Raw genomic sequence first — 144,179 nt, forward strand, 5'->3', positions numbered from 1 at the left:
AAATATCATGTTTACACACGACCATTACATAATGGTTTACAATACAAATACGTTACATCGAAATCAGTTTCTTGAATGCAGTTTTTACACAATATCATACAAACATGGACTCCAAATCTTGTCCTTATTTTAGTATGCAACAGCGGAAGCTCTTAGTATTTACCTGAGAATAAACATGCTTTAAACGTCAACAAAAATGTTGGTGAGTTATAGGTTTAACCTATATATATCAAATCGTAACAATAGACCACAAGATTTCATATTTCAATACACATCCCATATATAGAGATAAAAATCATTCATATGGTGAACACCTGGTAACCGACATTAACAAGATGCATATATAAGAATATCCCCATCATTCCGGGACTCCCTTCGGATATGATATAAATTTCGAAGTACTAAAGCATCCGGTACTTTGGATGGGGTTTGTTAGGCCCAATAGATCTATCTTTAGGATTCGCGTCAATTAGGGTGTCTGTTCCCTAATTCTTAGATTACCAGACTTAATAAAAAGTGGCATATTCGATTTCGATAATTCAACCATAGAATGTAGTTTCACGTACTTGTGTCTATTTTGTAAATCATTTATAAAACCTGCATGTATTCTCATCCCAAAAATATTAGATTTTAAAAGTGGGACTATAACTCACTTTCGCAGATTTTTACTTCGTCGGGAAGTAAGACTTGGCCACTGGTTGATTCACGAACCTATAACAATATATACATATATATCAAAGTATGTTCAAAATATATTTACAATACTTTTAATATATTTTGATGTTTTAAGTTTATTAAGTTAGCTGTCCTCGTTAGTAACCTACAACTAGTTGTCCACAGTTAGATGTACAGAAATAAATCGATAAATATTATCTTGAATCAATCCACGACCCAGTGTATACGTATCTCAGTATTGATCACAACTCAAACTATATATATTTTGGAATCAACGTCAACCCTGTATAACTAACTCCAACATTCACATATAGAGTGTCTATGGTTGTTCCGAAATATATATAGATGTGTCGACATGATAGGTCGAAACATTGTATACGTGTCTATGGTATCTCAAGATTACATAATATGCAATACAAGTTGATTAAGTTATGGTTGGAATAGATTTGTTACCAATTTTCACGTAGCTAAAATGAGAAAAATTATCCAATCTTGTTTTACCCATAACTTCTTCATTTTAAATCCGTTTTGAGTGAATCAAATTGCTATGGTTTCATATTGAACTCTATTTTATGAATATAAACAGAAAAAGTATAGGTTTATAGTCAGAAAAATAAGTTACAAGTCGTTTTTGTAAAGGTAGTCATTTCAGTCGAAAGAACGACGTCTAGATGACCATTTTAGAAAACATACTTCCACTTTGAATTTAACCATAATTTTTGGATATAGTTTCATGTTCATAATAAAAATCATTTTCCCAGAATAACAACTTTTAAATCAAATTTTATCATAGTTTTTAATTAACTAACCCAAAACAGCCCGCGGTGTTACTACGACGGCGTAAATCCGGTTTTACGGTGTTTTTCGTGTTTTCAGGTTTTAAATCATTAAGTTAGCATATCATATAGATATAGAACATGTGTTTAGTTGATTTTAAAAGTCAAGTTAGAAGGATTAACTTTTCTTTGCGAACAAGTTTAGAATTAACTAAACTATGTTCTAGTGATTACAAGTTTAAACCTTCGAATAAGATAGCTTTATATGTATGAATAGATTGATGTTATGAACATCATTACTACCTCAAGTTCCTTGGATAAACCTACTGGAAATGAGAAAAATAGATCTAGCTTCAAAGGATCGTTGGATGGCTTGAAAGTTCTTGAAGCAGAATCATGACACGAAAACAATTTCAAGTAAGATTTCCACTCGAAATAAGATTGTTATAGTTATAGAAATTGAATTAAAGTTTGAATATGATTATTTCCTTGTATTAGAAAGATAACCTACTGTAAGTAACAAAGGTTTCTTGATCTTGAATGATTACTTGGAATGGATTTAGAAAACTTGGAAGTAAACTTGCAATCTTGGAAGTATTCTTGATTTTATGAAACTAGAACTTTTGGAATTTATGAAGAACACTTAGAACTTGAAGATAAACTTGAGAGAGATCAATTAGATGAAGAAAATTGAAGAATGAAAGTGTTTGTAGGTGTTTTTGGTCGTTGGTGTATGGATTAGATATAAAGGATATGTAATTTTGTTTTCATGTAAATAATTCATGAATGATTACTCATATTTTTGTAATTTTATGAGATATTTCATGCTAGTTGCCAAATGATGGTTCCCACATGTGTTAGGTGACTCACATGGGCTGCTAAGATCTGATCATTGGAGTGTATATACCAATAGTACATACATCTAAAAGCTGTGTATTGTACGAGTATGAATACGGGTGCATACGAGTAGAATTGTTGATGAAACTGAACGAGGATGTAATTGTAAGCATTTTTGTTAAGTAGAAGTATTTTGATAAGTGTCTTTAAGTCTTTAAAAAGTGTATGAATACATATTAAAACACTACATGTATATACATTTTAACTGAGTCGTTAAGTCATCGTTAGTCGTTACATGTAAATGTTGTTTTGAAACCTTTAGGTTAACGATCTTGTTGAATGTTGTTAACCCATTGTTTATTATAACAAATGAGATGTTAAATTGTTATATTATCATGATATTATGATATATAATATATCTTAGTATGATATATATACAGTTAAATGTCGTTACAACGATAATCGTTACATATATGTCTCGTTTCGAAATCATTAAGTTAGTAGTCTTATTTTTAAATATGTATTTCATTGTTAATACACTTAATAATATATTTACTTATCATTTAACATAATTAACCAAGTGTATCAATATCTTAATATGATTCATATGTACCTAGTAAGACGTTGTTATAACGATAATCGTTATATATATCGTTTTCGAGTTTCTTAAATTAATAGTCTCATTTTTATGTATATAACTCATTGTTAAAATACCTAATGAGATACATACTTATAATAAAATCATGTTACCTATATATATAACCATTTATATGTCATCGTAAAGTTTTTACAAGTTTTAACGTTCGTGAATCACCGGTCAACTTGGGTGGTCAATTGTCTATATGAAACCTATCTCAATTAATCAAGTCTTAACAAGTTTGATTGCTTAACATGTTGGAAACACTTAATCATGTAAATAACAATTTCATTTAATATATATATAAACATGGAAAAGTTCGGGTCACTACAGTACCTACCCGTTAAATAAATTTCGTCCCGAAATTTTAAGCAGTTGGAGGTGTTGACGTATCTTCTGGAAATAAATGCGGGTATTTCTTCTTCATCTGATCTTCTCGTTCCCAGGTGAACTCGGGTCCTCTACGAGCATTCCATCGAACCTTAACAATTGGTATCTTGTTTTGTTTAAGTCTTTTAACCTCATGATCCATTATTTCGACGGTTCTTCGATGAATTGAAGTTTTTCGTTGATTTGGATTTCGTCTAACGGAATAGTGAGATTTTCTTTAGCAAAACATTTCTTCAAATTCGAGACGTGAAAAGTGTTATGTACAGCCGCGAGTTGTTGAGGTAACTCAAGTCGTTAAGCTACTGGTCCAACACGATCAATAATCTTGAATGGTCCAATATACCTTGGATTTAATTTCCCTCGTTTACCAAATCGAACAACGCCTTTCCAAGGTGCAACTTTAAGCATGACCATCTCTCCAATTTCAAATTCTATATCTTTTCTTTTAATGTCAGCGTAGCTCTTTTGTCGACTTTGGGCGGTTTTCAACCGTTGTTGAATTTGGATGATCTTCTCGGTAGTTTCTTGTATTATCTCTGGACCCGTAATCTGTCTATCCCCCACTTCACTCCAATAAATCGGAGACCTGCACTTTCTACCATAAAGTGCTTCAAATGGCGCCATCTCAATACTTGAATGATAGCTGTTGTTGTAGGAAAATTCTGCTAACGGTAGATGTCGATCCCAACTATTTCCGAAATCAATAACACATGCTCGTAGCATGTCTTCAAGCGTTTGTATCGTCCTTTCTCTCTGCCCATCAGTTTGTGGATGATAGGCAGTACTCATATCTAGACGAGTTCCTAATGCTTGTTGTAATATCTGCCAGAATCTTGAAATAAATCTGCCATCCCTATCAGAGATAATAGAGATTGGTATTCTATATCTGGAGACACCTTCCTTCAAATATAGTCGTGCTAACTTCTCCATCTTGTCATCTTCTCTTATTGGCAGGAAGTGTGCTGATTTGGTGAGACGATCAACTATTACCCAAATAGTATCAAAACCACTTGCAGTCTTTGGCAATTTTGTGATGAAATCCATGGTAATGTTTTCCCATTTCCATTCCGGGATTTCAGGTTGTTATAGTAGACCTGATGGTTTATGATGTTCAGCTTTGACCTTAGAACACGTCAAACATTCTCCTACATATTTAGCAATATCGGCTTTCATACCTGGCCACCAAAAATGTTTCTTAAGATCCTTGTACATCTTCCCCGTTCCAGAATGTATTGAGTATCTGGTTTTATGAGCTTCTCTAAGTACCATTTCTCTCATATCTCCAAATTTTGGTACCCAAATTCTTTCAGCCCTATACCGGGTTCCGTCTTCCTGAATATTAAGATGCTTCTCCGATCCTTTGGGTATTTCATCCTTTAAATTTCCCTCTTTTAAAACTCCTTGTTGCGCCTCCTTTATTTGAGTAGTAAGGTTATTGTGAATCATTATATTCATAGATTTTACTCGAATGGGTTCTCTGTCCTTCCTGCTCAAGGCGTCGGCTACCACATTTGCCTTCCCCGGGTGGTAACGAATCTCAAAGTCGTAATCATTCAACAATTCAATCCACCTACGCTGCCTCATATTCAGTTGTTTCTGATTAAATATGTGTTGAAGACTTTTGTGGTCGGTATATATAATACTTTTGACCCCATATAAGTAGTGCCTCCAAGTCTTTAATGCAAAAACAATCGCGCCTAATTCCAAATCATACGTCGTATAATTTTGTTCGTGAATCTTCAATTGTCTAGACGCATAAGCAATCACCTTCGTTCGTTGCATTAATACACAACCGAGACCTTGCTTTGATGCGTCACAATAAATCACAAAATCATCATTCCCTTCAGGCAATGACAATATAGGTGCCGTAGTTAGCTTTTTCTTCAATAACTGGAACACTTCCTCTTGTTCATCCTTCCATTCAAATTTCTTCCCTTTATGCGTTAATGCAGTCAAGGATTTTGCTATTTTGGAGAAATCTTGGATGAATCTTCTGTAGTAACCTGCCAATCCTAAAAATTGACGTATATGCTTCGGAGTTTTTGGGGTTTCCCACTTTTCAACGATTTCGATCTTTGTCGAGTCCACCTGGATACCTTCTTTGTTCACTATGTGACCGAGGAATTGAACTTCTTCCAACCAAAATGCACACTTTGAAAACTTAGCGTACAGTTTTTCTTTCCTCAATACTTCTAGCACTTTTCTCAAATGTTCTTCGTGCTCTTGATCATTCTTTGAGTAAATAAGTATGTCATCGATGAAAACAATGACAAACTTGTCAAGATATGGCCCACACACTCGGTTCATAAGGTCCATGAACACAGCTGGTGCGTTAGTCAATCCAAACAGCATAACCATAAACTCGTAATGACCATAACGCGTCCTAAAAGCAGTTTTTGGAATATCATCCTCCTTTACTCGCATTTGATGATATCCAGAACGTAAATCGATCTTCGAATAAATCGACGAGCCTTGTAGTTGATCAAATAAGTCGTCAATTCTCGGCAGTGGATAACGGTTTTTGATGGTAAGTTTGTTCAACTCTCTGTGGTCAATACACAACCTAAATGTACCATCCTTCTTTTTGACAAACAAAACAGGAGCCCCCCATGGTGATGTGCTTGGTCGAATGAAACCACATTCTAATAGTTCTTGCAGTTGGCTTTGCAGTTCTTTCATCTCGCTGGGTGCGAGTCTATAAGGAGCACGAGCTATTGGTGCAGCTCCTGGTACAAGATCTATTTGAAATTCAATGGATCGATGTGGGGGTAATCCCGGTAATTCTTTCGGAAATACATCGGGAAATTCTTTTGCGACGGGAACATCATTGATGCTCTTTTCTTCAGTTTGTACTTTCTCTACGTGTGCTAGAACAGCATAGCAACCTTTTCTTATTAGTTTTTGTGCCTTCAAATTACTAATAAGATGTAGCTTCGTGTTACCCTTTTCTCCGTACACCATTAAGGGTTTTTCTTTTTCTCGTATAATGCGAATTGCATTTTTGTAACAAACGATATCTGCTTTCACTTCTTTCAACCAGTCCATACCGATTATCACATCAAAACTCCCTAACTCTACTGGTATCAAGTCAATCTTAAATGTTTCGCTAACCAGTTTAATTTCTCGATTTCGACATATATTATCTGCTGAAATTAATTTACCATTTGCTAATTCGAGTAAAAATTTACTATCCAAAGGCGTCAATGGGCAACTTAATTTAGCACAAAAATCTCTACTCATATAGCTTCTATCCGCACCAGAATCAAATAAAACGTAAGCAGATTTATTGTCAATAAGAAACGTACCCGTAACAAGCTCCGGGTCTTCCTGTGCCTCTGCCGCATTAATATTGAAAACTCTTCCACGGACTTGTCCATTCGTGTTCTCCTGGTTCGGGCAATTTCTAATAATGTGGCCCGGTTTTCCACATTTATAACAAACTACATTGGCATAACTTGCTCCGACACTACTTGCTCCGCCATTACTCGTTCCGACACCATTTGTTCCTTTCGTTCTGTTAACCCCTGGTCCGTAGACCTCACACTTCGCCGCGCTATGACCATTTCTTTTACACTTGTTGCAAAATTTGGTGCAGAACCCCGAGTGATACTTTTCACACCTTTGGCATAGCTGCTTCTGATTGTTGTTGTTGTTGCGGTTATTATTGTTGTTGGGATGATTGTTGTAGTTGCTGTTGCTGTTGTTGTTGTTGTTGTTGTTGTTGTTGTTGTTGTTGTTGTTGGGCCGTTTGTTGTAGTTGCGATTGATGTTGCGATTGTTGGGATAGTTGTTGCGATTATTATTGTAATTGCTGTTGTTGTTGTATTGGTGATTCTTATCACCGTTTTCCTCCCACTTTCTTTTGACTTGCTTCACATTGGCCTCTTCAGCCGTCTGTTCTTTAATTCTTTCCTTAATCTGGTTCACCAGTTTTTGAGCCATTCTACATGCCTGTTGTATGGTGGCGGGCTCGTGTGAACTTATATCTTCTTGGATTCTTTCCGGTAATCCTTTCACAAACGCGTCGATCTTCTCTTCCTCATCTTCAAACGCTCCCGGACACAATAGGCACAATTCTGTGAATCGTCTTTCGTACGTGGTAATATCAAATCCTTGGGTTCGTAACCCTCTAAGTTCTATCTTGAGCTTATTGACCTCGGTTCTGGGACGGTACTTCTCGTTCATCAAGTGCTTGAATGCTGAACACGGTAGTGCGTATGCATCATCTTGTCCCACTTGCTCTAGATAGGTATTCCACCATGTTAACGCAGAACCTGTGAAGGTATGCATAGCGTACTTCACTTTGTCCTCTTCAGTACACTTACTTATGGCAAACACCGATTCGACCTTCTCGGTCCACTGTTTCAATCCGATCGGTCCTTCGGTTCCATCAAATTCCAAAGGTTTGCAGGCAGTGAATTCTTTGTAGGTGCATCCTACACGATTTCCTGTACTGCTAGATCCAAGGTTATTGTTGGTATGTAGTGCAGCCTGTACTGCGGCTATGTTTGAAGCTAGAAAAGTACGGAATTCCTCTTCATTCATATTCACGGTGTGTCGAGTAGTCGGTGCCATTTCCTTCAAAATAGTCAAATGGAACAAGTTAATCATACAGAATATTAAGAGTAGTTAGTAGTATTTCGTAGCATAATATGAACTCATTTATAAAAGCTCTTTCTTCATATTAGCATTTTATACTCTTTAATTCGGGTAGTACCTACCCGTTAAGTTCATACTTAGTAGCTAACATACCATTTCAACTACTACAATTCTATATGAAAAACTAATCACAACAAAAAAAATATCATACTCAAACCTTTATACAATAACTTGCAAACTTACAATACCACTATTTTACATATAGCATGAAATATAGCACATAAAACTTTGATACAAAGTAGTTGCGAAGATAATTCTAGTTAATAAATAAGGCGTTCAGCAAAGGCAACAAAGACACGTAATTCATACGTCCAGAAACAAGTCATGCATTCTGGTTTTACTAATACCACTTCCCATCCTTGGTCTTGCGGAACGTAACCGTTGTGACCGATAGTATGACAACGTGTTGTAACATCGTAAAAAGGGCGAAGGTTACGTAATGACCAACAGTCTCGTAATAACCTAAAAACCTCATTTCTTACCCCAATTACCGACTCCGTCACTTGTGGAAACGTTTTGTTTAATAGTTGTAGCCCGATGTTCTTTTTCTCACTTTGGTGAGAAGCGAACATTACTAACCCATAAGCATAACATGCTTCTTTATGTTGCATGTTAGCCGCTTTTTCTAAATCATGAAGTCCTATATTCGGATACATTGAGTCAAAATAATTTCTTAACCCGTTGCGTAAAATAGCATTTGGGTTCCCCGCAATATATGCGTCAAAGTAAACACATCGTAACTTATGGGTTTCCCAATGTGATATCCCCCATATTTCAAACGAAAGCCTTTTATAAACCAAGGCATTTTTGGAACGTTCTTCGAATGTCTTACAAACTGATTTTGCCATAAATAGTTGTGCCGAGGAATTCTAACCGACTCTAGACAAGATTTCATCAATCATGTCTCCGGGTAAGTCTTCTAAAATATTGGGTTGCCTATCCATTTTGTGTTTTTATACTGTAAAATAGACAAGAGTTAGATTCATAAAAGATACTTATTAATACAAGCAATTTTTACATATATCGTAAAGCATAAGCACACTATATTACATATATTACACCGCACAAATACAACTATCTTATTCCGACTCACTCGTTTCTTCTTTTTCGAACTTGGTTCTTTTTGCTAAGTTTTTAGGGATATATGATGTTCCCCTAATACGAGCCGTGGTTTTCCACATTGGTCTAGAAAAACCTGGTGGTTTAGAGGTTCCCGGGTTATTGTTACAACTTAAGAAATACGGGTGTTGACGATACATATAAAGTTCATCGGGGTTAGAATCAGATTTCTCTATTTTTATGCCCTTTCCCTTATTGTTCTGTTTTGTCTTTTTAAATTCAGTTGGGGTAATTTCTATAACATCATCGGAATCCTCGTCGGGATCCGATTCATCGGAGAATTGGTAATCCTCCCAATATTTTGCTTCCTTGGCGGAAACACCGTTGACCATAATTAACTTTGGTCGGTTGGTTGAGGATTTTCTTCTACTTAACCGTTTTATTATTTCCCCCACTGGTTCTTCTTCCGGTTCCAATTCTTCTTCCGGTTCCGATTCTTCTTCCGGTTTCGACTCTTCTTCCGGTTCCTCTTCGGGAACTTGTGAATCAGTCCACGAATCATTCCAATTTACATTTGACTCTTCATTATTATTAGGTGAGTCAATGGGACTAGTTCTAGAGGTAGACATCTATTACATAATATCAAACACGTTAAGAGATTAATATATCACATAATATTCACATGTTAAAAATATATAGTTTCCAACAAAATTTGTTAAGCAATCTTTTTTTTTTCAAGTAAACACGGTCGAAGTCCAGACTCACTAATGCATCCTAACAAACTCGATAAGACACACTAATGCAAAATTCTGGTTCTCTAAAAGCAACGCTCGGATACCAACTGAAATGTCCCGTTCTTATTGATTAAAAACGTTCCATATTAATTGATTTCGTTGCGAGGTTTTGACCTCTATATGAGACGTTTTTCAAAGACTGCATTCATTTTTAAAACAAACCATAACCTTTATTTCATAAATAAAGGTTTAAAAAGCTTTACGTAGATTATCAAATAATGATAATCTAAAATATCCTGTTTACACACGACCATTACATAATGGTTTACAATACAAATATTTTACATCGAAATCAGTTTCTTGAATGCAGTTTTTACACAATATCATACAAACATGGACTCCAAATCTTGTCCTTATTTTAGTATGCAACAGCGGAAGCTCTTAGTATTCACCTGAGAATAAACATGCTTTAAACGTCAACAAAAATGTTGGTGAGTTATAGGTTTAACCTATATATATCAAATCGTAACAATAGACCACAAGATTTCATATTTCAATACACATCCCATACATAGAGATAAAAATCATTCATATGGTGAACACCTGGTAACCAACATTAACAAGATGCATATATAAGAATATCCCCATCATTCCGGGACTCCCTTCGGATATGATATAAATTTCGAAGTACTAAAGCATCCGGTACTTTGGATGGGGTTTGTTAGGCCCAATAGATCTATCTTTAGGATTCGCGTCAATTAGGGTGTCTGTTCCCTAATTCTTAGATTACCAGACTTAATAAAAAGGGGCATATTCGATTTCGATAATTCAACCATAGAATGTAGTTTCACGTACTTGTGTCTATTTTGTAAATCATTTATAAAACCTGCATGTATTCTCATCCCAAAAATATTAGATTTTAAAAGTGGGACTATAACTCACTTTCACAGATTTTTACTTCGTCGGGAAGTAAGACTTGGCCACTGGTTGATTCACGAACCTATAACAATATATACATATATATCAAAGTATGTTCAAAATATATTTACAACACTTTTAATATATTTTGATGTTTTAAGTTTATTAAGTCAGCTGTCCTCGTTAGTAACCTACAACTAGTTGTCCACAGTTAGATGTACAGAAATAAATCGATAAATATTATCTTGAATCAATCCACGACCCAGTGTATACGTATCTCAGTATTGATCACAACTCAAACTATATATATTTTGGAATCAACCTCAAACCTGTATAGCTAACTCCAACATTCACATATAGAGTGTCTATGGTTGTTGCGAAATATATATAGATGTGTCGACATGATAGGTCGAAACATTGTATACGTGTCTATGGTATCTCAAGATTACATAATATATAATACAAGTTGATTAAGTTATGGTTGGAATAGATTTGTTACCAATTTTCACGTAGCTAAAATGAGAAAAATTATCCAATCTTGTTTTACCCATAACTTCTTCATTTTAAATCCGTTTTGAGTGAATCAAATTGCTATGGTTTCATATTGAACTCTATTTTATGAATCTAAACAGAAAAAGTATAGGTTTATAGTCGGAAAAATAAGTTACAAGTCGTTTTTGTAAAGGTAGTCATTTCAGTCGAAAGAACGACGTCTAGATGACCATTTTAGAAAACATACTTCCACTTTGAATTTAACCATAATTTTTAGATATAGTTTCATGTTCATAATAAAAATCATTTTCCCAGAATAACAACTTTTAAATCAAAGTTTATCATAGTTTTTAATTAACTAACCCAAAACAGCCCGCGGTGTTACTACGACGGCATAAATCCGGTTTTACAGTATTTTTTGTGTTTTCAGGTTTTAAATCATTAAGTTAGCATATCATATAGATATAGAACATGTGTTTAGTTGATTTTAAAAGTCAAGTTAGAAGGATTAACTTTTATTTGCGAACAAGTTTAGAATTAACTAAACTATGTTCTAGTGATTACAAGTTTAAACCTTCGAATAAGATAGCTTTATATGTATGAATAGAATGATGTTATGAACATCATTACTACCTCAAGTTCCTTGGATAAACCTACTGGAAATGAGAAAAATAGATCTAGCTTCAAAGGATCCTTGGATGGCTTGAAAGTTCTTGAAGCAGAATCATGACACGAAAACAATTTCAAGTAAGATTTCCACTCGAAATAAGATTGTTATAGTTATAGAAATTGAATTAAAGTTTGAATATGATTATTACCTTGTATTAGAAAGATAACCTACTATAAGTAACAAAGGTTTCTTGATCTTGGATGATTACTTGGAATGGATTTAGAAAACTTGGAAGTAAACTTGCAATCTTGGAAGTATTCTTGATTTTATGAAACTAGAACTTTTGGAATTTATGAAGAACACTTAGAACTTGAAGATAGAACTTGAGAGAGATCAATTAGATGAATAAAATTGAAGAATGAAAGTGTTTTTAGGTGTTTTTGGTCGTTGGTGTATGGATTAGATATAAAGGATATGTAATTTTGTTTTCATGTAAATAAGTCATGAATGATTACTCATATTTTTGTAATTTTATGAGATATTTCATGCTAGTTGCCAAATGATGGTTCCCACATGTGTTAGGTGACTCAAATGGGCTGCTAAGAGCTAATCATTGGAGTGTATATACCAATAGTACATACATCTAAAAGCTGTGTATTGTACGAGTACGAATACGGGTGCATACGAGTAGAATTGTTGATGAAACTGAACGAGGATGTAATTGTAAGCATTTTTGTTAAGTAGAAGTATTTTGATAAGTGTCTTGAAGTCTTTAAAAAGTGTATGAATACATATTAAAACACTACATGTATATACATTTTAACTGAGTCGTTAAGTCATCGTTAGTCGTTACATGTAAATGTTGTTTTGAAACCTTTAGGTTAACGATCTTGTTGAATGTTGTTAACCCATTGTTTATTATAACAAATGAGATGTTAAATTGTTATATTATCATGATATTATGATATATAATATATCTTAGTATGATATATATACAGTTAAATGTCGTTACAACGATAATCGTTACATATATGTCTCGTTTCGAAATCATTAAGTTAGTAGTCTTATTTTTACATATGTATTTCATTGTTATTACACTTAATAATATATTTACTTATCATTTAACATAATTAACCAAGTGTATCAATATCTTAATATGATTCATATGTACCTAGTAAGACGTTGTTATAACGATAATCGTTATATATATCGTTTTCGAGTTTCTTAAATTAATAGTCTCATTTTTATGTATATAACTCATTGTTAAAATACCTAATGAGATACATACTTATAATAAAATCATGTTAACTATATATATAACCATATATATGTCATCGTATAGTTTTTACAAGTTTTAACGTTCATGAATCACCGGTCAACTTGGGTGGTCAATTGTCTATATGAAACCTATTTAAATTAATCAAGTCTTAACAAGTTTGATTGCTTAACATATTGGAAACACTTAATCATGTAAATAACAATTTCATTTAATATATATATAAACATGGAAAAGTTCGGGTCACTACAATGTAACTCCTGTTCATGAATTCTTGAGTGTTCTATTACATGGTGAACGGGAAATATTATGTAGGCAATAAAAAATTGTGGTTCTGGTTCATAGTATGGCACGTGTTGATCATAATGTTGCTGTTGTTCAGGTTGTGGTTCCGGTTGCGGTTCTTAATCAGGTTCTTGTTCAGGTTGTCTAGATGATGATGCACCGTCCATATCTATATTTCTCTGCAAAACACATTAAACACAAAATTTGCGCATCCAAATATGCATTAGTGTTTAACGACTCGTTTATACAGATTATAAACGATTCATAATAGTTGATTACATTGCGAGGTACTGACCTCTATATGATACGTTTTACAAACATTACATTCTTTTAAAAAGACTAACTTTCATTTCAACGAAAGTTTACAAATATGCATACCAATGATATTACCATGTTCCTAGATATAATTGACTAATCTGACATTCATCTATTAACAATCTTTTTGAACTCAAATGATTTGAATGCAACGTCTTTTGAAATATACCATGAATGACTAACAGTAATATCTCTAAAATGAGCAAATGCACAGCGGAAGATTTCTTTCATACCTGAGAATAAACATGCTTAAAAGTGTCAACCAAAAGTTTGGTGAGTTCATTTTTATCATAATCAATCATTTTCATAATAGTAATAGACCACAAGATTTCAGTTTCCATAAATATCCGTACACTCGCAAGTGTATAAAAGTATTATATAAGTTGTAGGCACCCGGTAACAAGCCTTAACGTTCATGTTTTACCCTCTGAAGTACACCGGATCAGGTGCGTTTAAATAGCCTCGAAGTACTAAAGCATCCCATAGTCAGGATGGGGTTTGTCAGACCCAATAGATCTATCTTTAGGATTCGCGCCTACCAGTCATACACCAGTAGTTATAGTTACCAAGCTAAGGGGATATTTCTGGTTTAAACCCACGTAGAATTAGTTTTAGTACTTGTGCCTATTTCGTAAAACGGTTATAAAATACGCATGTATTCTCAGTCCCAAAAATATATATAAAAAGGAAGTAATGAAACTCACGTATCAATATTGTGGTTCAATATTGTAGGAAAAGTGTGCAGACTGAAATGTCCCGTTCTTATTGATTAAAAACGTTCCATATTAATTGATTTCGTTGCGAGGTTTTGACCTCTATATGAGACGTTTTTCAAAGACTTCATTCATTTTTAAAACAAACCATAACCTTTATTTCATAAATAAAGGTTTAAAAAGCTTTACATAGATTATCAAATAATGATAATCTAAAATATCCTGTTTACACACGACCATTACATAATGGTTTACAATACAAATATGTTACATAGAAATCAGTTTCTTGAATGCAGTTTTTACACAATATCATACAAACATGGACTCCAAATCTTGTCCTTATTTTAGTATGCAACAGCGGAAGCTCTTAGTATTCACCTGAGAATAAACATGCTTTAAACGTCAACAAAAATATTGGTGAGTTATAGGTTTAACCTATATATATCAAATCGTAACAATAGACCACAAGATTTCATATTTCAATACACATCCCATACATAGAGATAAAAATCATTCATATGGTGAACACCTGGTAACCGACATTAACAAGATGCATATATAAGAATATCCCCATCATTCCGGGACACCCTTCGGATATGATATAAATTTCGAAGTACTAAAGCATCCGGTACTTTGGATGGGGTTTGTTAGGCCCAATAGATCTATCTTTAGGATTCGCGTCAATTAGGGTGTCTGTTCCCTAATTCTTAGATTACCAGACTTAATAAAAAAGGGCATATTCGATTTCGATAATTCAACCATAGAATGTAGTTTCACGTACTTGTGTCTATTTTGTAAATCATTTATAAAACCTGCATGTATTCTCATCCCAAAAATATTAGATTTTAAAAGTGGGACTATAACTCACTTTCACAGATTTTTACTTCGTCGGGAAGTAAGACTTGGCCACTGGTTGATTCACGAACCTATAACAATATATACATATATATCAAAGTATGTTCAAAATATATTTACAACACTTTTAATATATTTTGATGTTTTAAGTTTATTAAGTCAGCTGTCCTCGTTAGTAACCTACAACTAGTTGTCCACAGTTAGATGTACAGAAATAAATCGATAAATATTATCTTAAATCAATCCACGACCCAGTGTATACGTATCTCAGTATTGATCACAACTCAAACTATATATATTTTGGAATCAACCTCAACCCTGTATAGCTAACTCCAACATTCACGTATAGAGTGTCTATGGTTGTTCCAAAATATATAAAGATGTGTCGACATGATAGGTCGAAACATTGTATACGTGTCTATGGTATCTCAAGATTACATAATATACAATACAAGTTGATTAAGTTATGGTTGGAATAGATTTGTTATCAATTTTCACGTAGCTAAAATGAGAAAAATTATCCAATCTTGTTTTACCCATAACTTCTTCATTTTAAATCCATTTTGAGTGAATCAAATTGCTATGGTTTCATATTAAACTCTATTTTATGAATCTAAACATAAAAAGTATAGGTTTATAGTCGGAAAAATAAGTTACTAGTCGTTTTTGTAAAGGTAGTCATTTCAGTCGAAAGAACGACATCTAGATGACCATTTTAGAAAACATACTTTCACTTTGAGTTTAACCATAATTTTTGGCTATAGTTTCATGTTCATAATAAAAATAATTTTCCCAGAATAACAACTTTTAAATCAAAGTTTATCATAGTTTTTAATTAACTAACCCAAAACAGCCCGCGGTGTTACTACGACGGCGTAAATCCGGTTTTACGATGTTTTTCGTGTTTCCAGGTTTTAAATCATTAAGTTAGCATATCATATAGATATAGAACATGTGTTTAGTTGATTTTAAAAGTCAAGTTATAAGGATTAACTTTTATTTGCAAACAAGTTTAGAATTAACTAAACTATGTTCTAGTGATTACAAGTTTAAATCTTCGAATAAGATAGCTTTATATGTATGAATAGAATGATGTTATGAACATCATTACTACCTCAAGTTCCTTGGATAAAGCTACTGTAAATGAGAAAAATAGATCTAGCTTCAAAGGATCCTTGGATGGCTTGAAAGTTCTTGAAGCAGAATCATGACACGAAAATAATTTCAAGTAAGATTTCCACTCGAAATAAGATTGTTATAGTTATAGAAATTGAATTAAAGTTTGAATATGATTATTACATTGTATTAGAAAGATAACCTACTGTAAGTAACAAAGGTTTCTTAATCTTGGATGATTACTTGGAATGGATTTAGAAAACTTGGAAGTAAACTTGCAATCTTGGAAGTATTCTTGATTTTATGAAACTAGAACTTTTGGAATTTATGAAGAACACTTAGAACATGAAGATAGAACTTGAGAGAGATCAATTAGATGAAGAAAATAGAAGAATGAAAGTGTTTGTAGGTGTTTTTGGTCGTTGGTGTATGGATTAGATATAAAGGATATGTAATTTTGTTTTCATGTAAATAAGTCATGAATGATTACTCATATTTTTGTAATTTTATGAGATATTTCATGCTAGTTGCCAAATGATGGTTCCCACATGTGTTAGGTGACTCACATGGGCTGCTAAGAGCTGATCATTGGAGTGTATATACCAATAGTACATACATCTAAAAGCTGTGTATTGTACGAGTACGAATACGGGTGCATACGAGTAGAATTGTTGATGAAACTGAACGAGGATGTAATTGTAAGCATTTTTGTTAAGTAGAAGTATTTTGATAAGTGTCTTGAAGTCTTTAAAAAGTGTATGAATACATATTAAAACACTACATGTATATACATTTTAACTGAGTCGTTAAGTCATCGTTAGTCGTTACATGTAAATGTTGTTTTGAAACCTTTAGGTTAACGATCTTGTTGAATGTTGTTAACCCATTGTTTATTATAACAAATGAGATGTTAAATTGTTATATTATCATGATATTATGATATATAATATATCTTAGTATGATATATATACAGTTAAATGTCGTTACAACGATAATCGTTACATATATGTCTCGTTTCGAAATCATTAAGTTAGTAGTCTTATTTTTACATATGTATTTCATTGTTAATACACTTAATAATATATTTACTTATCATTTAACATAATTAACCAAGTGTATCAATATCTTAATATGATTCATATGTACCTAGTAAGACGTTGTTATAACGATAATCGTTATATATATCGTTTTCGAGTTTCTTAAATTAATAGTCTCATTTTTATGTATATAACTCATTGTTAAAATACCTAATGAGATACATACTTATAATAAAATCATGTTAACTATATATATAACCATATATATGTCATCGTGTAGTTTTTACAAGTTTTAACGTTCGTGAATCACCGGTCAACTTGGGTGGTCAATTGTCTATATGAAACCTATTTCAATTAATCAAGTCTTAACAAGCTTGATTACTTAACATATTGGAAACACTTATTCATGTAAATAACAATTTCATTTAATATATATATAAACATGGAAAAGTTCGGGTCACTACAATGTAACTCCTGTTCATGAATTCTTGAGTGTTCTATTACATGGTGAACGGGAAATATTATGTAGGCAATAAAAAATTGTGGTTCTGGTTCATAGTATGGAACGTGTTGATCATAATGTTGCTGTTGTTCAGGTTGTGGTTCCGGTTGCGGTTCTTGATCAGGTTCTTGTTCAGGTTGTCTAGATGATGATGCACCGTCCATATCTATATTTCTCTGCAAAACACATTAAACACAAAATTTGTGCATCCAAATATGCATTAGTGTTTAACGACCCGTTTATACAGATTATAAACGATTCATAATAGTTGATTACATTGCGAGGTACTGACCTCTATATGATACGTTTTACAAACATTACATTCTTTTAAAAAGACTAACTTTCATTTCAACGAAAGTTTACAAATATGCATACCAATGATATTATCATGTTCCTAGATATAATTGACTAATCTGACATTCATCTATTAACAATCTTTTTGAACTCAAATGATTTGAATGCAACGTCTTTTGAAATATACCATGAATGACTCCCAGTAATATCTCTAAAATGAGCAAATGCACAGCGGAAGATTTCTTTCATACCTGAGAATAAACATGCTTAAAAGTGTCAATCAAAAGTTTGGTGAGTTCATTTTTATCATAATCAATCATTTCCGTAATAGTAATAGACCACAAGATTTCAGTTTCCATAAATATCCGTACACTCGCAAGTGTATAAAAGTATTATATAAGTTGTAGGCACCCGGTAACAAGCCTTAACGTTCATGTTTTACCCTCTGAAGTACACCGGATCAGGTGCGTTTAAATAGCCTCGAAGTACTAAAGCATCCCATAGTCAGGATGGGGTTTGTCAGACCCAATAGATCTATCTTTAGGATTCGCGCCTACCAGTCATACACCAGTAGTTATAGTTACCAAGCTAAGGGGATATTTCTGGTTTAAACCCACGTAGAATTAGTTTTAGTACTTGTGCCTATTTCGTAAAACGGTTTTAAAATAAGCATATATTCTCAGTCCCAAAAATATATATATAAAAAGGAAGTAATGAAACTCACGTATCAATATTGTGGTTCAATATTGTAGGAAAAGTGTGCAGACTAAAATGTCCCGTTCTTATTGATTAAAAATGTTCCATATTAATTGATTTCGTTGCGAGGTTTTGACCTCTATATGAGACGTTTTTCAAAGACTGCATTCATTTTTAAAACAAACCATAACCTTTATTTCATAAATAAAGGTTTAAAAAGCTTTACGTAGATTATCAAATAATGATTTACAATACAAATATGTTACATCGAAATCAGTTTCTTGAATGCAGTTTTTACACAATATCATACAAACATGGACTCCAAATCTTGTCCTTATTTTAGTATGCAACAGCGGAAGCTCTTAGTATTCACCTGAGAATAAACATGCTTTAAACGTCAACAAAAATGTTGGTGAGTTATAGGTTTAACCTATATATATCAAATCGTAACAATAGACCACAAGATTTCATATTTCAATACACATCCCATATATAGAGATAAAAATCATTCATATGGTGAACACCTGGTAACCGACATTAACAAGATGCATATATAAGAATATCCCCATCATTCCGGGACTCCCTTCGGATATGATATAAATTTCGAAGTACTAAAGCATCCGGTACTTTGGATGGGGTTTGTTAGGCCCAATAGATCTATATTTAGGATTCGCGTCAATTAGGGTGTCTGTTCCCTAATTCTTAGATTACCAGACTTAATAAAAAGGGGCATATTCGATTTCGATAATTCAACCATAGAATGTAGTTTCACGTACTTGTGTCTATTTTGTAAATCATTTATAAAACCTGCATGTATTCTCATCCCAAAAATATTAGATTTTAAAAGTGGGACTATAACTCACTTTCACATATTTTTACTTCGTCAGGAAGTAAGACTTGGCCACTGGTTGATTCACGAACCTATAACAATATATACATATATATCAAAGTATGTTCAAAATATATTTACAACACTTTTAATATATTTTGATGTTTTAAGTTTATTAAGTTAGCTGTCCTCGTTAGTAACCCAACTAGTTGTCCACAGTTAGATGTACAGAAATAAATCGATAAATATTATCTTGAATCAATCCACGACCCAGTGTATACGTATCTCAGTATTGATCACAACTCAAACTATATATATTTTGGAATCAACCTCAACCCTGTATAGCTAACTCCAACATTCACGTATAGAGTGTCTATGGTTGTTCCGAAATATATAAAGATGTGTCGACATGATAGGTCGAAACATTGTATACGTGTCTATGGCATCTCAAGATTACATAATATACAATACAAGTTGATTAAGTTATGGTTGGAATAGATTTGTTACCAATTTTCACGTAGCTAAAATGAGAAAAATTATCCAATCTTGTTTTACCCATAACTTCTTCATTTTAAATCCATTTTGAGTGAATCAAATTGCTATGGTTTCATATTGAACTCTATTTTATGAATCTAAACAGAAAAAGTATAGATTTATAGTCAGAAAAATAAGTTACTAGTCGTTTTTGTAAAGGTAGTCATTTCAGTCGAAAGAACGACGTCTAGATGACCATTTTAGAAAACATACTTCCACTTTGAGTTTAACCATAATTTTTGGATATAGTATCATGTTCATAATAAAAATAATTTTCCCAGAATAACAACTTTTAAATCAAAGTTTATCATAGTTTTTAATTAACTAACCCAAAACAGCCCGCGGTGTTACTACGACGGCGTAAATCCGGTTTTACGATGTTTTTCGTGTTTCCAGGTTTTAAATCATTAAGTTAGCATATCATATAGATATAGAACATGTGTTTAGTTGATTTTAAAAGTCAAGTTATAAGGATTAACTTTTATTTGCGAACAAGTTTAGAATTAACTAAACTATGTTCTAGTGATTACAAGTTTAAACCTTCGAATAAGATAGCTTTATATGTATGAATAGAATGATGTTATGAACATCATTACTACCTCAAGTTCCTTGGATAAACCTACTGGAAATGAGAAAAATAGATCTAGCTTCAAAGGATCCTTGGATGGCTTGAAAGTTCTTGAAGCAGAATCATGACACGAAAACAATTTCAAGTAAGATTTCCACTCGAAATAAGATTGTTATAGTTATAGAAATTGAATTAAAGTTTGAATATGATTATTACCTTGTATTAGAAAGATAACCTACTGTAAGTAACAAAGGTTTCTTGATCTTGGATGATTACTTGGAATGGATTTAGAAAACTTGGAAGTAAACTTGCAATCTTGGAAGTATTCTTGATTTTATGAAACTAGAACTTTTGGAATTTATGAAGAACACTTAGAACTTGAAGATAGAACTTGAGAGAGATCAATTAGATGAATAAAATTGAAGAATTAAAGTGTTTGTAGGTATTTTTGGTCGTTGGTGTATGGATTAGATATAAAGGATATGTAATTTTGTTTTCATGTAAATAAGTCATGAATGATTACTCATATTTTTGTAATTTTATGAGATATTTCATGCTAGTTGCCAAATGATGGTTCCCACATGTGTTAGGTGACTCACATGGGCTGCTAAGATCTGATCATTGGAGTGTATATACCAATAGTACATACATCTAAAAGCTGTGTATTGTACGAGTACGAATACGGGTGCATACGAGTAGAATTGTTGATGAAACTGGACGAGGATGTAATTGTAAGCATTTTTGTTAAGTAGAAGTATTTTGATAAGTGTCTTGAAGTCTTTAAAAAGTGTATGAATACATATTAAAACACTACATGTATATACATTTTAACTGAGTCGTTAAGTCATCGTTAGTCGTTACATGTAAATGTTGTTTTGAAACCTTTAGGTTAACGATCTTGTTGAATGTTGTTAACCCATTGTTTATTATAACAAATGAGATGTTAAATTGTTATATTATCATGATATTATGATATATAATATATCTTAGTATGATATACATACAGTTAAATGTCGTTACAACGATAATCGTTACATATATGTCTCGTTTCGAAATCATTAAGTTAGTAGTCTTATTTTTACATATGTATTTCATTTTTAATACACTTAATAATATATTTACTTATCATTTAACATAATTAACCAAGTGTATCAATATCTTAATATGATTCATATGTACCTAGTAAGACGTTGTTATAACGATAATCGTTATATATATCATTTTCGAGTTTCTTAAATTAATAGTCTCATTTTTATGTATATAACTCATTGTTAAAATACCTAATGAGATACATACTTATAATAAAATCATGTAACTATATATATAACCATATATATGTCATCGTATAGTTTTTACAAGTTTTAACGTTCGTGAATCACCGGTCAACTTGGGTGGTCAATTGTCTATATGAAACCTATTTCAATTAATCAAGTCTTAACAAGTTTGATTGTTTAACATGTTGGAAACACTTAATAATGTAAATAACAATTTCATTTAATATATATATAAACATGGAAAAGTTCGGGTCACTACAGTACCTATGTAGTGACCCGAACTTTTCCATGTTTATATATATATTAAATGAAATTGTTATTTACATGATTAAGTGTTTCCAACATGTTAAGCAATCAAACTTGTTAAGACTTGATTAATTGAAATATGTTTCATATAGACAATTGACCACCCAAGTTGACCGGTGATTCACGAACGTTAAAACTTGTAAAAACTATATGATGACATATATATAGATATATATATATAGTTAACATGATACTATGATAAGTAAACATATCATAAAGTATATTAACAATGAACAACATATGTAAAAACAAGACTACTAACTTAATAATTTTTAAACGAGACATATATGTAACGATTATCGTTGTAAAGACATTTAATGTATATATATATCATATTAAGAGATATTCATACATGATAATATCATGATAATATAATAATTTAAAATCTCATTTGATATTATAAACATTGGGTTAACAACATTTAACAAGATCGTTAACCTAAAGGTTTCAAAACAACACTTACATGTAACGACTAACGATGACTTAACGACTCAGTTAAAATGTATATACATGTAGTGTTTTAATATGTATTTATACACTTTTGAAAGACTTCAATACACTTATCAAAATACTTCTACTTAACAAAAATACATACAATTACATCCTCGTTCAGTTTCATCAACAATTCTACTCGTATGCACCCGTATTCGTACTCGTACAATACACAGCTTTTAGATGTATGTACTATTGGTATATACACTCCAATGATCAGCTCTTAGCAGAACATGTGATTCACCTAACACATGTGGGAACCATCATTTGGCAACTAGCATGAAATATCTCATAAAATTACAAAAATATGAGTAATCATTCATGACTTATTTACATGAAAACAAAATTACATATCCTTTATATCTAATCCATACACCAACGACCAAAAACACCTACAAACACTTTCATTCTTCAATTTTCTTCATCTAATTGATCTCTCTCAAGTTCTATCTTCAAGTTCTAAGTGTTCTTCATAAATTCTACAAGTTCTAGTTACATAAAATCAAGAATACTTTCAAGTTTGCTAGCTCACTTCCAATCTTGTAAGGTGATCATCCAACCTCAAGAAATCTTTGTTTCTTACAGTAGGTTATCATTCTAATACAAGGTAATAATCATATTCAAACTTTGGTTCAATTTCTATAACTATAACAATCTTTTTTCAAGTGATGATCTTACTTGAACATGTTTTCGTGTCATGATTCTGCTTCAAGAACTTCGAGCCATCCAAGGATCCGTTGAAGCTAGATCCATTTTTCTCTTTTCCAGTAGGTTTATCCAAGGAACTTAAGGTAGTAATGATGTTCATAACATCATTCGATTCATACATATAAAGCTATCTTATTCGAAGGTTTAAACTTGTAATCACTAGAACATAGTTTAGTTAATTCTAAACTTGTTCGCAAACAAAAGTTAATCCTTCTAACTTGACTTTTAAAATCAACTAAACACATGTTCTATATCTATATGATATGCTAACTTAATGATTTAAAACCTGGAAACACGAAAAATATCGTAAAACCGGATTTACGCCGTCGTAGTAACACCGCGGGCTGTTTTGGGTTAGTTAATTAAAAACTATGATAAACGTTGATTTAAAAGTTGTTATTATGGGAAAATGTTTTTTATTATGAACATGAAACTATATCCAAAAATTATGGTTAAACTCAAAGTGGAAGTATGTTTTCTAAAATGGTCATCTAGACGTCGTTCTTTCGACTGAAATGACTACCTTTACAAAAACGACTTGTAACTTATTTTTCCGACTATAAACCTATACTTTTTCTGTTTAGATTCATAAAATAGAGTTCAATATGAAACCATAGCAATTTGATTCACTCAAAACGGATTTAAAATGAAGAAGTTATGGGTAAAACAAGATTGGATAATTTTTCTCATTTTAGCTACGTGAAAATTGGCAACAAATCTATTCCAACCATAACTTAATCAACTTGTATTGTATATTATGTAATCTTTTGATACCATAGACACGTATACAATGTTTCGACCTATCATGTCGACACATCTATATATATTTCGGAACAACCATAGACACTCTATATGTAAATGTTGGAGTTAGCTATACAGGGTTGAGGTTGATTCCAAAATATATATAGTTTGAGTTGTGATCAATACTGAGATACGTATACACTGGGTCGTGGATTGATTCAAGATAATATTTATCGATTTATTTCTGTACATCTAACTGTGGACAACTAGTTGTAGGTTACTAACGAGGACAGCTAACTTAATAAACTTAAAACATCAAAATATATTAAAAGTGTTGTAAATATATTTTGAACATACTTTGATATATATGTATATATTGTTATAGGTTCGTGAATCAACCAGTGGCCAAGTCTTACTTCCCGATGAAGTAAAAATATGTGAAAGTGAGTTATAGTCCCACTTTTAAAATCTAATATTTTTGGGATGAGAATACATGCAGGTTTTATAAATGATTTACAAAATAGACACAAGTACGTGAAACTACATTCTATGGTTGAATTATCGAAATCGAATATGCCCCTTTTTATTAAGTCTGGTAATCTAAGAATTAGGGAACATACACCCTAATTGACGCGAATCCTAAAGATAGATCTATTGGGCCTAACAAACCCCATCCAAAGTACCGGATGCTTTAGTACTTCGAAATTTATATCATATCCGAAGGGTGTCCCGGAATGATGGGGATATTCTTATATATGCATCTTGTTAATGTCGGTTACCAGGTGTTCACCATATGAATGATTTTTATCTCTATGTATGGGATGTGTATTGAAATATGAAATCTTGTGGTCTACTATTATGATTTGATATATATAGGTTAAACCTATAACTCACCAACATTTTTGTTGACGTTTTAAGCATGTTTATTCTCAGGTGATTATTAAGAGCTTCCGCTATCGCATACTTAAATAAGGACGAGATTTGGAGTCCATGCTTGTATGATATTGTGTAAAAACTGCATTCAAGAAACTTATTTTGTTGTAACATATTTGTATTGTAAACCATTATGTAATGGTCGTGTGTAAACAGGATATTTTAGATTATCATTATTTGATAATCTACGTAAAGCTTTTTAAACCTTTATTGATGAAATAAAGGTTATGGTTTGTTTTAAAATGAATGCAGTCTTTGAAAAACGTCTCATATAGAGGTCAAAACCTCGCAACGAAATCAATTAATATGGAACGTTTTTAATCAATAAGAACGGGACATTTCAGTTGGTATCCGAGCGTTGGTCTTAGAGAACCAGAAAATTTGCATTAGTGTGTCTTATCGAGTTTGTTAGGATGCATTAGTGAGTCTGGACTTCGACCGTGTTTTCTTTAAAAATGATTGCTTAACATTTTTGTTGGAAACTATATATTATTAACATGTATATATTATGTGATATATTAATCTCTTAACATGTTTGATATTGTGTGATAGATGTCTACCTCTAGCACAAATCCCATTGACTCACCTAATAATAACGAAGAGTCGAATATATATTGGACTGATTCACAAGTTCCCGAAGAAGAACCGGAAGAAGAATCAGAACCGGAAGAAGAATCAGAACTGGAAGAGGAGGAACCGGAGGAGAAAATAGAACCGCTGGGGGAAATAATAAAACGGTTAATTAAAAGAAAATCCTCAACCAACCGACCAAGGTTAATTATGGTCAATGGTGTTTCCGCCAAGGAAGCAAAATATTGGGAGGATTACCAATTCTCCGATGAATCGGATTCCGACGAGAATTTCGATGATGTTATAGAAATTACCCCAACTGAATTTAAAAAGGCAAAAGAAAATAATAAGGGAAAGGGCATAAAAATACAGAAATCTAATTCCAACCCCGATGAAATTTATATGTATCGTCAACCCCCGAAGCCCTTAAGTTGTAACAATGACCCGGGAACCTCTAAACCACCAGGTTTTTCTAAACCGTTGTGGAAAACGACAGCTCGTATTAGGGGAACATCATATATCCCTAGAAACTTGGCAAAACGAACCAAAACCAAAGAAGAAGAAACGAGCAAGTCGGAATAAGATAGTTGTATTCGTGTGGTGTAATATATGTAATATAGTGTGCTTATGCTTTATGATATATGTAAAAATTGCTTGTATTAATAAGTATATTTTTTTTATGAATCTAACTCTTGTCTATTTTACAGTATAAAAACACAAAATGGATAGACAACCCAATATTTTAAGAGACCTACCCAGAGACATGATTGATGAAATCTTGTCTAGAGTCGGTCAGAATTCTTCGGCACAACTATTTACAGCGAAATCAGTTTGTAAGACATTCGAAGAACGTTCCAAGAATGTCTTGGTTTATAAGAGACTTTCGTTTGAAAGATGGGGGATATCACATTGGGAAACCCGTAAGTTACGATGTGTTTACTTTGACGCATATATTGAGGGGAACCCAAATGCTATTTTACACAACGGGTTAAGAAATTATTTTGACTCAATGTGTCCGAATATAGGACTTCATGATTTAGAAAAAGCGGCTAACATGCAACATAAAGAAGCATGCTATGCTTACGGGTTAGTAATGTTCGCTTCTCACCAAAGTGAGAAAAAGAACATCGGGCTACAACTATTAAACAAAACGTTCCCACAAGTGACGGAGTCGGTAATTGCGGTAAGAAATGAGGTTTTTAGGTTATTACGAGACTGTTGGTCATTACGTAACCCTCGTCCCTTTGACGACGTTACAACACGCTGTCTTATTAACGGCCATAACGGTTATGTTCCACAAGACCAAGGATGGGAAGTAGTTCTAGTAAAACCAGAATGCATGACTTGTTTCTGGACGTATGAATTACGTGTCTTTATTGCCTTTGCTGAACGACTTGTGTACTAGCTAGAATTATCTTCACAACTATCTTGTATCAAAGTTATTGTGTGCTATATTTTATGCTTTATGTAAAATAAGCGGTATTGTAAGTTTGTAAAATATTGTATAAAAGTTTGAACACGAAATATTATTATAATCAGTTTTTCATATAGAATTGTAGTAGTTGAATTGTATATTAGCTACTAAGTATGAACTTAACGGGTAGGTACTACCCGAATTTAAACTTATAAAACGCTAATATGAAGAAAAAGCTTTTATAAATGAGTTCATATTATGCTACGAAATACTATTAACTACTCTTAATATTCTGTATGATTAACTTGTTCCATTTGACTATTTTGAAGGAAATGGCACCGACTACTCGACACACCGTGAATATGAATGAAGAGGAATTCCGTACTTTTCTAGCTTCAAACATAGCCGCAGTACATGCTGCGCTACATACCAACAATAACCTTGGATCTAGCAGTACAGGAAATCGTGTAGGATGCACCTACAAAGAATTTACTGCCTGCAAACCTTTGGAATTTGATGGAACCGAAGGACCGATCGGATTGAAACGGTGGACCGAGAAGGTCGAATCGGTGTTTGCCATAAGTAAGTGTACTGAAGAGGACAAAGTGAAGTACGCTACGCATACCTTCACAGGTTCTGCGTTAACATGGTGGAATACCTATCTAGAGCAAGTGGGACAAGATGATGCGTACGCACTACCATGGTCAGCATTCAAGCACTTGATGAACGAGAAGTATCGTCCCAGAACCGAGGTCAATAAGCTCAAGACAGAACTTAGAGGGTTACGAACCCAAGGATTTGATATTACCACGTACGAAAGACGATTCACAGAATTGTGCCTATTGTGTCCGGGAGCGTTCGAAGATGAGGAAGAGAAGATCGACGCGTTTGTGAAAGGATTACCGGAAAGAATCCAAGAAGATATAAGTTCACACGAGCCCGCCTCCATACAACAGGCATGTAGAATGGCTCACAAACTAGTGAACCAGATTGAGGAAAGAATTAAAGAACAGATGGCTGAAGAGGCCAATGTGAAGCAAGTCAAAAGAAAGTGGGAGGAAAACGGTGATAAGAATCACCAATAGAACAACAATAGCAATTACAATAATAATCCCAACAATTATCCCAACAATCGCAACATCAATCGTAACTACAACAAACGGCCCAACAAGAACAACAATAACAACAACAACAACAACAGCAACTACAACAATCATCCTAACAACAATAACAACTGCAACAACAACAACAATCAGAAGCAGCTATGCCAAAGGTGTGAAAAGTATCACTCGGGGTTCTGCACCAAATTTTGCAACAAGTGTAAAAGAAATGGTCATAGCGCGGCGAAGTGTGAGGTCTACGGACCAGGGGTTAACAGAACGAAAGGAACAAATGGTGTCGGAATGAGTAATGGCGGAGCAAGTAGTGTCGGAGCAAGTTATGCCAATGTAGTTTGTTATAAATGTGGAAAACCGGGCCACATTATTAGAAATTGCCCGAACCAGGAGAACACGAATGGACAAGGCCGCGGAAGAGTTTTCAATATTAATGCGGCAGAGGCACAGGAAGACCCGGAGCTTGCTACGGGTACGTTTCTTATTGACAATAAATCTTCTTACGTTTTATTTGATTCGGGTGCGGATAGAAGCTATATGAGTAGAGATTTTTGTGCTAAATTAAGTTGCCCATTGACGCCGTTGGATAGTAAATTTTTACTCGAATTAGCAAACGGTAAATTAATTTCCGCAGATAATATATGCCGGAATCGAGAAATTAAACTGGGTAGCGAAATATTTAAGATTGATTTGATACCAGTAGAGTTAGAGATTTTTGATGTAATAGTTGGCATGGACTGGCTGAAGAAGGTGAAAGCAGAGATCGTATGTTATAAAAATGCAATTCGCATTGTACGAGAAAAAGGATAACCCTTAATGGTGTACGGAGAAAAGGGCAACACGAAGCTACATCTTATTAGTAATTTGAAGGCACAAAAACTAATAAGAAAAGGTTGCTATGCTGTTCTAGCACACGTCGAGAAAGTACAAACTGAAGAAAAGAGCATCAATGATGTTCCCATTGCAAAAGAATTTCCCGATGTATTTCCGAAAGAATTACCAGGATTACCCCCACATCGATCCGTTGAATTTCAAATAGATCTTGTACCAGGAGCTGCACCAATAGCTCGTGCTCCTTACAGACTCGCACCCAACGAGATGAAAGAACTGCAAAGCCAATTACAAGAACTTTTAGAGCGTGGTTTCATTCGACCAAGCACATCACCGTGGGGAGCTCCTGTTTTGTTTGTCAAGAAGAAAGATGGTACATTCAGGTTGTGTATCGACTACCAAGAGTTGAACAAACTTACCATCAAGAACTGCTACCCACTACCGAGAATCAACGACTTATTTGATCAACTACAAGGCTCGTCTGTTTATTCAAAGATTGACTTACGTTCCGGGTATCATCAAATGCGGGTGAAAGAAGATGATATTCCAAAGACTGCTTTCAGAACACGTTACGGTCATTACGAGTTTATGGTCATGCCGTTTGGTTTAACTAATGCACTAGCTGTGTTCATGGATATTATGAATCGAGTGTGTGGACCATACCTTGACAAGTTTGTCATTGTTTTCATTGATGACATACTTATTTACTCAAAGAATGACCAAGAACACGGTGAACATTTGAGAAAGGAGTTAGAAGTATTGAGGAAGGAAGAATTGTACGCTAAGTTTTCAAAGTGTGCATTTTGGTTGGAAGAAGTTCAATTCCTCGGTCACATAGTGAACAAAGAAGGTATTAAGGTGGATCCGGCAAAGATAGAAACTGTTGAAAAGTGGGAAACCTCGAAAACTCCGAAACACATACGCCAGTTTTTAGGACTAGCTGGTTACTACAGAAGGTTCATCTAAGACTTTTCCAGAATAGCAAAACCCTCGACTGCATTAACGCATAAAGGGAAGAAATATGAATGGAATGATGAACAAGAGAAAGCGTTTCAATTATTTAAGAAAAAGCTAACTACAGCACCTATATTGTCATTGCCTGAAGGGAATGATGATTTTGTGATTTATTGTGACGCATCAAAGCAAGGTTTCGGTTGTGTATTAATGCAACGGACGAAGGTGATTGCTTATGCGTCTAGACAATTGAAGATTCAAGAGCAAAATTATACGACGCATGATTTGGAATTAGGCGTGGTTGTTTTTGCATTAAAGACTTGGAGGCACTACTTATATGGGGTCAAAAGTATTATATATACCGACCACAAAAGTCTTCAACACATATTTAATCAGAAACAACTGAATATGAGGCAGCGTAGGTGGATTGAATTATTGAATGATTACGACTTTGAGATTCGTTACCACCCGGGGAAGGCAAATGTGGTAGCCGATGCCTTGAGCAGGAAGGACAGAGAACCCATTCGAGTAAAATCTATGAATATAATGATTCATAATAACCTTACTACTCAAATAAAGGAGGCGCAACAAGGAGTTTTAAAAGAGGGAAATTTAAAGGATGAAATACCCAAAGGATCGGAGAAGCATCTTAATATTCGGGAAGACGGAACCCGGTATAGGGATGAAAGGATTTGGGTACCAAAATTTGGAGATATGAGAGAAATGGTACTTAGAGAAGCTCATAAAACCAGATACTCAATACATCCTGGAACGGGGAAGATGTACAAGGATCTCAAGAAACATTTTTGGTGGTCGGGTATGAAAGCTGATGTTGCTAAATACGTAGGAGAATGTTTGACGTGTTCTAAGGTCAAAGCTGAGCATCAGAAACCATCAGGTCTACTTCAACAACCCGAAATCCCGGAATGGAAATGGGAAAACATTACCATGGATTTCATCACTAAATTGCCAAGGACTGCAAGTGGTTTTGATACTATTTGGGTAATAGTTGATCGTCTCACCAAATCAGCACACTTCCTGCCAATAAGAGAAGATGACAAGATGGAGAAGTTAGCACGACTGTATTTGAAGGAAGTCGTCTCCAGACATGGAATACCAATCTCTATTATCTCTGATAGGGATGGCAGATTTATTTCAAGATTCTGGCAGACATTACAGCAAGCATAGAGAACTCGTCTAGACATGAGTACTGCCTATCATCCACAAACTGATGGGCAGAGCGAAAGGATGATACAAACGCTTGAAGACATGCTACGAGCTTGTGTTATTGATATCGGAAACAGTTGGGATCGACATCTACCGTTAGCAGAATTTTCCTACAACAACAGCTACCATTCAAGCATTGAGATTGCGCTGTTTGAAGCACTTTATGGTAGAAAGTGCAGGTCTCTGATTTGTTGGAGTGAAGTAGGGGATAGACAGATTACGGGACCGGAGATAATACAAGAAACTACTGAGAAAATCATCCAAATTCAACAAAGATTGAAAACCGCCCAGAGTCGACAAAAGAGCTACGCGGACAGTAAAAGAAAAGATATAGAGTTTGAAATTGGAGAAATGGTCATGCTTAAGGTTTCACCTTGGAAAGGCATTGTTCGATTTGGTAAACGGGGGAAACTAAATCCAAGGTACATTGGATCATTCAAGATTATAGATCGTGTCGGACCAGTAGCTTACCAACTGGAGCTACCTCAACAACTCGCGGCTGTACATAACACTTTCCACGTCTCAAATTTGAAGAAATGTTTTGCTAAAGAAGATCTCACTATTCCGTTGGACGAAATCCAAATCAATGAAAAGCTTCAATTCATTGAAGAACCCGTCGAAATAATGGATCGTGAGGTTAAGAGACTTAAACAAAACAAGATACCGATTGTTAAGGTTCAATGGAATGCTCGTAGAGGACCCGAGTTCACCTGGGAGCATGAAGATCAGATGAAGAAGAAATACCCGCATTTATTTCCAGAAGATACGTCAACACCTCCAACTGCTTAAAATTTCGGGACGAAATTTATTTAACGGGTAGGTACTGTAGTGACCCGAACTTTTCCATGTTTATATATATATTAAATGAAATTGTTATTTACATGATTAAGTGTTTCCAACATGTTAAGCAATCAAACTTGTTAAGACTTGATTAATTGAAATATGTTTCATATAGACAATTGACCACCCAAGTTGACCGGTGATTCACGAACGTTAAAACTTGTAAAAACTATATGATGACATATATATGGATATATATATATAGTTAACATGATACTATGATAAGTAAACATATCATAAAGTATATTAACAATGAACTACATATGTAAAAACAAGACTACTAACTTAATGATTTTTAAACGAGACATATATGTAACGATTATCGTTGTAAAGGCATTTAATGTATATATATCATATTAAGAGATATTCATACATGATAATATCATGATAATATAATAATTTAAAATCTCATTTGATATTATAAACATTGGGTTAATAACATTTAACAAGATCGTTAACCTAAAGGTTTCAAAACAACACTTACATGTAACGACTAACGATGACTTAACGACTCAGTTAAAATGTATATACATGTAGTGTTTTAATATGTATTTATACACTTTTGAAAGACTTCAATACACTTATCAAAATACTTCTAATTAACAAAAATGCTTACAATTACATCCTCGTTCAGTTTCATCAACAATTCTACTCGTATGCACCCGTATTCGTACTCGTACAATACACAGCTTTTAGATGTATGTACTATTAGTATATACACTCCAATGATCAGCTCTTAGCAGCCCATGTGAGACACCTAACACATGTGGGAACCATCATCTGGCAACTAGCATGAAATATCTCATAAAATTACAAAAATATGAGTAATCATTCATGACTTATTTACATGAAAACAAAATTACATATCCTTTATATCTAATCCATACACCAATGACCAAAAACACCTACAAACACATTCATTCTTCAATTTTCTTCATCTAATTGATCTCTCTCAAGTTCTATCTTCAAGTTCTAAGTGTTCTTCATAAATTCTACAAGTTCTAGTTACATAAAATCAAGAATACTTTCAAGTTTGCTAGCTCACTTCCAATCTTGTAAGGTGATCATCCAACCTTAAGAAATCTTTGTTTCTTACAGTAGGTTATCATTCTAATACAAGGTAATAATCATATTCAAACTTTGGTTCAATTTCTATAACTATAACAATCTTTTTTCAAGTAATGATCTTACTTGAACATGTTTTCGTGTCATGATTCTGCTTTAAGAACTTCGAGCCATCCAAGGATCCGTTGAAGGTAGATCCATTTTTCTCTTTTACAGTAGGTTTATCCAAGGAACTTAAGGTAGTAATGATGTTCATAACATCATTCGATTCATACATATAAAGCTATCTTATTCAAAGCTTTAAACTTGTAATCACTAGAACATAGTTTAGTTAATTCTAAACTTGCTCGCAAACAAAAGTTAATCCTTCTAACTTGACTTTTAAAATCAACTAAACACATGTTCTATATCTATATGATATGCTAACTTAATGATTTAAAACCTGGAAACACGAAAAACATCGTAAAACCGGATTTACGCCGTCGTAGTAACACCGCGGGCTGTTTTGGGTTAGTTAATTAAAAACTATGATAAACGTTGATTTAAAAGTTGTTATTCTGGGAAAATTATTTTTATTACGAACTTGAAACTATATCCAAAAATTATGGTTAAACTCAAAGTGGAAGTATGTTTTCTAAAATGGTCATCTAGACGTCGTTCTTTCGACTGAAATGACTACCTTTACAAAAACGACTTGTAACTTATTTTTCCGACTATAAACCTATACTTTTTCTGTTTAGATTCATAAAATATAGTTCAATATGAAACCATAGCAATTTGATTCACTCAAAACGGATTTAAAATGAAGAAGTTATGGGTAAAACAAGATTGGATAATTTTTCTCATTTTAGCTACGTGAAAATTGGTAACAAATCTATTCCAACCATAACTTAATCAACTTGTATTGTATATTATGTAATCTTTTGATACCATAGACACGTATACAATGTTTCGACCTATCATGTCGATACATCTATATATATTTCAGAACAACCATAGACACTCTATATGTAAATGTTGGAGTTAGCTATACAGGGTTTAGGTTGATTCCAAAATATATATAGTTTGAGTTGTGATCAATACTGAGATACGTATACACTGGGTCGTGGATTGATTCAAGATAATATTTATCAATTTATTTCTGTACATCTAACTGTGGACAACTAGTTGTAGGTTACTAACGAGGACAGCTAACTTAATAAACTTAAAACATCAAAATATATTAAAAGTGTTGTAAATATATTTTGAACATACTTTGATATATATGTATATATTGTTATAGGTTCGTGAATCAACCAGTGGCCAAGTCTTACTTCCCGACGAAGTAAAAATATGTGAAAGTGAGTTATAGTCCCACTTTTAAAATCTAATATTTTTGGGATGAGAATACATGCAGGTTTTATAAATGATTTACAAAATAGACACAAGTACGTGAAACTACATTCTATGGTTGAATTATCGAAATCGAATATGCCCCTTTTTATTAAGTCTGGTAATCTAAGAATTAGGGAACAGACACCCTAATTGACGCGAATCCTAAAGATAGATCTATTGGGCCTAACAAACCCCATCCAAAGTACCGGATGCTTTAGTACTTCGAAATTTATATCATATCCGAAGGGTGTCCCGGAATGATGGGGATATTCTTATATATGCATCTTGTTAATGTCGGTTACCAGGTGTTCACCATATGAATGATTTTTATCTCTATGTATGGGATGTGTATTGAAATATGAAATCTTGTGGTCTACTATTATGATTTGATATATATAGGTTAAACCTATAACTCACCAACATTTTTGTTGACGTTTTAAGCATGTTTATTCTCAGGTGATTATTAAGAGCTTCCGCTGTCGCATACTTAAATAAGGACGAGATTTGGAGTCCATGCTTGTATGATATTTTGTAAAAACTGCATTCAAGAAACTTATTTTGTTGTAACATATTTGTATTGTAAACCATTATGTAATGGTCGTGTGTAAACAGGATATTTTAGATTATCATTATTTGATAATCTACGTAAAGCTTTTTAAACCTTTATTGATGAAATAAAAGTTATGGTTTGTTTTAAAATGAATGCAGTCTTTGAAAAATGTCTCATATAGAGGTCAAAACCTCGCAACGAAATCAATTAATATGGAACGTTTTTAATCAATAAGAACGGGACATTTCAACCTACCCGTTAAATAAATTTCGTCCCGAAATTTTAAGCAGTTGGAGGTGTTGACGTATCTTCTGGAAATAAATGCGGGTATTTCTTCTTCATCTGATCTTCTCGTTCCCAGGTGAACTCGGGTCCTCTACGAGCATTCCATCGAACCTTAACAATTGGTATCTTGTTTTGCTTAAGTCTTTTAACCTCACGATCCATTATTTCGACGGGTTCTTTGATGAATTGAAGTTTTTCATTGATTTGGATTTCATCTAATGGAATAGTGAGATCTTCTTTAGCAAAACATTTCTTCAAATTTGAGACGTGGAAATTGTTATGTACAGCCGCGAGTTGTTGAGGTAGCTCCAGTTGGTAAGCTACTGGTCCGACATGATCTATAATCTTGAATGGTCCAATGTACCTTGGATTTAGTTTCCCCCGTTTACCAAATCGAACAACGCCTTTCCAAGGTGAAACCTTAAGCATGACCATTTCTCCAATTTCAAACTCTATATCTTTTCTTTTACTGTCCGCGTAGCTCTTTTGTCGACTCTGGGCGGTTTTCAATCTTTGTTGAATTTGGATGATTTTCTCGGTAGTTTCTTGTATTATCTCCGGATCCGTAATCTGTCTATCCCCCACTTCACTCCAACAAATCAGAGACCTGCACTTTCTACCATAAAGTGCTTCAAACGGCGCCATCTCAATGCTTGAATGGTAGCTGTTGTTGTAGGAAAATTCTGCTAACGGTAGATGTCGATCCCAACTATTTTCGAAATCAATAACACAAGCTCGTAGCATGTCTTCAAGCGTTTGTATCGTCCTTTCACTCTGCCCATCAGTTTGTGGATGATAGGCAGTACTCATGTCTAGACGAGTTCCCAATGCTTGCTGTAATGTCTGCCAGAATCTTGAAATAAATCTGCCATCCCTATCAGAGATAATAGAGATTGGTATTCCATGTCTGGAGACGACTTCCTTCAAATACAGTTGTGCTAACTTCTCCATCCTGTCATCTTCTCTTATTGGCAGGAAGTGTGCTGATTTGGTGAGACGATCAACTATTACCCAAATAGTATCAAAACCACTTGCCGTCCTTGGCAATTTAGTGATGAAATCCATGGTAATGTTTTCCCATTTCCATTCTGGGATTTCGGGTTGTTGAAGTAGACCTGATGGTTTCTGATGCTCAGCTTTGACCTTAGAACACGTCAAACATTCTCCTACATATTTAGCAATATCGGCTTTCATACCTGGCCACCAAAAATGTTTCTTAAGATCCTTGTACATCTTCCCCGTTCCAGGATGTATTGAGTATCTGGTTTTATGAGCTTTTCTAAGTACCATTTCTCTCATATCTCCAAATTTTGGTACCCAAATTCTTTCAGCCCTATACCGGGTTCCGTCTTCCCGAATATTAAGATGCTTTTTCGATCCTTTGGGTATTTCATCCTTTAAATTTCCCTCTTTTAAAACTCCTTGTTGCGCCTCCTTTATTTGAGTAGTAAGGTTAGTGTGAATCATTATATTCATAGATTTTACTCGAATGGGTTCTCTGTCCTTTCTGCTCAAGGCGTCGGCTACCACATTTGCCTTCCCCGGGTGGTAACGAATCTCAAAGTCGTAATTATTCAACATTTCAATCCACCTACGCTGCCTCATATTCAGTTGTTTCTGATTAAATATGTGTTGAAGACTTTTGTGGTCGGTATATATAATACTTTTGACCCCATATAAGTAGTGCCTCTAAGTCTTTAATGCAAAAACAACCGCGCCTAATTACAAATCATGCGTCGTATAATTTTGCTCGTGAATCTTCAATTGTCTAGACGCATAAGCAATCACCTTCGTCCGTTGCATTAATACACAACCGAGACCTTGCTTTGATGCGTCACAATAAATCACAAAATCATCATTCCCTTCAGGCAATGACAATATAGGTGCCGTAGTTAGCTTTTTCTTCAATAATTGAAACGCCTTCTCTTGTTCATCCTTCCATTCAAATTTCTTCCCTTTATGCGTTAATGCAGTCAAGGGTTTTGCTATTTTGGAGAAATCTTGGATGAATCTTCTATAGTAACCAGCCAATCCTAAAAATTGACGTATATGCTTCGGAGTTTTTGGGGTTTCCCACTTTTCAACGGTTTCGATCTTTGCCGGGTCCACCTGGATACCTTCTTTGTTCACTATGTGACCGAGGAATTGAATTTCTTCCAACCAAAATGCACACTTTGAAAACTTAGCGTACAGTTTTTCTTTCCTCAATACTTCTAGCACTTTTCTCAAATGTTCTTCGTGCTCTTGATCATTCTTTGAGTAAATAAGTATGTCATCGATGAAAACAATGACAAACTTGTCAAGATATGGCCCACACACTCGGTTCATAAGGTCCATGAACACAGCTGGTGCGTTAGTCAATCCAAACGGCATAACCATAAAATCGTAATGACCATAACGCGTCCTAAAAGCAGTTTTTGGAATATCATCCTCCTTTACTCGCATTTGATGATATCCAGAACGTAAATCGATCTTTGAATAAATCGACGAGCCTTGTAGTTGATCAAATAAGTCGTCAATTCTCGGCAGTGGATAACGGTTTTTGATGGTAAGTTTGTTCAACTCTCTGTAGTCAATACACAACCTAAATGTACCATCCTTCTTCTTGACAAACAAAACAGGAGCTCCCCATGGTGATGTGCTTGGTCGAATGAAACCACGTTCTAATAGTTCTTGCAGTTGGCTTTGCAGTTCTTTCATCTCGCTGGGTGCGAGTCTATAAGGAGCACGAGCTATTGGTGCAGCTCCTGGTACAAGATCTATTTGAAATTCAACGGATCGATGTGGGGGTAATCCCGGTAATTCTTTCGGAAATACATCGGGAAATTTTTTTGCGACGGGAACATCATTTGTAGTGACCCGAACTTTTCCATGTTTATATATATTAATTGAGATTGATATTTATATGATTAAATGTTTCCAACATGTTAAGCAATCAAACTTGTTAAGACTTGATTAATTGAAATATGTTTCATATAGACAATTGACCACCCAAGTTGACCGGTGATTCACGAACGTTAAAACTTGTAAAAACTATATGATGACATATATATGGATATATATATATATATAGTTAACATGATACTATGATAAGTAAACATTTTATTAAGTATATTAACAATGAACTACATATGTAAAAACAAGACTACTAACTTAATGATTTTTTAAACAAGACATATATGTAACGATTATCGTTGTAAAGACATTTAATGTATATATATCATATTAAGAGATATTCATACATGATAATATCATGATAATATAATAATTTAAAATCTCATTTGATATTATAAACATTGGGTTAACAACATTTAACAAGATCGTTAACCTAAAGGTTTCAAAACAACACTTACTTGTAACGACTAACGATAACTTAACGACTCAGTTAAAATGTATATACATGTATTGTTTTAATATGTATTTATACACTTTTTAAAGACTTCAATACACTTATCAAAATACTTCTACTTAACAAGTATTTATATATTGTTATAGGTTCGTGAATCAACCAGTGGCCAAGTCTTACTTCCCGACGAAGTAAAAATCTGTGAAAGTGAGTTATAGTCCCACTTTTAAAATCTAATATTTTTGGGATGAGAATACATGCAGGTTTTATAAATGATTTACAAAATAGACACAAGTACGTGAAACTACATTCTATGGTTGAATTATCGAAATCGAATATGCCCCTTTTTATTAAGTCTGGTAATCTAAGAATTAGAATTAGGGAACAGACACCCTAATTGACGCGAATCCTAGAGATAGATCTATTGGGCCTAACAAACCCCATCCAAAGTACTAGATGCTTTAGTACTTCGAAATTTATATCATATTCGAAGGGTGTCCCGGAATGATGGGGATATTCTTATATATGCATCTTGTTAATGTTGGTTACCAGGTGTTCACCATATGAATGATTTTTATCTCTATGTATGGGATGTGTATTGAAATATGAAATCTTGTGGTCTATTATTATGATTTGATATATATAGGTTAAACCTATAACTCACCAACATTTTTGTTGACGTTTTAAGCATGTTTATTCTCAGGTGATTATTAAGAGCTTCCGCTGTAGCATACTTAAATAAGGACGAGATTTGGAGTCCATGCTTGTATGATATTATGTAAAAACTGCATTCAAGAAACTTATTTTGTTGTAACATATTTGTATTGTAAACCATTATGTAATGGTCGTGTGTAAACAGGATATTTTAGATTATCATTATTTGATAATCTACGTAAAGCTTTTTAAACCTTTATTGATGAAATAAAGGTTATGGTTTGTTTTAAAATGAATGCAGTCTTTGAAAAACGTCTCATATAGAGGTCAAAACCTCGCAATGAAATCAATTAATATGGAACGTTTTTAATCAATAAGAACGGGACATTTCAGTTGGTATCCGAGCGTTGGTCTTAGAGAACCAGAATTTTGCATTAGTGTGTCTTATCGAGTTTGTTAAGATGCATTAGTGAGTCTGGACTTCGAGCGTGTTTACTTGAAAAATGATTGCTTAACAAATTTTGTTGGAAACTATATATTTTTAACATGTGAATATTATGTGATATATTAATCTCTTAACGCGTTTGATATTATGTGATAGATGTCTACCTCTAGAACAAGTCCCATTAACTCACCTAATAATAATGAAGAGTCAAATGTAAATTGGAATAATTCATGGACTGATTCACAAGTTCCCGAAGAGGAACCGGAAGAAGAGTTGGAACCAGAAGAAGAATCGGAACCGGAAGAAGAATCGGAACCGGATGAAGAAATAGATCCGGTGGGGGAAATAATAAAACGGTTAAGTAAAAGAAAATCCTTAACCAACCGATCAAGGTTAATTATGGTCAATGGTGTTTCCGCCAAGGAAGCAAAATATTGGGAGGATTACCAATTCTCCGATGAATCAGATTCCGACGAGAATTCCGATGATGTTATAGAAATTACCCCAACTGAATTTAAAAAGGCAAAAGAAAATAATAAGGGAAAGGGCATAAAAATAGAGAAATCTAATTCCAACCCCGATGAACTTTATATGTCTCGTCAACCCCCGAAGTCCTTAAGTTGTAACAATGACCCGGGAACCTCTAAACCACCAGGTTTTTCTAAACCAATGTGGAAAACGACGGCTCGTATTTGGGGAACATCATATATCCCTAGAAACTTGGCAAAACGAACCAAAACTGAAGAAGAAGAAACAAGCGAGTCGGAATAAGATAGTTGTATTCGTATGGTGTAATATATGTAATATAGTGTGCCTATGCTTTATGATATATGTAAAAATTGCTTGTATTAATAAGTATTTTTTTTATGAATCTAACTCTTGTCTATTTTACAGTATAAAACCACAAAATGGATAGACAACCCAATATTTTAAGAGACCTACCCGGAGACATGATTGATGAAATCTTGTCTAGAGTCGGTCAGAATTCTTCGGCACAACTATTTAAGGCGAGATCAGTTTGTAAGACATTCGAAGAACGTTCCATGAATGCCTTGATTTATAAAAGGCTTTCGTTCGAAAGATGGGGGATATCACATTGGGAAATCCATAAGTTACGATGTGTTTACTTTGACGCATATATTGCGGGGAACCCAAATGCTATTTTACGCAATGGGTTAAGAAATTATTTTGACTCAATATATCCGAATATTGGACTTCGTGATTTAGAAAAAGCGGCTAACATGCAACATAAAGAAGCATGTTATGCTTACGGATTAGTAATGTTCGCTTCTCACCAAAGTGAGAACAAGAACATCGGGCTACAACTATTAAAAAAAACGTTCCCACAAGTGACGGAGTCGGTAATTGGGGTAAGAAATGAGGTTTTTAGATTGTTACAGGACTGTTGGACATTACGTAACCCTCGTCCCTTTGACGACGTTACAACACGCTGTCTTATCAACGACCATAACGGTTATGTTCCACAAGACCAAGGATGGGAAGTAATCCTAGTAAAACCAGAATGCATGACTTGTTTTTGGACGTATGAATTACGTGTCTTTATTGCCTTTGCTGAACGACTTGTGTACTAGCTAGAATTATCTTCACAACCATCTTGTATCAAATTTATTGTGTGCTATATTTCATGCTATATGTAAAATAAGCGGTATTGTAAGTTTGTAAAATATTGTGTAAAAGTTTGAACGCGAAATATTATTATAATCAGTTTTTCATATAGAATTGTAGTAGTTGAATTGTATATTAGCTACTAAGTATGAACTTAACGGGTAGGTACTACCCAAATTTAAACTTATAAAATGCTAATATGAAGAAAAAGCTTTTATAAATGAGTTCATATGATGCTACGAAATACTATTAACTACTCTTAATATTCTGTATGATTAACTTGTTCCATTTGACTATTTTGAAGGAAATGGCACCGACTACTCGACACACTGTGAATATGAATGAAGAGGAATTCCGTACTTTTCTAGCTTCAAACATAGCCGCAGTACAGGTTGCGCTACATACCAACAATAACCTTGGATCTAGCAGTACAGGAAATCGTGTAGGATGCACCTACAAAGAATTCACTGCCTGCAAACCTTTGGAATTTGATGGAACCGAAGGACCGATCGGATTGAAACGGTGGACCGAGAAGGTCGAATCGGTGTTTGCCATAAGTAAGTGTACTGAAGAGGACAAAGTGAAGTACGCTACGCATACCTTCACAGGTTCTGCGTTAACATGGTGGAATACCTATCTAGAGCAAGTGGGACAAGACGATGCGTACGCACTACCGTGGTCAGCATTCAAGCACTTGATGAACGAGAAGTACCGTCCCAGAACCGAGGTCAATAAGCTCAAGACAGAACTTAGAGGGTTACGAACCCAAGGATTTGATATTACCACGTACGAAAGACGATTCACAGAATTATGCCTATTGTGTCCGGGAGCATTCGAAGATGAGGAAGAGAAGATCGACGCGTTTGTGAAAGGATTACCGGAAAGAATCCAAGAAGATATAAGTTCACACGAGCCCGCCTCCATACAACAGGCATGTAGAATGGCTCACAAACTAGTGAACCAGATTGAAGAAAGAATTAAAGAACAGACTGCTGAAGAGGCCAATGTGAAGCAAGTCAAAAGAAAGTGGTAGGAAAACGGTGATAAGAATCACCAATACAACAACAACAGCAATTACAATAATAATCGCAACAATTATCCCAACAATCGCAACATCAATCGCAACTACAACAAACGGCCCAACAACAACAACAACAACAACAATCATCCCAACAACAATAATAACCGCAACAACAACAACAACAACCAGAAGCAGCTACGCCAAAGGTGTGAAAAGTATCACTCGGGGTTCTGCACCAAATTTTGCAACAAGTGTAAAAGAAATGGTCATAGCTCGGCGAAGTGTGAGGTCTACGGACCAGGGGTTAATAGAACGAAAGGAACAAATGGTGTCGGAACGAGTAATGGCGGAGCAAGTAGTGTCGGAGCAAGTTATGCCAATGTAGTTTGTTATAAATGTGGAAAACCGGGACACATTATTAGAAATTGCCCGAACCAGGAGAACACGAATGGACAAGGCCGCGGAAGAGTTTTCAATATTAATGCGGCAGAGGCACAGGAAGACCCGGAGCTTGTTACGGGTACGTTTCTTATTGACAATAAATCTGCTTACGTTTTATTTGATTCGGGTGCGGATAGAAGCTATATGAGTAGAGATTTTTGTGCTAAATTAAGTTGTCCATTGACGCCTTTGGATAGTAAATTTTTACTCGAATTAGCAAATGGTAAATTAATTTCAGCAGATAATATATGTCGGAATCGAGAAATTAAACTGGTTAGCGAAACATTTAAGATTGATTTGATACCAGTAGAGTTAGGGAGTTTTGATGTGATAATCGGTATGGACTGGTTGAAAGAAGTGAAAACAGAGATCGTTTGTTACAAAAATGCAATTCGCATTATACGAGAAAAAGGAAAACCCTTAATGGTGTACGGAGAAAAGGGCAACACGAAGCTACATCTTATTAGTAATTTGAAGGCACAAAAACTAATAAGAAAAGGTTGCTATGCTGTTCTAGTACACGTCGAGAAAGTACAAACTGAAGAAAAGAGCATCAATGATGTTCCCATTGCAAAAGAATTTCCCGATGTATTTCCGAAAGAATTACCGGGATTACCCCCACATCGATCCGTTGAATTTCAAATAGATCTTGTACCAGGAGCTGCACCAATAGCTCGTGCTCCTTACAGACTCGCACCCAGCGAGATGAAAGAACTGCAAAGCCAATTATAAGAACTTTTAGAGCGTGGTTTCATTCGACCAAGCACATCACCGTGGGGAGCTCCTGTTTTGTTTGTCAAGAAGAAAGATGGTACATTCAGGTTGTGTATCGACTACCGAGAGTTGAACAAACTTACCATCAAGAACCGCTACCCACTACCGAGAATCGACGACTTATTTGATCAACTACAAGGCTCGTCTGTTTATTCAAAGATTGACTTACGTTCCGGGTATAATCATATGCGGGTGAAAGAGGATGATATTCCAAAGACTGCTTTCAGAACACGTTACGGTCATTACGAGTTTATGGTCATGCCGTTTGGTTTAACTAATGCACCAGCTGTGTTCATGGACCTTATGAACCGAGTGTGTGGACCATACCTTGACAAGTTTGTCATTGTTTTCATTGATGACATACTTATTTACTCAAAGAATGACCAAGAACACGGTGAACATTTGAGAAAGGTGTTAGAAGTATTGAGGAAGGAAGAATTGTACGCTAAGTTTTCAAAGTGTGCATTTTGGTTGGAAGAAGTTCAATTCCTCGGTCACATAGTGAACAAAGAAGGTATTAAGGTGGATCCGGCAAAGATAGAAACTGTTGAAAAGTGGGAAACCCTGAAAACTCTGAAACACATACGCCAGTTTTTAGGACTAGCTGGTTACTACAGAAGGTTCATCCAAGACTTTTCCAGAATAGAAAAACCCTTGACTGCATTAACGCATAAAGGGGAGAAATTTGAATGGAATGATGAACAAGAGAAAGCGTTTCAGTTATTGAAGAAAAAGCTAACTACGGCACCTATATTGTCATTGCCTGAAGGGAATGATGATTTTGTGATTTATTGTGACGCATCAAAGCAAGGTCTCGGTTGTGTATTAATGCAACGAACGAAGGTGATTGCTTATGCGTCTAGACAATTGAAGATTCACGAACAAAATTATACGACGCCTGATTTGGAATTAGGCACGGTTGTTTTTGCATTAAAGACTTGGAGGCACTACTTATATGGGGTCAAAAGTATTATATATACCGACCACAAAAGTCTTCAACACATATTTAATCAGAAACAACTGAATATGAGGCAGCGTAGGTGGATTGAATTGTTGAATGATTACGACTTTGAGATTCGTTACCACCCGGGGAAGGCAAATGTGGTAGCCGATGCCTTGAGCAGGAAGGACAGAGAACCCATTCGAGTAAAATCTATGAATATAATGATTCATAATAACCTTACTACTCAAATAAAGGAGGTGCAACAAGGAGTTTTAAAAGAGGGAAATTTAAAGGATGAAATACCCAAAGGATCGGAGAAGCATCTTAATATTCGGGAAGACGGAACCCGGTATAGGGCTGAAAGGATTTGGGTACCAAAATTTGGAGATATGAGAGAAATGGTACTTAGAGAAGCTCATAAAACTAGATACTCAATACATCCTGGAACGGGGAAGATGTACAATAATCTCAAGAAACATTTTTGGTGGCCGGGTATGAAAGCCGATGTTGCTAAATATGTAGGAGAATGTTTGACGTGTTCTATGGTCAAAGCTGAGCATCAGAAACCATCAGGTCTACTTCAACAACCCGAAATCCCGGAATGGAAATGGGAAAACATTACCATGGATTTCATCACTAAATTGCCAAGGACTGCAAGTGGTTTTGATACTATTTGGGTAATAGTTGATCGTCTCACCAAATCAGCACACTTCCTGCCAATAAGAGAAGATGACAAGATGGAGAAGTCAGCACGACTGTATTTGAAGGAAGTCATCTCCAGACATGGAATACCAATCTCTATTATCTCTGATAGGGATGGCAGATTTATTTCAAGATTCTGGCAGACATTACAGCAAGCATTAGAAACTCGTCTAGACATGAGTACTGCCTATCATCCACAAACTGATGGGCAGAGCGAAAGGACGATACAAACGCTTGAAGACATGCTACGAGCATGTGTTATTGATTTCGGAAACAGTTGGGATCGACATCTACCGTTAACAGAATTTTCCTACAACAACAGCTACCATTCAAGCATTGAGATGGCGCCGTTTGAAGCACTTTATGGTAGAAAGTGTAGGTCTCCGATTTGTTGGAGTGAAGTGGGGGATAGACAGATTACGGGTCCGGAGATTATACAAGAAACTACCGAGAAGATCATCCAAATTCAACAACGGTTGAAAACCGCCCAAAGTCGACAAAAGAGCTACGCTGACATTAAAAGAAAAGATATAGAATTTGAAATTGGAGAGATGGTCATGCTTAAAGTTGCACCTTGGAAAGGCGTTGTTCGATTTGGTAAACGAGGGAAATTAAATCCAAGGTATATTGGGCCATTCAAGATTATTGATCATGTCGGACCAGTAGCTTACCGACTTGAGTTACCTCAACAACTCGCGGCTGTACATAACACTTTCCACGTCTCGAATTTGAAGAAATGTTTTGCTAAAGAAGATCTCACTATTCCGTTAGATGAAATCCAAATCAACGAAAAACTTCAATTCATCGAAGAACCCGTCGAAATAATGGATCGTGAGGTTAAAAGACTTAAGCAAAACAAGATACCAATTGTTAAGGTTCGATGGAATGCTCGTAGAGGACCCGAGTTCACCTGGGAGCGTGAAGATCAGATGAAGAAGAAATACCCGCATCTATTTCCAGAAGATTCGTCAACACCTTCAACAGCTTAAAATTTCGGGACGAAATTTATTTAACGGGTAGGTACTGTAGTGACCCGAACTTTTCCATGTTTATATATATTAATTGAGATTGATATTTACATGATTAAATGTTTCCAACATGTTAAGCAATCAAACTTGTTAAGACTTGATTAATTGAAATATGTTTCATATAGACAATTGACCACCCAAGTTGACCGGTGATTCACGAACGTTAAAACTTGTAAAAACTATATGATGACATATATATGGATATATATATATATATATATATATAGTTAACATGATACTATGATAAGTAAACATATCATTAAGTATATTAATAATGAACTACATATGTAAAAACAAGACTACTAACTTAATGATTTTTTAAACAAGACATATATGTAACGATTATCGTTGTAAAGACATTTAATGTATATATATCATATTAAGAGATATTCATACATGATAATATCATGATAATATAATAATTTAAAATCTCATTTGATATTATAAACATTGGGTTAACAACATTTAACAAGATCGTTAACCTAAAGGTTTCAAAACAACACTTACATGTAACGACTAACGATAACTTAACGACTCAGTTAAAATGTATATACATGTAGTGTTTTAATATGTATTTATACACTTTTGAAAGACTTCAATACACTTATCAAAATACTTCTACTTAACAAAAATGCTTACAATTACATCCTCGTTCAGTTTCATCAACAATTCTACTCGTATGCACCCGTATTCGTACTCGTACAATACACAGCTTTTAGATGTATGTACTATTGGTATATACACTCCAATGATCAGCTCTTAGCAGCCCATGTGAGTCATCTAACACATGTGGGAACCATCATTTGGCAACTAGCATGAAATATCTCATAAAATTACAAAAATATGAGTAATCATTCATGACTTATTTACATGAAAACAAAATTACATATCCTTTATATCTAATCCATACACCAACGACCAAAAACACCTACAAACACTTTCATTCTTCAATTTTCTTCATCTAATTGATCTCTCTCAAGTTCTATCTTCAAGTTCTAAGTGTTCTTCATAAATTCTACAAATTCTAGTTACATAAAATCAAGAATACTTTCAAGTTTGCTAGCTCACTTCCAATCTTGTAAGGTGATCATCCAACCTCAAGAAATCTTTGTTTCTTACAGTAGGTTATCATTCTAATACAAGGTAATAATCATATTCAAACTTTGGTTCAATTTCTATAACTATAACAATCTTATTTCAAGTGATGATCTTACTTGAACTTGTTTTCGTGTCATGATTCTGCTTCAAGAACTTCTAGCCATCCAAGGATCCGTTGAAGCTAGATCCATTTTTCTCTTTTCTAGTAGGTTTATCCAAGGAACTTAAGGTAGTAATGATGTTCATAACATCATTTGATTCATACATATAAAGCTATCTTATTCGAAGGTTTAAACTTGTAATCACTAGAACATAGTTTAGTTAATTCTAAACTTGTTCGCAAACAAAAGTTAATCCTTCTAAATTAACTTTTAAAATCAACTAAACACATGTTCTATATCTATATGATATGCTAACTTAATGATTTAAAACCTGGAAACACGAAAAACACCGTAAAACTGGATTTACGCCGTCGTAGTAACACCGCGGGCTGTTTTGGGTTAGTTAATTAAAAACTATGATAAACTTTGATTTAAAAGTTGTTATTCTGAGAAAATGATTTTTATTATGAACATGAAACTATATCCAAAAATTATGGTTAAACTCAAAGTGGAAGTATGTTTTCTAAAATGGTCATCTAGACGTCGTTCTTTCGACTGAAATGACTACCTTTACAAAAACAACTTGTAACTTATTTTTCCGACTATAAACCTATACTTTTTCTATTTATATTCATACAATAGAGTTCAATATGAAACCATAGCAATTTGATTCACTCAAAAAGGATTTAAAATGAAGAAGTTATGGGTAAAACAAGATTGGATAATTTTTCTCATTTTAGCTACGTGAAAATTGGTAACAAATCTATTCCAACCATAACTTAATCAACTTGTATTGTATATTATGTAATCTTGAGATACCATAGACACGTATACAATGTTTCGACCTATCATGTCGACACATCTATATATATTTCGGAACAACCATAGACACTCTATATGTGAATGTTGGAGTTAGCTATACAGGGTTGAGGTTGATTCCAAAATATATATAGTTTGAGTTGTGATCAATACTGAGATACATATACACTGGGTCGTGGATTGATTCAAGATAATATTTATCGATTTATTTCTGTACATCTAACTGTGGACAACTAGTTGTAGGTTACTAACGAGGACAGCTGACTTAATAAACTTAAAACATCAAAATATATTAAAAGTGTTGTAAATATATTTTGAACATACTTTGATATATATGTATATATTGTTATAGGTTCGTGAATCAACCAGTGGCCAAGTCTTACTTCCCGACGAAGTAAAAATCTGTGAAAGTGAGTTATAGTCCCACTTTTAAAATCTAATATTTTTGGGATGAGAATACATGTAGGTTTTATAAATGATTTACAAAATAGACACAAGTACGTGAAACTACATTCTATGGTTGAATTATCGAAATCGAATATGCCCCTTTTTAATAAGTCTGGTAATCTAAGAATTAGGGAACAGACACCCTAATTGACGCGAATCCTAAAGATAGATCTATTGGGCCTAACAAACCCCATCCAAAGTACAGGATGCTTTAGTACTTCGAAATTTATATCATATCCGAAGGGTGTCCCGGAATGATGGAGATATTCTTATATATGCATCTTGTTAATGTCGGTTACCAGGTGTTCACCATATGAATGATTTTTATCTCTATGTATGGGATGTGTATTGAAATATGAAATCTTGTGGTCTATTATTATGATTTGATATATATAGGTTAAACCTATAACTCACCAACATTTTTGTTGACGTTTTAAGCATGTTTATTCTCAGGTGATTATTAAGAGCTTCCGATGTAGCATACTTAAATAAGGACGATATTTGGAGTCCATGCTTGTATGATATTGTGTAAAAACTGCATTCAAGAAACTTATTTTGTTGTAACATATTTGTATTGTAAACCATTATGTAATGGTCTTGTGTAAACAGGATATTTTAGATTATCATTATTTGATAATCTACGTAAAGCTTTTTAAACCTTTATTGATGAAATAAAGGTTATGGTTTGTTTTAAAATGAATGCAGTCTTTGAAAAACGTCTCATATAGAGGTTAAAACCTCGCAACGAAATCAATTAATATGGAACGTTTTTAATCAATAAGAACGGGACATTTCATCATTGATGCTCTTTTCTTCAGTTTGTACTTTCTCGACGTGTGCTAGAACAGCATAGCAACCTTTTCTTATTAGTTTTTGTGCCTTCAAATTACTAATAAGATGTAGCTTCGTGTTACCCTTTTCTCCGTACACCATTAAGGGTTTTCCTTTTTCTCGTATAATGCGAATTGCATTTTTGTAACAAACGATCTCTGCTTTCACTTCTTTTAACCAGTCCATACCGATTATCACATCAAAACTCCCTAACTCTACTGGTATCAAGTCAATCTTAAATGTTTCGCTAACCAGTTTAATTTCTCGATTCCGACATATATTATCTGCTGAAATTAATTTACCATTTGCTAATTCGAGTAAAAATTTACTATCCAAAGGCGTCAAAAGGCAACTTAATTTAGCACAAAAATCTCTACTCATATAGCTTCTATCCGCACCCGAATCAAATAAAACGTAAGCAGATTTATTTTCAATAGGAAACGTACCCGTAACAAGCTCCAGGTCTTCCTGTGCCTCTGTCGCATTAATATTGAAAACTCTTCCGCGGCCTTGTCCATTCGTGTTCTCCTGGTTCGGGCAATTTCTAATAATGTGGCCCGGTTTTCCACATTTATAACAAACTACATTGGCATAACTTGCTCCGACACTACTTGCTCCGCCATTACTCGTTCCGACACCATTTGTTCCTTTCGTTCTGTTAACCCCTGGTCCGTAGACCTCACACTTCGCCGCGCTATGACCATTTCTTTTACACTTGTTTCAAAATTTGGTGCAGAACCCCGAGTGATACTTTTCACACCTTTGGCATAGCTGCTTCTGATTGTTGTTGTTGTTGCAGTTGTTATTGTTGTTGGGATGATTGTTGTAGTTGTTGTTGTTGTTGTTGTTTTTGTTGTTGTTGTTGTTGGGCCGTTTGTTGTAGTTGCGATTGATGTTGCGATTGTTGGAATAATTGTTGCGATTATTATTGTAATTGCTGTTGTTGTTGTATTGGTGATTCTTATCACCGTTTTACTCCCACTTTCTTTTGACTTGCTTCACATTGGCCTCTTCAGCCGTCTGTTCTTTAATTCTTTCCTCAATCTGGTTCACTAGTTTGTGAGCCATTCTACATGCCTGTTGTATGGAGGCGGGCTCGTGTGAACTTATATCTTCTTGGATTCTTTCCGGTAATCCTTTCACAAACGCGTCGATCTTCTCTTCCTCATCTTCGAACGCTTCCGGACACAATAGGCACAATTCTGTGAATCGTCTTTCGTACGTGGTAATATCAAATCCTTGGGTTCGTAACCCTCTAAGTTCTGTCTTGAGCTTATTGACCTCGGTTCTGGGACGGTACTTCTCGTTCATCAAGTGCTTGAATGCTGACCACGGTAGTGCGTACGCATCATCTTGTCCCACTTGCTCTAGATAGGTATTCCACCATGTTAACGCAGAACCTGTGAAGGTATGCGTAGCGTACTTCACTTTGTCCTCTTCAGTACACTTACTTATGGCAAACACCGATTCGACCTTCTCGGTCCACCGTTTCAATCCGATCGGTCCTTCGGTTCCATCAAATTCCAAAGGTTTGCAGACAGTGAATTCTTTGTAGGTGCATCCTACACGATTTCCTGTACTGCTAGATCCAAGGTTATTGTTGGTATGTAGCGCAGCCTGTACTGCGGCTATGTTTGAAGCTAGAAAAGTACGGAATTCCTCTTCATTCATATTCACGGTGTGTAGAGTAGTCGGTGCCATTTCCTTCAAAATAGTCAAATGGAACAAGTTAATCATACAGAATATTAAGAGTAGTTAATAGTATTTCGTAGCATAATATGAACTCATTTATAAAAGCTTTTTCTTCATATTAGCATTTTATAAGTTTAAATTCGGGTAGTACCTACCCGTTAAGTTCATACTTAGTAGCTAATATACAATTCAACTACTACAATTCTATATGAAAAACTGATTATAATAATATTTCGTGTTCAAACTTTTATACAATATTTTACAAACTTACAATACCGCTTATTTTACATAAAGCATGAAATATAGCACACAATAACTTTGATACATGATAGTTGTGAAGATAATTCTAGCTAGTACACAAGTCGTTCAGCAAAGGCAATAAAGACACGTAATTCATACGTCCAGAAACAAGTCATGCATTCTGGTTTTACTAGGACTACTTCCCATCCTTGGTCTTGTGGAACATAACCGTTATGGCCGTTGATAAGACAGCGTGTTGTAACATCGTCAAAGGGACGAGGGTTACGTAATGACCAACAGTCTCGTAATAACCTAAAAACCTCATTTATTACCCCAATTACCGACTCCGTCACTTGTGGGAACGTTTTGTTTAATAGTTGTAGCCCGATGTTCTTTTTCTCACTTTGGTGAGAAGCGAACATTACTAACCCGTAAGCATAGCATGCTTCTTTATATTGCATGTTAGCCGCTTTTTCTAAATCATGAAGTCCTATATTCGGATACATTGAGTCAAAATAATTTCTTAACCCGTTGCGTAAAATAGCATTTGGGTTCCCCGCAATATATGCGTTAAAGTAAACACATCGTAACTTATGGGTTTCCCAATGTGATATCCCCCATCTTTCAAACGAAAGTCTCTTATAAACCAAGACATTCTTGGAACGTTCTTCGAATGTCTTACAAACTGATTTCGCCGTAAATAGTTGTGCCGAAGAATTCTGACCGACTCTAGACAAGATTTCATCAATCATGTCTCCGGGTAGGTCTCTTAAAATATTGGGTTGTCTATCCATTTTGTGTTTTTATACTGTAAAATAGACAAGAGTTAGATTCATAAAAAACAATACTTATTAATACAAGCAATTTTTACATATATCATAAAGCATAAGCATACTATATTACATATATTACACCACACGAATACAACTATCTTATTCCGACTCGCTCGTTTCTTCTTCTTCAGTTTTGGTTCATTTTGACAAGTTTCTAGGGATATATGATGTTCCTCTAATACGAGCCGTCATTTTCCACATTGGTTTAGAAAAACCTGGTGGTTTAGAGGTTCCCGGGTTATTGTCACAACTTAAGAAATACGGGTGTTGACGATACATATAAAGTTCATCGGGTTTGGAATCAAATTTCTCTATTTTTATGCCCTTTCCCTTATTATTTTCTTTTGCCTTTTTAAATTCAGTTGGGGTAATTTCTATAACATCATCGGAATTCTCGTCGGAATCCGATTCATCGGAGAATTGGTAATCCTCCCAATATTTTGCTTCCTTGGCGGAAACACCATTGACCATAATTAACCTTGGTCGGTTGGTTGAGGATTTTCTTTTACTTAACCGTTTTATTATTTCCCCCACCGGTTCTATTTCCTCCTCCGGTTCCTCCTCTTCCGGTTCTGATTCTTCTTCCGGTTCTGATTCTTCTTCTGGTTCCGACTCTTCTTCCGGTTCCTCTTCGGGAACTTGTGAATCAGTCCACGAATTATTCCAATTTACATTTGACTCTTCATTATTATTAGGTGAGTCAATGGGACTTGTTCTAGAGGTAGACATCTATCACATAATATCAAACACGTTAAGAGATTAATATATCACATAATATTCACATGTTAAAAATATATAGTTTCCAACAAAATTTGTTAAGCAATCATTTTTCAAGTAAACACGGTCGAAGTCCAGACTCACTAATGCATCCTAACAAACTCGATAAGACACACTAATGCAAAATTATGGTTCTCTGAGACCAACGCTCGGATACCAACTGAAATGTCCCGTTCTTATTGATTAAAAACGTTCCATATTAATTGATTTCGTTGCGAGGTTTTGACCTCTATATGAGACTTTTTCAAAGACTGCATTCATTTTTAAAACAAACCATAACCTTTATTTCATAAATAAAGGTTTAAAAAGTTTTACATAGATTATCAAATAATGATAATCTAAAATATCATGTTTACACACGATCATTACATAATGGTTTACAATACAAATATGTTACATCGAAATCAGTTTCTTGAATGCAGTTTTTACACAATATCATACAAATATGGACTCCAAATCTTGGCCTTATTTTAGTATGCAACAGCGGAAGCTCTTAGTATTCACCTGAGAATAAACATGCTTTAAACGTCAACAAAAATGTTGGTGAGTTATAGGTTTAGCCTATATATATCAAATCGTAACAATAGACCACAAGATTTCATATTTCAATACACATCCCATACATAGAGATAAAAATCATTCATATGGTGAACACCTGGTAACCGACATTAACAAGATGCATATATAAGAATATCCCCATCATTCCGGGACACCCTTCGGATATGATATAAATTTCGAAGTACTAAAGCATCCGGTACTTTGGATGGGGTTTGTTAGGCCCAATAGATCTATCTTTAGGATTCGCGTCAATTAGGGTGTCTGTTCCCTAATTCTTAGATTACCAGACTTAATAAAAAGGGGCATATTCGATTTCGATAATTCAACCATAGAATGTAGTTTCACGTACTTGTGTCTATTTTGTAAATCATTTATAAAACCTGCATGTATTCTCATCCCAAAAATATTAGATTTTAAAAGTGGGACTATAACTCACTTTCACAGATTTTTACTTCGTCGGGAAGTAAGAGTTGGCCACTGGTTAATTCACGAACTTATAACAATATATACATATATATCAAAGTATGTTCAAAATATATTTACAACACTTTTAATATATTTTGATGTTTTAAGTTTATTAAGTCAGCTGTCCTCGTTAGTAACCTACAACTAGTTGTCTACAGTTAGATGTACAGAAATAAATCGATAAATATTATCTTGAATCAATCCACGACCCAGTGTATACGTATCTCAGTATTGATCACAACTCAGACTATATATATTTTGGAATCAACCTCAACCCTGTATAGCTAACTCCAACATTCACATATAGAGTGTCTATGGTTGTTCCGAAATATATATAGATGTGTCGACATGATAGGTCGAAACATTGTATACGTGTCTATGGTATCTCAAGATTACATAATATACAATACAAGTTGATTAAATTATGGTTGGAATAGATTTGTTACCAATTTTCACGTAGCTAAAATGAGAAAAATTATCCAATCATGTTTTACCCATAACTTCTTCATTTTAAATCCGTTTTGAGTGAATCAAATTGCTATGGTTTCATATTGAACTCTATTCTATGAATCTAAACAGAAAAAGTATAGGTTTATAGTTGGAAAAATAAGTTACAAGTCGTTTTTGTAAAGGCAGTCATTTCAGTCGAAAGAACGACGTCTAGATGACCATTTTAAAAAACATACTTCCACTTTGAGTTTAACCATAATTTTTGGATATAGTTTCATGTTCATAATAAAAATCATTTTCCCAGAATAACAAATTTTAAATCAAAGTTTATCATAGTTTTTAATTAACTAACCCAAAACAGCCCGCGGTGTTACTACGACGGCGTAAATCCAGTTTTACGGTGTTTTTCGTGTTTCCAGGTTTTAAATCATTAAGTTAGCATATCAAATAGATATAGAACATGTGTTTAGTTGATTTTAAAAGTCAATTTAGAAGGATTAACTTTTATTTGCGAACAAGTTTAGAATTAACTAAACTATGTTCTAGTGATTACAAGTTTAAACCTTCGAATAAGATAGCTTTATATGTATGAATAGAATGATGTTATGAACATCATTACTACCTCAAGTTCCTTGGATAAACCTACTGGAAATGAGAAAAATAGATCTAGCTTCAAAGGATCCTTGGATGGCTTGAAAGTTCTTGAAGCAGAATCATGACACGAAAACAATTTCAAGTAAGATTTCCACTCGAAATAAGATTGTTATAGTTATAGAAATTGAATTAAAGTTTGAATATGATTATTACCTTGTATTAGAAAGATAACCTACTGTAAGTAACAAAGGTTTCTTGACCTTGGATGATTATTTGGAATGGATTTAGAAAACTTGGAAGTAAACTTGCAATCTTGGAAGTATTCTTGATTTTATGAAACTAGAACTTTTGGAATTTATGAAGAACACTTGGAACTTGAAGATAGAACTTGAGAGAGATCAATTAGATGAAGAAAATTGAAGAATGAAAGTATTTGTAGGTGTTTTTGGTCGTTAGTGTATGGATTAGATATAAAGGATATGTAATTTTGTTTTCATGTAAATATGTCATGAATGATTACTCATATTTTTTTAATTTTATGAGATATTTCATGCTAGTTGCCAAATGATGGCTCCCACATATGTTAGGTGACTCACATGGGCTGCTAAGAGCTAATAATTGGAGTGTATATACCAATAGTACATACATCTAAAAGCTGTTTATTGTACGAGTACGAATACGGGTGCATACGAGTAGAATTGTTGATGAAACTGAACGAGGATGTAATTGTAAGCATTTTTGTTAAGTAGAAGTATTTTGATAAGTGTCTTGAAGTCTTTCAAAAGTGTATGAATACATATTAAAAAACTACATGTATATACATTTTAACTGAGTCGTTAAGTCATCGTTAGTCGTTACATGTAAACGTTGTTTTGAAACCTTTAGGTTAACGATCTTGTTGAATGTTGTTAACCCATTGTTTATTATAACAAATGAGATGTTAAATTGTTATATTATCATGATATTATGATATATAATATATCTTAGTATGATATATATACAGTTAAATATCGTTACAACGATAATCGTTACATATATGTCTCGTTTCGAAATCATTAAGTTAGTAGTCTTATTTTTACATATGTATTTCATTGTTAATACACTTAATAATATATTTACTTATCATTTAACATAATTAACCAAGTGTATCAATATCTTAATATGATTCATATGTACCTAGTAAGACGTTGTTATAACGATAATCGTTATATATATCGTTTTCGAGTTTCTTAAATTAATAGTCTCATTTTTATGTATATAACTCATTGTTAAAATACCTAATGAGATACATACTTATAATAAAATCATGTTAACTATATATATAACCATATATATGTCATCGTATAGTTTTTACAAGTTTTAACGTTCGTGAATCACCGGTCAACTTGGGTGGTCAATTGTCTATATGAAACCTATTTCAATTAATCAAGTCTTAACAAGTTTGATTGCTTAACATGTTGGAAACACTTAATCATGTAAATAACAATTTCATTTAATATATATATATAAACATAGAAAAGTTCGGGTCACTACACAGACGTAACGGAAATGATAAATGCAAGGTTGACCTTTGATTCACGAACAAAACCCCCGAACAATACCCATAACCTCCTTAGATATAACCCGTAAATTCCTTAGCTTTAACCCATTTGAAAACTCTTTTTGAAATCACCCGAACATAACCCCGTCGTAGTATTTTATGTATACATAACTAATATAAATAATTATATAAGATTAATAATACTAATAATCTTAATAATAATAATAGTAATAATAATAATAATAATAATAATAATAATAATAATAATAATAATAATAATAATAATAATAATAATAATAATAATAATAATAATAATAATAATAATGAATATGATACGGAGTAATATGTGAAGTTTTTTTTATGAATGTCTTCACAGATGATCGAACATATATATAGATAATAAATATAATATTATAATAATATAATAATATAATAAAGTAATAATATAATAATATAATAATAATATAATAATAAAAGGAATCAAACGTGTGTAATCTTAGCCGCCCCATTTTTGTTAGTTTATGCCGACAGTTTTCATGGACTGGTATTTCGTACTCTGTTGCTAATAATTGACGGGTAAAAATATGGATAAAAATTCCACTTTTTATATTTGAATATACATTTATATATCTGTTTTGATCTTAAGCTTTATAAAATTAGTTGTAAAAAGGTTTGTTTATAAAGTTTGTAAGCGTAATATGTGTTTTTCTAGTTTTTGACTGAACAAAGATATATAATATAATATTAATTTAAATATAATAATGTAATAAATATGATAATATAATAATATTGAAATAAAATATAATAATATAATAATAAATTTAGAATCAAATTGAATCGTAAATTGTTAAAAAAAGTCGTATTTATTAAATACTTCAGGGGTATTTTATGTAACTTATAATTAATAATTTCTATCATATCGCTTTTATGTACATAGTAAATTAATTAATTTCGTTTCATTTACTATTCAATGAATAGTAAATAAATTAATTTAAATTCAACTATTTAAGCTACACGTTGTTGTACGTTGTGCTTTACAAATTGTACATTTTTAATTTAACTTCGTTTCTTAAAAAAATTTACAAAAATTATATCATAAAAATAAAACGACTTAATACATAAAATTTTTAATTTGAAATAGCATCGTTTAATAGTAAATTTTTTTTATCATTTCATATATAAATATTATAAAATTTAGTTTTCTAGAACTAATTATATTCAAAATCATTTTATTAAGAGGTTATAATAATAGAAATTATTATATCATAAAACGTCTTCGTTTAAGAAAGTAAAATCATATATAAATCATGACGGGTTCGAGTTTTAAATTATAGGTTGTTCGTGAATCGTAGGGTAAAGTCCAATGGTTAATTAAATGTATTGAAAAAATATTTTAATGCAACACATCAATTTGCTTATCTTTCGGAGTTATCAGAGTTTAAATTTGGTCAGATATTTCGGGGTTGTTACAGTACCTACCCGTTAAAGAAATTTCGTCCCAAAATTTGATTGGAATGGTCATGGCTGACAATAAGTATGTCTTTGTGACACATATGGGCTAGAAATTAAAGTTTTACCATCATTGAGTAATATAGATAAAACAATTCGATTTTTGTGAAGAGTACGAGTGAAGTTATCACAGAAGAGTGAAATGAATAAATGTAGATTCGTCATATCTTTTGACGTAGATAGGATTGATTTCCGGAGTTTAAGGAATTTAGAGAAAATCTTTGTAATAAGATTTGATTCATCGGTAATCAAGGAAATTAGGATCCGCTTTAAATGCGATCATCTGTTTTGATTGCTCTGTCAGATATTTTACTATAAATCCACCCCTTCGTTTCCTTACAATTCACACCTTCTATTCTTTCTACTTTAATTCATACTTTGAATCATTCGTCAATATGCTTCATCCAGTTCTGCTTCTTGATATATTCCTAACTTTTATATCTGTCATTCTTCTTTTTCATCTACCGCCGAAAGAATCTATTTACTTCTACAATACTCTTGGTTTTATAGTGTTTTTAGTTCTCCCGTGTCTTTATATTGCTATATGCATTGATATATATGGTTTGTAATTTCTAGGTTGTTGTTGTGTTTTATATCTCCCATTATATTTCAAAGTCCCTGCTTCTGTCTTCAATAATCATTGTCATTCACAGTTAATGCTCTCTCCTATTTGCTGCGATTTATACTCCAATTTCTATTTCAGAGCATTATTCATTTGTTTTATCTTCTTACCATTAAGCACCGCATGTAATGGTCCAGAATTTGTAGATATAAATTTCGGAATGAACATAATTAATGTTCTAAGAAGGAAATTGTAATGGCACGATCTTGATTTGTCAAATTAGCAGAATACCTCAGAAAAAACCGAATCATCAAGAAAAATATTTTCTTGATATGTTTAGAGGTTAAGTAGAATACAAGAGTCGTGTAACATGGCACATGATGACGTTATGATCTGTGAATCATCATGTTCCATTTAGAAACTCAGCATGACTTACTGTAATATAATCACATTGATCAAGTGTAATTATATTATACTAACCCATGCTTCAGTTCCCAACACTACTTCAAAAACATTCATATTTTAAACTCAAAGGTTTCAGAACTTAGAAACTAAAAATAGTTTCTTTTATGATGTAACACAGATATCGCAAAGAGATAATTGATTTCAGCTAAGAAAAGTTATGAAAATATCTTCAGAAATATCTAAGATATTTATAATGAAAGATATGATGATATCTTAGAATATCCAAGATCAGAGGATGATGAAGAAAATTGTCCGCAAGGGTTTAGAGTCAGGAGCAAGGTATTCATTAATGACTTCAGTAGATACTGAATCATTTGGATTCTTTGAAGGTAGATTTCGGCTTTGTGATTTGTCCACAGCCTCCTTCATGGTTTGTTCAATCCGTTTTCCAGTTCCAAACCTTCTCTTTTTCTGAGGTTTGCCAACACACTATTCTTTATCATCAAACTTTTTATTGTTAAGGTCGTTTACAGTTTTTGCTGCTTCATCAGCATTCTTCAAAATTTCGAGAACCAGTTCGCAGTTTAGGGTGTTTTTCAGAAACTTCACATTCGAAGTCTCTAAGTCTTTGAGGTAACGTTGTATGTATATATATATAACTGTTGGCATAAAATTGCTGCGAAAATTTGAGAATAATGATTCAAGCTTTTGGTATGGCAACTACCATTACAAGATACAAATGAGTACATGATAGGGTTTCAATAAATAAGTATAGTGAGTTTTCAGAGAGACTTAAAGATCAATGAAGTTGTTGATAAGTTTACTGCTAATGTGGCGAGATATGAAAGGTTCCCCGGTAACAATGATGAAGGGGTAATCGTTATAATAAGGCTTATTCATATGAACAATTGAAGTTGGTTCGCTGGAGCTGTGACAAAACTGTCTATTTTTAGAAGGGATTGAAAAGTTATTTTAGCTAATAAATGCTAACGGGTCTGACACAGATACGCTTTAAATTATGAATTTGGTTTCAAGAGTTTTTCAGGTACATAACTGTGGGTAACATGTGGTGGGATCATCATCTCGATTGTTCATTATTTGAAGTGTCTTCAGAAATTTGGGAGGGTTTGAACACAGATCGTAATCGCTAATATACATATGATGTTCTAGCACAGTTTTGAAGTCAAAGTATAGCTTTGAAAGATGTAGGAATCTAAGAGTGATGATACCGGTTATATCTCGAATTGAATTCTGCGATTTCAAAATCAGAATATGTAATTGAATTTGAATGAGTATAGTTGTTTTGATTTCTATGAAAGAATGTATATTGTTGTGAAAGTAGTGAGTATAGTTGATGATTGTGGGATCAAATTCGAAGAATGTACCATATTAATTGTGAATTTATATATCTCTCGGGTATTACCTACCCGTTAATTTTTTTTTCACAATTAATACTTTGTACAAAAGAATTTTATTACAGTCTTTATGAAAATATATATGTGTATATTTTCTTCAGATGTAACATAGATTTAATGAGTTATTATTAAATTAAGCTTATTTGATTTACAGTTGAAACTAGAATTGAATAATCCCTAAAAACTTTAGAAATTACATAACTTTTACGGAGTATTTCTTCAATGAAATTGAAATTATGAATCAATACTTCATTATTTGTTGATGCATGATGTTGGTGTTCGTGGAATCTTGTGAACTTCACAAGGTACGAATGATGTTATCTGAAAAGTTTCGAATACATCGATGATGAAAGTGTAAAATCAAATATATATTTGAATAATACACTTGATTTATTATGAAATGAAATTCATTGAATTGAAACAGAGATTGTAGTTAACGATGATTAAGTCACTGACGAAGGATGTACATCATAGCATATTAGTAATATGAATTAACCGAGTAGTTAAGATTCACACATAATAGCTTAGTACAGATAGATTTATTATCGTTTAAAGATTTATATATATATATATATATATATATATATATATATATATATATATATATATATATATATATATATATATATATATATATATATATATATATATATATATATATATATATATATATAAGATATACATATAAATCCTTCAGTGGAAATGAGTTAATACCTCATAACTCGTTATTTTTGATATACTTATTGGTGACTGTATTGTCGATACTGTTGGTGGTTATGTAATTGATGGAGCTTGTAGTGTTACAGGTGTTGCTGGTGTTGGTAATACTGACGGTGATGTTGGCGGTACTGTTGATGCTGCTGGTAAACAAGTCTAGCTTGTAATTCGTGCATCATCCTTGTCAGGGTTTCTATTCTTCCCTGTATCATTTCTATCTATCCATTCATCTTGGTTTACAGCTATGATTTGAATAAATAATCTCTAAAACTTTAGAGATTACATAATCACCGTAGAATATTTCTCCGATGAAGTTATGAATCAATACTTCATCTTTTGTTGTTGTTGGTACTCCTTGGTATCTATGGTGTGTGTGACGTTGATGCTCGAGGTAAAGATTGTGATGTTAAAGTGTGGGGTGCGGATGTTGCTGTTGGTGGTGGTGATGGTACTGTTGCTTCCGGTGTTGCTGCTGGTGCTTGTAACCTTTGCACCATATTCTCCAAAGCCACTACCCGAGCGCGAAGCTCGTTGACTTCTTCTATTACACCGGGATGATTGTCGGTTCGGACGAGTGGATGAATAAGATCTAGAATTTGAGATAGTATATAGTCATGACGACATACTCTGGAAATGAGAGAGAAAATGGTGTTTCGGACAGATTCGCCGGTAAGTGCTTCAGGTTCTTTGCCAAGAGGGCAATGTGGCGGATGGAAGGGATCACCTTCTTCTTGTCTCCAATGATTAAGTAGACTACGAACCCACCCAAATTCATCCAGAATAGATGATGGCTAATCGGTTGATCCATTCCGATCACACTGCTTTCGGAGCTTGAGTGGAATTCCATATCGGAATTCGAGGGATTTGAACTAGTGGAGATTTCCATTTCGTACGATTGAATAAAGGATTTTTCGATATAAAATGATTTTCGACTATCGGATGGTATTCTAATTATATAGAATATATATATATATATATATATATATATATATATATATATATATATATATATATATATATATATATATATATATATATATATATATATATATAGAACAAAAGATTTCGTAGATTACGGAGGAATTTACGAAATATGTCAGGCAAAGTTTACAGTAACAGATACACTAAGATATGAATTTTGTCCATACACTATTCATGCAATCAATGCAGTAAGATGTGTCTAGACTAAGAATGATAAGCATGTAATTTCCGACAGGATATGATAAGCAAAACTTTTTGACATGCAGCTAAGGTCGAAGTCCAGACTCACTAATGCATCCTAACAACTATCAGTTAGACACACTAATGCAAGACCTAGTTCGCTAAGACCACCGCTCTGATACCAACTTTAACGACCCGTTCATACAGATTATAAACGATTCATAATAGTTGATTACATTGCGAGGTACTGACCTCTATATGATACGTTTTACAAACATTGCATTCTTTTAAAAAGACTAACTTTCATTTCAACGAAAGTTTACAAATATGCATACCAATGATATTATCATGTTCCTAAATATAATTGACTAATCTGACATTCATCTATTAACAATCTTTTTGAACTCAAATGATTTGAATGCAACGTCTTTTGAAATATGCCATGAATGACTCCCAGTAATATCTCTAAAATGAGCAAATTCACAGCGGAAGATTTCTTTCATACCTGAGAATAAACATGCTTAAAAGTGTCAACCAAAAGGTTGATGAGTTCATTAGTTTATCATAATCAATCATTTCCGTAATAGTAATAGACCACAAGATTTCAGTTTCCATAAATATCCGTACACTTGCAAGTGTATAAAAGTATTCTATAAGTTGTAGGCACCCGGTAACAAGCTTTAACGTTCATGTTTTACCCTCTGAAGTACACCGGATCAGGTGCGTTTAAATAACCTCGAAGTACTAAAGCATCCCATAGTCAGGATGGAGTTTGTCAGACCCAATAGATCTATCTTTAGGATTCGCGCCTACCAGTCATACACCAGTAGTTATAGTTACCAAGCTAAGGGGATATTTCTGGTTTAAACCCACGTAGAATTAGTTTTAGTACTTGTGCCTATTTCGTAAAACAGTTATAAAATACGCATGTATTCCCAGTCCCAAAAATATATATAAAAAGGGAGTAATGAAACTCACGTATCAATATTGTGGTTCAATATTGTAGGAAAAGTGTGCAGACGCAACAGAAATGATAAATGCAAGGTTGACCTTTGATTCACGAACAAAACCCCCGAACAATACCCATAACCTCCTTAGATATAACCCATAAATTCCTTAGCTTTAACCCATTTGAAAACTCATTTTGAAATCACCCGAACATAACCCCGTCGTAGTATTTTATGTATACATAACTAATATAAATAATTATATAAGATTAATAAAACTAATAATCTTAATAATAATAATAGTAATAATAATAATAATAATAATAATAATAATAATAATAATAATGAATATGATACGGAGTAATATGTGAAGTTTTTTTATGAATGTCTTCACAGATGATCGAACATATATATAGATAATAAATATAATATTATAATAATATAATAATATAATAATATAATAATAAAATAATATAATAATAAAATAATATAATAATAAAATAATAATATAATAATAAAAGGAATCAAACGTGTGTAATCTTAGCCACCCGATTTTTGTTAGTTTATGCCGACAGTTTTCACGGACTGGTATTTCGTACTCTGTTGCTAATAATTGACGGGTAAAAATATGGATAAAAATTCCACTTTTTATATTTGAATATACATATATATCTATTTTGGTCATAAGCTTTATAAAATTAGTTGTAAAAAGGTTTGTTTATAAAGTTTGTACGCGTAATATGTGTTTTCCTAGTTTTTGACTGAACAAAGATATATAATATAATATTAATTTAAATATAATAATGTAATAAATATAATAATATAATAATATTAAAATAAAATATAATAATATAATAATAAATTTAGAATCAAATTGAATCATAAATTGTTAAAAAAAGTCGTATTTATTAAATACTTCAGGGTATTTTATGTAACTTATAATTAATAATTTCTATCATATTGCTTTTATGTGAATAGTAAATTATTTAATTTCGTTTCATTTACTATTCAATGAATAGTAAATGAATTAATTTAAATTTAATTATTTAAGCTACACGTTGTGGTACATTGTGCTTTACAAATTGTACATTTTTAATTTAACTTCGTTTCATAAAAATAAAATGACTTAATACGTAAAATTTTTAATTTGAAATAGCATCGTTTAATAGTAAATTTTTTTTATCATTTCATATATAAATATTATAAAATTTAGTTTTCTAGAACTAATTATATTCAAAATCATTTTATTAAGAGGTTATAATAATAGAAATTATTATATCATAAAATGTCTTCGTTTAAGAAAGTAAAATCATATATAAATCATGATGGGTTCGAGTTTTAAATTATAGGTTGTTCGTGAATCGTAGGGTAAAGTCCAATGGTTAATTAAATGTATTGAAAACATATTTTAATGCAACACATCAATTTACTTATCTTGTCGGAGTTATCAGAGTTTAAATTTGGTCAGAAATTTCTGGGTTGTCACATAGTGTTATCAAAATAACAAATTAAAACAATTACAATAACATGGTTAATCCATATTAAACTTATACTCATTTTCATATTTTCTACATTTTTTCAAATAAGCATATATGAAAAGGTATACAAAGTTCATAAGCATTCAATTCAAATAACATGTTAAAATAACCATTACTAGCAATTAAACAAGTTTCAAATGGAATTTATATCAAAATAATCAAGTTCATGAATTTTAGACTTAAAAAGTCCATTTAGCAACCTAAACATGTTACACTACTTAATTTAGCAATAGTTCATAACAAAAATCGGTCATAACCTGTTTATATCAAAAAGCCTCAAATTTCTCAAGAACACAAACCCTAGATTTCTAAAATTTTTGAAGTTTAAGGATTCGAATCATGTTAAATAGCATCAATCTAGGTTATACATGCATAATATATGAATAATTTAACTCTAATTACACTAGAAATTATCAAAATCAAATTAGGTAAAAGTTTACTCATAATTACTATAAATTCGAATTTAAAGAGTTTTAGAGGTGAAATCGTTACCTTATTTGAAAAACTTCTGAACAAACGCATGATTATGGCGGATTATAGCAAGAAATTTGGTGAATTTTGGTGAAAAAATGATGATTTTAGAGAGGATTTGGGAGTGGGTTTCGTGTATATGTGTATGTATTTGTGTGAGAGACAGAACCAGTCGCTGGAAATTTTAATCCTGTCCAGTTTTCATGCTCCATGCGATCACATGGATATTAAGGGTAAACCCCATGCGATCGCATGAGGTCCCTGATTTTTTTTTATTTATAAAACCTTTAATTATTAAAACAAAAATTGATTAATTTTTAAAATTTTGTTTCTTTTAAGATTGAGGGCATTTCGGTACGTTCACCTAGTTCGTCCCTCTACAAAATTTTGCCATTTCAAAGCGATTGTTTTAAAAGTAAAGATTTTTGGGTTTTTTCTAATGTTTTGGCATACTTTTAATCAATAAGATTAAAAATAATGATAATAAAATTTCTCGTCCCGCCCTCGGGTAAAGCAATTTCGGTTCAACGACCTAGTCTTCAACTCACGACGAATTTTAGAAATCATTTTTTTAACTTAATGAAATAAAGTACATTTTTGTTTTTAAATTCACACCATACTTAAATTTAAAATGCATATTAAAATTTCATATAAATATTAATAATATTTATATACATTATTTTTTCAAACTTACATTTAAAATAATATAGTTATATATTAATTTTAAAAACAAGGTAAAAATAAAAATAAAAATCTTTTTAGTCTTTTATCCCACTTTAATCAATCAAATATTTACAAAAATATACGTCCCTCTTTTGGGTAAAGTAATTTCGGCTATATTACCTAGTTTTACTCCTGACGAATTTCTGAAATATTTTGAATTGATTGATTAAAGATATTTATACCTTATGAATAAATGGTAAATTTCGCAGTGATGCATTAAATTTTTGTATGATATCAATAATTTCGGTTTCGCATACCTAATTTTATTGAATATCAATTTAATACTTTATAGCGAAGGATTCAGCGTTTATTATCAAAAGGTTAAAAGCAATAAAATAAAAAAAAATAAAAATAAAAACTGTACATACTTACCTGTGAGATAGAATTCTCAGAGACCTTCTTTAGCCGACTCATAGGAGAGTCTTTCGATTTGGTTTTCCATTGCTACATAAGCGTAACCTCGATTTTTCAATAATTTTTCTTCTAAACATATGAACGGTCCTTCTCTGCATAAAGTAACGAACTCGGTATTGGAATGTGTTTGATTGTTCGAATATTTCCCTTCGTGTGACCATTTTCCGCATTTATGACATCTTTCAAGGTGTCGTGCTCTTCTTTTTGTTGCGGATTTTGATTTTCCTTTATCAAAATGTATCTTATGATGATTGTTCCTGAGTTCTTTCCTCACTTCGTCCATTTTTCCTCTTATGAATGATATCAGTTCACTCGAGAAAGTGTTATTATTACGTTTAGTAATCATAGCATGTAGTAGTAGACCATGGGTCAGATCAAAGGAATTCTTCATCTCGTAAAATCTAAAAGAAATAAAAATTCAGAATGGAGGGACAAGACTAGTTCTTTAAGGTCAGCTAGGAAAAGACCATTCGGATTCCATTTTCGAGAACTACACGAAAATAGAAAATCTAACTCTAGACAGCATTATATTATCCTTTAAAACATTTGAATCTCCCCACACTTAGTTAGCTGTGGTGTCGAACTTGTGATTAACTTCATTATTAATTTCAATTGGAACATCAATAACTTGCATATCTTTGACTTTTGCTTCAAGCCATTTGTTGATTTCTTCTGTAACATTCACAAATTCAATTAACATCGCCTTTTCTTTAGGCGACAAATTGGATACTAATCGGTTACATAACTTAAAGTTCCCCTTAATCCTAGCATCTTGAATCCGTTTATAAAGTTTCTTCGTTGAACTGTTAAAAACGGGTCCATCTAATTTTGTATCAACAACGGGGTTCTTTGTTATCAGGTCATCATTGGGTGTTGCTTCATCTTCCCCACACTTAGGCATTTTTATTAGTTCAACAGTTTTGATTGGTGAAGATTGAAACTTTCGTTTCACAAAGGTGACCGATTTATCACCATCCCTAAGTGTCATTCTACCTTCTCTTACATCAAAGAATGCCCCGGTGGTTGCTAAAAATGGGCGACCAAAAATTAGAGGAATATCAAGGTCTTCCTCCATATTAATAACTATGAAATTTGCAACAAAGGTCAAACTTCCAACTTTAACAAGTAAATTATTGGCTTTTCCAACTGGGTGTTTAATGGTTTGATCAAATAATTGAACACCTATTCTGGTTGGTCTTAATTTACCCACACCTAATCTTTTGTATAAGGAAAGAGGCATAACATTTGCACTCGCTCCTAAATCTGCGAGCCCATTATACATAGCACCATCATTAAGCAAGCAAGAAATGATAAATTCACCTGGGTCTCCTACTTTAGTAAGTAGAGTTGGTTTGTTAACCTTTTCTGGATGATCTTTTCTTGGATCTTTCACTTCTACTTGAACTTCTTATTCACATTTTTCTTCGTTTCTTGGAATGGGAGGTTTATATAGAAATTCTTCTTCATCGCTCCAATTTGAAGCCTCCCCGTCTTCCAATTTTGGCTTTTCATATGTCGTTGACAACATATTTATGTTTTCATTTTGAGGGTTTTCTTGGGTGGTGAAATTATGATTAACTTCATTGTCAATTTCCATCGGATCATGTATGTAATGTTTAACTCTGTGACCATTAACTTTAAATTCAATCCCATTTGAATTTATTAACTCTATTGTTCCGTATGGAAAAACTCTTTTGACTATGAATGGTCCAGACCATCTTGATTTCAATTTTCCAGAAAATAGCTTGAATCATGAATTGAAAAGAAGAACTCGGTCTCCTTCCTTAAATTATTTTGAACTTTTGATTCTTTTATCATGCCATTTCTTCGTTTTTTCCTTATAGATTAACGAATTTTCATATGCATCATGTCTTAATTCTTCTAATTCGTTTAGTTGACTTAACCGTTGACGTTCGGCTTCATAGAAATCAAGATTACATGTCTTCAAAGCCTAAAATGCTTTATGCTCAATTTATACTGGAAGGTGACATGCTTTTCCGTAAACAAGTTTAAAAGGTGTGGTGCCAATTGGAGTTTTGTAGGCTGTTCTAAAAGCCCAAAGTGCATCCTCCAATTTCATGGACCATTCCTTCGGGTTTGATCCTACAGTTTTCTCTAGAATACATTTTAATACTCGGTTGGTATTTTCAACTTGTCCACTTGCTTGTGGATGATAAGCGGTTGAGATTTTATGAGTTACTCCATATCTTTTGAGAACTTTCTCAAGTTGATTATTACAGAAATGAGTACCCCGATCACTTATTAAAGCTTTCGGTGTTCCGAACCTTGCAAAAAGATGTTTTAAAAAGTCAACTACAACTCGTGCATCGTTAGTTGGGAGAGCTTGTGCTTCCGCCCATTTAGATACATAATCAATGGCAACGAGAATGTAGAGATTATTATGAGATTTTGGAAATGGACCCATAAAGTCAATACCCAAAACGTCAAATACTTCACATACTTAAATGACATTTTGTGGCATTTCATCACGTTAACTTATTTTTCCGGTCCTTTGAGATGCATCACAGGATTTACAAAGAATGTGTGCGTCTTTGAAAATTGTAGGCCAATAAAATCCAGCGTCATAGACTTTTCTTGCTGTGAGTTGAGGCCCATAATGCCCTCCTGTTGGTCCTGTGTGACAATGGTTTAAGATTTGACTAGCTTCATCTCCGAATACGCATTGGCGTATTATTCCACCGGGACAACTTTTGAATAAATGTGGATCTTCCCAGAAATAGTGTTTTATATCACTAAAGAATTTCTTTCGTTTTTGGTACGACAACCCTTTTTCAAGGAATCCACATACTAAGTAGTTTGCATAGTCTGCAAACCATGGAATTTTATTATAATCGATCTTCAATAGATATTCATCAGGAAAGTTGTCTTGTATAGCCGATTCATTTAGAACTTCTAATTCAGGATTTTCAAGACGAGAAAGATAATCAGCGGCGAGATTTTCTGCTCCCTTTTTATCTCGGATCTCAATATCGAACTCTTGTAAGAGTAAGATCCAATGGCTTAATCGTGGTTTGGCATCTTATTTCAAAAATAGGTATCTAAGAGCAGAATGGTCGGTATAGACCACCGTTTTAGTTAGAACGAGATATGAACGAAATTTGTCAAAAGAAAAGACAATAGCAAGGAGTTCTTTTTCAGCAGTTGTGTAATTCGTTTATGCTCCTTGTAATGTCTTACTAGCGTAATAGATAGGTTGAAATCGTTTTTCAATCCTTTGTCCTAAAATGGCTCCTATTGCAAAATCACTTGCATCGCACATGAGTTCAAATGGTAGATTCCAATTTAGAGTTATCATGATCGGTGCATTAGTGAGTTTTTCTTTATGAATATTAAAAGATTTGATGCATTCATCCGAAAAGATGAATGGAGCATCCTTTTCTAGGAGTTTATTCATAGGAGTGGCAATTTTAGAAAAGTCTTTTATGAAACGTCGGTAAAAACCGGCATGCCCTAGAAAACTCCTAACTCCTCTAACATTGGTGGGATGTGGAAGTTTAGCAATTACATCTACTTTAGCTCTATCCACTTCAATTCCTTCCTTTGAAATTTTATGACCAAGAACGATGCCTTCTCTAACCATGAAATGGCATTTCTCCCAATTAAGTACTAGATTTGATTGCTCGCATCTAATAAGCATTCGTTCAAGATTAACTAGACATGTTTCAAAAGTATCACCGAAGACTGAAAAGTCATCCATGAAAACTTCCATGCATTCTTCTATCATGTCGTGAAAAATTGCCATCATGCACCTTTGAAAGGTTGCAGGGGCGTTGCAAAGTCCAAATGGCATGCGTTTGTAAGCAAAAGTACCATAAGGGCACGTGAATGTGGTTTTCTCTTGGTCCTCGGGTGCGATTGGAATTTGAAAGTATCCGGAGAAACCGTCAAGAAAACAATAGTAACTATTCCCAGCTAACCTTTCCAACATTTGATCAATGAAAGGTAATGGAAAGTGATCTTTTCTGGTGGCGTCATTTAATTTTCTATAATCAATACAAACACGCCATCCTGTTACAGTCCTAGGAGGAATAAGCTCATCTTTTTCATTTGTGATGACAGTCATGCCACCCTTCTTAGGCACGCATTGAACTGGGCTTACTCATGGACTATCAGAGATTGGATAAATTAAACCTGCATCTAGCAGTTTAATTATTTCTTTCTTAACAACATCTTGCATATTTGGATTTAGTCTTCGTTGGCGTTGCACATATGTTTTATGACCTTCTTCCATAAGAATTTTATGTGTGCAATACGAAGGACTTATGCCTTTAATGTCATGAATCTTCCATGCAATAGCTGGTTTATGAGCTTTTAGCATAGAAATGAGTCGAGATTTTTCATTTTTAGTAAGAGAAGACGATATTATTACAGGTAATTCAGATTCACCATGTAAATAAGCGTATTCCAAATGGTTTGGAAGTGGCTTTAACTCTAATATCGGTGGTTCTTCTATCGATGATTTGTATCGATATCTGTCTTCCTCTTTCAACTGTTGAAGTTCTTCTGTTGTTGGTTCATATTCATTAGCCATGAGTGCGGCTAAACATTTCAGCTTCATCAATTGGTTCAGTTCCTTCTCCTAAAGAACATTCTCCTGTCCCTTGTAATTCTAAAAATTCTTGTAGCAATTCTGCATGTGAATCTATAGTTTGAATATAATAACATGTATCATCTGCAGATTGTGGTTTTGCATGGCTCTATCAACAGAAAAGGTAACACTCTCGTCCTCTATACTTAGGGTCAGTTTCTTACCGAACACGTCTATTATTGCTTTAGCCGTGTTTAAGAATGGTCTTCCTAATATGAGAGAAACTCGAGAATCTTCTTCCATGTCCAGAATAACAAAGTCTACTGGAAATACTAAAGTACCAACTTTAACTAGCATGTTTTCCATTATCCCTCTAGGATATTTTACTGATCGATCGACTAGTTGTATGCTTATTCGTGTTGGTTTCAATTCTCCAAGGTCTAGTTTAGCGTATAATGAATATGGCATTAAATTTATACTAGCACCTAAGTCTGCCAATGCTTCTATTGAATTAAGACTACCCAGAAAACATGGAATTGTGAAACTTTCTGGATCTGAGAGTTTTTCTGGTAGTTTATTCAACAGCACTGCAGAACAATTAGCATTCATTGTAACAGCCGAGAGTTCTTCCATTTTCTTTCTATTTGTGATTAGATCTTTCAAGAATTTAGCATATCTTGGCATTCCTGAAATCACATCAATGAAAGGAAGATTGACATTTATTTGTTTAAACATATCCAAAAATTTGGATTGCTCGGCTTCAAGTCTTTCTTTTCTCATTTTACTTGGGTAAGGAAGTGGTGGTTGGTATGGTTTAACATAAGGCTTTGCCTTAACTGTGTTATCTTCATTAAACTTTTCAACTACCGGTTCTGTTTCCTTCTCTTGCTCAGGCTGTGGTGCCTGTGTAGTAGGAATAGAGTCATCAGAAATTACAGGCATTTCAGGTGGTTTAAGTGTAATACCACTTCTCGTGGTAATGGCTTTAGCTGTTTCATTTCGGGGGTTAGCATTTGTATCGCTAGGTAGACTCCCCGGTTTTCTTTCACCTATTAACCTTGCTAGGTTACTTACTTCTTGTTCCAGATTTTGAATAGAAGCTTGTTGATTTCTAAATGCTTGAGCATTTTGTTCATTGGTTTGTTTCTGAGATGTGAAAAACTGCGTTTGAGATTCAACTAGCTTCGACATCATGTCTTCTAAATTTGGCTTTTTATCATTGGTTTGTGATGGTTTATTTGGAAAAATAGGTCTTTGCTGGTTGTAAGTATTATTGGATACTTGTTGATTGCTAGGACCTTGTTGGTTATTGTATGGAACATTTCGGTTATAATTCTAATTTTGATTGTAGTTTGGTCTTGGCGGTTGATAATTATTTTGATAATTATTTCCAGGCCTTTGGTTCATGTATGAAACATTCTCTCTTTGTTCCATTGTTTGTTCAATACTGAGACAATCTTTTGTCAAATGTGGTCCTCCACACTGCTCACAACTAATTCGTATTGCGTGAATATCTTTAGTCATCTTTTCCATTCGTCTTTCGAAAGCATCTAACTTTGCGGAAATGGAATCAAATTCATGGCTAGAATCGGCTCTAGTCGCTTTAGATGATCTAACGATGTCTTTTTCTTGATGCCACTCATGTGAGTGGGAGGCTGTGTTATCAATAATTTTATAAGCTTCAGTTGCGGTTTTCTTCATAATGGAACCACCAGCTGCTATGTCAATGTCTTTTCGTGTAGTAATGTCGCATCCTTGGTAGAATATTTGTACTATTTGATAAGTGTCTAAACCATGTTGAGGACATCCTCTCAACAACTTTTCAAATCTTGTCCACGCCTCATATAGAGTTTCATTTGGCTTCTGCGTGAACGTAACAATTTCTCCTTGAAGTCTCAAGGCTTTAGATGCCGGAAAGAATCTTTTAAGAAATTTCTCAACTAAAACATCCCATGCATCAATCACCCCTCCGGGTAACGATTCTAACCAATCTTTGGCTTCTCCCTTTAAATTCCAGGAAAATAACATGAGATAGATCTGTTCATCGTCAACTTCTCTGATTTTAAATAGAGTACAGATCATATTAAAGGTTCGAAGATGTTCGTTTGGATCTTCTTTTGGCGTACCACTAAATTGGCATTGGTTAGTTACCATGTGTAAGATCTTCTTTTGGCGTACCACTAAATTGGCATGATGTTGGGCTAAAAATATTAAAATTGAGTAATTGGGCTTTGTACCATAATTGGGGTTTGGACAAAAGAACGACACTTGTGGAAATTAGACTATGGGCTATTAATGAGCTTTATATTTGTTTAACTAAATGATAGTTTGTTAATTTTAATATAAAGATTTACAATTGGATGTACCTATAAATAACCATATACACTCGATCGGACACGATGGGCGGGATATTTATATGTACGAATAATCGTTCATTTAACCGGACACGGGAATGGATTAATAGTCACTAGAATTATTAAAACAGGGGTGAAATTATGTACAAGGACACTTGGCATAATTGATAACAAAGTATTAAAACCTTGGGTTACACGCAGTCGATAACCTGGTGTAAATATTAAACAAAGTATTAAAACCTTGTTACAGTTTAAGTCCCCAATTAGTTGGAATATTTGACTTCGGGTATAAGGATAATTTGACGAGGATACTCGCACTTTATATTTATGACTGATGGACTGTTATGGACAAAAACCAGACGGACATATTAAATAATCCAGGACAAAGGACAATTAACCCATGTGCATAAAACTAAAATCAACACGTCAAACATCATGATTACGGAAGTTTAAATAAGCATAATTCTTTTATTTCATATTTAATTTCCTTTATTTTATATTTAATTGCACTTCTAATTATCGTACTTTTATTTATTGTCATTGTATTTAATTGCACTTTTAATTATCGTACTTTTTAATTATCGCAATTTTATTTTATCGCATTTTTATTTATCGCAATTTCATTATCATTATTTACTTTACACTTTAAATTAAGTTATATTTATTTTTAATATTTTACATTAGGTTTTAACTGCGACTAAGTTTTAAAATCGACAAACCGGTCATTAAACGGTAAAAACCCCCTTTTTATAATAATAATATTACTTATATATATTTGTATTTTTATAAATTAAAACTAATATAGCGTTAAGCTTTATTTAAAGATTTTCCCTGTGGAACGAACCGGACTTACTAAAAACTACACTACTGTACGATTAGGTACACTACCTATAAGTGTTGTAGCAAGGTTTAGATATATCCATTCTATAAATAAATAAATATCTTGTGTAAAATTGTATCGTATTTAATAGTTTTTCCTAGTAAAATATAAGCTATTTCGTACCCCACCTCGCACACATCAAGTATTTTTGGCGCCGCTGCCGGAGATCGCCGAAGCGAAACGCTATATAAAAAAAAAGATTTTTATTTTTAGTTTACTTTTAAAAAAAATACGCTTTTGTAAAAATACGTTTTAAAAATTCAAAAATATAAAAAGAAAAACAAAAATTTATATATTTTTAAGAGTTTGTTAAAAATTTTATAAAGTTTCTTTATTTTTATTTTAGTGTTAAAAAAAATATAAGTTTTATTTAAATATTTCGTATTTATTTAAAACATAATAAAAAAAACCTGTCGAACGAAACCAGCCTGTCATTTGAATTTGCATTCTCCGCGACTCGCGGAGTTTGTTGCCAGCTAGGTACCGCACTCGCGGAGTTTAACCTGACGCGCCTGACATAACCCTAATCGCATTAATTACGGAGTATTATTAATTATTATTATTAATAAACCCTAAATTAGTTTAATTATTATTATTATTTAGTTTAAGTTTTTTAAATTAATTAATAATATTAAATTATAATTAGTTTTATTTGTATATAAAAAATTAATACTTTTATAAAATAAATAATATAAAAATAATATTTTTATAAAAATTGTACTCTTTATCAATTTTAAGCCTATTTTTATTTTTGTAACTTTTTAATCGTTTATTCGTAATATTTATATTTTTCGCTCGTATCTAATTTTAAGTTCTAGTTTTTGCCGTAGCTTATTATTATTTCTAGATTTTTAGGCTTTGCTGTAAAATCCCTTAAGTGCTTATTCCTTAGAATAAGATTTAGGTGCTTTAGAATTTTGCGACGCCGTTTCAACGCGCTACTTTCTTTTTTTTATTTTTCGACGCCTTTTACCTATGTATCAATTATCACTCCAATTATTAATCTCAATTTGCAATTTTAATTTTAAGTTAGTGATAATAATAAGGTTGGGTTAGTCGAGTGTTTTAAAGTTTTATAAGTCGTTCTTTTTCTTTCTTATTTCTCCAAATTTAATACCGACGCGCTCTTTTTCTTTCTTATTTCTCGCCATTCTAGTTTTTAGGACTTAGTATTTTCTCTATTTCTTATCTAAAACTTCTTAAAATTACGAAAATTTATTTTAAGTGGTTAAATTGATAGACATCAAAATTTTCTGGTTCGTAGTAATAGTTGGATTTGTACGTGGACCGGGTTATTGGAGCCAAACAGTACTCAATTATATTGAGACCAAACGAATCCTGCCCCTCTGCTGCATCTTTTGGTTATTCGAAACGTGGGCAAAATCAGAAAAGTCTATTAATTGGATAACTTATATAATTTTTCTTTCCTTTTAAAAACTAATAGGATATTGAGTGAATGCACCGAGCAAGACGTTCACCACCTTTTGTACGTTCACCACCTGTAACCAGATCAAGACATCTAGCAAATATTGTCGCCGTTGATTTTTCTTTAGAATCGTCATCCAGTCGACCAAGTACTCCAATTCAAATTTCCGATAATCCATTTTTTTAACCCAACCTCACAATTGAGAATCCGGAGAATATTCAGGGACAATTCATAGATCCTGAACCATTAATTTTTCCTCCGGAACCACCAATCATTCAAACAGAGATTGTTGAGGAACGAACCATTAAATCAGAATCCTCTAGTGATTCAGATTCAACAAATTCAATAATGGAGAATCTGGAACCTCTAAATATGGAAGACCGAATGAGAGCTAAACGCACTGGCCAAGGTCACGCAATTACTCATCCAGACATTAATGCGCCAGATTATGAAATCAAAGGACAAATTCTACACATGGTGACTAATTAATGCCAATTTAGTGGTGCGCTGAAGGAAGATCCAAATGAACATCTTCGTACCTTTAATAGGATCTGTACACTATTTAAAATTCGAGAAGTTGAGGATGAACAGATATATCTCTGAATTTTTATTTTTTTTTAGGTTTTTACGAAATGAAGACTTCCTGTGAACTAAACCATGGTCTAATGCTACACGCTTTGATCACTAAACGTAATAATGACACACTTCCAAGTGAAATAGTATCATTAATCAGAGGTAAATTGGACGGAGTAAGAAAAGAATCCAGATGCGAAGATAATAAGTTACAATTTGGTAAAGGAAAATCAAAATCCGCAGCGAAAAGAAGAGCACGACACCTTGAAAGATGTCACAAATGCGGAAAATGGTCACACGAAGGTAAATGTTCAAATAATCAAACCTATTCAAACACCGAATTTGTTACTTTATGCAGAGATGGACCGTTCATATGTTTAGAAGAAAAAACATTGAATGCTCGAGGTTACGCCTATGTAGCCATGGAAAATCAATTAGTCCGACTATCTTATGAGTGGGCTAGAGCATATCACTAAGAATACTATCTCACAGGTAGGTCTGTACAGTTTTTTTTTTATTTTTATTTTTTAACCTTTTGATAATAAACGCTAATTTGTTCGCTATAAAGTATTAAATTGGTATTCGATGAAATTAGGTCTTGCGACCGAAATTATTGATATCATACAAAAAATTTATTACATCACTGCGAAATTTAACGTTTATTCTTAAGGTATAAATATCTTTAATCAATCAACCCAAAATATTTCAAAAATTCGTCATGAGTTAAATTAGGTCAATGAACCGAAATTACTTTACCGAAAAAAGGAGCGCATATTTTTGATAATATTTGATTGATTAAAGTGGGATAAAAGACCAAAAAGATTTTTAATTTTATTTTTACCATGTTTTTTTAAAAAATTAATATATAAATATTAATTTAATATTGTAAACTTATTTAAAATTGTAAATATTTGAAAAAATTAGTATAAGTTTGTATGTATAAAAACAAAAATATAATTTAAGTTTGGTGTGAATTTTTAAAATATGAATTTTTAATTTTATGCATTTTAAATTTAAGTTTGGTGTGAATTTAAAAAACAAAAATTTACTTTATTTTGCTAAGTTAAAAATATGATTTTTAAAAATTCGTCGTAAGTTGAAGACTAGGTCGTTGAATCGAAATTGCTTTACCCGAGGGAGGAACGAGAACTTTTATTATCATTATTTTTAATCTTATTGAATTAAAGTATGCCAAAAACATTAAAAAAAAAACCCATAAATCTTTGCTTTTAAAACCGCGCTTTAAATTGACAAATTTTAAAATTTTGTCGAGGGACGGACTAGGACATCGTTCCGAAACGACCTCGTCCTAAATAACAAGGGAAACAAAATTTTAAAATTAATTAATTAATTGTTTTATAAGTTAAGGTTTTTATAAATAAATAAAAAAAAAGACACCGCGACTCGCGGAGTTTGAAGGTATTATACACCGCGACTCGCGGAGGATGCAAATTCCAGAAAAAAAAAATAAAACGCAAGATCAGACAGTCCCCAAAACACACTCTTCATTTTTCTACGAAAAAACCCGAAAAAAGCCTCCCAAATTCGCAATTTTTGGCCATTTTTCATCAAATCTTTCACAAAATCATGTTGAGAAGGATGCTATCAAGGAATTACTCAAGGAAAACGGTAATTTCTTCATCAAAACACCCATTTAATCCGAAAATTAGTGTTCTTGAACAAATTTATACCCAATTCGATTTTGATGCTTTTTAGTGTAATTATGCTTAAATTGCTTATGTATTATGCTTGTATAACCTAGATTGATGCTATTTAACATGATTAGAAGCCTTAAACTTCAAATTTTGAGTAATCTAGGGTTTGTGTTCTTGAGCAATTTGGGGCTTTTTGATATAAACAGGTTATGGCCGATTTTTGTCATGAATTATTGCTAAATTAAGTAGTGTAACATGTTTAGGTAGTTAAATGATCCAAACTTTGAGCCTAAACATGATTTTTGAGAATTAAAGTGGACTTTTTCAAGTCTAAAATTCATGAACTTGATTTTTGAGAAATAATGCCATTTGAAACTTGTTTAATTGCTAATAATGATTATTTTGACATGTTATTTGAGTTGAATGCTTATAAACTTGGCGAACATTTTCGTATATGCTTATTTGAAAAAGTGTAGATTTGATAAAAATATAAAAATGAGCATAAGTTTGATATAAATTGAACATGTCATTGTAATTATTTTGATTGATGATTTTGCTGACACTAATGCATATTTGGATGCACAAAAATTGTGTTTGATGTGTTTTGCAGACTGAAAGGGGTGAATCTTCATCCCAAGCTCGCATTGCTCCTCCTGAGAATGCGGAACAACAGGATGTTGATAACTATTACAAACAAGATATACCTCATCCAGTTATGACATTCTCAGATATGCACGTGGAAGATTTGCACCCGAACTTGAGATTAGACAGACGTTGGATAGATTATCCAAAATACCAAAGGGGCTTGCACACTCTTCATTCTAAAGCTGTTGAAGTACCTAAGGTAATAGAATGGGAACCGTTAGAAGCTGTAGGATTGGGTGAACGGATTAGAGAATTACTTACACAGAGGTATGGTAATTCTACTTTTAACGATTGGGTACGATTATTCAACATGCGTAGACCTGTATAAAAAGTATGGTGTGAAGAATTATTGTGTAGTATAGAAATAAATGATCGGGTAGCTACATTAACCGATCGAACTTTTATTAGATTTTTGTTAGGAGGTTCGATGCACCACATGTCTCTACTAGACATGGCTCAGGCCTTACGTATATATACGCCTGAGGAGCTAGCATCTGCCGATTGTCAAGGGTTGATATTAAATGGTAGGAAGATTGATGAAAATTTTGATACGCATGGTGTATGGAGTCAAATGACTAGCCATCACTGATTTAAAGGGGGAAATTACTCTTATTTGGATATAGATAGAGCTGAGTTAAGAGTAATTCACAGGTTTCTAGCGAACTCGATTACACAGCGAGGTAAAAATAAGGAAAAGGTAAATGAGCAAGATTTATTTTACCACATGTGTATTCGAGACCCACAAAGCGCTGTAAGTATACCTTATTGTGTGGGTTATTATTTATCGGCTATGGTTAGGGGGATGAGACCGCACAGTATAATAGGAGGTGGTATATTTATTACATTAATTGCTGAGTATCTCGATGTGGATATAAGTCGGGGGGGATTATTAATCGAAGAACCAGAACCCCACGATACAATTGGTTTAAATGTATATCATGGTGCTAAGGTTTTGAAGAGGCGAAATAACGCCGCAGTACCATATAATGGAAGACATTCACAGGTTGAGAGAAATCAACAGCCAGGTAATGTGGGAGGGGGAAATGAAATGACAGAAATGCAAAGGTTTATAGCTTCACAAGAATATGAAAATGCTAGACATCGAGCATTTGAAGATTGGCAAGTTCATCAAAACCACATCATAGCTCATTGCCAACATGTAGGTAGAAACTATATTCCTACTCCAAAGCCCGTATTTCCTCCCTGGTCTATAGAGATCCAACCACCGTATCCTACTTATAACCCAGCTGAAGCATTTTATAACACATACGATTATGCATGGAACCCCTACTGGTATCAGTATCAACCCTAGTTTATTTAGTTTTATTTATTTTATTTTTGTAATGTTACTACATTTAACACTTATGTTGATATTGTAATAGTTTTTATAATTTTCTAACTTTTATTATTAGATTTTAATAATTTTTGAATGTGGGGTAATATACCAAACTTCAAAAATATGTATATATGTTTGCAGTTTATCTTATGTACACAACAGGGTAAAACAACGCATTTTCAAATACTGGCATTAAGTTCAGTAAAAGCAACCAATTTTGACGACAAGATGCAAAATATATGTGAAATAACAACAAGACGGAATGAACAAATGATGTGCACCATTTATCATTCAACAAAACAACAATATGTTGGAAACTTTGGTAAAATTTAATCATTTTTCTACGCTAATCACCCTCAATAATTTAAATTGTTACTGATTTCTTGCAAATGAGGGCATTGCAAGATCTTAAGTGTGGGAAGGGGTTAAATTCTTTCGGATTTTAAAATTTTTTTGACTTAAACACTTGGTTACCATTAAAAATACTAGTAACGCAGTAGTTGTATTAGAATCTAGTGCTCTCTGATAATAAAGAACAACCCTAGTCTTATATACTGACTACCCAATTCTAGTAAAATTTTTCAAAATTTTCAATTAAATGAACTCAAAATCATGTTTATACATATATATGAACGATAAAACTAGGTGTTAACACCGAAATTATTGTTACCTTGGAAAGGACATAAATTGAGAAACAAACCAAAATGTTAAAATTCATTTAAAATGGAATAGAGGACAATAAAAAGGAAAATAAAAGCCAAGTGTGGGAAAATTTTTACCAAGTTATTCAAAACATATATCACATATTTTTGTACAAATAACTGAAAATACTTTTGCTTTGGACTAAACTAAAAAGTTTTACCCGATTTACTGTAAGAAAGATGGATCTACACGATGAATCAATTCCATCATTAAAAGGAAGTAAAGTCTTCCGAAAAAGACACGCGCTTCTTGATTTAGGTCAGGAAGTTGTCGTCCAGACCAGTTGTAGGTTGACGAAAAATCGAGAAAAGTCATCACTAAAATCAGTAGGAAATCCACGGACCTCAGCATCAAACAGGGTCGCCAAGTGGTCAGATTTATCCTAACCATGAGAAGGATTTATCTCGTACAATGGGGGGCACCGTGCAAATTAGCTTGATAAGACTAATGAATCAGATCCCTAGAAAGGATAATCTCCTTAAAAGATCAAAAATCAGCTTTTAAGACTGATATTACTCAATCCTTGAGATTGACCTTAAAGATTGAGAATTCAAACTCATGGAATTCAATGATATCTAAACTCGAGCTTGAAAGAGAAAATATTTTGATCAAAATTACAAACCGATTTGTTTTCTGAAAACTCATTTTCAATGCGTTCATTACCTTTGAACGTAAAATCCTAGGAATTCACCTGGAATTCATTAGGTCACCTGAACCAATTCGGGTGTCAACCGTAAGAACGGTGGTTGCATAGCATGGTCAAAAACAGGACCTTGTGCCAGACCGAAAAATTATAAGGGTGAGCTTTACTATTGCTCCTACCAAGGATAGTAATTGCATCCGACACGTTATAGACCATAATTAAAAGCATGTCAGGGGACATTGCATTAACAGTTACTTGTTCAACGCTTTCCTTTACAACCGGACGGTAGTTTATCGAAAGGTAATATACGGAGCAAGTATACTGGACGTGTTGCTTTTCCAATACAAGGTTAGCAAGTGGGTGACACAAAACCGCAAGTTTTGAGCTAAAAATTTCAAATATGAAACCCACCAAACCCACAAAAATAATTTGCAAACACCGGTGAAGGGTTATTCCGGAAAACTTATCTAGGGTAAAAGCTAGATTTAATTTTCAAAAGATCCAATATTTTCATAAAGATCCAATTTCCTTAATGGATTTAAATTTTTATAGTCATGTGAGACTGTAAACCATAACGTTACTACCATTGTTTATACCACCGTATAGAAATCACTGATGTACAAAGTGTGGAGAATAAAGAAGTGATTCTAGTATTTCAAGACTATATTGCTTGAGGACAAGCAACGCTCAAGTGTGGGAATATTTAATAATGCTAAAAACGAACATATATTTCATAGCATTATCCCTCAAGAAAGACAAGCTTTTAGTTGAAGTTGTCCTATTTACAAGTAATATTCGTTTAAATAATAAAAGGTGAAGACAAAAGACAGATTCGACTAATTGAAGACGCAAACGACCAAAAAGCTCAAAAGTACAAAATACAATCAAAGTGGTTCCAATTATTGATAAGAAACGTCTCGAAATTACAAGAGTACAAGATTTAAAACGCAAAGTACAAGATATTAAATTGTACGCAAGGACGTTCGGAAATTCGGAACCGGGACATGAGTCAATTCTCAACGCTCGACGCAACGGACCGAAAGTTACAAATTAATTATGTATATAAATATAATATAATATATAATTAATTAATTATATAAATTATATATTTATATTATTAAAATCCGTCGGCAAAGCTAAGATCCAAATTGGAGTGAGCTGGAAATTCAAACTTCGCGACTCGCGGAGTTTGAAGGGTAAATTCACCGCGACTCGCGGAGCACTCAAAACCAAATCTGCCTATAAAAGGAAACGCATTTTGATCGTTTTAAATAATATATATCAATCTCTCTATCTATATGTAAACGTATATATATATATATATATATATATATATATATATATATATATATATATATATATATATATATTTATATTTATATTTTAATTTTAAATACTAATAATAAGGGTATGTTAGCGAATGTTGTAAGGGTGTAAGTCGAAATTCTGTCCGTGTAACGCTACGCTATTTTTAATCATTGTAAGTTATGTTCAACCTTTTTACATTAATGTCTCGTAGCTAAATTATTATTATGCTTATTTAAGACGAAGTAATCATGATGTTGGGCTAAAAATATTAAAATTGGGTAATTGGGCTTTGTACCATAATTGGGGTTTGGACAAAAGAACGACACTTGTGGAAATTAGACTATGGGCTATTAATGAGCTTTATATTTGTTTAACTAAATGATAGTTTGTTAATTTTAATATAAAGATTTACAATTGGATGTACCTATAAATAACCATATACACTCGATCGGACACGATGGGCGGGATATTTATATGTACGAATAATCGTTCATTTAACCGGATACGGGAATGGATTAATAGTCACTAGAATTATTAAAACAGGGGTGAAATTATGTACAAGGACACTTGGCATAATTGATAACAAAGTATTAAAACCTTGGGTTACACGCAGTCGATAACCTAGTGTAAATATTAAACAAAGTATTAAAACCTTGTTACAGTTTAAGTCCCCAATTAGTTGGAATATTTGACTTCGGGTATAAGGATAATTTGACGAGGATACTCGCACTTTATATTTATGACTGATGGACTGTTATGGACAAAAACCAGACGGACATATTAAATAATCCAGGACAAAGGATAATTAATCCATGGGCATAAAACTAAAATCAACACGTCAAACATCATGATTACGGAAGTTTAAATAAGCATAATTCTTTTATTTCATATTTAATTTCCTTTATTTTATATTTAATTGCACTTCTAATTATCGTACTTTTATTTATTGTCATTGTATTTAATTGCACTTTTAATTATCGTACTTTTTAATTATCGCAATTTTATTTTATCGCACTATTATTTATCGCAATTTCATTATCGTTATTTACTTTACGCTTTAAATTAAGTTATATTTATTTTTAATATTTTACATTAGGTTTTAACTGCGACTAAGTTTTAAAATCGACAAACCGGTCATTAAACGGTAAAAACCCCCTTTTTATAATAATAATATTACTTATATATATTTTTATTTTTATAAATTAAAACTAATATAGCGTTAAGCTTTATTTAAAGATTTTCCCTGTGGAACGAACCGGACTTACTAAAAACTACACTACTGTACGATTATGTACACTGCCTATAAGTGTTGTAGTAAGGTTTAGGTATATCCATTCTATAAATAAATAAATAAATATCTTGTGTAAAATTGTATCGTATTTAATAGTTTTTCCTAGTAAAATATAAGCTATTTCGTACCCCACCTCGCACACATCACGTTCTTTGGAGTCCCCGGCAGCGGCGCCAAAAATACTTGATGTGTGTAAGGTGTAGTACGAAATAGATTATAGTTTACTACAAAATACTATTAAATACGATACAATTTTACACAAGTTTTTTATTTATTTATTGAATGGATATACCTAAACCTTGCTACAACACTTATAGGCAATGTACCTAATCGTAGAGTAGTGTAGTTTTTAGTAAGTCCGGTTCGTTTCACATGGAGCTAGCTGAGTTTAACGCTATATTTATTTTAAACTATATTTGTATAAATAAATATATATATATATATATATATATATATATATATATATATATATATATATATATATATATATATATATATATATATATATATATATATATATATATATATATATATATATAAGTAGTATTATTATTATAAAAGGGGGTTTTTACCGTTTAGTGACCGGTTTGTCGATTTTATGTCTTAAGTCACAATTAAAACCTAATGTAAAATATTAAATATAAATACAACTTAATTTAAAGCGTAAAGTAAATGACGATAAATAAAAGTGCGATAATTAAAAGTACGATAAATAAAATGACGATAAATAAAATGACGGTAAATAAAAGTGCGATGAGATATAAAATAAAGGAATTATGCTTATTTAAACTTCCGTAATCATGATATTTGACGTGTTGAATTTAGTTTATTACTAAGGGTTAATTGTCCTTTGTCCTGGATTATTCGATATGTCCATCTGGTTTTGTCCATAATAGTCCATCGGTCATAATTTTAAAGTGCGAGAGTCTTCGCCAAATTAGCCTTATACCCGAAGTCAAATATTCCAACTAATTGGGGATTCGAACTGTAACAAGGTCTTAATACTCTGTTTAATGAATACACCAGGTTATCGACTGCGTGTAATTCAAGGTTTTAATACTTTGTTAACAATTACACTAATTACCCTTGAATGTAATCCACCCCTGTTCTAATGAGTCCAGTGACTATTAATCCATCCTCGTGTCCGGTCAAATGAATAATTATTAGTATTTATAGATATCCCGCTCACCATACCCAGTCAAGCGTATGTGGTTAAATATAAATACGTCAAATTATAAATCTCTATATTAAATCAACGAGATATCATTTAATTAATATAAAGCCCATAGTCTAATTTTCACAAGTGTCGGTCTTTTGTCCAAACCCCAATTATGGTCCAAAGCCCAATAACCCCGTCTTAATATTTAGTCCAACATCACAATTAATTCGGCTTAAATAAACATAATAATAACTTAGCTACGAGACATTAATTTAAAAAGGTTGAACATAACTTACAATGAGTATTAATTGCGTAGTGTTACACGGACAGAATTTCGACTTACAAACTTAAAACATTCGCTACTATAACCTTATTATTATTAACTTAATATTAAAATTAAAATTATAATTAAAATATAAATATATATTGAGAGAGTGAGAGATAAGATTGAATATGGTGTCTATAATTCGTCGAGCAAACTGCTTTTTTATAGAACCTGGCCTGCTACAGTCATCCATGCGATTGCATGGATTTAAAGCCTCCAGGCCATGCGATCGCATGGCAGCCTTTTCCTGGTCACCAAGCAAATAAAACGTGGGCTGCTGCATTTAAATATAATATATATAATTTTATATAATTATATATTATATTATATTATATTCTTGTGCATAGTTGACTTGTAAATTTAGTTCCGTTGGGTCCCGCGTTGATAGTTGGTTCATCATCCGGTTCCGGATTTTCAAACGTCCTTTCGTACGATTTAATATCTTGTACTTTGCGTTTCGCGGCTCGTACTCTTGTAACTTTTAGACGTTTCTCAGCAATAATTTGAACCACTTGGATTGTACTTTGTACTTTTTAGCTTTTTGGTCGTTTGCGTCTTCAAATCGTCGAATCTGTCTTTTGTCTTCACCTTTTATTATTTAAACGAATATCACTTGTAAATAGAACAATTGCAACTAAAAGCTTGTCTTTCTTGAAGGATAATGCTATGAAATATATGTTCGTTTTTAGCATTATCAATATAGTTTCTTATTTATAATGAATATTTATATAATATATATTTTCGGGTACTATTTTCTACAGGTTTTTGATTACATTGCTAGTTTTATGTAGGAAGCTGACATAGCGATCGCTATATACATTAAGAAAATTGCTATGATTATTGTCTTATAGATTGATGCAGCTTCTTGTCTTTTTTCATCTTTGGTTACTTGTGGTCCCAAAAAATTGGTGTATGAGTTGTATGACGTGGTGGGATATCTTTTTCGTTATCGTAGCCCATTGTTCTTACCAGGGTTTCGCAGCTCATTCCTACCAATTTGTCCGCGGAGTTGGAGAAGAAGGTGAGTGTTGCTGTTCCGATTTCGTCTCTGATTGTTGCCTTTAATTGGTAGCTGTGTTTTTAGTGGTTAGATGGAATTTATAACAAATTCAACTTATTTGGCACAACACATAAAACTAATCTATACAAACATGTAGGAGAGTAACTAAAGCCAGTTTAAAATACGTTTTTAAAAGATACTAATGAGGAATCGTTATGGAATGTGTGTTACCTAATTATATAGTTTCCTTTGGTGTCATGATTTGGGCACTGCAGATGGGGTAGGGTTCCTTTTAGTTTCCTTATACAACTTGGACATCCATAGTAGCACCAATTTTGGTTTCTTATTATTTCGCCAATGGTTCCTTTGCACGTGAGCAGTTTACCCCGCGATTTTGGTCAGTTAGTGTTTTGAGATTTTTTTTAAGGAAAAGAAATAAAAATAATGAGTTACTAATGTTCGCCACCTGTGTGTAATTAAGGGGCAAGAAGACTAAATTTATCTAATAACAACATATATTTTACGAAAGATACAATGACTACAATGAAAATTAATGGTACCTTGTAGCTGGTTTTGTTGCATTGAGGCAATGGCAAAACGGTGTATCGGTTTGTGTTCTTTTCCTCTTCACGGTTGTTAAAACACCTCCCTTCCAGTTGAAGCAGTGGTTTGTCCTCGGATTTTGCCTTGTACCCGTATTTGTGCTTATATGCTAGTCAGCTGGTTTGTGTTTTCTCTGTTTACTTTTTGTTTTGGTTACTTAATGGGTTCCTGATATGGTTGAGAGTTGCAATTCCGCTGTAACTGTATTGATATAGTGTAATATGTGCAGTGAGCATATATGTAACTTGTATAGTTGTAGAATGTAAAGTTGTTGAATAGAGTTGTGTTTGTTGTACTTACGTTCGTTTTCTTTGATCCAGCAGCCGCCTATCACGATCATTACTGGTGATGGTAGTGAGTTGTATGTTTCGAGGTCGAATTATGTTGCCATCTCATTCCATGGGGTGAACTGAATTGTCGTGTCGCTACGTGGGAAGGGCGTAAGGTGATGTGTGTATAACATGTTAACTAATAAAAATTAAGGAAGTTTCAAGTCTGTTAACATGCAGTAGGTCTGATAAGTGTTTCCATCTCACTATAGCGAATTAAGTAGTCAAAATTTATAAGCATTGTAATGTTTATGATGCATATGTTTCAACATTAATAGATTGGATATGAAAGAGTGGTGTGTTTACTTGAGGTTAAAGATATTAACGGATCTTCGCAACTTTGTTCTCCACGGCACGGATTTCTTGAATTTCGCCAGCATCTTCATACCAAAACATATCCCCACAAAAACTGCAAGCACAATCACAATTACCGATATCATCATACGCACTTGTCACCCATACTACTCAGGAAAACGGAACATACATTAGACAAACAGAATCCAAAAAAAAAAAGAAACATACATATTCAATACAATAACAACAGTTACCATAGCTTCACGTCAAAAACATATAGTTACAAGCACAAAAACAAATATATATACCCAATTATCAGAAGTCAGTACATAAAGTAAATTATCGAACAATAACATACTAGTAGGATTGTACGGCGCAGCCCCAACAGTAGAGCATTGTCATCACAGAAACGAACTCAACCCAATTTACCATCTCCACCAGCTGAATGCCTTGTTGCCCTTTTCGATTAATCGTTTTTAGGTGGCATTGTTAACCTCTTTAACCCACCCCAGGCATGAAAATGTACACAAAGATAGCAATATATACCCACGTACAAATTAACTGCAAGACGACAGAATAATAACTCACAAAAACTCAAATAAACACGCAAAAGCCAAAAACTAACAATTGCAAATATATAGTGACAATCCTATTAATTAGAAAAAACTTCAGCTAAGAAGTATTAAAAAAATTGCAGAAACGAATTCAGTAAATACAGAGATTAAAATGTACATGTGTTTAGTTGCTAAAGTGTTGGAGCGAATTTAGAAGACTAATCGGAACAGAAAGGGCGAGATTCAAGCGCAATTGACAACCAAAGTGTGACGTCCCGTACAAAATCAACGTGTATGGATCATCAACAACAGGTCCATTACACGTACAATACTACATGCTGTTTTAAAACAAGTTTTGCATTCATGAAAAGGTGACGTCTTTACCAACGTCAAATGTAAAGATAACGTGCTTCTATGAATAGAAAGCATTAACATAAGTATGTGACACAAAGGTCATTACAAAGCCATTGTTCAAATGTAACATAAGTTGTGAATTCAAGTAAAAGTTCCATGATTGAGACATCTCTAAGTAATGCAGCGGAAGTATAACACAGCGAGTCTGTAACAGCAAGTCTATAACACTAAGACTATAACAGCAAGTCTAACAGCGGAAGCAACAACGTCTAAGCGCCTGAGAAATACATGCTTTAAAATGTCAACACGAATGTTGGTGAGCTATAGTTTGTTTGTAATCAGTAATGTAATGTAGACCACGAGATTTCGTATTCAAAACAGTATGAAAAGTATATATGCTTATCCGTGGGCACCCGGTAACTAACTTAACAAGTAATATCACCCCCTAAAAGTACACCTGGCAAGTGCGTAAGTTTACGAAGTATTAAACACCCGTTGAATGCTAGCGCGACTAGCCCGAGTGGGGATGTCAAACCCTATGGATCCATATCTAAGATTCGCGTTCACCGGTTCATAAACCAATGACTAAACGTTACCGAGCTAAGGGGAATCTTTGTGCCGTTATGTCACCCACACATATATAAAGTTTAAGTACTCGTGTCTAGTATGTAAAACATAAAAAGCGCATGTATTCTCAGTCCCAAAAATAGTTAAAGTAAAAAGGGAACTATAACTCACAGTGAATGTGCGGTAAAAGTCGATATGAAAAGTATGCAAGTAGTAAGTCGGTCCGAAAGGTCATCAACCTAAGTCAAAGGTTACTAAGTCAGTATATTGTCCCCAAAAGTTTAAAAGTGAATAAGTTAAGCCTTAAGTATCATCATGATCATGATCATTCGTAAAAGATAAAGTAAGTTTTCAACAAGAATAGAGATCGAAACAAAAGGCTGACTCCGGACAGCTGCTACGACCTCTATACAAACCGAAAAGACGCGTGGTCAGTGGCCAAGGCTCCGCATGTGAGTCCTTGTAACTCTTTTCAATTTTCAGATCCTAACACGATGTCGTTTGACCGTGGCGACGGTTCAAGCGCGAGTAGGTCAGAATTTTCAGCACGTCGTTACAAAGGCGTAGTGATTTTCGGAAGGCTATAAATCCTAAACCGTATATCGGATTTAGGCGAGTCTTGAACGAAAAGTCATCTACTCGAAACGAACTATCTGAAAATAAACTTTATAGAAGTCCCAGGTGTCTAATAAGACCTCGAAAAACAGTAAACAAGTGCTCCGGTGGGTTTCTTGGTGCTTGATGCTCATCACGGTTCTCATCCTTGATGCGTGTAAGCTTCAAGTGTACAACTCTTTGATGTTTTAGTATCACTTTGACCAAATTTCAACTATCAACACACAACTAAGAGTAAAAGCTAACATTCTACAAGTTTTGAACATCAAGGTTGTCTCTTTATTGCATAAACACAATAAAGCTTCAACCTTTGTCCTTTTGACACAAGTTTATGCATCTTCATCATATGATATGATGAAGACTTGATTTTTATCACCATAAAAATCATAAAAGGTTCCACGTAAGTGAGATCTACAATAATAACTTAGATCTCAAGTATTAAGAAACCCTAACCTAGAAAGCTTGGATTTTTACATGATTAATGAGACCATAAGCTAGAAAGCTAAGATCTAGTAAAAGTAATGAGACCATAAGCTAAAAAGCTAAGATCTAAAAAAAAATAATGAAACCCTAAGCTAGAAAGCTTGGATCTTTAATGTTCTTGAAGATCCTTAAAGCAAAAAAGCTAGATCTACAAGTTACATGAAGATCATAAACACAAGTTTTGATCTTTTAACAAAAACAAAGTGATCTTAAGCTATAAAGCTTAGATCCATTAAAGTAATGAAGATCCAAAGCTAGAAAGATTGAATCTTTCATATTCTTGAAGGATTCAAATCAAAGTTTGAATCTACAAGATATAACAAGATCAAAAAGCTAAAAAGCTTGATCCTTTAATGATGATGATGATGATGATGTCAAAAATAAAGAAGGAAAAAGAAGAAGAAAATTAAGAAACTTACAAGTTTTAAGTGTGAGAAAAACTAGAGAGAATATTAGAGAGCAAGTGTGTGTAAAATGAGAATGAGATCAAGTGTGAAATGGGAGAAATAAGCTTGATATTTATAGTGGTGATGGGGTGGGTTGGCCGTGGGTTTTGGGGGGGACAAGGGGGACAACCTTTTGCTTTTTGCATGGTGGTGGTCTAAAGGTGGTGCTTGTTGTTGGGATCCCATGCAACATGTGTGGTAATGGTTAACAAAAATGCTAGTATGTTGGCTCATATTAATGGGTTTTTGTCTTACATTTTAATGGGTCAAAAATTTATTAAAGTTGGGCTAATTTAAGAGTCCATTAGCTAGAGTAGGGTGGGCTTAAGTCCAATAAGGTAGAAAGTCCATTAAGACTAACTAGTGTGCATTAGTAAATTACTAAGCGTAATTAAGCAACCAATAAGCCAAGTAATTTTCATTAGAAAATAACAATTAGTTTTATGTAGTCATAATATTCTAATTATGACCAAAATTAATCGTGTACAGAGTACATAGCTCGTTCTAAACGTCAAGTGACACTAACGGTCATAAAATCATTCGAGGATCAAGTTAAGTAACTACGTACTTAATAACATGTTTTAAAATATAAACGAAAGTAATCAACATGAATAATGATCCCAGAATATAATATAGCTTAGTACGCACAAATACGCAGTTTCCTGAAAGTAATAAGTACAAAAATATAAGTCAAAAAAGTCGGGTCGTTACATTACCCACCTGTAAAAGAAAATTTCGTCCGAAATTTTAAGCTGAGGTAGACGGTAGAGTCGGGAAAAGGTGAGGATATTTCTGCATCATCTGATCCTCTCGTTCCCAAGTAAACTCGGGTCCTCGTTTAGCATTCCAACGGACTCGGACAATTGGAATCTTGTTGCGTTTCAAGGTCTTGACCTCACGGTCCATAATTTCAATAGGTTCTTCCACGAAGTGGAGTTTGTCATCAATCGTAAGCTCATCCAGAGGTATGACAAGTTCTGTTTCAGCAAGACACTTCTTCAGATTCGACACGTGGAAAGTGAGATGAACAGCACTTAATTGAGATGGAAGATCCAAACGGTAAGCGACGGGTCCAATACGCTCCAAGATTTCGAAAGGACCAATATATCGCGGATTTTACTTCCCACACTTTCCGAAACGGATTACACCTTTTCAAGGTGCGACTTTCAACATTACGCAGTCACCTACTTGAAATTCGAGATCTTTACGTTTAAGGTCGGCATATCTCTTTTGACGGTCACGGGCCGTCTTGCGCCTCGCTTAAATTTGGACAATCTTCTCGGTTGTTTCATGGACGAGTTCGGGTCTGGTGATTTGCTTTTCACCTACTTCGGCCCAACAGATAAGAGAACGGCACTTGCGGCCATATAAAGCTTCGAAATGTGCGGCCTTAATGCTTTCGTGATAACTATTGTTGTAAGAGAATTCGGCCAGCAGCAAATGCTTCTCCCAAGCTTTCCCGAAATTAATAACACAAGCTCGTAACATGTCCTCTAAGGTTTGAATCATGCGTTCGCTTTGTCCGTCAGTTTGCGGGTGATACGCGGTACTCATATCTAAACGTGTCCCCAAAGCTTCTTGTAAAGAACACTAAAATCTAGAAGCGAAACGGGCATCTCGATCTAAAATAATCGATAAGGGTACACCGTGACGAGATACAATTTCCTTTATGTACAGTTGTGCCAGTCTCTCCATTGTGTCGGTTTCCTTCATGGCTAGGAAATGAGCAGATTTGGTAAGGCGGTCAATAATAACCCAGATGGTATCATAACCGCCTAACGTTTTCGGTAGCTTCGTGATGAAGTCCATCGTTATTCCTTCCCACTTCCATTGCGGGATTTCGGGTTGCTGAAGTAACCCAGATGGCCTCTGATGTTCGGCTTTGATCTTAGAACAAGTTAAACACTTTCCAACGTAAGTAGCAACATCCTTCTTAAGGTTTGGCCACCAATATTGCTCCTTGATATCGTGGTACATCTTACCAGCTCCTGGATGAATCGAATACCTTGACTTGTGGGCTTTGTCTAGAATAAGGCTTCGTAAATCCCATAACTAGGCACCCAAATTCTTCCGGTGAAATATCGGAGTTCAGTTTCCTTAACCTCGAATCGAGAGACGAGAATGTTCAATCGTTCTTGAGAAATATTCTCCTCTTTGAGAGCCTCATCTTGGGCTACACGGATTTGGCAACTGAGATTCGTGTGAATGGTGACGTTCAAGGCGCGGGCATGAAGAGATACCATTATCTCCTTTCGGCTCAAGGCATCGGCTACAACATTTGCCTTGCCAGGATGGTAGCGATGTTCACAATCATAATCGTTGAACGTCTCGATCCACCGTCGCTGTCTCATGTTCAGTTGCTTCTGATCGAATATGTGTTGAAGGCTTTTGTGGTCGGTGAAGATAGTTGGTTCCGTAAAGATAGTGTCTCCACTGTTTGAGCGCAAAGACGACGGCTCCAAGTTTGAGATCGTGAGTCATGTAGTTTCGCTCGTGAATCTTCAGTTGTCGGGAGGCGTAAGCAATAGCCTTCTTCTGTTGCATCAATACACACCTAAAACCTTGTCGAGAGGCATCGCAATATACAACGAAGTCATCACTGCCTTCGGGAAGGGATAAGATCGGTGTGGTGGTTAACTTCTGCTTCAAGGTTTGGAATGCCGACTCTTGCTCGGTTGCCCAAACGAACTTCTTCCCCTTATGAGTTAACGCGGTCAAAGGACGCGCAATCAATGAGAAACCTTCGATGAATCTACGATAGTAACCAGCGAGGCCTAAAAATTGGCGGATATGAGTAGGAGTGGTGGGAGTTTCCCACTTGCTGATGGCTTCAATCTTTGCGGGATCGACTTTGATACCCTGATCGCTCATAATATGACCAAGAAATTAGACTTCCTTCAACTAAAATTCACACTTGGAGAATTTGGCATAGAGTTGCTCTTGTCTCAAGAGTTCAAGCATGAGTCGAAGATGTTGCTCATGTTCTTCTTCTCTTTTGGAATAGATTAGAATATCGTCTATGAATACGATAATGAATTTGTCTAGGTACGGCTTGCATACTCGATTCATAAGGTCCATGAACAGGGCAGATGCGTTGGTTAAACCGAATGGCATCACCAGAAACTCATAATGACCATAACGAGTTCGAAACGCAGTCTTAAGTACATCACTCTCCTTCACCCTCAACTGGTGATAACCTGACTGCAAATCGATCTTGGATTAAACGATGGATCCTTGTAGCTGATCGAATAGATCGTCAATCCTGTGAAGGGGATACCGGTTCTTGATTGTCAACTTGTTCAGCTTTCGATAATCGATACACATGCGGAAAGATCTGTCCTTCTTCTTCACAAATAAAATAGGTGCGCCCCATGGCGATGAACTCGGTTGAATAAATCCACGGTCTAGCAGTTCCTGCAGTTGACTCTACAACTCTTGCAGTTCGGAAGGTGCAAGTCGATAAGGTGCGCGAGCTACCGGTGCAGCTCCTGGAACTAGATCAATCTGAAACTCTACTGATCGCGGCGGGGGTAATCCTGGCAATTCTTCTGGAAAGACTTCGGGAAATTCGTTCAAAATTCGTACCTCATTCACGCTTTTCTCCTCAGTTTCTAACTTCTTCACATGCGCCAGAATAGCAAAGCGCCCCTTTTTCATGACCTTTTGTGCCTTCATGCAACTAATAAGGTTCAGCTTTGGGCTACATCTCTCCCCGTAAACAATTAATGGCTCACCATCTTCGCGAGGTATACGAAGAATCTTCTCCCCACAGATAACTTCTGCTTTTACCTTGGACAACCAGTCCATACCAACTATCACATCAAAGCTCCCCAACTTAATGGGTATCAAATCAATCTCAAAATCCACGCCAGCTAAGTTTATTATACCTCCTCGGCCAATTTGGTCAACTTTCTCAAGCTTTCCATTGGCTACCTCAACAAGAATACTGTAGCGACCCGACCAAATCATGTTTGACGGCGCCGACTACTTAGGTCCCGTTACGTGGTCATAAGTCTTTATCATGACGTTTGACCAAAATATGTCGCATTTATTTCATAAGTAAAAGGATGTTTCAAGTTTACAAATGTAGTTCAAAAGACTAGTTACATTACAATGTTTAACGTATGAATGAAACCTATGCGACACAATTTAAAGTAGCCAAAAGACGCTCCAACTATGCATGTATACTCGACATCCAAGCAAGTATCAAAAGTAATGAGCGGAAGCATGTATCACACAAATGTTCAAGGACCTGAGAAAAACATAGAAATCTGTCAACGAAAACGTTGGTGAAATCATAGGTTTGAGTAAGTAAGTACAAGTGAACCACAAGATTTGCAACAATGAGATAATAGTAATACATTCCAAAAGTTTGTTTCACGAGCACCCAATTATCAATGCTTAACATTCCTTCCATAGAACCCCATCACAATAGTGTTAGAACATACACTGTTTCTCGAAAATACATTTCATTCGTAAACGGTAGCGAACCGTTTGAATGAGGGTTTGTCAAACCCATATGGCCATATAACATAAGTTCTCACTTACACCCGGCAAGTGTAACTAATGATAATCGAATTGAGGATTTTTGTTCAAACTCGTATGTAGAATGTTTGTTTTCCTGTACTTGTGTTCACTTAGTAAAAAGAAACGTTTTTCTCATCCCAAATGTAAGTGCAAAAGAGTAAAAGTGGGACTATGATCTCACCTTGAGTGCACGTATGAAAAGTACTTCACAAAGTAACGTGTGCGAAGGATAGTGCTAGTCTTGACCTAAACAAATAGGTCGTATCAATAACAGTAAACACGATAGGTCAAAGATGTTCAATTAGTCCTACGGCTCGTTACGACTCGATTATGTAGCATGTGAAATCAAATTGTCAAGTTTCATGCAAGATACAAGTATAGAAACAAGTTAAGAAGGTTGCATAATCATTTGGTTAAGTTTGACAAAAAGTCAAACTTTGGTCGGTCAAAGTCAACGAAAAAGTCAACACGTTCGGGTCGGGTCCCGAACTATTTTTCTGAGGTTTTTAATCATGTATGAACATGTTAGAACAAGTTACGTGTGAATCGGAGGTGCGTAGCATAGCAAACATTATTCAAAAATTGACAAAGTTGGACAGACCACTTTGGCGCGCCGCGCCATTACCTGTGCAGAGAATTCTGGCAGTTTTTAAGTTTTATGCACGAACCTAACTTCAACCAATCACCATTTATGACTTGCAAACAACCAAAGCATGTATCTTATATCATCGGAAAGGTATTTTGACAAGGAAAACAACTAAACACATTTCATCCATCACATTTACTTTTACAACAACCAAAATCACATTCAAAGTTCCTCATTAAATGCACTCAAGTTCATAAATGAAATTCGATGATTCGGCAACCAATTTATATGAATGATATGCCGTTTTGAAGGTGATCAAGCATACAATACAACCTAACACTTACAAATAACATTTCATGTCATTCAAAGCATCAAAAGTTCATTTCGAGTTCATCAAACCCTAACCCAAATCCACCAAAACCAATAATCAAGTTTATGAAGTTTTCTAAAACAACCTACACATCAAATTGAAGCTAGTGTTACTAGTAACACATTTAATACTTGCACTTTACCATAACAACAACATTTAAGCAACCAAATTACCAAATCAAATACACCAAAGTTCATATTCAAGGTAGTTACTTCAAATAACGAAATCGAGCATATAAATCATATAATCATGTTAGACTTGAGCCATAGACACTAATTAACAACTTTATAAGTTAAAAACATCAAGAACACAAAATCTAGTGATTTTAGAAAGTTACCCAAACTTGATGAAATCGGTATGGAATCGAAGAGGAAGATGAGAGGATTCCGAATATGCAATTTGTTTAGATGGATGCTTGCTCGATTTGATTTGGATGATGAATCCTTGAAGTGGTGTTTGAGAGATTTGGTGAAAGTATTAGAGAAAATGGAAAAAGAAAAGGAATAATGAATGGAGGAGGAAAAGTGTTGACTCTTTGACCTAGTCACCTCTTTGCTCCTTTGTCAAACTTAGTCCCTCAACTTTGGAAACGGGTGCGTGAATTACCTAAACGAGATAATTTAAAAACGCGTATTAACGGGAGATGTTATAAACATATAACGGAGTTTAAAATAGTATAACAGGAAAAGTAAACGGAAAAAGGCGGGATGTTACAAATACTCTCCTCCAAAGGAACTAACGACCAATCTATCTTAGAGCAAAAGTGTCTACATACATAACTCCTATCGGCACCAGTATCAAACAAGACAGAAGCTAATAGTTTATTGATAGTGAATGTGCCTATAACCAAGTCAGGATCTTCACGGGCATCTCTGGCGTTTATGTTGAAGACTCTTCCACGTGCCGGCATGCCATCCTTCTTCTTATTATGACATTCATTCTTGAAGTGGCCCTGCTGACCGAACTCAAAACACTTCCTTGGTCCATCCGGGTTTGTCCTCACAGCTGGGGTGGTGATCTTACAATCTATGCCGACGTGTCCAGTCCTTTTACACTTCTCACACACTACATTGTAGTATCCAGTGTGATGATGGTAGCATCTCTTACACTGAGGAAGGCTACCTTTGTAGTTAGGGTTAGGGTTCCTCCATTCGTTGCTTCCCTTAAAGTTCTCATACCTCGTCGCTAGGTTCTGATCAAAACCTTTACCCTTTTTTCCATCCCACTTATGTTTCCCATTACTAGATCCCGATTCTGATTTCGCCTTCTCTGGCTCTTGGGGGGGTAATTTGATTCATCAGGGTGTACGCCATGCGCATAGCTTTCGGGACATTTACTGGTTTCGAAGAAGTGAGATTTCCCTTAATGTCCTTGGGGAGTCCCCACAGATACCTCTCCATCCGTTTGTACTCTGGAGTAACCATTGTGGGGCACATCAAGGCTAACTACAAGTATCTCCAATTATAGCCATCAAGGTCAGTTCCTACAACTTTCAGTTCCCAAAATTCCGCTTCCATTTTCTGAATTTCGGTTCTGGGGCAGTATTCCTCGATCATAGCCCTCTTGAACTCCTCCCAGGGTGTTGCATAAGCTTCGTCAATTCCCTGATCCTGGGCAAACTTATTCCACCAAGTCAAAGCGCCATCCGACAGCATGCATGACTCGTACTTGGTCTTATTCACTTCGGAGCAGTAACTCACACGGAACACAGATTCCAAATTTTCAAACCATCTCGTCAGCCCAACTGGACCTTCCGTTCCACTGAAATTGTGGGGCTTACAACTCTGAAATTCCTTATAAATGTACCCGTTTTGAGCAATCCGGTTCGCCATTAGAGCTTGTGCGGGGTTGACATTCGCCATAGCTGCGGCTACTCGAGCAGCTATCATCTCCTTAATTTGTGCTGCGGTGGCATTTCTCTTGGACTTCTTCCGTTTGCCATCAATCTTCCAAACAAAAATTTCGACTTACGTCAAAATCCATTAACCAACAACGTCATAGCATAAGGTAAACAACATGGAAGTAACACAATACACGTTAACTAAGCATGGCAAACAAGCAGCAGATAGCACAAAAGTCAACATATAATAAATTAAATAAAACGCCATACAATAATTCAGACAACAGTAATTCCATTCATAGTAAAAAAAATTGCATACAACTTCATAAAGTTCGTATAATACAAGAATGAAAAACATGAAACTACTAACGGAGTACATAATGAAATCTAATACAACAGTCCTAGAGTGAAGGTGGGTAAATGATGTCCATCATATGGGACACCTGGTCCTCGAGCTCAGTCACCCGAGTACGTAAGGCATGCACTTCCCTCGTCAGCTCCTCGATGGTGGGTGGTGTCGATGGTGCAGATGGTCCAGATGGTGCAGACTTAGCACTAGAAGTAGACGGCACAGTGCGGGCGACCCTACGCACAAAATAGATCGGCAGGATATGGTACAACCCGCTTAAGGGCTGTGACCCTAACCAACTGTCCATGTGCGTTCACGAATGGCTTAACTTCATTAACCCCTACAATAATGGTACCATCGTAGCGGTATCGCTTCTTCGGCGGGGTAGAGGGTGGCTGCACGGGCTCCTCCTCTGGGTCCTCCTCAGAATCCTCCTCGGGATCCTCCTCGCTGGTGTCATCGGATGATGATCCGTCTGAATCGTCTGAAGGTAGTGCAGGTACATCACAGGCGGGAGAAAGCGTCTGGCTGGTGGTCATGGCCCGGTATCTGTCAGATAAATTCGGCACTACTCGTCCGTCAGTGATGCGTTTAACCCAATGTCCATGCTCGTTACGGAAGGGACCGTCCCTGTTTACCCCAATGATCACAGTACCATCGAAATGATGTTGTGGCCCCGGGAGTCTAGGGCTGGGTGGAGATTGAATCTCCTCGGGATCCTCGTCTCTGTCTAAGATGTCCATTAGGTCAGGTGCGTGTCTACTATCTCCAGAAGACGAATCGCCAGAGTCGCTGGAGGGTAGCGGTGAGTCAGCAGCAATAGTAGGTAGGGTAGCAGATGTATCTGAGTCACTCTCGAAGTCAAGGGTCATGGGTGGCATGTCTGACATCTGAACAAGGAAAAATAACTTTTTCCATGTCAGTAAGACATATAGCAAGCACGTAATCAGGCATAGTAACTATGGCATCCTAGATCGTCTACAGCAGTACATAGCATGGCAATATTAACAGTAACAAACAGAAGTAATATGCAATCAAAAGCAGATAGTAGCATGCAGTAACGAGAATAAGCAATAGCATACAGCAAGTTCACATAGCAGTAAAAGTAAGCAGTAGCATGCAACAATTCTGCAGAAACAAGTAAACGATCAAGTTGTAGATTAGTCCTATTAGTGAATCCTACTCGACTCGGTCGAGCACACTAATGCAACCTAATTCCCTATAACCGATGCACTGATACCAAATGTGACGCCCCGTACAAAATCATTGTGTACGGATCATCAACAACAGGACCATTACACGGTACAATACTACATGCTGTTTTAAAACAAGTTTTGCATTCATGAAAAGGTGACGTTTTTACCAACGTCAAATGTTTTACAAAGATAACGTGCTTCTACGAATAGAAAGCATTAACATAAGTACGTGACACAAAGGTCATTACAAAGCCATTGTTAAAATGTAACATAAGTTATGAATGCAAGTAAAAGTTCCATGATTGAGACATCTCTAAGTAATGCAGCGGAAGTCTAACACAGCGAGTCTGTAACAGCAAGTCTATAACACCAAGACTATAACAGCAAGTCTAACAGCGGAAGCAACAACGTCTAAGCACTTGAGAAAAACATGCTTTAAAATGTCAACACGAATGTTGGTGAGCTATAGTTTGTTTGTAATCAGTAATGTAATGTAGACCACGAGATTTCATATTCAAAACAGTATGAAAAGTATATGCTTATCCGTAGGCACCCGGTAACTAACTTAACAAGTAATATCACCCCCTAAAAGTACACATGACAAGTGCGTAAGTTTACGAAGTATTAAACACCCATTGAATGCTAGTGCGACTAGCCCGAGTAGGGATGTCAAACCCTATGGATCCATATCTAAGATTCGCGTTCACCGGTTCATAAACCAATGACTAAACGTTACCGAGCTAAGGGGAATCTTTGTGCTGTTATGTCACCCACACATATATAAAGTTTAAGTACTCGTGTCTAGTTTGTAAAACATAAAAAGCGTCATGTATTCTCAGTTCAAAAAATAGTTAAAGTAAAAAGGGAGCTATAACTCACAGTGAATGTGCGGTAAAAGTCGATATGAAAAGTATGCAAGTAGTAAGTCGGTCCAAAAGGATGCGTGGTCAGTATCCACGGCTCCGTATGTGAGTTCTTGTACCTCTGACCAATTTTCAGATCCTAACTCGATATCGTTTGACCGTGGCGACGGTTCAAGTGCGAGTAGGTCAGAATTTTCAGCACTTCGTTACAAAGGCGTAGTGATTTTCGGAAGGCTATAAATTCTAAACCGTATATCGGATTTAGTTGATTCTTGAACAAAAAGTCATCTACTAAAAACGAAATATCTGAAAATCAACTTTCCAGAAGTCCCAGGTGTCTGATCAGACCCCGAAAAACAGTAAACATGTGTTCCGGTGGGTTTCTTGGTGCTTGATGCTCATCACGGTTCTCATCCTTGATGCGTGTAAGCTTCAAGTGTACAACACTTTGATGTTTTAGAATCACTTTGACCAAGTTTCAACCATAAAAACACAACTAAGAGTAAAAGCTAACATTCTATAAGTTTTAAACATCAAGGTTGTCTCTTTATTGCATAAACACAATAAAGCTTCAACCTTTGTCCTTTTGACACGAGTTTATGCATCTTCATCATATGAGATGATGAAGACTTGATTTTTATCACCATAAAAATCATAAAAGGTTACAAGTAAATGAGATCTACAATAATAATTTAGATCTCAAGTATTAAGAAATCCTAAGCTAGAAAGCTTGGATTTTTACAAGATTAATGAGACCATAAGCTAGAAAGCTAAGATCTAGTAAAAGTAATGAGACCATAAGCTAAAAAGCTAAGATCTAAATAAAATAATGAAACCCTAACCTAGAAAGATTAGATCTTTAATGTTCTTGAAGATCCTTAAAGCAAAAAGCTAGATCTACAAGTTACATGAAGATCATAAACACAAGTTTTGATCTTTTAATAAAAACAAAGTGATCTTAAGCTATAAAGCTTAGATCCATTAAAGTAATGAAGATCCAAAGCTAGAAAGCTTGAATCTTTCATGTTCTTGAAGGATTCAAATCAAAGTTTGAATCTACAAGATATAACAAGATCAAAAAGCTAAAAAGCTTGATCCTTTAATGATGATGATGATGATGTCGAAAATAAAGAAGGAAAAAGAAGAAGAAAATCAAGAAACTTACAAGTTTTAAGTGTGAGAAAAATTAGAGAGAATATTAGAGAGCAAGTGTGTGTAAAATGAGAATGAGATCAAGTGTGAAATGAGAGAAATAAGCTTGATATTTATAGTGGTGATGGGGTGGGTTGGCCATGGGTTTTTTTGGGGGGGGGGGGGATAAGGGGGACAACCTTTTACTTTTTGCATGGTGGTGGTCTAAAGGTGGTGCTTGTTGTTGGGATCCCATGCAACATGTGTGGTAATGGTTAACAAAAATGCTAGTATGTTGACTCATATTAATGGGTTTTTGTCTTACATTTTAATGGGTCATAAATTTATTAAAGTTGGGCTAATTTAAGGGTCCATTAGCTAGAGTAGGGTAGGCTTAAATCCAATAAGGTAGAAAGTCTATTAAGACTAACTAGTGTGCATTAGTAAATTACTAAGCGTAATTAAGCAACCAATAAGCCAAGCATTTGTCATTAGAAAATAACAATTAGTTTTACGTAGTCATAATATTCCAATTATGACCAAAATTAATCGTGTACAGAGTACATAGCTCGTTCTAAACGTCAAGTGACACTAACGGTCATAAAATCATTCGAGGATCAAGTTAAGTAACTACGTACTTAATAACACATTTTAAAATATAAACGAAAGTAATCAACATGAATAATGATCCCAGAATATAATATAGCTCAGTAAGCTCAAATACGCAGTTTCGTGAAAGTAATAAGCACAAAAATATGAGTCAAAAAAGTTGGGTCGTTACATTACCCACCTGTTAAAGAAAATTTCGTCCCAAAATTTTAAGCTGAGGTAGACGGTAGAGTCGGGAAAAGGTGAGGATACTTCTGCATCATCTGATCCTCTCGTTCCCAAGTAAACTCGGGTCCTCGTTTAGTATTCCAACGGGCTCGGACAATTGGAATCTTGTTGCGTTTCAAGGTCTTGACCTCACGGTCCATAATTTCAACAGGCTCTTCCACGAAGTGGAGTTTGTCATCAATCGTAAGCTCATCCAGAGGTATGACAAGTTCTGGTTCAGCAAGATACTTCTTCAGATTTGACACGTGGAAAGTGGGATGAACAGCACTTAATTGAGATGGAAGATCCAAACGGTAAGCGACGGGTCCAATACGCTCCAAGATTTCGAAAGCACCAATATATCGTGGATTTAGTTTCCCACGCTTTTCGAAACGGATTACACCTTTTCAAGGTGCGACTTTCAACATTACGCGGTCACGTACATGAAATTCGAGATCTTTACGTTTAAGGTCGGCATAGCTCTTTTGACGGTCACGGGCCGTCTTGCGCCTCGCTTGAATTTGGACAATCTTCTCGGTTGTTTCATGGACGAGTTTGGGTCCGGTGATTTCCTTTTCACCTACTTCGGCCCAACAGATAGGAGAACGACACTTGCGGCCATATAAATCTTCGATAGGTGCGGCCTTAATGCTCGCGTGATAACTATTGTTGTAAGAGAATTCGGCCAGCGGCAAATGCTTCTCCCAAGCTTTCCCGAAATCAATAACATAAGCTCGTAACATGTCCTCCAAGGTTTGAATCGTGTGTTCGCTTTGTCCGTCGGTTTGCGGGTGATACGCGGTACTCATATCTAAATGTGTCCCCAAAGCTTCTTGTAAAGAACGCCAAAATCTAGAAGTGAAATGGGCATCTCGATCTGAAATAATCGATAAGGGTACACCGTGACAAGATACAATTTCCTTTATGTACAGCTGCGCCAGTCTCTCCATTGTGTCAGTTTCCTTCATGGCTAGGAAGTGAGCACATTTGGTAAGGCGGTCAATAATAACCCAGATGGTATCATAACCGCCTACCGTTTTCGGTAGCTTCATGATGAAGTCCATCGTTATTCCTTCCCACTTTCATTGCGGGATTTCGGGTTGCTGAAGTAACCCGGATGGCCTCTGATGTTCGGCTTTGATCTTAGAACAAGTTAAACACTTTCCAACGTAAGTAGCAACATCCTTCTTAAGGTTTGGCCACCAATATTGCTCCTTGAGATCGTGGTACATCTTACCAGCTCCTGGATGAATCGAATACCTTGACTTGTGGGCTTTTTCTAGAATAAGGCTTCGTAAATCCCCATAACTAGGCACCCAAATTCTTCCGTTAAAATATCGGAGTCCAGTTTCCTTAACCTCGAATCGAGAGACGAGTGTAGTGACCCGAACTTTTCCATCTTTATATATATATTAAATGAAATTGTTATTTACATGATTAAGTGTTTCCAACATGTTAAGCAATCAAACTTGTTAAGACTTGATTAATTGAAATAGGTTTCATATAGACAATTGACCACCCAAGTTGACCGGTGATTCATGAACGTTAAAACTTGTAAAAACTATACGATGACATATATATGGTTATATATATAGTTAACATGATTTTATTATAAGTATGTATCTTATTAGGTATTTTAACAATGAGTTATATACATAAAAATGAGACTATTAATTTAAGAAACTCGAGAACGATATATATAACGATTATCGTTATAACAACGTCTTACTAGGTACATATGAATCATATTAAGATATTGATACACTTGGTTAATTATGTTAAAGGATAAGTAAATATATTATTAAGTGTATTAACAATGAAATACATATGTAAAAATAAGACTACTAACTTAATGATTTCGAAACGAGACATATATGTAACGATTATCGTTGTAACGACATTTAACTGTATATATATCATACTAAGATATATTATATATCATAATATCATGATAATATAAAAATTTAACATCTCATTTGTTATAATAAACAATGGGTTAACAACATTCAACAAGATCGTTAACCTAAAGGTTTCAAAACAACATTTACATGTAACGACTAACGATGACTTAACGACTCAGTTAAAATGTATACACATGTAGTGTTTTAATATGTATTCATAAACTTTTGAAAGACTTCAAGACACTTATCAAAATACATCTACTTAACAAAAATGCTTACAATTACATCCTCGTTCAGTTTCATCAACAATTCTACTCGTATGCACCCGTATTCGTACTCGTACAATACACAGCTTTTAGATGTATGTACTATTGGTATATACACTCCAATGATCAGCTCTTAGCAGCCCATGTGAGTCACCTAACACATGTGGGAACCATCATTTGGCAGCTAGCATGAAATATCTCATAAAATTACAAAAATATGAGTAATCATTCATGACTTATTTACATGAAAACAAAATTACATATCCTTTATATCTAATCCATACACCAACGACCAAAAACACCTACAAACACTTTCATTCTTCAATTTTCTTCATCTAATTGATCTCTCTAAAGTTCTATCTTCAAGTTCTAAGTGTTCTTCATAAATTCCAAAAGTTCTAGTTTCATAAAATCAAGAATACTTCCAAGATTGCAAGTTTACTTTCAAGTTTTCTAAATCCATTCCAAGTAATCATCCAAGATCAAGAAACCTTTGTTACTTACAGTAGGTTATCTTTCTAATACAAAGTAATAATCATATTCAAACTTTAATTCAATTTCTATAACTATAACAATCTTATTTCGAGTGGAAATCTTACTTGAAATTGTTTTCGTGTCATGATTCTGCTTCAAGAACTTTCAAGCCATCCAAGGATCCTTTGAAGCTAGATCTATTTTTCTTATTTCAAGTAGGTTTATCCAAGGAACTTGAGGTAGTAATGATGTTCATAACATCATTCAATTCATACATATAAAGCTATCTTATTCGAAGGTTTAAACTTGTAATCACTAGAACATAGTTTAGTTAATTCTAAACTTGTTCGCAAATAAAAGTTAATCCTTCTAACTTGACTTTTAAAATCAACTAAACACATGTTCTATATCTATATGATATGCTAACTTAATGATTTAAAACCTGGAAACAAGAAAAACACCGTAAAACCGGATTTACGCCGTCGTAGTAACACCGCGGGCTGTTTTGGGTTAGTTAATTAAAAACTATGATAAACTTTGATTTAAAAGTTGTTATTCTGGGAAAATGATTTTTATTATGAACATGAAACTATATCCAAAAATTATGGTTAAACTCAAAGTGGAAGTATGTTTTCTAAAATGGTCATCTAGACGTCGTTTTTTCGACTGAAATGACTACCTTTACAAAAACGACTTGTAACTTATTTTTCCGACTATAAACCTATACTTTTTCTGTTTAGATTCATAAAATAGAGTTCAATATGAAACCATAGCAAATTGATTCACTCAAAACGGATTTAAAATGAAGAAGTTATGGGTAAAACAAGATTGGATAATTTTTCTCATTTTAGCTACGTGAAAATTGGTAACAAATCTATTCCAACCATAACTTAATCAACTTGTATTGTATATTATGTAATCTTGAGATACCATAGACACGTATACAATGTTTTGACCTATCATGTCGACACATCTATATATGTTTCGGAACAACCATAGACACTCTATATGTGAATGTTGGAGTTAGCTATACAGGGTTGAGGTTGATTCCAAAATATATATAGTTTGAGTTGTGATCAATAATGAGATACGTATACACTGGGTCGTGGATTGATTCAAGATAATATTTATCAATTTATTTCTGTACATCTAACTGTGGACAACTAGTTGTACGTTACTAACGAGGACAGCTGACTTAATAAACTTAAAATATCAAAATATATTAAAAGTGTTGTAAATATATTTTGAACATACTTTGATAAATATGTATATATTGTTATAGGTTCGTGAATCAACCAGTGGCCAAGTCTTACTTCTCGACGAAGTAAAAATCTGTGAAAGTGAGTTATAGTCCCACTTTTAAAATCTAATATTTTTGGGATGAGAATACATGCATGTTTTATAAATGATTTACAAAATAGACACAAGTACGTGAAACTACATTCTATGGTTGAATTATCGAAATCGAATATGCCCCTTTTTATTAAGTCTGGTAATCTAAGAATTAGAGAACAGACACCCTAATTGACGCGAATCCTAAAGATAGATCTATTGGGCCTAACAAACCCCATCCAAGTACCGGATGCTTTAGTACTTCAAAATTTATATCATATCCGAAGGGTGTCCCGGAATGATGGGGATATTTTTATATATGCATCTTGTTAATGTCGGTTACCAGGTGTTCACCATATGAATGATTTTTATCTCTATGTATGGGATGTATATTGAAATATGAAATCTTGTGGTCTATTGTTACGATTTGATATATATAGGTTAAACCTATAACTCACCAACATTTTTGTTGACGTTTAAAGCATGTTTATTCTTAGGTGAATATTAAGAGCTTCCGCTGTTGCATACTAAAATAAGGACAAGATTTGGAGTCCATGTTTGTATGATATTATGTAAAAACTGCATTCAAGAAACATATGTCGATGTAATATATTTCTATTGTAAACCATTATGTAATGGTCGTGTGTAAACAGTATATTTTAGATTATCATTATTTGATAATCTACGTAATGATTTTGAAACCTTTATTGATAAAATAAAGGTTATGGTTGTTTTAAAAATGAATGCAGTCTTTGAAAAACGTCTCATATAGAGGTTAAAACCTCGCAACGAAATCAATTAATATGGAATGTTTATAATCAATATGAACGGGACATTTCAACGAGAATGTTCAAACGTTCTTGAGAAATATTCTCCTCTTTGAGAGCCTCATCTTGGGTTACGCGAATTTGGCTACTGAGATTCGTATGAATGGTGACATTCAAGGCGCAGACACGAAGAGGTACCATTCTCTCCTTTCGGCTCAAGGCATCGGCTACAACATTTACCTTGTCAGGATGGTAGCGAAGTTCACAATCATAATCGTTCAACATCTCAATCCACCGTCGCTGTCTCATGTTCAGTTGCTTCTGATTGAATATGTGTTGGAGGCTTTGTGGTCGGCGAAGATAGTACTCTTGGTTCCGTAAAGATAGTGTCTCCACAATTTGAACGTAAAGACGACGGCTCCAAGTTCGAGATCATGAGCCATGTAGTTTCGCTCGTGAATCTTCAGTTGTCAGGAGGCGTAAGCAATAGCCTTCTTCTGTTGCATCAATACACACACAAAACCTTGTCGGGAGGCATCGCAATATACAACGATGTCATCACTACCTTCGGTAAGGGATAAGATCGGTGCGGTGGTTAACTTCTGCTTCAAGGTTTGGAATGCCGACTCTTGCTCGGTTGCCCAAACGAACTTCTTCCCCTTATGAGTTAACGCGGTCAAAGGATGAGCAATCAATGAGAAACCTTCGATGAATCTACGATAGTAACCGGCGAGGCCTAAAAATTGGCAGATATGAGTAGGAGTGGTGGGAGTTTCCCACTTGCTGATGGCTTCGATCTTTGCGGGATCGACTTTGATACCCTGATCGCTCACAATATGACCAAGAAATTGGACTTCCTTCAACCAAAATTCACACTTGGAGAATTTGGCATAGAGTTGCTCTTGTCTCAAGCATGAGTCGAAGATATTGCTCATGTTCTTCTTCGCTTTTGGAATAGATTAGAATATCGTCTATGAATACGATAATGAATTTGTCTAGGTACGGCTTGCATACTCGATTCATAAGGTCCATGAACACGGTAGGTACGTTGGTTAAACCGAATGGCATCACCAGAAACTCATAATGACCATAACGAGTTCGAAATGCAGTCTTAAGTACATCACTCTCCTTCACCCTCAACTGGTGATAACCTGACCGCAAATCGATCTTGGATTAAATGCTGGATCCTTGCAGCTGGTCGAATAGATCGTCAATCCTGGGAAGGGGATACCGGTTCTTGATTGTCAACTTGTTCAACTTTCGATAATCGATACACATGCGGAAATATCCGTCCTTCTTCTTCACGAATAAAACAGGTGCGCCCCATGGCGATGAACTCGGTTGAATAAATCCACGGTCTAGCAGTTCCTACAGTTGAATCTGCAACTCTTACAGTTCGGAAGATGCAAGTTGATAAGGTGCGTGAGCTCCCGGTGCAGCTCCTGGCACTAGATCAATCTGAAACTCTACTGATCGCGGCTGGGGTAATCCTGGCAATTCTTCTGGAAAGACTTCGGGAAATTCGTTCAAAATTTTTACCTCATCCACGCTTTTCTCCTCAGTTTCTAACTTCTTCACATGCGCCAGAATAGCAAAGCGCCCCTTTTTCATGACCTTTTGTGCCTTCATGCAACTAATAAGGTTCAGCTTTGGGCTACATCTCTCCCCGTAAACAATTAGTGGCTCACCATCTTCGCGAGGTATACGAAGAATCTTCTCCCCACAGATAACTTCTGCTTTTACCTTGGATAACCAGTCCATACCGACTATCACATCAAAGTTCCCCAACTAAATGGGTATCAAATCAATCTCAAAATCCATGCCAGCTAAGTTTATTATACCTCCTTGGCCAATTTGGTCAACTTTCTCAAGCTTTCCATTGGCTACCTCAACAAGAATACTCTCCTCCAAAGGAACTAAAGACCAATCTATCTTAGAGCAAAAGTGTCTACATACATAACTCCTATCGGCACCAATATCAAACAAGACAGAAGCTAATAGTTTATTGATAGTGAATGTACCTGTAACCAAGTCAGGATCTTCACGGGCATCTCTGACGTTTATGTTGAAGACTCTTCCACGTGCTGGCCTGCCACCCTTCTTCTTGTTAGGACATTCATTCTTGAAGTGGCCCTGCTGACCGCACTCAAAACACTTCCTTGGTCCATTCGGGTTTGTCCTCACAGTTGGGGTGGTGATCTTACAATCTTTGCCGACGTGTCCAGTCCTTTTACACTTCTCACACACTACGTTACAGTATCCAGTGTGATGCTGGTAGCATCTCTTACACTGAGGAAGGCTACATTTGTAGTTAGGGTTAGGGTTAGGGTTCCTCCAATCGTTGCTTCCCTTAAAGTTCTCATACCTCTTAGATGGGTTCTGATTAAAACCTTTACCCTTGTTTCCATTCCACTTACGTTTCCCATTACTAGATCCCGATTCTGATTTCGCCTTCTCTGGCTCTAGGGAGGGTAATTTGATTCATCAGGGTGTGCACCATGCGCATAGCTTCCGGGACATTTGCTGGTTTCGAAGAAGTGACATTTCCCTTAATGTCCTTGGGGAGTCCCCACATGTACCTCTCCATCCGTTTGTACTCTGGAGTAACCATTGTTGGGCACATCAAGGCTAACTCCAAGTATCTCCGGTTATAGCCATCAAGGTTAGTTCCTACAACTTTCAGTTCCCAAAATTTCGCTTCCATTTTTTGGATTTCGGTTCTGGGGCAGTATTCCTAGATCATAGCCCTCTTGAACTCCTCCCAGGGTGTTGCATAAGCTTCGTCAATTCCCTGATCCTGGGCAAACTTATTCCACCAAGTCAAAGCACCATCCGACAGCGTGCATGACGCGTACTTGGTCTTATTCACTTTGGAGCAGTTACTCACACGGAACACAAATTCCAACTTTTCAAACCATCTCATCAGCCCAACTGGCCCTTCTGTTCCACTGAAATTGTGGGGCTTGCAACTCTGAAATTCCTTATAAGTTCACCCATTTTGAGCAATCCGGTTCGCCATTGGAGCTTGTGCAGGGTTGGCATTCGCCATAGCTGCGGCTACTCGAGCAGCTATCATCTCCTCAATTTGTGTTGCGGTGGCATTTCTCTTGGACCTCTTCCGTTTGCCATCGATCTTCCAAACAAAAATTTCGACTTACGTCAAACTCCATTAACCAACAACGTCATAGCATAAGGTAAACAACATAGAAGCAACCCAATACACGTTAACTAAGCATGGCAAACAAGCAGCAGATAGTACAAAAGTCAACATGTAATAACTTAAATAAAACGTCGTACAATAATTCAGACAACAGTAATTCCATTCATAGTAAGAAAATTGCATACAACTTCATAAAATTCGTACAATACAAGAATGAAAAACATGAAACTACTAACGGAGTACATAATGAAATCTAATATAACAGTCCTAGGGTGAAGGTGGGTAAATGATGTCTATCATATGGGACACCTGGTCCTCGAGCTCAGTCACCCGAGTACGTAAGGCATGTACTTCCCTCGTCAGCTCCTCGATGGTGGGTGGTGTCGGTGGTGCAGATGGTTCAGATGGTCCAGATGGTGCAGACGTAGCACTAGAAGTAGACGACACAGTGTGGGCGACCCTACGCACACATGGATCGGCAGGATACGGTACAACCCGCTTACGGGCTGTGACCCTAACCAACTGTTCATGTACGTTCACGAATGGCTTACCTCCATTAACCCCTGTAATAACGGTACCATCGTAGCGTAATCGATTCTTTGGCAGGGTAGAGGGTGGCTGCACGGGCTCCTCCTCGGGGTCCTCCTCAGAATCCTCCTAGGGATCCTCCTCGCTGGTGTCATCGGATGATGATCCATCTGAATCGTCTGAAGGTAGTGCAGGTACATCACGGGCGGGAGAAAGCATCTGGCCGGTGGTCATGGCCCGGTATCTACCAGGTGGAATCAGCACGACTCGTCCGTCAGCGGTGCGTCTAACCCAATGTCCATGCTCGTTACAGAAGGGACCGTCCCCGTTTCCCCCAAGGATCATAGTACCATCGGAATGATGCTGTGGCCCCGGGAGTCTAGGGCTGGGTGGAGCTGGAATCTCCTCGGGATCCTCGTCTCTGTCTGAGATGTCCATTAGGTCAGGTGCATGTCTACTATCTCCAGAAGACGAATTGCCAGAGTCGCCGGAGGGTAGCGGTGAGTCAGCAGTAATAGTAGGCGGGGTAGCAGATGTATTTGAGTCACTCTCGAAGTCAAGGGTCATGGGTGGCATGTTCGACATCTGAACAAGGAAAAATAACTTTTTCTATGTCAGTAAGACATATAGCAAGCACGTAATCAGGCATAGTAACTATGGCAGCCTAGATCATCTACAACAGTACATAGCATGGCAATATTAACAGTAACAAACAGAAGTAATATGCAATCAAAAGAAGATAGTAGCATGCAGTAACGAGAATAAGCAATAGCATACAGCAAGTTTACATAGTAGTAAAAGTAAGCAGTAGCATGCAATAATTTCGCAGAAACAAGTAAACGAGCAAGTTGTAGATTAGTCCTATTAGTGAATCCTACTCGACTCGGTCGAGACACACTAATGCAACCTAATTCCCTACAAACGATACTCTGATACCAAATGTGAGGCCCCGTACAAAATCATCGTGTACGGATCATCAACAACAGGACCATTACACGGTACAATACTACATGCTGTTTTAAAACAAGTTTTGCATTCATGAAAAGGTGACGTCTTTACCAACGTCAAATATTTTACAAAGATAACATGATTCTACGAATAGAAAGCATTAATATAAGTACGTGACACAAAGGTCATTACAAAGTGATGTTTGCAGCAGCGTATACGAAATAGTTATATTTTTATTGCGAAATACTATTAAATACGATACAATTTTACGCAAGTTATTTATTTATTAATAGAGTGTATATACCTAAACCTTGCTACAACACTATAGGCAGTGTACCTAATCGTACAGTAGTGTAGTTTTTAGTAAATCCGGTTCGTTCCACAGGGAGCTAGCCAAGTTTAACGCTATATTTTTTTTAAAAGCTATATTTGTATAAATATATATATATATATATATATATATATATAAGTAATATTATTATTATTATAAAAGGGGGTTTTTACCGTTTAATGACCGGTTTGTCGATTTTATGTCTTAAGTCGCAATTAAAACCTAATGTAAAATATTAAATATATAAATGACTTAATTTAAAGCGTAAAGTAAATAACAATAATAAAAGTGCGATAATTTAAAGTGCGATAAATAAAATGACGATAAATAAAATTGCTATAATTAAAAAGTACGATAATTAAAAATGCAATAAGATATAAAATAAAGGAATTATGCTTATTTAAACTTCCGTAATCATGATGTTCAACGTGTTGATTTTAATTTATTACCATGGGTTAATTGTCCTTTGTCCTGGATTATTCGATATGTCCATACAGTTTTGTCCATAATAGTCCATCAGTCATAACTATAAAGTGCGAGGATCTTCTTCAAATTATCATTATACCCAAAGTCAAATATTCCAACTAATTGAGGATTCGAACTGTAACAAGGTCTTAATACTTTGTTTAATGAATACAACAGGTTATCGACTGCGGGTAGTCCAAGGTTTTAATATTTTGTTAACGATTACACCAATTACCCTTGAATGTAATCCACCCCTATTTTAATGAGTCCATTAACTATTAATCCATCCCCGTGTCCGGTAAAATGAATAATTATTAGTATTTATAGATATCCCACCCACCGTACCCGATTAAGCGTATGTGGTTATTTATAGATACGTCGAATTGTAACCTTTAATATTAAATTAACGAGGTATCGTTTAGTTAATATAAAACCCATTAATAGCCCATAGTCTAATTTCCACAAGTGTCGTTCTTTTGTCCAAACCCCAATTATGGTACAAAGCCCAATTACCCAATCTTAATATTTAGCCCAACATCACGATTACTTTGATTTAAATAAGCATAATAATAACTTAGCTACGAGACATTAATTTAAAAAGGTTGAACATAACTTACAATGAGTATTAATAGCGTAGCGTTACACGGACATAATTTCGAATTACAAACTTAAAACATTCGCCACTATAACCTTATTATTATTAAACTTAAATTAAAATTAAAATTATATATATATATATATATATATATATATATATATATATATATATATATATATATATTTACGTATATAGAAAAGAAAGAAAAGGGGTAATGAATCAATCAGAATGCGCGGCCTTTTATAGGCCCACGTTTCACTGTTGAGCTCCGCGAGTGCGGAGGTTTTCTTCATCACAGCTCCGCGAGTGCGGAGGTCTGGAATCCCGCTCATAGATTAAATCCAAAACGTGGGCTGCGTATAATTATAATATATAATAATATATATAATTAATTATATATTATATTATATTCTTGTGCATAGTTGACTTGTAATTTTTGGTCCATTGCGTCGCGCGCTGAAAGTTGGTTCATGTCTCAGTTCCGGATTTTCGAACGCCTTTTCGTACGATTTAATATCTTGTACTTTGTGTTTCACGGCTTGTACTCTTGTAATTTTTAGACGTTTCTCATCAATAATTTGAACCACTTGGATTGTACTCTGTACTTTTTAGCTTTTTGGTCATTTGCGTCTTCAATTCGTCGAATCTGTCTTTTGTCTTCACCCATTAATATTTAAAAGAATATCACTTGTAAATAGAACAATTGCAACTAAAAGCTTGTCTTTCTTGAGGGATAATGCTATGAAATATATGTTCGTTTTTAGCATTATCAAATATTCCCACACTTGAGCGTTGCTTGTCCTCAAGCAATATAGATCTTGAATAAAACTTTACTAGAATCACTTCTTTATTCTACACACTTTGTACATCAGTGATTTCAATACGGCGATTATGAACAATGATGGTAACGATGTGGTTTACAGTCCCACATGACTATAAAAATTTAGATCCGTTAGGAAATTGGATCTTTATGGAAATATTTAATCTTTTGAAAATTCAATCTTGTTTTTACCCTAGATAAGTTTTCCAGAATAACCCTTCACCGGTGTTTGCAAATTATTTTTGTGGGTTTCAGATTTGAAAATTTTAGCTCAAAACTTATGGTTTTGTGTCACCCACTTGCTAACCTTGTATTGGGAAAGCAACACGTCCAGTATACTTGCTCCGTATATTACCTCTTGGTAAACTACCGTCCGGTTGTAAAGGAAAGCGTTGAACAAGCAACTGTTAAGGCAATGTCCCGTGACATGCTTTTGATTATGGTCTATGTCGTGTCGGATGCAATTACTATCCTTGGTAGGAGCAATAGTAAAGATCACCCTATAGTTTTTCAGTCTGGCACAAGGTCCTGTCTTTGACCATGCTATGCAACCACTGTTCTTACGGTTGACACCTGATTTGGTTCAGGTGACCTAATGAATTTCGGTGAATTCTTAGGATTTTACGTTCAATGGTAATGAACGCATTAAAAATGGGTTTTCAGAAAACAAATCGGTCTGTAATTTGATCAAAATATTTTCTCGTTCAAGTTCGAGTTTTGATATCATCGAATTCCATGAGTTTGAATTCTCAATCTTTAAAGTCAATCTCAAGGATTGAGTAACATCAGGCTTAAAAGCTGATTTTTGATCTTTTAAGGAGATTATCCTTTCTGGGGATCTGATTCATTAGTCTTATAAGCTAATTTGCACGGTGTCCCCCATTGTACGAGACAGATCCTCTCATGGTTAGGATAAGTCCGACCACTTGGCGACCCTGTTTGATACTGAGGTCCGTGGATTTCCAGCTGATTTTCGAGAAAACTTCTCAAGGTTTTTCGTAGACTCTACAACTGGTCTGGACGACAACTTCCTGACCTAAATCAAGAAGCGCGTGTCTTTTTCTCGGAAGACTTTACTTCCTTTTAAATCAAGTGGCACATTTCTTTCAAATATATTATAAGAAATCGGGTAAAACTGATAAAATTGTCTAAAACAAAAATATCTTCAATTATTTGTACACAAATATGTGATATATGTTTTAAATAACTTGGTAAATTTTTCCCACACTTGGCTTTTATTTTTCTTTCTTTGCCTTTTTATTCTCCTCTATTCCATTTTTTAATGAATTCAAGCGTTTTGGGTTGTTTTTCTCAATTTATGTCCTTTACGAGGTAACGACAATTTCGATATTAACACCTAGTTTTATCGTTCATAAATATGTATAAACATGATTTTGAATTCATTTATTTGAAAAAAAAATTTAAAAATTTTACTAGAAGTGGGTAGTCAGTATATAAGACTAGGACTGTTCTTTATTATCAGAGAGCACTAGATTCTAATACAACTACTGCGTTACTAGTATTTTTAATGGTAACCAAGTGTTTAAATTAAAATTTTAAAAATTCGAAAAATTTAACCCCTTCCCACACTTAAGATCTTGCAATGCCCTCATTTGCAAGAAATCAGTAACAATTTAAATTATTGAGGGTGATTAATGTAAAAAGATGATTAAGATTTTACCAAAGTTTCCAAACATATTGGATTTTTTTTATATATATAAAATCTTTAATAATAAAATAATTAATTAAATTTAAAATTTTGTTTTCCTTTTTATTTAGGACGAGGTTGTTTCGGTACGTTTACCTAGTCCGTCCCTTGACAAAATTTTAAAATTTATCATTTTAAAGCGATCGTTTTAAAAGCAAAGATTTTTTTTTTTTGGGTTTTTTAAATGTTTTTGGCATACTTTAAATCAATAAGATTAAAAATAATGATAACAAAATTTCTCGTCCCGCCCTCGGGTAAAGCAATTTCGGTTCAACGACCTAGTCTTCAACTCACGACGAATTTTAAATATCAAATTTTTAACTTAATGAAATAAAGTAAATTTTTGTTTTTAAATTCACACCAAACTTAGATTTAAAATACATAAAATTAAAAATTCATATAAATATCATTAATATTTTTATACATTAATTTTACAAACTTATATTAAAAATATTAATTTTTAAAATATTTAAAAACTTAAATATATTGATTTTAAAAATTTGCATTATATATTAATTTTAAAAACAAGGTAAAAATAAAATTAAAAATCATTTTGGTCTTTTATCCCACTTTAATCAATCAAATATTATCAAAAATATACGCCCCTCTTTTGGGTAAAGTAATTTCGGCTATATTACCTAGTTTTACTCCTGATGAATTTCTGAAATATTTTGGATTGATTGATTAAAGATATTTATATCTTAAGAATAAACAGTAAATTTTGCAGTGATGTAATAAATTTTTGTATGATATCAATAATTTCGGTTTCGCATACCTAATTTTATTGAATATCAATTTAATACTTTATAGCGAACGATTCAGCATTTATTATCAAAAGGTTAAAAGCAATAAATAAAAAATAAAAACTGTACATACTTACCCGTGAGAAAGAATTCTCTTAGACCTGCTTTAGCCGACTCATAGGAGAGTCGTGTGATTTGGTTTTCCATAGCTACATAAGCGTAACCTCGATTCTTTAATAACTTTTCTTCTAAACATATGAACGGTCCTTCTCTGCATAGAGTAACAAATTCGGTATTTGAATATGTTTGATTGTTCGAACATTTACCTTCGTGTGACCATTTTCCTAATTTATGACATCTTTCAAGGTGTCGTGCTCTTCTTTTTATTGAGGATTTTGATTTTCCTTTACCAAAATGTGTCTTATGATGATCTTTCCTGAGTTCTTTCCTTACTTTGTCCATTTTTCCTCTTATGAATGATACCAGTTCACTTGGAAAGATGTTATTATTACGTTTAGTAATCATAGCGTGTAGTAGTAGACCATGGTTCAGATCAAAGGAATTCTTCATTTCGTAAAACTTAAAAGAAATAAGAATTCAGAATGGAGGGAGAAGACTAGTTCTTTAGGGTCTGCTAGGGAAAGACCATTCGGATTCCATTCTCGAGAACTACACGAAAACAGAATATCTAACTCTAACAAATATAAATATTATCCTTAAAAAGACTTGATTCTCCCCACACTTAGTTAGCTGTGGTGTCGAAATTGTGATTAACTTCATTGTCAACTTATATTGGACCATGTATGTAATGTTTAACTCTGTGACCATTAACCTTAAATTCAATCCCGTTTGAATTTATCAACTCTATTGTTCCGTATGGGAAAACTCTTTTGACTATGAATGGTCCAGACCATCTTGATTTCAATTTTCTAGGAAATAGCTTGAATCGTGAATTGAAAAGAAGGACTCTGTCTCATTTCTTAAATTCTTTTGAACTTCTGATTCTTTTATCATGCCATTTCTTCGTTCTTTCCTTATAGATTAACGAATTTTCATATGCTTCATGTCTTAATTCTTCTAATTCGTTTAGTTGACTTAACCGTAGACGTCCGGCTTCATGTAAATCAAGATTACATGTCTTCAAAGCCCAAAATGCTTTATGCTCAATTTCTACTGGAAGGTGACATGCTTTTCCGTAAACAAGTTTAAAAGGTGTGGTTCCAATTGTAGTTTTGTAGGCTGTTCTGAAAGCCCAGAGTGCATCCTCCAATTTCATGGACCATGCCTTCGGATTTGATCCTACGGTTTTCTCTAGAATACGTTTTAATGCTCGGTTGGTATTTTCAACTTGTCCACTTGTTTGTGGATGATAAGCGGTTGAGATTTTATGAGTTACTCCATATCTTTTGAGAACTTTCTCAAGTTGATTGTTACAAAAATGAGTACCCCGATCACTTATTAAAGCTTTCGGTGTTCCGAACCTAGCAAAAAGACGTTTTAAGAAGTTGACTACAACTCGTGCATCGTTAGTTGGGAGAGCTTATGCTTCCGCCCATTTAGATACATAATCAATGGCAACGAGAATGTAGAGATTATTATGAGATTTTGGAAATGGACCCATAAAGTCAATACCCCAAACGTCAAATACTTCACATACTTGAATGACATTTTGTGGCATTTCATCACGTTGACTTATTTTTCCGGCCCTTTGACAAGCATCACATGATTTACAAAGAAGGTGTGCGTCTTTGAAAATTGTAGGCCAATAGAATCCAGCGTCGTAAACTTTTCTTGCTGTGAGTTGAGGCCCATAATGCCCTCCTGTTGGTCCTGTGTGACAGTGGTTTAAGATTTGACTAGCTTCATCTCCGAATACGCATCGGCGTATTATTCCATCGGGACAACTTTTGAATAAATGTAGATCTTCCCAGAAATAGTGTTTTATATCACAAAAGAATTTCTTTCGTTTTTGATACGACAACCCTTTTTCAAGGAATCCACATACTAAATAGTTTTCATAGTCTGCAAACCATGGAATTTCACTATAATCTATCTTCAATAGATATTCATCAGGAAAGTTATCTTGTATGGCCGATTCATTTAGAACTTCTAATTCAGGATTTTCAAGACGAGAAAGATGATCAGCTGCGAGATTTTCTGCTCCCTTTTTGTCTCGGATTTCAATATCGAACTCTTGTAGGAGTAAGATCCAACGGATTAATCGTGGTTTGGCATCTTGTTTCGAAAATAGGTATCTAAGAGCAGAATGGTCGGTATAGACCACCGTTTTAGCTAGAACGAGATATGAACAAAATTTGTCAAAAGCAAAGACAATAGCAAGGAGTTCTTTTTCAGTAGTTGTGTAATTCGTTTATGCTCCTTGTAACGTCTTACTAGCGTAATAAAAAGATTGAAATCGTTTTTCAATCCTTTGTCCTAAAACGGCTCCCATTGCAAAATCACTTGCATCACACATAAGTTCAAATGGTAGATTCCAATTTGGAGTTATCATGATCGAGACATTAGTGAGTTTTTCTTTAAGAATATTAAAAGATTTGATGCATTCATCTAAAAAGATGAATGGAGCATCCTTTTCTAGGAGTTTATTCATAGGAGTGGCAATTTTAGAAAAATCTTTAATGAAATGTCGGTAAAAACCGGCATGCCCTAGAAAAATCCTAACTCCTCTAACATTGGTGGGATGTGGAAGTTTAGCAATTACATCTACTTTAGCTCTATCCACTTCAATTCCTTCCTTTGAAATTTTATGACCAAGAACGATGCCTTCTTTAACCATGAAATGGCATTTCTCCCAATTAAGAACTAGATTTGATTGTTCGCATCTAATAAGCATTCGTTCAAGATTAACTAGACATGATTCAAATGTATCACCAAAGACTGAAAAGTCATCCATGAATACTTCCATGCATTCTTCTATCATGTCATGAAAAATCGCCATCATGCACCTTTGAAAGGTTGCAGGGGTGTTACAAAGTTTAAATGCCCCTGCAACAAAGTCCAAATGGCATGCGTTTATAAGCAAAAGTACCATAAGGGCACGTGAACGTGGTTTTATCTTGGTCCTCGGGTGCTATTGGAATTTGAAAATATCCGGAAAAACCGTCAAGAAAACAATAGTAACTATTTTCGGCTAATCTTTCCAACATTTGATCAATGAAAGGTAAGGAAAAGTGATCTTTTCTGGTGGCGTCATTTAATTTTCTATAATCAATACAAACACGCCATCCCGTTACAGTCCTTGTAGGAATAAACTCATTTTTTTCATTTGTGATGACAGTCATGCCACCCTTCTTAGGTACGCATTGAACTGGGCTTACCCATGGACTATCAGAAATTGGATAAATTAAACCTGCATCTAGCAGTTTAATAATTTCTTTTTTTACAACATCTTGCATATTAGAATTTAGTCTTCGTTGGCGTTGCATATAGGTTTTATGACCTTCTTCCATAAGGATTTTATGTGTGCAATACGAAGGACTTATTCCTTTAATATCATGAAGATGATATTATTATAGGTAATTCAGATTCACTATGTAAATAAGCGTATTCCAAATGGTTTGGAAGTGGTTTTAACTCTAATGTCGGTGGTTCTTCTATCAATAATTTGTATCGATATCTGTCTTCCTCTTTTAGCATTTGAAGTTCTTCTGTTGTTGTTTCGTATTCATTAGCCATGAGTGTGGCTAACATTTCAGCTTCATCAATTGGTTCAGTTCCTTCTCCTAAAGAACATTCTACTGTTCCTTGTAATTCTGGAAATTCTTCTAACAATTCTGCATGTGAATCTATAGTTTGAATATAATAACATGTATCATCTGTAGATTGCGGTTGTTGCATGGCTCTATCAACAGAAAAGGTAACACTCTCATCCTCTATACTTAGTGTCAGTTTTTTACCAAACATGTCTATTTTTGCTTTAGCCGTGTTTAAGAATGATCTTCCTAATATGAGAGGAACTCGAGAATCTTCTTCCATGTCCAGAATAACAAAATCTACTGGAAATACTAAAGTACCAACTTTAACTAGCATGTTCTCCATTATCCCTCTAGGATATTTTACTGATCGATCGGCTAGTTGTATGCTTATTCGTGTTGGTTTCAATTCTCCAAGGTCTAGTTTAGTGTATAGTGAATACGGTATTAAATTTATACTAGCACCTAAGTCTGCCAATGCTTCTATTGAACTAAGACTACCCAGAAAACATGGAATTGTGAAACTTTCTGGATCTGATAATTTTTCTGGTATCTTATTCAACAGTACTGCAGAACAATTTGCATTCATAGTAACAGCCGAGAGTTCTTCCATTTTCTTTCTATTTGTGATTAGATCTTTCAAGAATTTAGCATATCTTGGCATTCCTAAAATCACATCAATGAAAGGAAGATTGACATTTATCTGTTTAAACATATCCAAGAATTTAGATTGCTCGGCTTCAAGTCTTTCTTTTCTCATTTTACTCGGGTAAGGAAGCGATGGTTGGTATGGTTTAACACAAGGTTTAGCCTTAACTGTGTTATCTTCATTAACCTTTTCAACTACCGGTTCTTTTTCCTTATCTTGCTCAGGCTGTGGTGCCTGTGGAGTGGGAATAGAGTCATCAGAAATTACAGGTATTTCAGGTGGTTTAAGTGTAATACCACTTCTTGTGGTAATGGCTTTAGCTGTTTCATTCCGGGAGTTAGCATTTGTATTGCTAGGTAGACTCCCTGGTTTTCTTTCACCTATCAACCTTGCTAGGTTACTTACTTCTTGTTCCAGATTTTGAATAGAAGCTTGTTGATTTCTAAATGCTTGAGCATTTTGTTCATTGATTTGTTTCTGAGATGTGAAAAACTGCATTTGAGATTCAACTAGCTTTGACATCATGTCTTCTAAATTTGGCTTTTTATCATCGGTTTGTGGTGGTTTATTTTGAAAGATAGGTCTTTGCTGATTGTAAGTATTATTAGATACTTGTTGATTGCTAGGACCTTGTTGATTGTTGTATGGAACATTTCGGTTATAATTCTGATTTTGATTGTAGTTTGGTCTTGGCGGTTGATAATTATTCTGATAATTATTTCCAGGCCTTTGGTTTATGTATGAAACATTCTCTCTTTGTTCCATTGTTTGTTCAATACTGAGACAATCTTTTGTCAAATGTGGTCCTCCACACTGCTCACAACTAATTCGTATTGAGTGAATATCTTTAGTCATCTTTTCCATTCGTCTCTCGAAAGCATCTATCTTTGCGGACATGGAATGAAAGTCATAGCTAGAATTGGCTCTAGCCGCTTTAGATGATCTAGCGATATCTTTTTCTTGATGCCACTCATGTGAGTGAGAAGCAGTGTTATCAATAATTTTGTAAGCTTCAGTTGCGGTTTTCTTCATAATGGAACCACCAGCTGCTATGTCGATGTCTTTTCGTGTAGTGATGTCGCATCCTTGGTAGAATATTTGTATTATTTGATAAGTGTCTAAATCATGTTGCGGACATCCTCTTAACAACTTTCCAAATCTTGTCCACGCCTCATATAGAGTTTCATTTGGCTTTTGCGTGAACGTAACAATTTCTCCTTGAAGTCTTACGGCTTTAGATGCCGGAAAGAATTGTTTAAGAAAATTTTCAACTAAAACATCCCATGTATCAATCGCCCCTTCAGGTAACGATTCTAACCAATCTTTGGCTTCTCCCTTTAAAGTCCAGGGAAATAACATGAGATATATCTGTTCATCCTCAACTTCTCTGATTTTAAATAGTGTACAGATCCTATTAAAGGTACGAAGATGTTCATTTGGATCTTCCTTCGGCGCACCACTAAATTGGCATTGATTAATTACCATGTGTAGGATTTGTCCTTTGATTTCATAATCTGGTGCATTAATGTCTGGTTGAGTAATTGTATGACCTTGGCCAGTGCGTTTAGCCCTCCTTCGGTCTTCCATACTTAGAGGTTCCAGATTTTCCATGATTGAATTTGTTGAATCTGAATCACTAGAGGATTCTGACTTAATGGTTTCTTCCTCAACAATTTCTGGATGAGTGATTTGTGGTTCAGAAGGAATGATTAGTGGTTCAGGATCTCTGAATTGTCCTTGAATATCCTCAGAATTCTCAATTGTGAGGTCGGGTTCAAAAAATGGATTATCGAAAATTTGAATTGGAGTACTTGGTTGACTAGATGACGATTCTAAAGAAAAATCAACGGCGACAATATTGGTTAAATGTCTTGATCGAGTTACAGGTGGTGAACGTATGAAAGGTGGTGAACGTTTTGCTCGGTGCATTCACTGAATATCCTATTAGTTATAAAAGATAAAAATTATATAAGCTATCAAATTAATAGACTTTTCTGATTTTGCCCACGTTTCGAATAGCCAATAGATGCAGCAGGTAGCCAGGACCCTTTAAATCAGAAGCCCACAACTCGCCACTAACAAATCCAACTATTACTACGAACCAGAAAATTTTGGATGTCTATCAATTTAACCACTTAAAATAATTTTTCGTTTTGAAATTTTAGAGAAGAAATAGAAAATTCTATGTCCTAAAAACTAGAGCATCGATAAATAAGAAAGAAAAAGAGTGCGTCGTAAAACGTCGAAAAATAAAAGGTCGAAAAATAATAAAATGCAGCGTCGAAACTTAAAAGTCTAAAAACTAAAAATTAAAACTTACGTCTAAAGGTATTAAAGCTTAAAAGGAATTCTATATCCAAAACGGCAATAACTTAAAAAGTACTAAAATCTTAAAACGGTGTCGCAAAATTCTAAAGCACCTAAATCTTAGTCTAAAGAAAAACTACTTAAGGGATTTTACGGCAAAGCCTAAAAATCTAGAAATAAAAATAACTACGGCAATATACTAGTCTTAAAACTAATTACGAACGATAACTATACAATTACGAATAAAAAGATACAAAATATAAAGATAAAACTTAAAGTTATAAAAATACAATTTTTATAAAAATATTATTTTTATATTACTTATTTTATAAAAGTATCAATTTTATATATAATAAAACTAATTGAAACTTAAAAATACATAACAAAATAAACTAAAACTAATTAATGAAATAATTAACCCTAATTAGGTTAATAATAATAATAATAATAATTAATTAATTAAAAACCCTAATTAGCATTAATTACGTACTAGGTTTGCTGCCAGAGCAGGCTCCGCGAGTGTGGATGTCTGCTGCCCAATATCTCCGCGAGTGCGGAGGATGTAGATTCAAACGAGTAGCAGGCTCAAATTCGTGTAGTTTCAACGTTTAATATATATTTTTTTTTTTACTTTTTTACTTTTAATTTTTTTTATGTTTTTAGTTTTTATAAAACATAACTTAAATAAAACTTATATTTTAACAATTACTTATTAGATTTTTATAATTCTAAAAAAAAAAAATTTAACTTTTTAATTAAAACACGTAAATAGATATATATATATATATATATATATATATATATATATATATATATATATATATATATATATATATATATATATATATATATATATATATATATATATATATATATATATATATATATATATATGTTTTTATATTTTTGTTTAAAATATTTTATATTTTTTACAAAAATAGATTAAAAACTAAATATATATTTTTTATAGCGTTTCGCTTCGGCGTTGAATTTCCCCGGCAGCGGCGCCAAAAATACTTGATGTTTGCAGCAGCGTATACGAAATAGTTATATTTTTATTGCGAAATACTATTAAATACGATACAATTTTACACAAGTTATTTATTTATTTATAGAGTGGATATACCTAAACCTTGCTACAACACTATAGGCAGTGTACCTAATCCTACAGTAGTGTAGTTTTTAGTAAGTCCGGTTCGTTCCACATGGAGCTAGCCAAGTTTAACGCTATATTTTTTTTTTAAAACTATATTTGTATAAATTAATAAATAAATATTATTATTATTATTATTATTATAAAAGGGGGTTTTTACCGTTTAATGACCGGTTTGTCGATTTTATGTCTTAAGTCGCAATTAAAACCTAATGTAAAATATTAAATATATAAATGACTTAATTTAAAGCGTAAAGTAAATAACAATAATAAAAGTGCAATAATTTAAAGTGCGATAAATAAAATGACGATAAATAAAATTGCGATAATTAAAAAGTACGATAATTAAAAATGCAATAAGATATAAAATAAAGGAATTATGCTTATTTAAACTTCCGTAATCATGATGTTCAACGTGTTGATTTTAATTTATTACCATGGGTTAATTGTCCTTTGTCCTGGATTATTCGATATGTCCATACGGTTTTGTCCATAATAGTCCATCAGTCATAAATATAAAGTGCGAGGATCTTCGTCAAATTATCCTTATACCCAAAGTTAAATATTCCAACTAATTGGGGATTCGAACTGTAACAAGGTCTTAATACTTTGTTTAATGAATACACCAGGTTATCGACTGCGTGTAGTCCAAGGTTTTAATATTTTGTAAACGATTACACCAATTACCCTTGAATGTAATCCACCCCTGTTTTAATGAGTCCATTAACTATTAATCCATCCCCGTGTCCGGTAAAATGAACAATTATTGGTATTTATAGATATCCCGCCCATCGTACTCGATTAAGCGTATGTGGTTATTTATAGATACGTCGAATTGTAACCTTTAATATTAAATTAACGAGGTATCGTTTAGTTAATATAAAATCCATTAATAACCCATAGTCTAATTTCCACAAGTGTCGTTCTTTTGTCTAAACCCCAATTATGGTACAAAGCCCAATTACATAATCTTAATATTTAGCCCAACATCACGATTACTTCGATTTAAATAAGCATAATAATAACTTAGCTACGAGACATTAATTTAAAAAGGTTGAACATAACTTACAATGAGTATTAATAGCGTAGCGTTACACGGACAGAATTTCGACTTACAAACTTAAAACATTCGCCACTATAACCTTATTATTATTAAACTTAAATTAAAATTAAAATTATATATATATATTTTTACGTATATAGAAAAGAAAGAAAAGGGGTAATGAATCGATCAGAATGCGCGGCCTTTTATAGGCCCACGTTTCACTGTTGAGCTCCGCGAGTGCGGAGGTTTTCTTCATCACAGCTCCACGAGTGCGGAGGTCTGGAATCCATCTCATAGATTAAATCCAAAACGTGAGCTGCATATAATTATAATATATAATAATATATATATATAATTAATTATATATTATATTATATTATATTATTATGCATAGTTGACTTGTAGTTTTTGGTCCATTGCGTCGCGCGCTGAAAGTTAGTTCATGTCTAGGTTCCGAATTTTCGAACGCCTTTTCGTACGATTTAATATCTTGTACTTTGTGTTTCACGGCTTGTACTCATGTAATTTTTAGACATTTCTCATCAATAATTTGAACCACTTGGATTGTACTCTGTACTTTTTAGCTTTTTGGTCATTTGCGTCTTCAATTCGTCGAATCTGTCTTTTGTCTTCACCCATTAATATTTAAACGAATATCACTTGTAAATAGAACAATTGCAACTAAAAGCTTGTCTTTCTTGAGGGATAATGCTATGAAATATATGTTCGTTTTTAGCATTATCACAAAGCTGTAGTGACCCGAACTTTTCCATGTTTATATATATTAAATGAAATTGATATTTACATGATTAAGTGTTTCCAACATGTTAAGCAATCAAACTTGTTAAGACTTGATTAATTGAAATAGGTTTCATGTAGACAATTGACCACCCAAGTTAACCGGTGATTCATGAACGTTAAAACTTGTAAAAACTATATGATGACATATATATGATTATATATATAGTTAACATGATATTATGATAAGTAAGTATCTCATTAGGTATTTTAATAATGAGTTATATACATAAAATTATGTTTATTGAATTAAGAAACTCGAAACGATATATATAACGATTATATTTATAACAACGTCTTACTAATTACATATGAATCATATTAAGATATTGTTACACTATGTTTAATCATGATAAATTATAAGTAAACATGTCATTATGTATATTAACAATGAACTACATATGTAAAAACAAGACTACTAACTTAAGGATTTCGAAACGAGACATATATGTAACGATTATCGTTGTAACGACATTTAAATGTATATATATCATATTAAGATATATTAATATATCATAATATCAGGATAATATAATAATTTAACATCTCATTAGATATAATAAACATTGGGTTAACAACATTTAACAAGATCGTTAACTTAAAGGTTTGAAATCAACATTTACATGTAACGACTAACGATGACTTAACGACTCAGTTAAAATGTATATACATGTAGTGTTTTAATATGTATTCATACACTTTTGAAAGACTTCAAGACACTTATCAAAATACTTCTACTTAACAAAAATGCTTACAATTACATCCTCGTTCAGTTTCATCAACAGTTCTACTCGTATGCACCCGTATTCGTACTCGTACAATACACAGCTTTTAGATGTATGTACTATTGGTATATACACTCCAATGATCAGCTCTTAGCAGACCATGTGAGTCACCTAACACATGTGGGAACCATCATTTGGCAACTAGCATGAAATATCTCATAAAATTATAAAAATATTAGTAATCATTCATGACTTATTTACATGAAAACAAAATTACATATCCTTTATATCTAATCCATATACCAACGACCAAAAACACCTACAAACACTTTCATTCTTCAATTTTCTTCATCTAATTGATCTCTCTCAAGTTCCATCTTCAAGTTCTAAGTGTTCTTCATAAATTCTACAAGTTCTAGTTTCATAAAAATCAAGAATACTTCCAAGTTTACTAGCTCACTTCCAATCTTGTAAAGTGATCATCCAACCTCAAGAAATCGTTGTTGTTTACAGTAAGATATCATTCCAAATCAAGGTAATACTCATATACAAACTTTGATTCAATTCCTATAACTATAACTATCTTAATTCGAGTGATAATCTTACTTGAACTTGTTTTCGTGTCATGATTCTACTTCAAGAACTTTCAAGCCATCCAAGATCCTTTGAAGCTAGATCATTTCTTTTCACTTCCAGTAGGTTTACCTACTAAAATTGAGGTAGTAATGATGTTCATAACATCATTCAATTCGTACATATAAAACTATCTTATTCGAAGATTTGAACATGTAATCACTAGAACATAGTTTAGTTAATTCTAAACTTGTTCGCAAACAAAAGTTAATCCTTCTAATTTGACTTTTAAAATCAACTAAACAAATGTTCTATATTTATATGATATGCTAACTTAATGATTTAAAACCGGAAAACACGAAAAAACACCGTAAAACCGGATATACGCCTCGTAGTAACACGTCGGGCTGTTTTGGGTTAGTTAATTAAAAACTATGATAAAATTTGATTTAAAAGTTGTTCTTCTGGGAAAATGATTTTTCTTATGAACATGAAACTATATCCAAAAATCATGGTTAAACTCAAAGTGAAAGTATGTTTTTCAAAATGGTCATCAAGACGTCGTTCTTTCGACTGAAATGACTACCTCTTACAAAAACGACTTGTAACTTATATTTCCGAATATAAACCTATACTTTTTCTGTTTAGATTCATAAAATAGAGTTCAATATGAAACCATAGCAATTTGATTCACTCAAATCAGATTTAAAACGAAGAAGTTATGGTTAAAACAAGATTGGATATTTTTTTATTGTTGTAGCTACGGGAAATATTGTAACAAATCTATACAAATCATATCCTAGCTAACTTGTATTGTATTATACATGTATTCTAATATATTACGTAATCTTAGGATACCATAGATACGTATGCAAATGTTTTGACATATCATATCGACCCATGTATATATATTATTTGGAACAACCATAGACACTCTATATGCAGTAATGTTGGAGTTAGCTATACAGGATTGAGGTTGATTCCAAAAATATATATACTTTGAGTTGTGATCTAGTCTGAGACATGTATACACTGGGTCGTAGATTGATTCAAGATAATATATATCGATTTATTTCTGTACATCTAACTGTGGACAACTAGTTGTAGGTTATTAACGAGGACAGCTGACTTAATACACTCAAATCTTTAAAACATAATAAAAATGGTGTAAATATATTTTGAACATACTTTGATATATATGTACATATTTGTTATAGGTTCGTGAATCGACCAGTGGCCAAGTCTTACTTCCCAACGAAGTAAAAATCTGTGAAAGTGAGTTATAGTCCCACTTTTAAAATCTAATATTTTGGGATGAGAATACATGCAGTTTTATAAATGTTTTATGAAATAGACACAAGTAAATGAAATTACATTATATGGGTGAATGATCGAAGCCGAATATGCCCCTTTTGCTTGGTAGCCTAAGAATTAGTAAACCGATCTACTAATTGACGCGAATCCTAAAGATAGATCTATTGGGCCTAACGAACCCCATCCAAAGTACCGGATGCTTTAGTACTTCGATGTTGTTTTTTTCATGTCCGAAGGATTTCCCGGAATGATATATGTATCTTGTTAATGTCGGTTACCAGGTGTTCAACATATGAATGAATTTTATCTCTGTGTATGGGATGTATATTAAAATATGAAATCCTGTGGTCTATTATTATGATTTGATAATATATAGGTTAAACCTATAACTCACCAACATTTTTGTTGACGTTTTAAGCATGTTTCTTCTCAGGTGATTATTAAAAGCTTCCGCTGTTGCATACTAAAATAAGGACAAGATTTGGAGTCCATGCTTGTATGATATTATGTAAAAACTGCATTCAAGAAACTTATTTTTGATGTAATATATTCTTATTGTAAACCATTATGTAATGGTCGTGTGTAAATGGTATATTTTAGATTATCATTATTTGATAATCTACGTAATGCTTTTTAAACCTTTATCGATAAAATAAAGGTTACGGTTGTTTTAAAAATGAATGCAGTCTTTGAAAAACGTCTCATATAGAGGTCAAAACCTCGCGACGAAATCAATTAATATGGAACGTTTATAATCAATATGAACGGGATATTTCAAAAGCCATTGTTCAAATGTAACATAAGTTGTGAATGCAAGTAAAATTTCCATGATTGAGACATTTCTAAGTAATGCAGCGGAAGTCTAACACAGCGAGTCTGTAACAGCAAGTCTATAACACCAAGACTATAACAGCAAGTCTAACAGTGGAAGCAACAACGTCTAAGCACCTGAGAAATTCATGCTTTAAAATGTCAACACGAATGTTGGTGAGCTATAGTTTGTTTGTAATCAGTAATGTAATGTAGATCACGGGATTTCGTATTCAAAACAGTATGAAAAGTATATGCTTATCTGTGGGCACCCGGTAACTAACTTAACAAGTAATATCACCCTCTAAAAGTACACCTGGCAAGTGCGTAAGTTTACGAATTATTAAACACCCGTTGAATGCTAGTGCGACTAGCCCGAGTACGGATGTCAAACCCTATGAATCCATATCTAAGATTCGCCTTCACCGGTTCATAAACCAATGACTAAACATTACCGAGCTAAGGGGAATCTTTGTGCCGTTATGTCACCCACACATATATAAAGTTTAAGTAATCGTGTCTAGTATGTAAAACATAAAAAGCGCATGTATTCTCAGTCCCAAAAATAGTTAAAGTAAAAAGGGAGCTATAACTCACAGTGAATGTGCGGTAAAAGTCGATATGAAAAGTATGCAAGTAGTAAGTCGGTCCGAAAGGACGCGTGGTCCGTGTCCCAGGCTCCGTATGTAAGTCCTTGTACCGCTATCCAATTTTCAGATCCTAACTCGATGTCGTTTGACCGTGGCGACGGTTCAAGCGTGAGTAGGTCAGAATTTTCAGCACGTCATTACAAAGGCGTAGTGATTTTCGGAAGGCTATAAATACTAAACCGTATATCGTATTTAGGCGAGTCTTGAACGAAAAGTCATCTACTCGAAACGAAATATCCGAAAATCAACTTTCAAAAGTCCCAGGTGTCTGATCAAACCCTGAAAAACAGTAAACAAGTGCTCCGGTGGGTTTCTTGGTGCTTGATGCTCATCACGGTTCTCATCCTTGATGCGTGTAAGCTTCAAGTGTACAACTCTTTGATGTTTTAGCATCACTTTGACCAAGTTTCAACCATAAAAACACAACTAAGAGTAAAAGCTAACATTTTACAAGTTTTGAACATCAAGGTTATCTCTTTATTGCATAAACACAATAAAGCTTCAACCTTTGTCCTTTTGACACAAGTTTATGCATCTTCATCATATGAGATGATGAAGACTTGATTTTTATCACCATAAAAATCATAAAAGGTTCCAAGTAAGTGAGATCTACAATAATAACTTAGATCTCAAGTATTAAGAAACCCTGAGCTAGAAAGCTTGGATTTTTACAAGATTAATGAGACCATAAGCTAGAAAGCTAAGATCTAGTAAAAGTAATGAGACTATAAGCTAAAAAGCTAAGATCTAAAAAAAATAATGAAACCCTAAGCTAGAAAGCTTGAATCTTTAATGTTCTTAAAGATCCTTAAAGCAAAAAGCTAGATCTACAAGTTACATGAAGATCATAAACACAAGTTTTGATCTTTTAACAAAAACAAAGTGATCTTAAGCTATAAAGCTTAGATCCATCAAAGTAATGAAGATCCAAAGCTAGAAAGCTTGAATCTTTCATGTTCTTGAAGGATTCAAATCAAAGTTTGAATCTACAAGATATAACAAGATCAAAAAGCTAAAAAGCTTGATCCTTTAATGACGATGATGATTTCAAAAATAAATAAGGAAAAAGAAGAAGAAAATCAAGAAACTTACAAGTTTTAAGTGTGAGAAAAACTAGAGAGAATATTAGAGAGCAAGTGTGTGTAAAATGAGAATGAGAACAAGTGTGAAATGGGAGAAATAAGCTTGATATTTATAGTGGTGATGGGGTGGGTTGGCCTGGGTTTTGCGGGGGACAAGGGGGACAACCTTTTGCTTTTTGCATTGTGGTGGTCTAAAGGTGGTGCTTGTTGTTGGGATCCCATGCAACATGTGTGGTAATGTTTAACAAAAATGCTAGTATGTTGGCTCATATTAATGGATTTTTGTCTTACATTTTAATGGGTCAAAAATTTATTAAAGTTGGGCTAATTTAAGAGTCCATTAGCTAGAGTAGGGTGGGCTTAACTCCAATAAGGTAGAAAGTCCATTAAGACTAACTAGTGTGCATTAGTAAATTACTAAGCGTAATTAAGCAACCAATTAGCCAAGTAATTTTCATTAGAAAATAACAATTAGTTTTACGTAGTCATAATATTCCAATTATGACCAAAATTAATCGTGTACAGAGTACATAGCTCGTTCTAAACGTCAAGTGACACTAACGGTCATAAAATCATTCGAGGATCAAGTTAAGTAACTACGTACTTAATAACACGTTTTAAAATATAAACGAAAGTAATCAACATGAATAATGATCCCAGAATATAATATAGCTCAGTACGCACAAATACGCAGTTTCGTGAAAGTAATAAGCACAAAAACATAAGTCGAAAAAGTCGGATCGTTACACAAAGAGCAGCTGAATTCACAAAAATTGGGGCATGCAGATGATCGGTGAGTATTTATAATAGTTTAGTACATGGTGAAATTAGTAATATTCTATTTGCAGAAAAACAAAAAATTCTTATATCATGTATCTTTCTTCTATCCTCATGAAGTGCTTCTACATTTCTTTCCTAAGCAGCTTGAATCACTGAGTGCTGCAGCTAAGTATACCAATTATGATTTCTTATTTTTAAGGAAAATAACAGTTTCCTTCCATCAGCTCATGGTAAATTGGGGGTGAACAAACTGTTTGGGCTTCTATACGATAGTTTGCTTGATGCGTCTCCGCATAAAGCATGTTCATGAGTCATGACAGTCTTAATAAAAATGAGTTTACCTCACCAACTCATCGAACTCGGGCCAAGAGTCCAGTTTTGAGTACTATTCACATTTTTGATGTCATACATATATTTAGCAAATTTAAGTTCACTAAACCATCTTGTATGACTCAACTTCTATACTTCATGATATCAATAAAATTACTAAATCATCAAATTACTCATAAAAGAAGTTTAGTTTAAAATGGATGGATTCTAAGTGGACAAAAATTTCAACTGAAACCTAAGTGTGTCCACTACCTCCCTCACTGAATATTCCCAATATCCAATTTCCTCTATCAACGAAGTTACATCAATCTCGTTTTTTCATCATCGTCAAAAGGTTTACTCTAAATTGTACATAAAGTTGATTTATATATGTGTACACAATTGGAGAAACTAACACAAAAAAAAAAAAAAAAAAAAAAAAAAAAAGAGACCAAAGCGTACGTGAATCGAACAAAGTAGAACAACAATGATTATTTACAACAATGATTATTTACAAAAATTATTATCTACAACAATATATCAAGAAACTAACCTATAGCAACATGTGATTAGCAGCAGTTCTAGAAGAATGATTATACAACTTGAGGGTTCCATTCAACGATTTTCAACAGAGTCTTTAGGGTATCACTTTAATAAATGATCAATGGATATAAAACTGTTACCGTGAGGAAATATAAAAAATAGATGTTAACCAAGATCATCATGAACAACCCTTATGTAAAAATACAATTATAATCGCATGTTACTAATCCAGATATTACTGGATTAACTGTGGAATAAGCAACCCTTCTGATTCAGATTGTGTAATCGCTGTAATCGCACTCACAATCACCAAGATCATCATAAACAGATGTTAACCCTGCTGTTAAAAGAAGAATAAAAAACATACATATCATAATACAATTATAAAATTCAATACACATAATCTTAACAGTAACAGAATATGGAACTATGCAAGTGCAAGCCACATACCTTGAGGCACAAATGCAGCTGACACTGACTGTGGTACACTGAATTTAAATGACACACCATTTACATATTATTAAATATAAATAATCACAAACAAAGTGCTAACAAAGCCTAGCAATCGTCTAAAACAAATAAACATAACAAACAACGTCATGAGAAGATCCCAGATTTTCATCTCCATTGCTTTGACCACAAACTTCAACTGGATCCTTATTAACAAATGTTTCCTTTTTTCATAATAAGGGAACTTACATGACTACTCACACCATCGTTAACAGAGTTTTGGACCTGTTGCCATACAGAACTCAACTCAGGGAATTACACTGTTCTTTTGTAAAGGTAACCTTCACAACCACCACATATTAAGCAATATGAACAGCGATATCAATTTCAGCAATTTATGTTGCCGTGAATAACAAAAAAATCGAAAGAAAATATGAAATAAAGAACATAAAACTTAACCCACATCGAAAATGAAAGCGAAAACCATAAAATCGACCTCCAAAGTCCAGGTTAAAAATAGGAGAGAAAAAAAAAAAAAAGGAAGACACGTACCTGAATCTCCTCTCTACTTTACTGAGTGCTTCCACCTGTAGCAGCGAGTAGTTTCGTTACGGTGGAGATTCCGTGCATCATCAGCAAAAGCAATCAAGGTAGTCGATGATTCACGTGAAACCTAATTATTTCCTGCAATTTATGGAAACCGCAATTGATTCCGGACAGGGGGTTCGTGGCGCTGAGCAATCGGGGTTGTGGTAGCGGCTGCGATGGGGGAGGAGGATGTTGTAGGGATCTTTATACGAGGCTATGCTATATAAAGGATTAAGGCTTCCTAAATTAGCTAACATTAGCCACTGATTTGTAATATATTCAAGAGACTCGTGGAATATAGTTTTGACTAGTTTGAGTAATGCTCTCTACATTCATGTGGTTCATTGTTCACATTCATGATATTCATGAGATCTAGGATCCTACAATTGGTATTAGAGCTTAGTCCTTCATCACATGAAGGAGATCTTTATAAATACTCATTAATGTTTTCCCTCCACCTTTAAACCTTCAAACACAAAACACATTCACCTTCAACCAAAACCTTCAAATCTTCATCATCTTCATTATAAAGATATGAAGATCTTCAAATTTTTTCGAAAAATTTTCGTAAATTTTTTTCGAAACCGAATCTCATTTACCGAGTTTACACCGAACCTTATCCAAATCACTTCTCAAATAACACCGAATCTTATTCAAAATCACCTACACATTTCACAACATCAAATCTGATTCATATTTCATTTATTCGTATTCTGTTAGATCAGATCACAAATAAAAAATTCAGTTTCTAATTCTCACATCTGCTACAGTCTCGAATACTTTGATATTCATGAGTCAAAATTTGAATCCATTCGAATCATGATTTTCTCATCTAATTGACTACAACAAATTGATCCTAACAACAATCCGAAGCTTCGTGATTCATTACAACTTCATATCATCAACAAATTCATGGAGATTTCATCTGAAGTTCTTCATCTAACCGAACAGCTATATCGTTTTACATCCAGATCATTCGGCAACGATTTGAGAAAAGTAAAAGTGCAGCTCGATTAGAATTCACATCGTGAACGTGTGTGCAAAATCTCAGATCATATCATCATGATTTGAGATCTAATTTTCGAGTCAAAGCTTTGTTGAAAAAAGTCAACCGAATAATTCTTCATCAAATTCGAAATCGTTGATCTGTTTCAGGTTTAACAACTGCTCAACGAGTATTCCATTGGTGTTTTTGAATCACTTTCATGAAGGATTTATCCCTTGAAAAGGCTTAAATCATGAATTTCAAGTTTTGATGTTCTTCGTAAATAAAAAAAGGATCCTGTTCATCGATGAATCTCAAATTTGATGCTGTTTTGGCTTCAATTTGTTTACATCAGATGTTCATCTAAGAAACAGGGACTCATTCTCATCGATTTCAGGCCTTAATTCAAACTCTTCGTGTTTTGTTGTTCATCACATGATGATGAAGATGATTCGGTATGATGAAGATGAGACTGTTATGCTGTGATATTGATTCGGTTCTTGCTGACTTGTGATTCGGTATTGATCTCTATTGATTCTTCATTTGGTATGATTCAATTACATTCGGTATTGATTTTATGGATCACACTCGGTTCTTGCTTCAGTATATTGAAATTGCACGTTTCTTCACTCGGTATTGGTTGTTGTGGATGATTCGGTATTGACTCGTTATGTGGAGTTGTATTCTATTAGGTATTCTATTCGGTAGTGATACTCTACATAATATGACATTGGGCTTGATGCTTTTGTTGGGCCACATGCTACATTCACTGATGGATACCGAATCTCATAAGGATATACCTATTGTACTTACCGAATGGCACAAGCCCAACAACCTACTTTAAGTTCATATTTCAAACTCATATGCAAATTGTCAAGTTTAGTCCCTGACAGGTTTGAAACTTTTGCAATGACAGTCCTTATACGAATCTGGTGGAAAATTTGACAGTTTCAGTCCCTGATAGTTTCAGCTTTTTGCAAGGGCAGTCCAAATACCAAATCTGACTCAAATTTTAACAGTTTTGGCCCCTGGAGCTTATCATAATTTTCAGGCCTAGTCCTTTACCGAATCTGGACCTCCAAAGCTGGCGTGTCTCGGTATTGAAACCGACGGTATTTACGTCATGACACTTTGATGCGAGCCCATGTACTTTGAGGGGGGAGCTTCTAAAGTTTCAAAACGACTTCTCAATGCAAGCAAATTCTAAAGACATATCACAACTAAGTCAAGGGAGGGATTGATAGTAACATATTTAGTTTGTGATGTGTTCTTCAATGCGCATTCCACTGTGCACACTCAAAGACCGTTGAAAGAGCAAATATATCACGATGAAGTTCAAGTCTCAAACAAAGTCGAAAGAAGATTGTTAGCGTGACAATTCGAGGATCTAGGGGGAGGTTGAAGCGTAATGATTGACCAAGACGATGTTAGAGATGCGAATTCATTTGATGATTCAAAGTGAAGATTCAAGATCTTCATCAACGGCCATGCATCATTCGGGGGGAGTTAGTTAGCAATAGTTGATTCTTTCCTTGTAATGTTGTAATGTTGTATGTTTTACTAGGGAGTCAGCTTTTGGAAACCCGAGAAAGGAGTAATACGAGTTTCCCTAGCCTTATGGAGGATCCTTTATACGAGGCTATATAAAGGATCCAAGGCTCCCTAGATTAGCTAACATTAGCCACTGATTTGTAATGTATTCAAGAGAGCCGTGGAATATAGTTGACTAGTTTGACTAATGCTCTCTACATTCATGTGGTTCATTGTTCACATTCATGGTATTCATGAGATCTAGGATCCTACAGAGGAGATGGTGGCGGGGTTGCTACAGGGCTGAAGAACGTGGTTAATTCGGAAGGTAGGAAGAAGATGGAGGTTGGTTTAATTTAGGGTATAAAATTAGCTGTGTAGGGTAAATGTCATTTAGAGGTTATTAAACGACCAAAATCTGGTGGTGTTTTAGTATATAAGGATAAAATAATAATAATAATAATATGGAGAGAAAGTTATATATACCGTGAAACGAGCTGAGCCGAGCCCGAACACTGCTAGGCTCGAGCTCGGCTCGGTTCGAGCCTAATATATTAAGCTCGAGCTCAGCTTATTTGATATTTTACAAGCTCGAGCTCGGCTCGTTAACGTATAATCTTATTTTTCGTTATATAATTTTAACTTATTATATTTCATGTTTATTGTTTTTGTAATTTTTAGCCATATATAATAAGATTTAGTATATTATTCTTTCAGTTATTATTGATTTAATAGTAATTATTTATGATTGTATATTATATTATTTTGATGTATATAAATGAAAAGCTCATTTAGGCTCGCCAGCTTGTTTGAGCTCGAGATATGAAGCTTGAGCTCGAGCTCATTTAATAAACAAGCTTTAAATAAAATTCATGCTCGGGCTCGAGCTCGTTTAGACTCGGCTCGAATCGAGCTTTTAACGAGTCGAGCTCGAGTAGTTCTGCTCATTTACAGCCCTAACCGTGCTACATTAAACCATATATATCATCACTGAAATTTCTCCTAAAATAAATGTCACATTTGAGCACTCTTATCGGTACCGTGATTAGCCCGTGGTTGGCCCCGCCGTTGAAGGGCGCCGATATTAGCGGCCGTAGCCACACCGTCGTTGAAACACCGTGGTTGAAATTGTCGTTGCATGAAAAAGTCGAACAAGGATTATGAAACGACCCGTAAAGTATACTTGACGACCATCGTTATTTTGGTCCCACAGCTTGATCATAACTCTATATGAATTTGATAAATAACCTTGCATTCTTTATTTAAAAATGATTTCCTATAAAGGAAACCTTTCAAAAATATGTAAGTTTAGAAAAACCATACATTATTACTTAACCAAAAGTTGACCAAAACAAAGTCAACAACATCCACTATTAAATGTATCAAAATAGAATGCAAGTTAATGTTTAACAAAAGCTGCCATTATAAATATGCAGACTCTCTAAGCACAGCGGAAACAATCAATCATGAACCTGAGAATAAAACATGCGAGTAACTGTCAACAAAAATGTTGAGTGAATTATAGGTTTAATATTGCAAACAATATTTAAAGTTAAACCATAAAAATTTATGTTTGAAAACATAAAAACTCCTTTTTGGACTACAAAATTATATGCTAGAAAACATATAATAAAACATTATTCCATTTTCCGTGAGCCACCTGGTAACCACTTAACCATTTATTTACCCTTGCCAAACACAATAAATAATATACACCGAACAAGTGTATCTACAACTAAATACGAAGTACTAAACATTCCGATTATAAATTGCTAGCGCGACTAGCTCGAAATGGGGTTGTCAAACCCGATAGATCTATCCGTAGGATTCGCGTTCACCAGTAGAAACCAGTGATTACAATTACCAGATTAGGGAATATTTTTGTTCGACTCACAATGAATAATTTAAACCAACTTTCACTTGTGTCCAAAATATAAAATAAATTGCATGTATTCTCATCCCAAAAGAGTTAAAATAGAAAAATGGGACTATAACTCACCTTAAAGCAAAAGAAGTAACCACACAAAAATGCGAACAACAAATGAAGTAAGTGATCAAGAATGATCACAATGCCGACCTATAAATAAAGCAGGTCGATATAAATAACTAACTTAGGTCAAGTCTTAGTATGATAGCTATTGTACATGTTGCAAGTAGGCATAGAACAATACTCAACATGCATCGGTTTGATCAGAACAGCGTACGAACACACACTTTCTATTTTTAGAAAGTTTCTATTTTTAGCAGGTTTCCATTTTTGGGAAGTTTCTATTTTTGGAAAGTTTCTATTTTGGAAAGTTTCTATATTTAGAAAGTTTCTATATTTAGAAAGTTGTTATTTTTGGAAAGTTTATAAGTTAGGAAAGTTTCCTTAATTAGAAAGTCAACATAAGTCAACTGAAAGTCAAAGTCAACCGAAAGTCAACTCAAAAGTCAGCTTTGGTCAAACATAGTCAACATTAATTTTAAAAGTGTTAGTTATAATAATAATATAAGTTATAATGTTATTTAAAGTCATATATGTATAATTATGTCATGACATAAGTTTAATTAAATTAGAACGAATTATTAAAGTTAACATAAGTTTAAATGATATAATTAATATAGCATAAGTATTTAATTAATTAATTAAATATTAATCATAATATAAGTATTATTAATTAATAATAAATTTTAATCATATCATAAGTATTATTAATTAATAATGAATTATTAATCATATCATAAGTTTCTAATTATAATCATTAAATCATAAGTATTTAATAATTAAATTATAATTAAATAATAACTAAACCTTATAATAATTAAATAATTAATTAATCCTTATTATAAGTCTTATTAAAATAATCTCATAATATAAGTTTAATACTTACCATAATTATTTTTCATTAATAATAAAAGTATTATTAATCATAAGTTTGATTAAAGTCTAATTAATCATAATTAATTACTAAATGATATGATAAATATGTATATCATAAGTCTTCAATTAATATAATTACTTTTTATATCATAAGTAATTTATTAATAAGGAAATTCATTACTTATATCACAAGTCTTATTAAATAACCATAAGTTTTAATTAAAAGTTCATCGGGTCATAACTTGAGCCCCGGGAATCAGTTTTCGGCGAGTCTTATATATATCTTCTCCTAATCGACCCACCCGACACATTAGTGTGCTCAAGAACATCCCAATAACAGCCACCAAGTCGTGACTTACAGCCATTAATCAACTTGTAGCTTTAATCGTTCAAAAACATGTTTTAGTCATAACGGGTGATCCGTGGCTCGAATTTCGATGACCCGAACATGAATGTTCATCCAATCATCAATCCTAACACACTAGTACACCCTAAAGACTCCAAAAATGATCACAAAGTCGGACCATACCTGTACCAATTCGTTTTCATATTTTAATCTCAACAAAACACCACTTTAATCATAACTAGAGCTCCGGGAATCGAAACGACATGAATTCGGAGTCTAAAATTAATATCTTGATGAGATGAACTCATCTAAACACTTTAATTTCACTTTTATATCAGTTATATTTACATAAAATAACAACCAAACCGCTGTCCCAAAACAATCAAACCGAAAACATGAATTAACGAGCATTTCTACGCATACAATCAACAATACAATAACATATAATCATCATACTATCATTAAAACATATAAAAACAGAAAAAATTAAAGAAAAATTGAAAAGCTAGGGTTAGGGTTTATACCCTAATCAAGAATCAAGTGATATGAACGCGTAGAGAACGAAGAGTAGAATCCAAAAATGATAAAAGCCCTTTGATCCAAGCTTGTTTTGATTGAAGATGATGATGAAAATGGTGGAGGTTGGCGATGGCTCTAGGGAGGAAAAAGAGGGGAAGAGAGAAAAAAATAAAAGTGTAAATGAGAAAGGCTAGGTCAAAAAAAGAAACAAGTAGTGAAAAATGAAAGTAGTTTGTGAAATGTGCTAAACCACCCCCTATGTGAGATTTTTGGCCAAAAGAGGGTAGGGTGGGCCCCTTAGTGGGCCAATTTGATAAATGGAAGAAGTCTTGTGGCCCGAGTTCCCGAACGAAGCCCGAAACGCTAAAACACCGTTACGCGATTAAATATTCGAAGAGATAACGCGTACGCGACAAATAAAATATATAAACACCATATAAAAACATATGACATTAAAATATCATATTTAAAATAATTAGGACTTAAAAATCCCAAAAGCTTGACCGTTGGTTTGAAAACCGAAAAGATTCGCCGGATAGAAATTCGCGAAACGTAGAAACGTATAACTTAAAATATGAATACAAATATTCACATGGCACATAATAATTAATATATTATTACAAAAATAATAATATAGGTCATAGAAATGACGTGGCACGAATGACAGTTAACGGTCGTTAAATAATTAACGGTAAAAGATAACAGAAAAAGTAGGGTCGTTACAGTACCTTCCCGTTACGAAAATTTTGTCCCGAAATTTAAGCAGGTGCAGGGGTTGACTCGCCATCTGAGAACAAATGCGAGTACTTCTGCCTCATCTGATCATCACGTTCCCAAGTGAACTCGGGCCCGCGTTTGGCATTCTATCTAACTCGGACGATAGGAATTTTACTCTGCTTGAGCGTCTTAACTTCTCGATCCATAATTTCAACTGGCTCCTCAATAAAATGGAGTTGTTTATCAACATGAAATTCATTAAGAAGAATGGTTTCATCGGCCTCGGCCAAACACTTCTTCAAATTCGATACCTGAAAAATGTCATGAACATCGCTGAGTTCTTGTGCCAGTTTCAAACGATAAGCCACGGGTCCAACTCTCTCTGTAATCTCAAATGGTCCAACAAAACGAGGATTCAACTTTTCCCTTTTACCAAAACGTACCACGCCTTTCCAAGGTGATACCTTCAACATAACATGGTCACCAACTTGAAATTCTATATCCTTCCTTCTCTTATCGGCATAACTCTTTTGTCGACTTCTGGCGGTTCTCATCCTTTCTTTAATCTGTACGATCTTCTCGGTAGTCTCATGAATAATTTCTGGGCCTGTGAGTTGAGCATCCCCAACCTCATTCCAACAGATAGGAGACCTACACTTTCTACCATACAGAGCTTCAAATAGTGCGGCTTTAATACTTGCACGATAGCTGTTATTATAAGAAAATTCAGCTAGCGGCAAATATCTGTCCCACCCATTACCAAAATCAATAACACACGCTCGTAACATGTCTTCCAACGTTTGAATGGTCTTTTCACTCTGACCATCCTTCTGCGGATGATAAGCGGTGCTCATATCTAACTTAGTTCCCAAAGCTTCCTGTAAGGATTGCCAAAACCTCGATATAAATCGACTGTCTCGGTCTGAAATAATAGATACATGAACACCATGTCTTGAAACAATCTCCTTCAAATACAAACGAGTAAGCTTCTCCATCGAATCCGTTTCCTTAATCGGTAAGAAATGAGCTGACTTTGTGAGTCGGTCAACAATCACCCAAATGGTATCATAACCACCCACAACTCTCGGTAACTTCGTAATAAAATCCATCGTAATACCTTCCCACTTCCACTCTGGAATTTCGGGTTGCACCAAAAGTCCGGACGCTTTCTGATGTTCAGCTTTAACCTTGGCACAGGTCAAACACTTAGCCACATAAGTAGCTGATGTGCGTAGAGGCGTATATGAAATATCTTATATTTTACTAGGAAAAACTATTAAATACGATACAATTTTACACAAGATATTTATTTATTTATAGAATGGATATACCTAAACCTTGCTACAACACTTATAGGCAGTGTACCTAATCGTACAGTAGTGAAGTTTTTAGTAAGTCCGGTTCGTTCCACAGGGAAATCTTTTAAACAAAGCTTAACGCTATATTAGTTTTAATTTATAAAAATACAAATATATATAAGTAATATTATTATTATAAAAGGGGGTTTTTACCGTTTAATGACCGGTTTGTCGATTTTAAAAACTTTAGTCGCAGTTAAAACCTAATGCAAAATATTAAATAAATAAAAGACTTAATTTAAAGCGTAAAGTAAATAACGATAATGAAATTGCGATAAATAAAAGTGCGATAAAATAAAATTGTGATAATTAAAAAATACGATAATTTAAAGTGCAATTAAATATAATGACAATAAATAAAAGTGCGATAATTAAAATTGCAATTAAATATGAAAATAAAGGAATTATGCTTATTTAAACTTTCGTAATCATGATGTTTGACATGTTGATTTTAGTTTTATGCCCATGGGTTAATTGTCCTTTGTCCTGGATTATTTAATATGTCCGTTTGGTTTTTGTCCATAACAGTCCATCAGTCATAAATATAAAGTGCGAGTATCCTCGTCAAATTATCCTTATACCCGAAGTCAAATATTCCAACTAATTGGGGACTTAAACTGTAACAAGATTTTAATACTTTGTTTAATAATTACACCAGGATATCGACTGCGTGTAACCCAAGGTTTTAATACTTTGTTAACAATTACGCCAAGTGTCCTTGTACATAATTTCACCCTTGTTTTAATAAATCTATTAACTATTAATCCATTCCCGTGTCCGGTTAAATGAACGATTATTCGTACATATAAATATCCCGCCCATCGTGTCTGATCGAGTGTATATGGTTATTTATAGGTACGTCCAATTGTAAATCTTTATATTAAAATTAACAAACTATCATTTAGTTAAACAAATATAAAGCCCATTAATAGCCCATAGTCTAATTTCCACAAGTGTCGTTCTTTTGTCCAAACCCCAATTATGGTACAAAGCCCAATTACCCAATTTTAGTATTTAGCCCAACATCATGATTACTTCGTTTTAAATAAGCATAATAATAACTTAGCTACGAGACATTAAATTAAAAACGTTGAACATAACTTACAATGATTAAAAATAGCGTAGCGTTACACGGACAGAATTTCGACTTACACCCTTACAACATTCGCTAACATACCCTTATTATTAGGATTAAAATTAAAATTAAAATTATAAATATATATATATATATATATATATATATATATATATATATATATATATATATATATATATATATATATATATAAGTTTACGTATGAGTGAAGAGAAAAAGATGTGTTAAATGGTGCACCAAAGCTCGAAATTTATAGGCCTGTGAGCTGAAAAAGGGGCTCATGCGATCGCATGAGCTTTGCCCTTCAAGGCCATGCGATCGCATGGCCAGCTGGGGAGGCTCACATGTGTTTGTTTCTTCTGCCGACGGTTTATTAATATATTATATAATATATAAATAATTATAAGAATTATTTAAATATTATATTATATTTATGTGCATAGTTGACTTGTAATTTTTTGTCCGTTGCGTCGAGCGTTGAGAGTTGACTCTGGTCCCGGTTCCGTATTTCGAACGTCCTTGTGTACAATTTAATATCTTGTACTTTGCGTTTCGCTTCTTGTACTCTTGTAATTTCGAGACGTTTCTTATCAATAATTGGAACCTCTTTGATTGTATTTTGAACTTTTGAGCTTTTTGGTTGTTTGCGTCTTCAATTCGTCGAGTCTGTCTTTTGTCTTCACCTTTTATTAT

The 144,179-nt window shown here is 34.1% G+C and overlaps 1 non-coding gene across 1 annotated transcript; it reads left to right on the top strand.

The window, feature by feature from the left end:
- The first annotated feature begins 73,111 nt into the window (after positions 1-73,111).
- Positions 73,112-73,218, top strand: LOC139850813 (small nucleolar RNA R71). Its single transcript, XR_011760191.1, has one exon. It is a non-coding gene; the product is annotated as a small nucleolar RNA R71 (small nucleolar RNA).
- Positions 73,219-144,179: the final 70,961 nt, after the last annotated feature.

Source organism: Rutidosis leptorrhynchoides, chromosome 5 (genome assembly GCF_046630445.1).
Source record: "Rutidosis leptorrhynchoides isolate AG116_Rl617_1_P2 chromosome 5, CSIRO_AGI_Rlap_v1, whole genome shotgun sequence".
NCBI classification, from domain to species: Eukaryota; Viridiplantae; Streptophyta; class Magnoliopsida; order Asterales; family Asteraceae; genus Rutidosis; species Rutidosis leptorrhynchoides.